At 42.4% G+C, this 144,179-nt stretch overlaps 1 protein-coding gene and 2 pseudogenes across 2 annotated transcripts; all 3 read left to right on the top strand.

Moving 5' to 3' along the window:
- Window positions 1-17,757: 17,757 nt before the first annotated feature.
- LOC145535618 (protein FAM209 pseudogene) lies at window positions 17,758-18,210 on the top strand (annotated as a pseudogene).
- A 45,846-nt stretch (window positions 18,211-64,056) lies between these two features.
- Window positions 64,057-101,384, top strand: LOC145537069 (plastin-3-like). Of its 2 annotated transcripts, XM_081567584.1 has the most exons (13): window positions 64,057-64,225; window positions 66,636-66,943; window positions 79,995-80,076; window positions 80,851-81,016; window positions 82,924-83,066; window positions 90,664-90,759; window positions 94,366-94,561; window positions 96,135-96,213; window positions 96,941-97,055; window positions 97,243-97,376; window positions 98,219-98,342; window positions 98,565-98,689; window positions 100,153-101,384. In XM_081567584.1, exons 2-13 carry the CDS (start codon window positions 66,939-66,941, stop codon window positions 100,283-100,285), a joined length of 1,398 nt encoding a protein of 465 aa, XP_081423710.1. In that variant the 5' UTR covers window positions 64,057-64,225; window positions 66,636-66,938; the 3' UTR covers window positions 100,286-101,384. The 2 variants fall into 2 exon arrangements, with proteins under 2 accessions (XP_081423710.1, XP_081423711.1); XM_081567585.1 differs by lacking the exon at window positions 66,636-66,943.
- A 35,099-nt stretch (window positions 101,385-136,483) lies between these two features.
- Window positions 136,484-136,936, top strand: LOC145535617 (protein FAM209 pseudogene; annotated as a pseudogene).
- The last annotated feature ends 7,243 nt before the right edge of the window (window positions 136,937-144,179 follow it).

Here is a 144,179-nt window from a genome sequence, read left to right as displayed (position 1 = left end):
TTCTTGACACATGTACAGGTTTTTCAGGGGACAGGTAAGATGGTCTGGTATTCTCATCTCTTTAAGAGCTTTTGTTAATTTGTTATGATCCACACAGTCGAAGGCTTTAGTGTAGTTGATGAAACAGACATAGATGATTTTGGGTATGCTCTTGCTTTCTCCGTGATCTGGCAAATACTGTCAATTTGATCTCTGGTGGCGCCTCTTCCTTTACTAAACCCAGCTTGGACATCTGCAAGTTCTTGGTTCAAATAATGCTGAAGCCTAGCATGCAAGTTTTTAAACCTGACTTTTACTAGCATGGGAGATGAGTGTAATTGTCCGATAGTTAGCACATTCTTTAGTACTACCCTTCTTGGGAATTGGGATGAGGTTTGACCTTTTGAAGTCCTGTGGCCACTGCTGGGTCTTCCAGATTTGCTGACATATTGAATGCAACACCATAATGGCATCATCCTTTCGTGTTTTGGACAGATCTACTGGAATTCCGTCTCATTCTCTAGCTTTATTAACAGTATTGCTTCCTAAGGCCCTCTTGACTTCACATTCCAGAATATCTGGCTCTGGGTGACTGACCATACCATCATAATAATCTGGTTCATTAGGATCTTTTTCATACACTACTTATGTGTATGCCCTCCATCTCTTCTTGATCTCTTCAGCATCTACTAGGTCTCTACCATTGCTGTCCTTTATTGTGCCCATCTTTGGCCGAAATATCCCCCTGATATTTCTAATTTTCATGAAGAGATCTCTATTCTTTCTCCTTCTCTTGTTTTCTTCTAGTTTTATGCACTGTTCATTGATTAAGGCCTTCTTGTCTCTCCGTGTTTTTCTGTGGAACGCTGCATTTAGTTGGATGTACCTTTTCCGATCTCCCTTGGTTTTTGCTTCTCTTCTGTCTTCAGCTATTTTAAAGCCTCCTGAGATAGCCTCTTTGCCTTCTTTCTTTTCTTTTTCTTTGGGATGGCTTTGTTCACTGCCTCCTGTACAATATTATTGACCTCTGCCCATAGTTCTTCAACCACACTGTTAACTAGATCTAATCTCTTGAATGCAAAAGTAGGAAGTCAAGAAACACCTGGCGTAACAGGCAAGTTTGGCCTTGGAGTACAGAATGAAGCAGGGCAAAGGCTAATAGAGTTTTGCCACAAGAACGCACTGGTAATAGCAAACACCCTATTCCAACAACATAAGAGAAGACTCTACACGTGGAAATCACCAGATGGTCAACATCAAAATCAGATTGATTATATTCTTTGCAGCCAAAGATGGAGAAGCACTATACAGTCAGCAAAAACAAGACCAGGAGCAGACTGTGGCTCGGATCATGAACTGCTTATTGCCAAATTCAGACTGAAATTGAAGAAAGTAGGGAAAACCACTAGACTATTCAGGTATGACCTAGATCAAATCCCTTATGAGTATACAGTGGAAGTGACAAATAGATTTAAGAGACTAGACCTGATAGACAGAGTGCCTGATGAACTATGGACAGAGGTGCGTGACATTGTACAGGAGACAGGGATCAAGAACATCCCCATGGAAAAGAAATGCAAAAAAGCAAAATGGCTGTCTGAGAAGGCCGTACAGATAGCTGGGAAGAGAAGAGAAGTGAAAAGCAAAGGAGAAAAGGAAAGATATTCCCATCTGAATGCAGAGTTCCAAAGAATAGCAAGGAGAGATAAGAAAGCTTTCCTCAGCGATCATTGCAAAGAAATAAAGGAAAACAACAGAATGGGAAAGACTAGAGCTCTCCTCAAGAAAATTAGAGATACCAAGGGAACATTTCATGCAAAGATAGGCTCAATAAAGGGCAGAAATGGTATGGACCTAACAGAAGCAGAAGATATTAAGAAGAGGTGGCAAGAATACACAGAAGAACTGTACAAAAAAGATCTTCACGACCCAGATAATCACGGTGGTGTGATCACTCACCTAGAGCCAGACATCCTGGAATGTGAAGTCAAGTGGGCCTTAGAAAGCATCACTACGAACAAAGCTATGGAGGTGATGGAATTCCAGTTGAGCTATTTCAAATCTTCAAAGGTGATGCTGTGAAAGTGCTGCACTCGATATGCCAGCAAATTTGGAAAACTCAGCAGTGGCCACAGGACTGGAAGAGGTCAGTTTTCATTCCAATCTCAAAGAAAGGCAATGCCAAAGAATGCTCCAACTACCGCACAATTGCACTCATCTCACATGCGAGTAAAGTAATGCTCAAAATTCTCCAATCCAGGCTTCAGCAATACTTGAACCGAGAACTTCCAGATGTTCAAGCCGGTTTTAGAAAAGGCAGAGGAACCAGAGATCAAATTGCCAATATCCGCTGGATCATCAAAAAAGCAAGAGTTCCAGAAAAACATCTATTTCTGCTTTATTGACTATGCCAAAGCCTTTGACTGTGTGGATCACAATAAACTGTGGAAAATTCTGAAAGAGATGGGAATACCAGACCATCTGACCTGTCTCTTGAGAAACCTGTATGCAGGTCAGGAAGCAACAGTTAGAACTGGACATGGAACAACAGACTGGCTCCAAATAGGAAAAGGAGTACGTCAAGGCTGTATATTGTCACCCTGCTTATTTAACTTCTATGCAGAGTACATCATGAGAAACGCTGGGCTGGAAGAAGCACAAGCTGGAATCAAGATTGCCGGGAGAAATATCAATAGCCTCAGATATGCAGATGACACCCCCCGTATGGCAGAAAGTGAAGAAGAACTAAAGAGCCTCTTGATCAAGGTGAAAGAGGAGAGTGAAAGAGTTGGCTTAAAGCTCAACGTTCAGAAAACTAAGATCATGGCATCTGGTCCCATCACTTCATGGGAAATAGATGGCGAAACTGTGGAAACAGTGTCAGACTTTATCTTTTGGGGCTCCAAAATCACTGCTGATGGTGATTGCAGCTATAAAATTAAAAGACGCTTACTCCTTGGAAGGAAGGTTATGGCCAACCTAGATAGCATATTTAAAAGCAGAGACATTACTTTGCCAGCAAAAGTCCATCTAGTCAAGGCTATGGTTTTTCCAGTGGTCATGTATGGATGTGAGAGTTGGACGGTGAAGAAAGCTGAGCGCCGAAGAATTGATGCTTTTGAACTGTGGTGTTGGAGAAGACTCTTGAGAGTCCCTTGGACTGCAAGGAGATCCAATCAATCCATCCTAAAAGAGATCAATCCTGGGTGTTCATTGGAAGGTCTGATGTTGAAGCTGAAACTCCAATACTTTGGCCACCTCATGCGAAGGGTTGACTCATTGGAAAAGACCCTAATGCTGGGTAGGATTGGGGGCGGGAGGAGAAGGGGACGACAGAGGATGAGATGGTTGAATGGCATCACCGACTCGATGGACATGGGTTTGGGTAGACTCTGGGAGTTGGTGATGGACAGAGAGGCCTGGCGTGCTGCAATTCATGGGGTCACAAAGAGTCGGACATGACTGAGCGACTGAACTGAACTGAATTTCTTGAATCTATTTGTTACTTCTACTGCATATTCACAGGGAATTGGATTTCAGTTTTACCGAGCTGTCCTACTGGTTTTCCCTGCATTCTTTATTTTATGCATGAATTTTGCTGTGAGAAGCTGATGAACAGAGCCACAGTCAGCTCCAGGTCTTGTTTTTTTTCTGATTGCATACAGTTTCTCCATCTTTGACTACGAAAAACGTAATCAATCTAATTTCAGTATTGACCATTTGGTGATGTCAATGAGTAAACCCGCCTCTTGTGTTGCTGAGAAAGGGTATTTGCTCTGACGAGGGCATTCTCTTGGCAGAACTCAGTTAGCCTTTGCCCTGCTTCATTTTGTTCTCCAAGGCCAAACTTGCTGGTTATTCCAGATATCTCTTGACTTCCTTCTTTGGTATACCAATCCCCACTGATGAATAGAACAGCTATTTTTGGTGTTAGTTCTAGGAGGTCTTCTAGGTTTTCATAGGACTGATCAGCTTCAGCTTCTTTGGCATCTGTGGTAGGGGGATAGGCTTGAATTACTGTGATGCTGAATGGTTCACCTTGGAAAGAACCGAGATCATTCTGTCGTTTTGGAGGTTGAACCCAAGTAGTGCATATCAGGATTCTTTTGTTGATTATGAGGGCTCTTCCATTTCTTCTATAGGATTATTGCCCACAGTAATTGATATAATTGTCATCTGAATTCAATTCACCGATTCCTGTCCAGTTTAGTTCACTGTTACCCGGGATGTTGATGATTATTCTCACTGTCATTAAGTTAGTAAAAATATAAAGTAGAGCTAATAAGTTAATATGAATATAGAAAGCCCTAGTGTAGTCACTAAGAAAATAAAATTTAAACTATATCATTAATGCAAACCAAAAGCTACACTGAAAAATTTCATTTACAAATGAAGGCAATAAAGATAAAAACAAGGACAAAAAACATGAATTTTGGGAAAAAAAATAAAATAGTCATAAATTTGATCATATTAATAATGATGCAAAAGGCCAGGCTGGATGAAGCACAAGCTGGAATCAAGATTACCAGGAGAAATATCAATAACCTCAGACACACAAGTAACATCACTCTTATGGCAGAAAGTAAAGAAGAACTACAGAGCCTCTTGATGAAAGTGAAAGAGGAGAGTGAAAAAGTTGGCTTAAAGCTCAACATTCAGAAAACTGAGATCATGGCATCCGGTCCCATGACTTTGTGGCAAATAGATGGGGAAACCATGGAAACAGTGAGAGACTTTATTTATTTATTTATTTTTGGCTCCAGCATCACTGCAGATGGTGACTGCAGCTATGAAATGCAAAGACGCTTGCTGCTTGGAAGAAAAGCTGTGTCCAACCTAGACAGCACATTAAAAAGCAGAGACGTTACTTTGCCTACAAATGTCCAGTCAAAGATATGGTTTTCCCAGTAGTCATATATGGATGTGAGAGTTGGACTATAAAGAAAGCTGAACACCCAAGAATTAATGATTTTAAATATGGTGCTGGAGAAAACTCTTGAGAGTCCCTGGGACTGCAAGGATATCAAACCAGTCACTCCTAAAGGAAATCAGTCCTGACTATTCATTGGAAGGGCTGATGCTGAAACTGAGGCTCCAATACTTTGGCCACCTGATGCGAGGAACTGACTCATTGAAAAAGACCCAGATGCTCGGAAAGATTGAGGCCAGGAGGATAAGGGGATGACAGAGGATGAAATGGTTGGATGGTATCACCGACTCAATGGATATGACTTTTAGCAAGCTCTGGGAGTTGGTGATGGACAGGGAAGCCTGGCGTGGTGCAGTCTATGTGGTCTCAAAGGATCAGACACAACTAAGCAACTGAACTGAACTAAATAATGATGTAAATTATGAATGAATTGAACAATCTAATCAAAAAGCAAATATTCTGAGACTACATAAATATGATAAAACTATAAGCTCTCTACAGTAGACATAATTTAGAGTCAAAGATATAGATTTTAAATGAAATGACTGAAAAATACATATAATGCAAACATCAACCAAAGAGAGAATTGGGTATACTGTACTAAGAAAAAAATGATTTTTATTAAAAACTGATGTTAGGGATAAAGAAGGACATTTCATAATGATAAAAAGGGGACTCTATTAGGAAGACATAGTAATTATATATGCACCTAACAAGACAACCAAAAAATGCATGGAGGAAAAAAAAACCTGATAGAATTGAAGAAAGAAATAGACAATTCAACAATAATTGCTATACTTTACTAATCCACTTTCAATAACGGATAGAAAGACTAGGCAGAAGATCAACAATGAAATAGAGATCTTGAATGATAATATAAACCAGATGAACCTAACAGATATCTGTAGAGCAATTTATCCAATACAGGATATACAATCTTCTTAAGAGTGCAGGGAACATTCTCTAGAATACCCTATATGCTAGGACATAAGACCAACCTAAATAAATATTACAGGGTTCGAACCATATCAAGTCCATCCTCAAAATAGAATGAAATTAGAAAACAAAACATTTTGAGAAACAGATAAATATGTGGAAGTTAAACAGCATACTCCTAAATAATCAAAGGGTCAAAGAAAGAATCACAAGAGAAAGTAGAAAATACATTTGGATCTTCAACAATGCGGGGTTTAGGGCAACAACCTTTTCTGCAATCAAAAATCCATATATAACTTGTAGTTGGCCCTCTATGTGGATCTTCCAAATCAGTGATTTCACCTCTGCAGATTCAACCAGCTGCAGATGGTGTAGTGCTGTAGCAAACGAAGCAATGGACAAAGAATTCATCTCAAAAATATACAAGCAACACCTGCAGCTCAATTCCAGAAAAATAGACGACCCAATCAAAAAGAGGGCCAAAGAACTAAACAGACATTTCTCCAAAGAAGACATACAGATGGCTAACAAACACATGAAAACATGCTCAACATCACTCATTATCAGAGAAATGCAAATCAAAACCACAATGAGGTACCATCTCACGCCAGTCAGAATCGCTGCTATCCAAAAGTCTACAAACAATAAATGCTGGAGAGGGTGTGGAGAAAAGGGAACCCTCTTACACGGTTGGTGGGAATGCAAACCAGTACAGCCACTATGGAGAACAGTGTGGAGATTCCTTAAAAAACTGGAAATAGAACTGCCATATGACCCAGCGATCCCACTGCTGGGCATAAACACCGAGGAAACCAGAATTGAAAGAGACACGTGTACCCCAATGTTCATCGCAGCACTGTTTGTAATAGTCAGGACATGGAAGCAGCCTAGATGCTCATCAGCAGACGAATGGATAAGAAAGTGGTGGTACATATACACAATGGAATATTACTCAGCCATTAAAAAGAACACATTCGAATCAGTTCTAATGAGGTGGATGAAACTGGAGCCTATTATACAGAGTGAAGTAAGCCAGAAAGAAAAACACAAATACAGTATCAGTTCAGTTCAGTTCAGTCGCTCAGTCGTGTCCGACTCTTTGTGACCCCATGAATCGCAGTACGCCAGGCCTCTCTGTCCATCACCAACTCCCGGAGTCTACCCAAACCCGTGTCCATTGAGTCGGTGATGCCATCCAACCATCTCATCATCGGTCACCCCCTTCTCCTCTTGCCCCCAATCCTTCCTAGCATTAGGGTCTTTTTCAATGAGTCAACTCTTCACATGAGGTGGCCAAAGTATAGGAGTTTCAGCTTCAAAATCAGTCCTTCCAATGAACAGCCAGGACTGATCTCCTTTAGGATGGACTGGTTGGATCTCCTTGCAGTCCAAGGGACTCTCAAGAGTCTTCTCCAACACCACAGTTCAAAAGCATCAATTCTTCGGCACTCAGCTTTCTTCACCTGCCAACTCTCACATCCATACATGACTACTGGAAAAACCATAGCCTAGACTAGACGGACCTTTGTTGGAAAAGTAATGTCTCTGCTTTTAAATATGCTCTCTAGGTTGATCATAAGTTTCCTTCCAAGGAGTAAGCTTCTTTTAATTTCATGGCTGCAGTCACCATCTGCAGTGATTTTGGAGCCCCCCAAAATAAAGTCTGACACTGTTTCCACTGTTTCCTCATCTATTTCCCATGAAGTGATGGGACCAGATGCCATGATCTTAGTTTTCAGGATGTTGAGCTTTAAGCCAACTTTTTCACTCTCCTCTTTCACTTTCCTCAAGAGGCTCTTTTGTTCTTCTCCACTTTCTGCCATACGGGGGGTGTCATCTGCATATCTGAGGCTATTGATATTTCTCCCGGCAATCTTGATTCCAGCTTGTGCTTCTTCCAGCCCAGCGTTTCTCATTATGTACTCTGCATATAAGTTAAATAAGCAGGGTGACAATATACAGCCTTGACGTACTCCTTTTCCTATTTGGAACCAGTCTGTTGTTCCATGTCCAGTTCTAACTGATGCTTCCTGACCTGCATACAGGTTTCTCAAGAGGCAGGTCAGGTGGTCTGGGTATTCCCATCTCTTTGAGAATTTTCCATAGTTTATTGTGCTCCACACAGTCAAAGGTTTTGGCATAGTCAATAAAGCAAAAATAGATGCTTTTCTGGTACTCTCTTGCTTTTTCGATGATCCAGTGGATGTTGGCAGTTTGATCTCTGGTTCTCTGCCTTTTCTAAAACCAGCTTGAACATCTGGAAGTTCATGGTTCACGTATTGCTGAAGCCTGGCTTTGAGAATTTTGAGCATTACTAGTGTGTGAAATGAGTGCAATTGTGCTGTTGTTCGAGCATTCTTTGGCATTGCCTTTCTTTGAGATTGGAACGAAAACTGACCTTTTCCAGTCCTGTGGCCACTGCTGCGTTTTCCAGATTTGCTGGCATATTGAGTGCAGCACTTTCACAGCATCATCTTTCAGGATTTGAACTAGCTCAACCGGAATTCCATCACCTCCACTAGCTTTGTTCATAGTGATGCTTTCTAAGGCCCACTTGACTTCACATTCCAGGATGTCTGGCTCTAGGTGAATGATCACACCATCATGATTATCTGGGTCGTGAAGATCTTTTTTGTACGGTTCTTCTGTGTATTCTTGCCACCTCTTCTTAATATCTTCTGCTTCTGTTATGTCCATACCATTTGTGTCCTTTATCGAGCCCATTTTTGCATGAGATGTTCCCTTGGTATCTCTAATTTTCTTGAAGAGATCTCTAGTCTTTCCCATTCTGTTGTTTTCCTCTATTTCTTTGCATTGATCGCTGAGGAAGGCTTTCTTATCTCTCCTTGCTATTCTTTGGAACTCTGCATTCAGGTGGGAATATCGTTCCTTTTCTCCTTTGATTTTTGCTTCTCTTCTTTTCACAGCTATTTGTAAGGCCTCCTCAGACAGCCATTTTGCTTTTTTGCATTTCTTTTCCATGGGGATGTTCTTGATCCCTGTCTCCTGTACAATGTCATGAACCCCTGTCCATAGTTCATCAGGCACTCTCTCTATCAGATCTAGTCCCTTACATCTATTTCTCACTTCCACTGCATAATCATAAGGGATTTGATCTAAGTCATACCTGAATGGTCTAGTGGTTTTCCCTACTTTCTTCAGTTTAAGTCTGAATTTGGCAATAAGGAGTTCATGATCTGAGCCACAGTCAGCTCCCAGTCTTGTTTTTGCTGACTGTACAGAGCTTCTCCATCTTTGGCTGCAAAGAATATAATCAATCTGATTTCGATGTTGACCATCTGGTGATGTCCATGTGTAGAGTCCTCTCTTGCGTTGTTGGAAGAGGGTGTTTGCTATGACCAGTGTGCTCTCTTGGCAAAACTCTATTAGCCTTTGCCCTGCTTCATTGTGTACTCCAAGGCCAAATTTGCCTGTTATGCCACGTGTTTCCTGACTTCCTACTTGTGCATTCCAGTCCCCTATAATGAAAAGGACATCTTTTTTGGGTGTTAGTTCTAAAAGGTCTTGTAAGTCTTCATAGAACCGTTCAACTTCAGCTTCTTCAATGTTACTGGTCGGGGCATAGACTTGAATTACCATGATATTGAATGGTTTGGCCTGGAAACGAACAGAGATCATTCTGTCATTTTTGAGATTGCATCCAAGTACTGCATTTCGGACTCTTTTTTTGACCATGATGGCTACTCTATTTCTTCTAAGGGATTCCTGCCCACAGTAGTAGATATAATGGTCACCTGAGTTAAATTCACCCATTCTAGTCCATTTTAGTTCGCTAATTCATAGAATGTCGACATTCACTCTTGCCATCTCCTGTTTGACCACTTCCAATTTGCCTTGATTCATGGAACTAACATTCCAGGTTGCTATGCAATATTGCTCTTCACAGCATTATCACCAGTCACATCCACAGCTGGATATTGTTTTTGCTTTGGCTCCATCCCATCATTCTTTCTTGAGTTATTTCTCCACTGATCTCCAGTAGCATTTTGGGCACCTACCGACCTGGGGAGTATACTAACACATGTATATGGAGTTTACTAAATCGTAAAGATAACCCTGTATGTGAGACATCAAAAGAGACACAGATATATAGAACAGTATTATGGACTTTATGGGAGAGGGCGAGGGCAGGATGATATGGGAGAATGCCACTGAAGCATGTCAATTATCATATGTGAAATGAATCGCCAGTCCAGGTTCGATGCATGATACAGGGTGCTCGGGGCTGGTGCACCAGGATGACTCGGAAGGATGGGATGGGGAGGGAGGTGGGAGGGGTTTCTGGAAGGGGAAAACATGTACACCCATGGTGGATTCATGTCAATGTGTGGCAAAACCAATACAATATTGTAAATTTAAAAAATAGATAAATAAACTAATTAAAAAGAAAAAAGAAAAAAAAATCTTTGTATAAGTGGACCTGCAGAGTTCATATGCCTGTTGTTCAAGGGTCAACTTTACTTTGAGAAGAATGAAAGCAAAAACACACCACATCCACGTGAGGAGATGTAGCAAACTAAACTCAAATAGGCAGCCATAGTAAACAATTAATTCTAGAGAAAAATTAATGACATAGAGAATAGAAAAACCACAGAGATACTCAACAAATTAGAATTTGGTTATTTAGAAAGGTCAATAAATCGACACAACTTTAGCGATTTTCATCAAAGGAGGAAAAAGACTCAAATTACTAAAATTAGGAATAAAAAAGGAAAAATTGCTACCAACTTTAGAGAAATAAATATAGTTGTAAAGAAATGCCATGATGCTAGTTAGAAAATTTAGATGAAATGGACAAATTTCTAGAGATACATAAATGACTGAAATTGACTCAAGAAGAAAATGAAAATCTGAATAGCAAGAGATAGAATTAGTCATTTTTAAACCTTTTGCCCAACCCACCTCACAAAAGGCCCCCTTACACTACCTAGATCCCGATAGCCTCGCTGCTGAATTCTACCAAGTATTTAAACCAAAAATCATGCTAATTCTCCACACATGCATTCTAAATGTGTCCACAGAAGTGGAAAGGAACATTTCCTAACTCATTCTATGAGGCAGTATTACTCGGATGACAAAACTAGAGGTCAGTTATTTTGTAGAATTCTCAATTTTGCTCCATCCAGTATTTGCTCATGATGAATTTCATGTTTTGCATCTTTGACAGGAAAATGACAGAAATGATACTGTGTTCATATCATCTCATTCTATCAGGTGGTTCATGATTTCATTGTGTCCCAATATTGATGATATTCACTTGGATCACTTGATTAAAGTGGTTGCTGACAAGATTCTCCACTGTCAAGTTACTCTCCCCTATCTTGTATTTTAAAACATTTTTTTTTGTATTTTAAAGTACGTAAATATTTTATTCCTCACCAAAATTAGGTTTATTAATTTATTTGTATCTATTTTATTAAGAGTCTCTTATTTTACTAAATGAATCATGATCTGTCACTATCATTATTTATTTTGAAGTTCACATTGTTCCAGCCTTGGACAGTGGGAACCTCCTTAAGCCTGGCTCTCTGTGCTTTTGCCATCTCCCCATCATTCTTTGACGGAGAAGGCGATGGCAACCCACTCCAGTTCTCTTGCCTGGAGAATCCCAGGGACGGAGGAGGCTGGTGGGCTGACGTCTATGGAGTTGCACAGAGTCGGACATGACCGAAGCGACTTAGCAGCAGCAGCATTCTTTGAAAAATTTGATGCTTTTGGTACAAGATATTCCAGGCTCATCTTGTACTTTTCCTGTCCTAGCCATGGAATTAACAATTTCTCCAAGAAGTCCCAAGTATTTTTAGTGGAAAATGGAATTTAGAATCCAATATATGAGATCTGTGTGTACTCATTATTTCCCAGTTCCTTTCATCGAGAGTCTGGGAAGTGTACACGTGTGTGTGCATGCCTGTGTGTGTGTGTGTGTGTGTATCCTCCCGATATAGCTCAGGCTCTGATATCACAAAATGCTGGATTGTCCTCAACTCATGTGAGTGCCTTTCTCAGCATATTCAGACTCTGACACCCACTCCAGGCAACCCTTTTATAAACATACCCCCCTTACCCTCCTTGCGCTTTGATACTCTGCACTGGCATACCCCCATGTGCAGATACTCTCCTTGTTCCACTCAGCCTCTAACTGCCCACACAGAGCTGGATCACTTCCATCCATGAATGCCCTCCTCACCTTGCTTGGCCTCTGACTTTCTACACAAACCTGCCTCCTCCTTGTGGATTTCGTCTTCTCTGGACTGAGGCTTTTACTCTGTATGCCTGGCCAGCTTCCTATTTAATATCCTCCAGATTAAACGGACTCTCATAGCAAGCTGCTCTGCTCTGTGAATGCCTCTTAATCCCACTTTGGCACTGATTGCCCATGACACATCCTAGCATGGATATCCTGTTTTCCCTGCTCAAATTGTGACATCTCATGCTACACACTTCCCTTCCCTGCTCTTGTGGATCTGGTCACTTCAACCTATTTGAGTTCTGACTCCCTATACTAGGCTATTCTGACTGCATGGATATCCTTATCACCCCTATTTCACTTCTAACATCTCACTCTGGCCCACTATGGCTCCATGACCCCTGTCACGGATACTTGTCTCGATCGATCTCACCTAATTTTTTGTGATGAGTTGCTCAGCAAGAGGGAGAAGGGGAAGAGAGAGGGGTGTTCTTGAATTGAATTTGAAGCATAAGTGAGCATTGCCTATCAAAGATAGATAAACCACATTTCAGGTAGGGAACTTACATGTGAAAAATGGGGTATAGAAAAATAATTCTTCGAGTTTATATTTTTTTCCAGAGGGTTACTAAATAATGCATCAACATTAGTTGAAGAAACTTTCTTCTCCCAGTGTAAAATGACACCTTCTATCTTTATCATATTCTTGATGTGTATGTGTGTCTATGTATCTTAGTCCATTTGGGCTGCTATAACAAAATATCAGGCATAGAGGTGCTTGTGAACAACAGAAATTTATTTCTCACAGTTCTGGAGGCTAGAGGTACAAGATCAGGGTAGCAGTATGGCCAGATGAGGGCCCTTTTCTGAGTTGCGCACTTCTCTCCTATAGGAAGTCTCCTGCGTATGAATAAGTTCCATTCTGAGAGTGCACTTTTAAGCCCAGTTTGTTGTAAGCCCAGCAAAGTTAGCCTTAGTACCCAAATAACAGAATCGGCTGTATTCTGCTGCTTTTTAAAAAATTAATTAATTTTTTTATTGAAGGATAATTGCTTTACAGAATTTTGTTGTTTTCTGTCAAATCTCAACATGAATCAGCCATAGGTATACATACATCCCCTCCTTTTTGAACCTCCCTCCTCTCTCTCTCCCCATCTCACCCTTCTAGGTTGATACAGAGACCCTGTTTGAGTTTCCTGAGCCATACAGCAAATTCCCGTTCCTTTCTGTTTGACATATGGTAATGTAAGTTTTCATGTTACTCTTTCCATATATCTCACCCTCTCTTCCCCTCTTCCCATGTCCATAAGTCTATTCTCTGTCTGTTTCTCCACTGCTCCCCTGTAAATAAATTCTTCAGTACCATTCCTCTAGATTCCATATATATGTGTTATGATATTTATCTTTCTCTTTCTGAGTTACTTCACTCTGTATAATAGGTTCTAGGTTCATCCACCTTATTAGTGAAGTGAAAGTCGCTCAGTCATGTCCAATTCTTTGCAACCCCATGGACAATACAGCCCATGGAACATTCTCCAGGCCAGAATATTGGAGAGGGTAGCCTATCCTTTCTCCAAGGGATCTTCCCAACCCAGGAATCTAACCCAGGTCCCCCACATTGCAGGCAGATTCTTTACCAGCTGAGTCACAAGGGAAGCCCATCCACCTTACTAGAACCGACTCAAATGTGTTCCTTCTTATGGCTGAGTAATATCCCATTGTGTATAAGCACCACAACTTCTTTATCCATTCATGTGTTGATGGACATCTAGGTTGCTTCCATGTTCTAGCTGTTGTAAATAGCACTGGAATGAACAATGGGATACATGTGTCTTTTTCAATTTTTGTTTCCTCGGGGTATATGCCTAGGAGTGGGATTGCTGGGTCATAGGGTATACTGCTCTTTTACACGTGCTTTCGGACATCCTGGGCTAGAAATAAATGTAGTGTTCTAGTGTACTCTATACAGTACTGTGCTGAAAAAAACACAAAAGCACAACCGTTTGTAGAGGATGCGCGCATGAGGCAATGTCTGCCAGACACGTGAATTAACTGACGTGACTGGACATGGGAATGCAAGTTTGAATCTTTGAAATTTCACAGTTTGAAGATTCCTATGTAAGGGACTTACTGTATTCTCACATGGTGAAAGGAGCTAGGGAGCTCTGTGAGTTCTCTTTGTAAGAGCATTAATCTCCATTCTTGAGGGCTCCACCCTCCTGACCTAAATATCTCCCAAAGGCCCCACCTTCTAATATCCTCACACTAGACATTAGGTTTACAACATGAATTTTGGGGGTGCCACTTTCATACAAAAGCTGTATGTGTGTGTATGTGTGTGTGTAGTTGAGTTGATTTCTGCTCTCGCTTCTTACCTCATGAGCTGTAAGTCTTACCATGTACCAGTACTAGTCGTATACCAGTACTTCTCTATGTAAGTATGTAGGCTAACCATATGCTTTAAAATATAGTAAGGACAACCTTCATGCTCATTCATCTTCTTTTTCAGAAATGTCCTGCCTCTTATAACATGTTTGTTTTTCCACATATATTATAGAATTAGCTTACTTCTCATACCAATCACATTAGTATTTTTTTGAAATCTCATCATAATTTTAGAATAATTTGGGGACAATTGATATCTGTATAAAATCTTTTCATACTCCCAAAAGATACATCTTTCCATTTCGTCATGCATTTCATTGTGTTTTTCAGTAGTATTTCAGAATTTTCTTCAAATAGCTGTTGCATATTTTTTATTTGTCCTTAAATGTATTCTTAATATTTATCTGTTTCTAGCTATTATAAATGATGTCTTCCATTATAAATGTAATTGGTTGTTAGTGTATAGGAAGACTGTTCTATATATTATTATTTTTATCCAGCCATCTAGCTCAATTCCTTTAAAATACAGCTGTCCCTCAATATCTCTGGGAGATTGGTTCTAAGACACCACTGCCAAAGATCAGATACCCAAATCCACAGATGTTCAAGTCTCTTATAATAAGAAGCATAGCATTTTAGGATTTGCATATAAACTGCCCATATCCTCTCATATACTTTAAATCATCTCTAGATTACTTATACTACCTAATACAATGTAAATGATATGTAAATAGTTGCCAGCATGTGGTAAATTTGAATTTTGATTTTTGGAAATTTCTGGATTTTTTTAAATAAATATTTTTAATCCACACTTCGTGAATCCCTGCATGCAAAACCCATGGATAGGAAAGGCTGACTGTATAGAGTACTTTTCTTTGGAGTCTCCTGTCGTCAGCAAATAATGTTAATGTTGCCTCCATTGCTCTATGTTTTAAAAATAAACTTTAAAAAACCTTAGAATGATTTTAGACTAACAAAAAAAGTGAAGATAGTTGCCATATATCAGAAAGTTCCAAAATATCACACATATTGTTATAAACTAGCATGCCTACTTTATTTCTAAGATTTGTCCTATTAAAATTTTCTTAGTTTTTACCCAATGTCCTTTTTCTGACCCAGGAACCCATCCCGGATCCCACATTGCATGTAGTAGATGTCTCCTTAGGCTCTTCTTGGATGTGACAATTTCTCAGACTTCCCTTATTTTTCATGACCTTGATAGTTTTGAGGAGTACTAGTCAGGTATTTTATAAAATGTTCCTCAACTTGGATTTGTCTGATGTTTTTCCTATTAACCTGGAACTATGAATTTTTTTTGGGGGGGGGGTCTTCCTTTGTGGTTCAGCTGGTAAAGAATCCAACTGCATTGCGGGAGACCTGGGTTTGATCCCTGGGTTGGGAAGATCCCCCGGAGAAGGGAAAGGCTACCCACTCCAGTATTCTGGCCTAGAGAATTTCATGGACAGTATAGTCCATGGGGTCGCAAAGAGTCAGACATGACTGAGTAACTTTCATTTTCACTTTCACTTCATGGATTTTGGGGGAAGAAGACCGCAGAGGTTGAGTGTCCTTTTTACCATGTGATACGATCTACATGTCTTATCCCTGGTAATGTTGACCTTGACCACTGGGCTGAAGTAGTGTTTGTCAGGTTATTCCACTGTCAAGTTACTCTTTTTCCCCCTCGCCATATTGCTGTATTTTTTTGAATGAAGTCACTATGTGACTTTTTGAATGAAGTCACTCTTAAGGAATAGGGAGCTCCACCTCCTTGAGAGCACAATTACCTATGTCAGTTATCTGAAATTCTTTCGCGTGGGAAATTTGTCTATTGTCTCACATGTATTCAATCATTTATTTATATCAGTACGGACCCATAGATATTCATTTTATACTTTGGGATATAATCCCAAAAGATGACTAACTTAATTTATTACGTTGCTCGTCTTGTTACAGTTTTGGCCATTGGAAGCTCATTCCTGTCTTCTTTGACATAACTCCGTTACTTCAGGGCTTTTTTATTTTTTTAAAATTTTAAAGCACTTCCTTTTTGATACAGTAAGATCCCCCAGACTCCTCTTCTATATTTCCTCTCTGAGCCCTACAATCAGTAATTTCTCCAAGAAGCCTGGTTCCTTTTATTGGAAAAGAGGATTGGGAACCAAGATCTGTGCTTATTTCTACATCATTGTTTCTTTCAGATTTTGGGAGTATCATTTCTCTTAAACCCTTTCAGCTAAGAAGGCAAAGAAATATATGTATGTATACTCATGGGCCATCTATTTCACTGCTCAATTCAAGTATGCATGTGTAACAGTATCAGGATTGTTAACCTGTACCCCTACGAGAAAGAACACTATAAACTAGATTACACTGCTTTTATATTTTACTTTCAGTCTTGCAAACTCCATTCATTTCCGAAGTTACTTAAGTCAGGGGATCTTAGTGAGGTGGTTTCATACATTTGTAATATAATTCCATTCTTTAGTCAAATTCTGCATTCTATTCTTGATGTCAGTTTTTTTTAAATATGCATGCATTGCTTTACTTTTTGTGCTGTAAGGTTCTTCTGGTTTTGACAAATATGTAGTGTCATGTATCTTCCATAACATCATACAGAATAGTTTCACTGCCCTAAAACATCCTTTATGCCTGGAGAAGGAAATGGCAACCTACTCCGGTATTCTTGCCTGGGAAATCCCAGGGATTGAGGAGCTGGTGGGCTACTGTCCATGGGGTCTCAAGGAGTCACACACGACAGCGACTGAGTACAGTCATTTTTAAGAACAGTGTTGGCCACACAAAACACATCAGTGGCTCCTAGTTTGTGGCCTCTGGTTTAATATCTTACTTTCCCACTTGTCCCTCTGCTCCATAGGGGTACATGCCCATGGGGCTGCTCTGCTCAGCCCAGTGTTTGGATTCAACAAATGGAATAATGAAAATCGAAAACGGACCCACCCTCCCAGTAGAGCACCAGGTTCAGAAAGAATACATTGGCATGGAAATGGCATTCTGTCACTCCCCACCTCTTTTTCAATTGCCCTCTGGAAATTTCGCTATTTCCCTTTAAGCCCTACTCCCAGTTGACCCCTGCAAGCCTTCTTACCCTCGGCCCTGAAGTCATCACAATGGCCACATGGGTTCTGGTGGGGGCGGGGCCCTCTATGACGTCACCAAGGGCCCAGCCCTGGCTGGTCCTCAGTCTCCAGGTGCCAGGGCAAACCAGCGCACCAGGAGCTGTTTCCTCTCGGCTCACATGTGGTCCATCAAATGGTTCCTGTGCTTTTCCACGGGTGTTACCTGTGTCTGCGCCTTAATGTTTACTTCTCTGAGAGAGAGAGCCGAAGAAATCCAGGGGAAGATGCTCTGCGGAGGATACAGTCTAATTCAGCAAAATCAACCAGAGCATGCCCGAGACTGGCTTAAGATCATGTTTCCCTGGCTTTTCTTCATTGTGCTCATGTATGTGACAGTGAAGTTGATGGGAGAGAGTGGTGAGAGTAATGTGCAGACTCCTCCTGCCTGTCAGGGCGGTTCATTTGGCTCTCCGGGACAGAAAAAGAAAAATGCTTCCCCAGACAAAGACTATATGTTTGCCACCTTAACCCAGCTGGAGATGGACCTTGTGAAATTTGTGTCCAGGGTGCGGAATCTGAAACTTGCCACGGCAACCTGCAGTAACCTCAATGCTCCCAATGTCGAGGTTCCTGCAGACGCACACAATAACATTACACTGTATGAACTCTGGTGCGACGAAGACTCCGATTGAGTGGATTTGTATGTCAGAGTAGGAGAGGAATTGTTGATTGTTGACATACCTTATCCAAACTAATAAAACTATTCTGAAGCAAAAGAAAAAAGCCTCTGATATTTTTTATTTGCTCTACAGTTTGACCTTTTCCAGAGTGTCGTATAATTGGCAGCATGCAGTGTATAACCTTTTCCAGACTAGCTTATTTTACTTTATAACATTCATTCAGATTTCATCCATCTCTTTTTGTGATTTGCTAGCTAATTTCTTTTTATTCTTGAATAATATTCTGCTATGTTGATGTACCAAAGTTTGTTTACCCAGTCGTCTACTAAAGGACACTTTGGTTGCTTCCAATTTGTGGGTGAGAGAGAGAGAGTATGAATTAAGCTGTTATAAAATTCATGTGCATGTTTTTGTGTGGGTATTAACTAGCAAATCATTTGATGAGCAGTCTAGGAGTGTAATTGATAGATCATGTGGTATGACAATGTTTAGCTCTGTAAGAAATTGCTTCCAAAGTGATTCTACCATTTTGCAATCCCACTAACAAGGAATGAGAGTTCCTGTGGTTCCTCATCTTTGCCAGTAATTGGTTTGTCAGATTTTTGTATTTGACCATTCCAATAAGTGTGTAGTGGTATCTCATTATTTTAGTTTCACCAGTCTACTCTAAAAAGTTATCTTATTTCCGTATTTCCATTGCAGCATTTCCATTGTGTTTTATTACCATAAATTCTTCAGGAGTTTTATCTTTAATCTGAGGTTTAAATAGATCTACTGCTCAGCAGAACTTCTGCTGCTGTTTATACCATCAGTGATTATTTTGCTTAAATAGTCTTCTAATAATATTTTCATGAAGGACTCATAACTTGAAATCATGTATAACACTGAGCACGTTTTTGAGAGAGGGCAACAGGCAGGAAGGCCAGGGGTCTCCAAATGGAGGAAATAGGCTGCAAGTGTCAAACATTTTATCTCTCTTAAGCGGCAGGAAAAAACAAACTAGCGATATTTTTTCCCTTCTCTATACAAATTTGAGAGGTTTCTCTTAAAATACTGTGTTGCCATGACACCTGGTTTCAGCTGAAGTTAACTACTCTCAAACTTTGAGTTAACCAATGCATTTTTCTTATGGAAATGTTTGTCTTAAGCTATGTTAATGTACTGTGCATTTACCCCAAACACTGTCTTTCGCCTAAGGCTCAGAACCTACTTGGCAAACCAGTATGTTATACTCAGACATTGTTCCCCTAATCTATGTAAATGAAACTATTTGCATGATCTGCCTTTCTGCAAAATTCAAGTCAATCCTTTTATGGCCTGGAATGTCCGGTGCCCAGATTATTCGAAAATACATCTTATGGATGAGGGGTGTGGTGTCACTCTGAGTTGAAGACATTCCTTTCTTACATTAACAAACTGCTAGTGACTATATAACATCCAGCTGAAGACTAGCAGGGAGGTACTCTTTCTGCCCCCTTCTGATGCCTATGTCAGCTTTCTCTATCTCCTTTATACTTTAATAAAACTTGATCACACCAAAGCTCTGAGCGATCCAGCCTCGTCTCTGGCCCAGGATTGAATTCTTCTCCTCCAGAGGCCAAGAATCCCGGCCGTTTTTCTGTGGCTCAGCAACACCCTTTCATCTTGCGGGCTCGTCCGGAATTCTTCACCACAAGGTAAGGATGCTTAGAGCTCTAGTTCTTTGTTCTCCGAGCGAACACGTTTTCTGCTGTACTTTACTAACTCTATGGCGTGCTTGTGTGAATCTGCGTGAAAGAAGTGAGGAGCCCTGCTCTGCGGTTCCGCGGTGACCTCATACGGCTTATGGCAGAAACCTGTCGGGGGTTTATACCGACCTGCCAATGCCAAGAGGCACCCAGTGTCTCCTTTGGGGACCGAGCAGAAATGGGCAAAGCGTGTGGACCGAACTCTCCTTTCTCGGTCAAACTTTTCGGTCTCTTTGACCATTTCATAGCTCCTTGGGAATTAGAAGTACTAACCTATCTGTCGGGTCATAGACTTTCAAGGGACTTGTGATCTATGCTGTTACTGTGTACTGTTCCTTGGGTCCCAAACTTGAGGTTGGTAGTCAGCAAGCGCCTAGCCTCGCTAGGAATCGAAAGTTTGGAAGCTAGATGGAGCTCTAGCTGCGGGAACATCTCTGAGGTTAAAAGTTACTCAGATTGGAACTGCAATGGATGTTTTTTCCTTTGGTAACACTGGCTCTTAGTGGCCCAGACGAGGCTCTTATACTGGTGTGGTGATGCTTGGAAGGAACATCTCAGTTTTATGTGCGCATTGGTCTTATTGTGGTCAGGAATATATTCAGGGTCGTGCACAGGCACTCAGGTGACAAATGTCTCCTCCAGCGGTCTTGGTCTGGGAGGCATTCTGGAAGGTTACTCTGATTGCACCCCGGGTGGCATCAGAGGCAAGCAAGGTTTTAACGGCGAGGAGCTGGACGTCAGTCAGGGATGCCATCAGGTCTACCCCTGGTGCATCCCCACCCCGTCTCGGTGGTAGAACCGGGAGGGAAGAGTACGGCGCCTGCGTCGGTAAGGGACAGACTAAGTCCGACCAGAAAAAGAAAAGCTTTGGTGTCAAGTCTGTCTACACCCCCATCTAGAGCAGGGAGGGACGCCTCCGAGAGAAAGAGGGCGCTGGTCGCTTTTTTTCTCTCTTACAGATGGGAGCTAACAATTCCAGCCTCACTCCTTTGAACTGTATCCTGAAAAACTAGGATAGATTTGATCCCCAGGGCTTAAAGAAGACACACCTGGTCTTCCTATGTGATACTGCATGGCCGCGGTACCCACTGGAGGATGGCGAACGGTGGCCAGTTGGAGGGTCTCTTAAGTATAATACTGTTCTACAATTAGACCGGTTCTGTAAAAAAAACAAGAGAAATGGGTAGAAGTAGCATATGTGTTGCCCTTTTTCTCTCTGCGAAATATGCCAGACTTGTGTCCTAAGGGTGTAGGTTTGGGTGTGACACCTTCAGCTCCCTCCTGTCCTCCTACTTTGCCCCCATACCCGGGGCTCCCAACTGAAAACCAGAACCCCACCCCACCCCCGCAAGAAGGGCTGCCTTGGTCTCAGTGGAAACCCAAACTGAGATTCAAACTGCCCATATAGAGGTCGAACCAACACCTGTCTCAGTACGACCTCAGACTACTTTGGTTTCAGTAGAAACTCAGACCATCGAAGTGAGAGATGGGATGGAAGACAGGAGACAAGGAGAGAAAGAAAATCAGGTTTCTCCAATCTATCCCTGGGATCTTCTGCGCAGAGCAGCCAGAGAGACTGAGGAACAGCGGCACAAGCTGTTGCCTCTTCATGAAGCACCCACCGGGAGAAATAATCAGTCTATGAGAGTGAATAAGCCTTTTTCTTATGAAGAAATACAAAGAATTAAGGAGGATCTGGGAGACTATTTAGAGGACCCAGAAAAATATATTAGAGCTTTTAAAGGTGTTACTTTGCTTTATGACCTTACTTGGAAGGATGTGATGTATATCTTGGGACACACGCTGACTCCCGACTCAAAGAGTCCAGTCTTGGAAAAAGCAGTTGCTTATGGAGATAAATGGCTTGGTAATGAATCAGTAGGGAAGAGGGAGGACGAAACAGCCGCTCTCCCCACTGAGAATCAGGCGGTCCCAACTATAGAACCAGATTGGGACTACAACACAGCTAAAGGAAGATGGGGTCAGAGTCATTTTGTCAGATGCATTCTTGAAGGACTCAGGCAGGCGCGTGCTAAGCCTTTAAACTATGGCAAATCGGCAAACATAAAACAGGAGGAAAAGGAAGCTCCTGGTCAATTCCTAGATAGACTGAGAGAAGCCCTTCGCAGATTCACTGAGATTGATCCCGAAAGTGAGGAGGGAAAAGCGATCTCAAAAGATGGATTTCTCACTCGGTCGGCTCCAGATATCCGCCGTAAGCTATTAAAACGGGCGTATGGACCTAACCAGTCTTTAGATAATCTGTTACAACTGGCTCAGACAGTCTATTATGGTAGGGAATATGAAGAAAAGAAAGAAAGGCAGAAAAAGACAAAGAAAAAGGCGGAAGCCTTCGCAATGGCTGTAAGAACTGTTCTTAAATAGCCTGAGAAAAATGCCCAGAGGGACCCAGGTGAAAAGGGATGGGTTTGCTCTTACTGTGGAAAGGAGAGGCACCTCAAGCGGGATTGCCCTCAGGCATTTAAGCCGCCCCCGGCTCCAGGTCCTGTCTGCAAAGGACCACACTGGAGGAGAGACTGCCCGCAGAGGCGTAGGTTTCAGGGGTCTGACTCTCAAGACAATCAGGACTGAAGGTGCCCGGGGGTCCCCACACAAGCTCCCGTCCTAATTACACCTGAGGAACCCCGGGTATTAATAACTGTGAGAGGCCAATCCGTCAATTTCCTTTTAGATACTGGGGCAACTTACTCCGTGCTTACTGAAGCCCCTGGCCCACTTTCTTCCCGATTCGCTTCCATAATGGGACTGTCTGGACGAGCCAAAAGGTATTACTTCTGTGTTTCTGTCAGTTGTGACTGGGATTCGGTGCTATTTTCACACGAGTTTCTGATCGTGCCAGAATCGCCCTCACCCCTTTTGGGGAGAGAGATACTGAGTAATGTCCATGCCTCTGTTTTCATGAATATGGAGCCCTCCCTTTCTCTCCCTTTAATTGAACCAAATGTAAACCCTAGAGTATGGGCTGATGGAAAATCGGTGGGTCGAGCACAAAATGCTATTCTTGTAGTTGATAAGCTCAAAGACCGGCACTTATTCCCACATAAGAAGCAGTATCCACTAAAACCTGAGGTTAAGGAAGGGTTAAGACCCATCATCGAAAATTTAAAGGAGCAGGGACTATTAATTCCCTGTAACAGTCCATGCAACACTCCTATTTTGGGTATAAAGAAATCAAATGGTAACTGGAGACTAGTTCAAGACTTAGGAATAATAAATGAGGCTGTAGTTCCTTTACATCCTGTGGTGCCTAATCCTTATACTCTATTGTCTGAAATTCCTGAACGAGCCAAATATTTCTCAGTAATGGATTTAAAAGATGCCTTCTATTCAGTGCCTTTGGCGGAGGAAAGTCAATTTCTATTTGCCGTTGAAGACCCTACGCAGCCAGCGTCTCAGTTAACCTGGACAGTTTTGCCCCAGGGATTTCGTGACAGTCCTCACTTATTTGGACAAAGTTTGTCCCGGGATCTACAACACTTTAATAGTTCTGGAGCGGTGGTGTTACAATATGTAGATGATATTTTGCTCTGTGCTGAGACAGAGGAAGCTTGTTCACAAGCCTCAGAAGATGTCTCAAACTTTCTGGCAGGCTGCGGTTACAAGGCATCAAGAGAAAAGGCTCAGCTTTGTCAACAATCTGTTAGATATCTGGGCCTAATCATATCAGAAGGGACTAGGGCCATAGGCCCCGAGAGAATTAAACCTATACTAAATCATCCCCTACCTATGACTTTAAGACAACCGAGAGGATTTTTGGAAATCACAGGCTACTGTCGCATTTGGATTCCGGGTTATGGGGAACTTGCCCGGCCTTTATATAAACGTATCGCTGAAACTCAGCAGGCCCAAACCGACAAACTGGTTTGGGCTCCAGATACTCAAAAGGCTTTTAAGGTTCTACAGGCGGCTCTCCTGCAAGCTCCCGCTCTGAGCTTGCCCACAGGGTCAGAATTTAATTTGTTTGTCACTAAAAGAAAAGGTATGGCCTTGGGAGTTTTAACACAACCCCGAGGACCTCACCAGCAACCTATTGCTTATCTAAGCCGACAATTAGATGTAATTTCACGTGGGTGGCCCCACCGCCTAAGAGTAATTGGAGCAGCGGCTTTATTAGCACCAGAAGCTTTAAAAATAATTAATGGATGAAACCTTACTGTACTGACTTCTCATGATGTGAGTGGAATCTTAAATTCTAAGGTTAATATCTGGATGACAGACAGTAGGCTTCTTAAATATCAGTCATTGTTGTTAGAAGGACCAGTAACTAAGCTTAAGGTTTGTGGGAATTTAAATCCTGCCACTTTCCTTCCTGAGAAGGAAAATGAAACACCAGATCGTGATTGTTCCCAATTTCTAACTTTAAACTATGCAGCTCGGGAAGATCTAATGGATACCCCATTAGACAATCCTGACATGGAAATATTTACAGATGGCAGTTCTCTTGTTCGAGATGGAAAGCATAAAGCAGGTTATGCAGTGGTGATGGCTGAACAGGTTTTCAAAACAAAATCTCTCCCCCAGGGAACTAGTGCTCAGTTAGCGGAGCTTGTGGCTCTGACCCGAGCTCTAGAGTTAAACAAAGGGCAGCGAGTAAATATCTACACTGATTCTAAGTCTGCTTATTTGACTTTACATGCTTGTGCTGCCATATAGAAAGAAAGGCAGTTTAACACAGCAACAGGAGAACCTATTAAACATTTCAGAGAGATCGGGAGACTTTTAACTGCTATATATTGTCCTAAGGAAGTAGCTGTTATGCATTGCAAAAGACACAACAGGGATGGGAGTAAAATAGCCCGAAGGTAATCAGCTGGCTGACGCCAGAAAAGCAGCACTTTACCCAATCCCCTTCACTACAGACGCCTTTGATCTGGACAGGTCCTGTGGAGCGGGAAAAACCACAATATACTGAGGAAGAATTAGAAAGATGAGAAAAGAGGAGCAAAGATTACTGATAAAGGATGGTTACAGTCCGAAGATGGATGATTAATAATTCCTGAAAATGCTCAATGGAAAATCCTTAAGGGTTTACACCAGAGTTTTCATTTGGGTGCAGAGAGTACTTACCAGATGGCTTCTCATTTGTTTGAAGGTAAAAATGTAATAAAAACTTGAGAGAACATTATCAAAAGGTGTGAGGTTTGTCAAAAAAATAACCCAAAGACTAAAAAGCTGGCAAAATCTGGATTACAACGAAGTGGAAAGTATCCTGGAGAGGACTGGGTGGGAAATTGATTTTACTCATATGCCAAAAGCTAATGGATATTTTTTTTTTTTTTTTTTTGCTAATGGATATTCTTGCTTACAAGTTTGGGTGGGTGGATACTTTTACTGAATGGATTGAGGCTTTTCCCTGTCTTAGTGAACAGGCTAAGGAGGTTATAAAGATTTTAATCCATAGAATTATCCCAAGGTTTGGGCTGCCACGGAGCCTTCAGAGTGACAACGGCTCCGCCTTTAAAGCTGCCGTAACTCAGGGGGTGTCTAAAGCTCTAGGAATAGAATATCACTTACACTGTTCCTGGAGACCCCAATCCTCAAGAAAGGTTGAAAAAGCTAATGACATTATCAAAAGACACCTGCGTCAATTAACTCAAGAGACTCAGGACAATTGGATTAAAGTCCTACCCATAGCTTTAATGAGGGCTCGAACTGCCCCCAAAAAGGAGGGACTGTCCCCCTTTAAATGTATTTATAGAAGGCGTTTCTTACGCACAGACATTGTTATAGACCCTGAAGCCTTGGAATTAACTAATTATGTAACTCGGCTCTCAGCTTTTCAACAGGCATTAACAGAACTCCGGGAGAGGACTCCTGACCCAGCCTCTGAGTCAAGCAAGCCTCTATTTGAGCCAGGAACTGAGGTCCTCATACAAACTTTGGGTCTGGTGGCCAATCCCTTGAGCCCCTCTGGGAAGGTCCTTGCCAAGTTATTCTTTCTTCTCCCACAGCTGTCAAAGTGCCAGGAATTGATTCGTGGGTACATCACACTCGAGTTAAGAGGTGGCACCCTGACCAGAACTAAGTGGCTTCATTTTATGTCTTGACTTTCTATGCTCTGACTTTGTACCTTTCAGATGGGCCTGATCATCTATGTGAGCCTACTTCTGCTGACTCCAAAGGTCCTGAGTCTGCCGTTTGATCCTCAAGATAATGCCTTCCTGTCCTGGGCTCACTCCTACGCTGCCTTTCATAATCGGTCTAACTGCTGGGTCTGCGGAGCACTCCCCTCTTCATCAGTGGAAGGCTTCCCGTGGTGGACATCTCCACTTCAAGGAAAAGACTTTCTCCAAGTCTGCGAATACCTTCGACAACAATCCTATGTGACGCCTCTTCTTAAACTAATGACATCTAACAACCCTAAAATGGACTGGTGCAACACTTTGTACCTTAACTATGGACATAACGTGACTTTTAATTTTGATTATACATTGTCTCGGTTTAATGACTCTTTTGCCACACATAAGGCAAATAGGTCTAGATCTAATGGCTTTTTACCTGATGTTTATCAAATATGGGATGAGGTTATATGGCTAACTCCTGAAAAAGGACGTCTAATATCTACTGCCCCTATATGCTGGGAACAAATACAGCCATCCCCGGAAGTTAGTCAACAACTTAATTATAATGATTGGAAACACTTGGGACTTTTGCCTCGGGAAATATGCAATGTAATCATTCCCGTGTTTTCCAACCCCAATTCAGGTCCTCCCTTTGTCTGGCCAGGCACTGATTGGGACTGGATATCTCAGTCACGCTGGCTTGCTCCAAACGGGACTTATTGGATATGTGGCTCTTACCTATGGGCATGGCTTCCCCCTGGTTGGACAGGGAGATGCACCCTAGGTCTCGCCTTTACTCACGGCTCTATCTTTTCAGAGCTTCCAAAAAAACCTGCTAATTTACCCCACCTTAAAACTCGGTGGGCAAGGTCTATATTTCACTGGTATGATTATTTGGCTGCAATGTTTGTTCCCTCTTTGGGAACTACAGACGTTATGCTACGAGTAGGTGCTTTGACTAATTTTACTCAACAGGCATTGCAAGATTCTCAAAAAGCTATTTCAGCTCTTAATGCTGAACAAGCACAAATTAGAAAGGTGGTTTTACAAAACAGATTGGCTTTAGATATTCGGAGAGCTGCGCAACGAAGAACTTGTGCCATTATTCATACCCAGTGCTGTACATATATACCTGATACGAGCACCAACGTTACTCATTTTGCTAAACACATGAACAAGATGATTGGGGCTATGGATACTCCTGGAGCCTCGATTGCCTCACTTTGGGAGACGTTAACTAGTTCCCCATGGGGGAAAACTAGTTTAATTACAATAATTCTGGTGATTTTGTTTTTGCTGTTTACTCCCTGCATCCGTAACTGTGTAACTGGATTTGTTTCTAGGTGCATGAGAGCTTTTAAGTTACAGATGGTGATGGTGGCTTAAATGCCTGCTACTGCTGCAGCTTCCTCCAACTACTATTCGGGGCCCCTGGATCAGACACCCTCAATATGAGAGTTAGGAGAATATGTTGCCTCAATAATTTAGGAACAACGCCCCTTGTCAGCTTGGAAGCAGTTATGGAACAAAAACGACATCCCTTTTCCCTAGGCAACATAATTCTCCTAAAAGAAAAGGGGGGAATGAGAGAGGGCAACAGGCAGGAAGGCCAGGGGTCTCCAAACGGAGGAAATAGGCTGCAAGTGTCAGGCATTTTATCTCTCTTAAGCGGCAGGAAAAAACAAACTAGCGATATTTTTCCCCTTCTCTATACAAATTTAAAAGAGGTTTCTCTTAAAATACTGTGTTGTCTCATGCATCGAACATGGAATGGTGTTCTGTTTCACATATGATAATATACATGTTTCAATGCTATTCTCCCAGAATGTCCCACCCTCAGGGCTGGGGCAATGGGATGACCCAGAGGGATGGGATGGGGAGGGAGGTGGGAGGGGGGTCCAGGAAGGGGAACACATGTAAACTCATGGCTGATTCATGTCAATGGATGGCAAAAACTGCTACAATATTGTCAAGTAATTAGACCCCAACTAAAATAAATAAATGTATTAAAAAAAAATACTGTGTTGCCATGACACCTGGTTTCACCTGAAGTTAACTATTCTCAAACTTTGAGTTAACCAATGCATTTTTCTTAAGGAAATGTTTGTCTTAAGCTATGTTAATGTACTCTGCATTTACCCCAAATGCTGTCTTCCGCCTAATGGCTCAGAACCTACCTGGCAAACCAGCATGTTAAACTCAGAATGGCACCAGACCCCTCATCCATAGGATGTATTTTCGAATAATCTGGTCACTGGACATGCCGAGTCATAAAACGATTGACTTGAATTTTGCAGAAAGGCAGATCATGCAAATAGTTTCATTTACATAGATTCGGGGAACAATGTCTGAGTATAAGACATTTCTTCCTTACATTAACAAACTGCTAGTGACTATATAACATCCAGCTGAAGGCTAGCAGGGGGGTGCTCTTCCTGCCCCCTTCTGATGCCTATGTCAGAAGCTTTCTCTATCTCCTTTATACTTTAATAAAACTTGATCACACCAAAGCTCTGAGCGATCCAGCCTCGTCTCTGGCCCAGGATTGAATTCTTCTCCTCCAGAGGCCAAGAATCCCGGCCGTTTTTCTGTGGCTCAGCAACAACCTTTCACTAGCAAGTAAGGTTCTTAAAGAAAAAATCATCACTGGGCTCCACATGTCACCCACACCAGGAAACTGAAAGAATCTTTGTCATTAAACACTTCAACAGGCAAAACCAAGCCGTTACCAATATCTTTGGGCACATGGTGGTCAGGATGCAGGGGAGATCCAGGGATTTCTTAGAGATGAGCCCAGGGTCCTGTACAGACAGACAGAAAGTGCCCTGATTCCATCATCCAAGGCTTCCAGCAGGAGGCAGCCACACTGGAAGCCTTCTAGAAAAGGATCTTCTTTATCAGAATAAACATTGTTCAAATTGAAAGCATATTGGTTATTATTTGCCAACCTAAAATATTCTTAAAAGCCTGACCCCAGATCTTTGCAGTTCCCACTGGTTTCTTTGTGTTCAGATTGTCAGGGTGGAAACATTCCGTCATTTCAAATTAGTTTCTTCTAATTCTGTTATTGGCTATTATATGAAGGAAAGGTCACACTTGAAAAAATACATAAGAAAATTCCTGCAAAAAGATTGAGTCAAGGAGCCCATAAGCTGCATGAACTCTGCCTTCTAACAGTTTCAATTTCAAAGACTGACGGCAGAAGAAGAAGGGGACGACGGGGGGCGAGATGGTTGGATGGCATCACCGACCCAACGGACATGAGTTTGAGCCAACTCGGGGAGATGGTGAAGGACAGGGAAGCCCAGCGTGCTGAAATCTATGGGGTCGCAAAGAGTTGGACACGACTGAGTGACTGAACAGCAACAAGCAGCTTCAATTTTCTGCCTGGAGAAATCGGATAAAATAGGCATCCTGATTTTTTCACTTCTCTGTTCAAACTCTGCTACAATGAAATTGATATTCATATCAACATGTAAGGATTTCTGAGTTTTGAGATGTCACACCAAGGTAAGAGGTGCTGGTGAAAATAGAACGCTACTGGTAGGCAAAACATTCTTAAAGCTTTGTTTCAAATTGGATTTAAATACAACACTACATGGTTACATGAAGTCTGAACCGAGAGTCTAAATACAGCAGGCAGTATGTAAAAGCAAATTTGACATCCCGTATGTGGGAGTAAAAGCTACCGGTTTTTGCAGTAGTCATATACGGATGTGAGAGTAGGACCACAAAGAAGGCAGAGCACCGAAGAACTGATGCTTTCAAACTGTGGTGCTAGAGAAGACTCTTGAGAGTCCCTTGGACTGCAAGGAGATCAAACCAGTCAATCCTAAAGGAAATCAGTCCTGAATATTCATAGGAAGGACTGATGCTGAAACCAAAGCTCCAATCCTTCGGCCACCTGATGTGAAGAGCCGACCCACTGGAAAAGACTGATACTGGGAAAGATTGAAGGCAAATGGAGAAGGGGACGACAGAGGGAGAGATGGTTGGATGGCATCACCAATTCAGTGGACAGCAGTTTGAGCAATCTCCAGGAGATGGTGAAGGACAGGGATTCCTGGCGTGCTGCAGTCCATGGGGTCACAAAGAGTCAGACACAACTCAGCAACTGAACAGCAACAACCACGGGAGAGTAAATGTTTCTTGTCAGATCTGCAGCTGGTATGCACAAATTGGTTGACAGCACTCTCCAACATAGATTGTCTCCAAGTCTGATTAAGTGTGTCACAAGGGCATGAATCAAAGTGATGTATTCGTTCCAGGATGGAATAGAATGTTACTTGGAACAGTCTGTAAAACGTACACCGAGTCTGTAATCCACTCAAGATTTCAAAGAATAAAACATTTACCTGAAATTTAAAGCCTCTTGGAAAGTTGTGTTCTATCTATGAAAACATTTCATAGATTTCTTTTCATAATCATTTTTCACAGTGATATAACACTTTCACTCCTCAGTTGCTGATGTTATTACCAAGATAAACTTGTCCTCATGGGTGTGGGAGATAAAGTTGACCCATTGTGATTGTTCTCTGGTCAAATGACTCTCGCAATTTCTAATTATGTTCTACATCCACAATATTTCTTGTTATACCCATCAAAGTCTACTTCTCAGATCTTCATGTACACCAAATAATAGATACCTGGTGAGTTCAGATTATATTAAACACTCTTTCCACAGCTCTTCCCATGTCGATTGAATCAGAACAAGGTGAAGCAGGGAGAAGAGTTGAAATTTTCAATGATTTCTAAGGCCTCTAAAAAAAACATTAGACAGAAACCCTAGCCTTTACTGGTCTATACGAAAGAATCACAATGTGCCTGTTTCATGAAATTGCAACAACTGACTAACTAGAGTTGCAACAAGTTGGAGTTATGCTTGGAATGATTTGAGTTGAAACAGTTTGGATGTGGCCATGTGAGGATATATATAGGATGATACATACTTAAGGAGGTATCAACAAGTATGAATCCATAAATTGATAAGGTATACTTTGTAAACAAAGATGAAACATTGAATTTGTTTTCACTATCTGACCCTTCCAGAATTTGCCATCATCTACTGACTCCCCTGGGGACTTGGTTTATTGCCACCAGATTAAAACTAGTTACATGAATCGTGGTTAGCTTTGTTCTCTTTGTTTGAAATTGTTTATGTTTCTCTCTCCTAGTATACTCTTATAAAGGCCACGATCTTTATCACTTATTTTGTCGATAAGGTTGTCTCTTGCATTTTCCACTGTGTAACCATCTTCCATGTATACAGATATTGATATGTCTATGTATATAGATATTTATGTTTCTATGTATCTAGGTATTTATGTATCTATATATCTATGCATATAGACATTTATATATCTATGTACCTAGACATTTATATCACTATCAATCTGGACGTTTATGTATCTATGTACCTAGACATTTATAATTAAGTACACTTATGTATACACAAATAGATGTTTTACCAGTGTAACAGGGCCTGATAAAAAGGGAACGCTCCTACAAAAAGAGTCAGACATGACTTGGCGACTGAACAACAACAACAAAATAGAAAATACATTCCGTTCACCTGCCACCAACAACACATAGTATGTCAGTGCCACTACAGTATAAAATAAAGGTTCGTTTAAAAAAAGAATGCTCAGGGGGACTTCCCTGCAGTTCAGTGGTTAAGATTCTATGCTGCCAATGCAGAGGGCGAAGGTTCGATCCTTGGGCAGGGAAATAAAGATCCCACGAGCCGCGTGGCATGGCCAATAAATACATAAAATTATTAAAATAAATACATAAGAATGTTCAGGAAGAACACACAAGCTTTGGGGTGTTTCTTCAGGTACATTCCATATTAAATTACAGTCCTGAGTTAAAACTCGAAAGTTTTCATTGCCAAGGTTATCACAACTGGGCATGCAAGAATCCTGCCGCCTTGTGGCCATTCCCTGAAATAGCAACCTTAAGAGTTTTGCTTATGAGTACCTCTTTGTTGTTCAGTCCCCAAGTCGTGACCCACACTCTGTGACCCCATGGACTGCAGCACGCCAGGCCTCCCTGTCCCTCATGATCTCCCGGAGTTTGCTCAAACTCACGTCCATTGAGTCGGTGGTGCCATCCACACAATCTCATCCTCTGTCGCTCCCTTCTCCTCTTCCCTTTACGACCCCTCACCCCATGGTGGATTTGGGGCTGACCTCGCACCTCACCCCATGGGGGAGCTGGGGCTGACCCCACATCACCCAGTGGTGGAGCTGGGGCTGACCCCACTACTAACCCCACAGTGGAGCTTGAGCTGACCCCACACCTGACCCCACGGTAGAGCTCGGGCTGACACCACACCTCACCCAACGGTTGAGCTGGTACTGATCCGACACCTGACCCCATGGGCCGGCTGGTTCTAACCCCACACCTCACCACACGGAGGAGCTGGGGCTGACACCACACGTCTCGCCACGGATGAGCTGAGGCTCACCTCACACCTCACCTGTCGGTGGAGCTGGGCCCAACCCCACACCTCAAGCCAAGTGGATCTGGGGCTGATTCAACACACCATCCGACGGTGGACCTGGGGCTGACCCAACACCTCATATCATGGTGCAGCTGGGGCTGACCCCACACCTCACCCCTGGTGGGGCTGACCCAACACCTCACCCCACGGTGGATTTGGGGCTGACACCACACCTCATCCCACGGAAGAGTTGCGGACTGACCCCACACCTCACCCCATGGTGGAGCATGGGCTGACCCCACACCTCACCCCATTGTGGAATTGTGGCTGACACCACACCTAACCGCACGGTGGGGGCTTACCCACAACCTTAGCCCACAGTAGGGCTTACCCCACACCTCACACCATGGTGGACCTGGGGCTGATCCCATACCTCACCCCACGGAGGAGATGAGGCAGGAACCCACACCTCACCCAATGATGGAGTTGGAGCTGAATACACACCTCACCAATGGAGGGGTTGGGAAATGACCCCACATCTCACCCCATGGAGCAGTTGGGGGCTGTCCCCACACCTCACCCCATGATGAAGTTGGGACTGATCCAAAACCTCACCCCACGGAGGAGTTGGGGACTGAACCCACACCTCACCCCATGGTGGAGCTGGTGCTGACCTCACACCTCACCCCCAGTGGGGCTGACCCAACATCTCATCCCATGGTGCATTCGGGGCTGACACCACACCTCACTGCACGTGGAGTTGGGTGGACCCCTCACCTGACCCCAAGTGGATTTCCGCCTGATTTACACCTCACCCCACTTTGGGTTGGGGGCTGACCCCACACCTCACCCCAAATGGAATTGCTGGCTGTGGGTTGGGGCTGATCCCATAGCTCACACCACGGTGGAAATGGGCCTGACCCCACACTTTATCCCACGTGTGTTAGGGCTGACGACATACCTCAACCAACTGTGGAGCTTTGGCTGAACCCACAACTCACCCCAAGTGGAGTTGGATCTGACCCCACACCTCACCTCAAGGTGGACCTTGCGGTGATCCCACACCTCATCCCATGTAGAGTTGCACTAACCCCACACAACAACCCACGTGGAGTTGGCGGTTGATCCCACACCTCAGCCCACGGTGGACCTGGGTCTGATACCACATTTCAACCCAGGTGGAGATGGGGCTGACTCCGCAGCTCAACCCACATGGAGTTTTGGCTAATCCCACTCCTCTCCCCACGTGGAGCTGGGGGCTGAGCACACACCCCACCCCACAGAGGAGTTGGTCTGACCCCACACCTCACCACGTGGCGGGGTTGGGAGCTGACCCCACACCTCACCCAATGGTGGAGCTGGTGCTGACCCCACACCTCACCCCCAGTGGGGCTGACCCAAACATCACCCCACGGTGGATTTGGGGCTGACAACACACCTCATCCCATGGAAGAGTTGGGGACTGACCCCACACCTCAACCCACGGAGGACTTGTGAGTAGACCCCAGACCTCAGCCCACGGTGGAGCTGGGGCTGACCACACAACTCACTCCACAGTGGAGATAGGGCTGACCCCACACCTCACCCCACGGTAGAGATGGGCCTTACCCCACACCACACCCTACAGTGGAGTCGTGGATGACTACACACCTCACCCCATGGTGGACCTGGGGCTGACCCAACACCTCATCCCACGGTGGAATTAGGGCTGACACCACACCTCACCACTCGGAGGAGTTGGGGGCACACCCCACAACTCACACAATGGAGGAGTTTGGGGTAGACCCCAGACCTCACCCCTCTGTGGACCTGGGGCTGACCACACACCTCACCCCACAGTGGAGATGGATCTTACTCCATACCACACCCTACGGTGGCGTTTTGGCTGACCACACATCTCACCAGATGGTGGAGCAGGGGCTGACGGCACAGCTCACCCCATGGTGGAGCTGGTGCTCACCACACAACTCACCCCATGTGGAGTTGAGACTGACCCCACACCTCACCACACATACAGTTGGTGCTGACCCCACACCTCACCCCTCGTGGGGTTGTGTGAACCGACACCTCACCCCACGTGGAGCTGGAGCTGACCTCAATCTCACCCCATGGTGGAGTTAGGGGCTGACCCCAGACTTCACCCCACAGAACAGTTGGGCTGACGCCACACCTCACCCCATGGTGGAGCTGGGGCTGAACCCATACCTCACCCCACGTGGAGTTGGGGCTGATCCCACAGCTCACACCACAATGGAAATGGGCCTGACCCCACCCCTCATCCCACACGTGTTAGGGCTGACGACATACCTCACCCTACTGTGGAGCAAGCACTGACCCACAACTCACCCCAGGTGGAGTTGGATCTGACCCCACATCTCACCTCAAGGTGGACCTGGGGCTGATCCCACATCTCGCCCCACTGTGGAGCTGGGGCTGAACCCACTTCTCACCCCAAGTGGAGCTGGGGGTGAAGCCACTCCAAACCCCATGGTGCAGCTGGGGCTGACCTCAAACAACACCCCATGTGTAGTTGGGGGCTGACCCCTCACCTCACCCCATGGAGGAGTTGGGGGCTGACCCACACCTAAACCCTTGGTGGAGCTGGCAGTGACCCACACCTCACCTCCCTGGATTTCGGGGCTGAGGCCACACCTCACCCTCTGTGTTGAGCTGACCCCACACCTCCACTCAGTTCCACCTAGAGATGATCCTCTACATCCCTCAGGTAGAAAAATGGATGAACTTCACAATTACGTCTCAGAGAGCCTGAGTCTGAGCCTACATCTCACCTCAAGTGTAACAGTGCTTGTTCCCACACTTGAGCTCCTTGGCAGCTAGGAGTCATCCTACAACGCATCAGTGTTGGGTGGAGCTGAAGAAGATCCCAGGGTGGATCACACACATCACTTCGGTTTACACTGGAGTTTTTACCTGTCACCTCAGGTTAACATGCCGTTGATCTCCCACCTCACCTTGTGCAGAACTGCAATTGATCCCACCCCAGTCACCGCAGGACGTCTGTCTCAGCAGCTGACTGACAGGACATCCAAATGGGCTCATCCCTTATCATTGTTGTTCAGTCACTGAGTCATGTCTGACTCTCTGCGACCCCATGGACTGCAGCACACCAGCCTTCCCTGTCCCTTCACTATCTCTCGGAGTTTGCTAAAAACTCACGTCCATTCAGTCGGTGAGGCCATCCAACCATCTCTTCCTCTACCCCTTATCATTTGCTGGTTTAAGTGACAAATGAGGGGAGACTGACATTTTGTTACCGTGCCTGCCTCCCGAGACAGGCCTGGAGGTACCTGAGCAACACAGCTTTTATTTAAGGTGAGTCTGAAGGCAAAGCATGGGGGACGAGGGGCGAGGGCGGGGGTCCAGTGCTGGCGTGCAGGCTCCGCCTCTGCTCCCCATGCCTCCGTCTATGATTCTGTTCAGCCAGAAGGAGCCCCGCGAGCTATGTGAAGAGAAACAGCTGCTCCTCCTTGTCCTTGTCCATCAGCTCGTGCTTGGACTGCTCCTCGGTCTTCAGGGCAGGTGGCTGAGACTGGCACACTAGCCTCTTGCCCCGCTGAGGGGAGAGGACGCCGTGAGCCTGCACCCTGGCCTCAAGGTGGGTACTGAACCCTAACCCTAACCGCAAACCCTAACCCAACCCCTAACCCCTAACCCTAACCCTTTCTAGGACCTTGACACCACCTCTGACGGCTTCGTGGCGTCTTTCCTCTCTAGGAACGGACGCCACCTCTCACTGATCCCAGACGTCTTTCCTCTCTAGGACTGGACGCCGCCTCTCACTGATCCCTGACGTTGTCCTCTCTAGGACAGGACGCCGCCTCTAACTGATCACAGACCTCATTCCTCTCTAGGACTGGACGCCACCTCTCACTGATCCCAGACGTCTTTCCTCTCTAGGACTGGACGCCGCCTCTCACTGATCCCAGACGTTGTCCTCTGTAGGACCTGACGCCGCCTCTCACTGATCCCAGAGGTCGTCCTCTCTAGGACCGGACTCCGCCTCTCAGAGCTCCATGATATCTTTCCTCTCTAGGACATGATGCCGCCTCTCACTGGTCCCTCACGTCTTCCTCTCTAGGACCTGACGCCGCCTCTTACTCATCCCTGACGTGTTCCTCTCTAGGACATGATGCCGCTTCTCACTGATCCCAGACGTCTTTCCTCTCTAGGACCAGACGCCGCCTCTCACTGATCCCAGACGTCTTTCCTCTCTAGGACTGGACGCCGCCTCTCACTGATCCGTGACGTCATCCTCTCTAGGAGCGGACGCCGCCTCTCACTGATCCCAGACGTCTTTCCTCTCTAGGACCTGTCGCCGCCTCTCACTGATCCGTGACGTCTTTCCTCTCTAGGACCTGTCGCTGCCTCTTACTGATCTGAGGTCGTCCCCTCTAGGACCGGACACTGCCTCTCATGGCTCCTTGACGACTTTCCGTGATATCTTTTGTCTCTAGGACCTGTTGCAGACTGTCACTCACCCCTAACGTCTTCCTCTCTAGGCGGTGACGCTGCCTCTCACTTATCCCTCCGGTCTTCCTCTCTAGGAAGTGACGTTGCCTCTCACTGATCCCTGACGTCGTCCTCTCTAGGATTGGACGCCGCCTCTCACTGATCCCAGACGTCTTTCCTCTCTAGGACTGGACGCCGCCTCTCACTGATCCCAGACGTCTTTCCTCTCTAGGACTGGACGCCGCCTCTCACCGATCCCAGACGTCTTTCCTCTCTAGGACTGGACGCCGCCTCTCACTGATTCGTGACGTCATCCTCTCTAGGACTGGACGCCGCCTCTCACTGATCCCACACGTCTTTCCTCTCTAGGAGCGGACGCCCCCTCTCACTGATCCCAGACGTCTTTCCTCTCTAGGACTGGACGCCGCCTCTCACTTATCCCAGACGTCTTTCCTCTCTAGGACTGGACGCCACCTCTCACTGATCCGTGACGTCATCCTCTCTAGGACCGGACGCCGCCTCTCACTGATCCCAGACGTCTCTCCTCTCTAGGACTGGACGCCGCCTCTCACTGATCCCTGACGTTGTCCTCTCTAGGACAGGACGCCGCCTCTAACTGATCACAGACGTCTTTCCTCTCTAGGACTGGACGCCGCCTCTCACTGATCCCTGAGGTCGTCCTCTCTAGGAACGGACGCCTCCTCTCACAGATCCCTGACGTCGTCCTCTCTAGGATGTGACACTGCCTCTCACGGCTCCGTGATGCTTTTCCTCTCTAGTACCCGTGCCCACCTTTCAATGATCCCTGACGTCGATCCTCTCTAAAACGTGACACCGCCTCTCACATATCCGTGATATCTTTCCTCTCTAGGACCGGACGCCGCCTCTCACTGATACCTGAGGTCGTCCTCTCTAGGACCTGACGCCACCTCTCACTGGTCCCTGACGTCTTCCTCTCTAGGACGTGGGGCCGCCTCTCACTGATCGCTGTCGTATTGCTCTCTAGGACCTGAGGCCGCCACTTACTCATCCCTGACGTATTCCTCTCTAGGACATGATGCCGCTTCTCACTGATCCCTGAGGTCGTCCTCTCTAGGACGGGACGCTGCCTCTCACTGATCCCAGACGTGTTTCCTCTCTAGGACTGGACGCCGCCTCTCACTGATCCCAGACGTCTTTCCTCTCTAGGACTGGACGCCGCCTCTCACTGATCCCTGACGTTGTCCTCTCTAGGACAGGACGCCGCCTCTCACTGATCACAGACGTCATTCCTCTCTAGGACTGGATGCCGCCTCTCACTGATCCCAGACGTCTTTCCTCTCTAGGACTGGACGCCGCCTCTCACTGATCCCTGACGTTGTCCTCTCTAGGACCTGACGCCGCCTATCACTGATCCCAGAGGTCGTCCTCTCTAGGACTGGACTCCGCCTCTCAGAGCTCCATGATATCTTTCCTCTCTAGGACATGATACCGCCTCTCACTGGTCCCTCACGTCTTCCTCTCTAGGACCTGACGCCGCCTCTTACTCATCCGTGACGTATTCCTCTCTAGGACATGATGCCGCTTCTCACTGATGCCAGACGTCTTTCCTCTCTAGGACCAGACGCCGCCTCTCACTGATCCCAGACGTCTTTCCTCTCTACGACTGGACGCCGCCTCTCACTGATCCGTGACGTCATCCTCTCTAGGAGCGGACGCCGCCTCTCACTGATCCCAGACGTCTTTCCTCTCTAGGACCTGTCGCCGCCTCTCACTGATCCGTGACGTCTTTCCTCTCTAGGACCTGTCGCTGCCTCTTACTGATCTGAGGTCGTCCTCTCTAGGACCGGACACTGCCTCTCATGGCTCCTTGACGACTTTCCGTGATATCTTTTGTCTCTAGGACCTGTTGCAGCCTGTCAGTCATCCCTAACGTCTTCCTCTCTAGGCGGTGACGCTGCCTCTCACTTATCCCTCCGGTCTTCCTCTCTAGGAAGTGACGTTGCCTCTCACTGATCCCTGACGTCGTCCTCTCTAGGATTGGACGCCGCCTCTCACTGATCCCAGACGTCTTTCCTCTCTAGGACGGGACGCCGCCTCTCACTGATCCCAGACGTCTTTCTTCTCTAGGACTGGACGCCGCCTCTCACTGATCCCAGAGGTCTTTCCTCTCTAGGACTGGACGCCGCCTCTCACTGATCCGTGACGTCATCCTCTCTAGGAGCGGACGCCGCCTCTCACTGATCCCAGACGTCTTTCCTCTCTAGGACCTGTCGCCGCCTCTCACTGATCCGTGACGTCTTTCCTCTCTAGGACCTGTCGCTGCCTCTTACTGATCTGAGGTCGTCCCCTCTAGGACCGGACACTGCCTCTCATGGCTCCTTGACGACTTTCCGTGATATCTTTTGTCTCTAGGACCTGTTGCAGCCTGTCACTCACCCCTAACGTCTTCCTCTCTAGGCAGTGACGCTGCCTCTCACTTATCCCTCCGGTCTTCCTCTCTAGGAAGTGACGTTGCCTCTCACTGATCCCTGACGTCGTCCTCTCTAGGATTGGACGCCGCCTCTCACTGATCCCAGACGTCTTTCCTCTCTAGGACTGGACGCCGCCTCTCACCGATCCCAGACGTCTCTCCTCTCTAGGACTGGACGCCGCCTCTCACTGATTCGTGACGTCATCCTCTCTAGGACTGGACGCCGCCTCTCACTGATCCCACACGTCTTTCCTCTCTAGGAGCGGACGCCCCCTCTCACTGATCCCAGACGTCTTTCCTCTCTAGGACTGGACGCCGCCTCTCACTTATCCCAGACGTCTTTCCTCTCTAGGACTGGACGCCACCTCTCACTGATCCGTGACGTCATCCTCTCTAGGACCGGACGCCGCCTCTCACTGATCCCAGACGTCTCTCCTCTCTAGGACTGGACGCCGCCTCTCACTGATCCCTGACGTTGTCCTCTCTAGGACAGGACGCCGCCTCTAACTGATCACAGACGTCTTTCCTCTCTAGGACTGGACGCCGCCTCTCACTGATCCGTGACGTCTTTCCTCTCTAGGACCTGTCGCTGCCTCTTACTGATCTGAGGTCGTCCTCTCTAGGACCGGACACTGCCTCTCATGGCTCCTTGACGACTTTCCGTGATATCTTTTGTCTCTAGGACCTGTTGCAGCCTGTCAGTCATCCCTAACGTCTTCCTCTCTAGGCGGTGACGCTGCCTCTCACTTATCCCTCCGGTCTTCCTCTCTAGGAAGTGACGTTGCCTCTCACTGATCCCTGACGTCGTCCTCTCTAGGATTGGACGCCGCCTCTCACTGATCCCAGACGTCTTTCCTCTCTAGGACGGGACGCCGCCTCTCACTGATCCCAGACGTCTTTCTTCTCTAGGACTGGACGCCGCCTCTCACTGATCCCAGACGTCTTTCCTCTCTAGGACTGGACGCCGCCTCTCACTGATCCGTGACGTCATCCTCTCTAGGACTGGACGCCCCCTCTCACTGATCCCACACGTCTTTCCTCTCTAGGAGCGGGCGCCCCCTCTCACTGATCCCAGACGTCTTTCCTCTCTAGGACTGGACGCCGCCTCTCACTGATCCCAGACGTCTTTCCTCTCTAGGACTGGACGCCGCCTCTCACTTATCCCAGACGTCTTTCCTCTCTAGGACTGGACGCCACCGCTCACTGATCCGTGACGTCATCCTCTCTAGGACCGGACGACGCCTCTCACTGATCCCAGACGTCTCTCCTCTCTAGGACTGGACGCCGCCTCTCACTGATCCCTGACGTTGTCCTCTCTAGGACAGGACGCCGCCTCTAACTGATCACAGACGTCTTTCCTCTCTAGGACTGGACGCCGCCTCTCACTGATCCCTGAGGTCGTCCTCTCTAGGAACGGACGCCTCCTCTCACTGATCCCTGACGTCGTCCTCTCTAGGATGTGACACGGCCTCTCACGGCTCCGTGATGCTTTTCCTCTCTAGTACCCGTGCCCAACTTTCAATGATCCCTGACGTCGATCCTCTAGGAAATGTGACACCGCCTCTCACATATCCGTGATATCTTTCCTCTCTAGGACCGGACGCCGCCTCTCACAGCTCCGTGATATCTTTCCTCTCTAGGACCTGACGCCGCCTCGCACTGATACCTGAGGTCGTCGTCTCTAGGACCTGACGCCACCTCTCACTGGTCCCTGACGTCTTCCTCTCTAGGACGTGGGGCCGCCTCTCACTGATCGCTGTCGTATTGCTCTCTAGGACCTGAGGCCGCCACTTACTCATCCCTGACGTATTCCTCTCTAGGACATGATGCCGCTTCTCACTGATCCGTGAGGTCGTCCTCTCTAGGACGTGACGCCGCCTCTCACTGATCCCAGACGTCTTTCCTCTCTAGGACTGGACGCCGCCTCTCACTGATCCCTGACGTCGTCCTCTCTAGGATTGGACGCCGCCTCTCACTGATCCCAGACGTCTTTCCTCTCTAGGACGGGACGCCGCCTCTCACTGATCCCAGACGTCTTTCTTCTCTAGGACTGGACGCCGCCTCTCACTGATCCCAGAGGTCTTTCCTCTCTAGGACTGGACGCCGCCTCTCACTGATCCGTGACGTCATCCTCTCTAGGAGCGGACGCCGCCTCTCACTGATCCCAGACGTCTTTCCTCTCTAGGACCTGTCGCCGCCTCTCACTGATCCGTGACGTCTTTCCTCTCTAGGACCTGTCGCTGCCTCTTACTGATCTGAGGTCGTCCCCTCTAGGACCGGACACTGCCTCTCATGGCTCCTTGACGACTTTCCGTGATATCTTTTGTCTCTAGGACCTGTTGCAGCCTGTCACTCACCCCTAACGTCTTCCTCTCTAGGCAGTGACGCTGCCTCTCACTTATCCCTCCGGTCTTCCTCTCTAGGAAGTGACGTTGCCTCTCACTGATCCCTGACGTCGTCCTCTCTAGGATTGGACGCCGCCTCTCACTGATCCCAGACGTCTTTCCTCTCTAGGACTGGACGCCGCCTCTCACCGATCCCAGACGTCTCTCCTCTCTAGGACTGGACGCCGCCTCTCACTGATTCGTGACGTCATCCTCTCTAGGACTGGACGCCGCCTCTCACTGATCCCACACGTCTTTCCTCTCTAGGAGCGGACGCCCCCTCTCACTGATCCCAGACGTCTTTCCTCTCTAGGACTGGACGCCGCCTCTCACTTATCCCAGACGTCTTTCCTCTCTAGGACTGGACGCCACCTCTCACTGATCCGTGACGTCATCCTCTCTAGGACCGGACGCCGCCTCTCACTGATCCCAGACGTCTCTCCTCTCTAGGACTGGACGCCGCCTCTCACTGATCCCTGACGTTGTCCTCTCTAGGACAGGACGCCGCCTCTAACTGATCACAGACGTCTTTCCTCTCTAGGACTGGACGCCGCCTCTCACTGATCCGTGACGTCTTTCCTCTCTAGGACCTGTCGCTGCCTCTTACTGATCTGAGGTCGTCCTCTCTAGGACCGGACACTGCCTCTCATGGCTCCTTGACGACTTTCCGTGATATCTTTTGTCTCTAGGACCTGTTGCAGCCTGTCAGTCATCCCTAACGTCTTCCTCTCTAGGCGGTGACGCTGCCTCTCACTTATCCCTCCGGTCTTCCTCTCTAGGAAGTGACGTTGCCTCTCACTGATCCCTGACGTCGTCCTCTCTAGGATTGGACGCCGCCTCTCACTGATCCCAGACGTCTTTCCTCTCTAGGACGGGACGCCGCCTCTCACTGATCCCAGACGTCTTTCTTCTCTAGGACTGGACGCCGCCTCTCACTGATCCCAGACGTCTTTCCTCTCTAGGACTGGACGCCGCCTCTCACTGATCCGTGACGTCATCCTCTCTAGGACTGGACGCCCCCTCTCACTGATCCCACACGTCTTTCCTCTCTAGGAGCGGGCGCCCCCTCTCACTGATCCCAGACGTCTTTCCTCTCTAGGACTGGACGCCGCCTCTCACTGATCCCAGACGTCTTTCCTCTCTAGGACTGGACGCCGCCTCTCACTTATCCCAGACGTCTTTCCTCTCTAGGACTGGACGCCACCGCTCACTGATCCGTGACGTCATCCTCTCTAGGACCGGACGACGCCTCTCACTGATCCCAGACGTCTCTCCTCTCTAGGACTGGACGCCGCCTCTCACTGATCCCTGACGTTGTCCTCTCTAGGACAGGACGCCGCCTCTAACTGATCACAGACGTCTTTCCTCTCTAGGACTGGACGCCGCCTCTCACTGATCCCTGAGGTCGTCCTCTCTAGGAACGGACGCCTCCTCTCACTGATCCCTGACGTCGTCCTCTCTAGGATGTGACACGGCCTCTCACGGCTCCGTGATGCTTTTCCTCTCTAGTACCCGTGCCCAACTTTCAATGATCCCTGACGTCGATCCTCTAGGAAATGTGACACCGCCTCTCACATATCCGTGATATCTTTCCTCTCTAGGACCGGACGCCGCCTCTCACAGCTCCGTGATATCTTTCCTCTCTAGGACCTGACGCCGCCTCGCACTGATACCTGAGGTCGTCGTCTCTAGGACCTGACGCCACCTCTCACTGGTCCCTGACGTCTTCCTCTCTAGGACGTGGGGCCGCCTCTCACTGATCGCTGTCGTATTGCTCTCTAGGACCTGAGGCCGCCACTTACTCATCCTTGACGTATTCCTCTCTAGGACATGATGCCGCTTCTCACTGATCCGTGAGGTCGTCCTCTCTAGGACGTGACGCCGCCTCTCACTGATCCCAGACGTCTTTCCTCTCTAGGACTGGACGCCGCCTCTCACTGATCCCTGACGTCGTCCTCTCTAGGACGTGACGCCACCTCTCACTGATCCCAGACGTCTTTCCTATCTAGGATGTGACAGCACCTCTCACGACTCCAGTCTTTCCTCTCCAGGCCGGGTCGCCGCCTCTTATGGCTCCGTAGCGTATTTCCTCCCTAGGACCGGACACCGCCTCTCACTGATTCCTGACGTCTTTCCTCTCTAGGAAGTCATGCCGCTTCTCACTGATCCCTGACGTCTTTCCTCTCCAGTATTGGACACCGCCTCTGACGGCTCTGTGACGTCTTTCCGTGACGTCTCTCCTGTCTAGGACCTGTCGCCGCCTCTCATTGGTCCTTGAGGTCTTCCTCTCTAGGACTTGAGGCCGCCTCTCACTCATCCCTGACGTCGTTCCTCTCTAGAACGTGCCACCGCCTCTCACATCTCCGTGTTATTTTTCCTCTCTAGGACATGACGCCGCCTCTCACTGATCCCTGAGGTCGTCCTCTCTAGAACGTGACGCCGCCTCTCACTGATCCCTGATGTCATTCCTCTCTAAAACGTGACACCGCATCTCACATATCCGTGACATCTTTCCTCTCTAGGACGTGACGCCACTTCTCACTGATCCCAGATGTCTTTCCTCTCTAGTATGTGACACCGCCTGTCACTGCTCTAGTCTTTCCTCTTCAGGACGGGACGCCGCCTGTTATGGCTCCGTAGCGTGTTTCCTCTCTAGGACCGGACGCCGCCTTTCACTGATCCCTGATGTCCAAAGAGTGGGACACGACTGAATGACTGAACTGAACTGAAAATCTAACAGCACTCGTATATTCGTATGTGAAATAATAGAGTATTGCATATGTAGACCAAGGAAACCTGCATCCAAATGTCTTTGCGTGAAGTATAAAATATACCAAATTTCAGGTAAGATAATCTGTACCTCGATTTTCATTTTTGAAATGTACAAAGTTTCTATTTCATGAGTGAAAATTTGCATCGTGCTTTCATATTTGAGCTATGGACAACATACTTCATGTCAGAAGATGTTAATAGAGATTTTCATATAGAAAATATATAAAATTCCGTATTTCAAGCAGGAAAATGTATGCTCAAATTTTCCTATGTAAGATATACACAATTCCATATTCATGTAGGAAAAAGTGTGCACAGACATCCAGATGCGTAACATTCCATAAGCCATGTATCACGACCAAAAATATACAACTAGATTTTCAAAAGGGAAATGCAGATTTCGTATTTCATGTAGAAAACTCTGCACCCATATTTTCATCTGTGAAACATAGAAAAGTACATATTTCATGCAGGAAAATCATCCTTCAGGTGTACATATGTATGAAGCGGGGCATCCAAAGCCAGTGATCTGGAAGAACCCAGAGGAATAATGTGGGGAGGGATGTGGGGTGGGCTTAAGGATGTGTTGGACACATGTGTACCTATGGCTCACTAAGGTTGATGTATGGCAAAAACCGTCACAATGTTTGTATAGTAATCATCCTCCAGTTAAAATAAAGAAATCAACTTAACTTACTAACAAAATCAGAAAGAAAAGCACAAGGAACTCTAGTCAGTGCTCTGGAGACACAAATGGGAAGACAATCCAACACGGAGGGATCTATGTTAGCATATAATTGATTCACACTGATGTGCAGGAGAAACTAATACACCAAAGTAAAGTAACTATACTCAAATAAAAATTGATTTAAAAATATTACAATGCAACTAGACCTCCAGCAGTGAATAAATAAATGGTTCCCCCATTTGCAATGTATATGTCTTTAGGGGCATTCCGCTAAGTAAAATATTTCAGTTAGAGGAAGACAAAAACTTGATCATCACATGATATTGTTAGTTAAAATACCTGAGTTATAGAAACAGAGAGTTGAATGTGGTTATCAAGGGCTAGTGGAAATGGACCATGATGGCCCAAGATACCAACTTTAGTCATACGTTGAATAATCTCACCAAAGAAGATGCTGTAAGAGGGCAGGAGGAATATGGAGCTGCACACTTAGCTCATGTCCATTAGTGAAGTTCGAAATCCAGCTCCACCAGAGTCAGCCTCTCAGAAGAGTTTAGTTAAAGATATATTGCAGGCTTTGCCCAGGGCCCTCCAGGTCCTCTGGCCTCGTGCCGGGTAGCAAGCCAGGGCACCTGGGGACAGGCTAAAGGCTGTGTCTTGCAGTGGCCCAGAGCCGCTTGCTAGAGCCACTCACTGGCCTGGCTCCAGGTTCAGAGCAATAGCCAAGCGCTCCCATCCCCACCTCCATGACTGAACGGTTGTGGCTTCTGCATGAGTCAGTCTACCGAACCCAGCCCCTGCCCGCTGAGGAGACTGAGGGTCAGCTGCATGCTGGACACCTGGCTCCCTCATTGAAGATGGCTGGGCAAAGTATGGGGACCTTGGTAAGAGGAGGGCACAGAGAACTGAGAGCTGCCTCTTCAGCTGGGACTGGCTTCCTGTGGGAGGATCAAGACTGGGTGCTGGATGAATGCTCCCAGTCAGGATAACCAGCATGCCCAGGGCCCCCCCCCACTCCTAAACAGGACCTTGGAGTGTGAAAGTCACGCTTGGAAGCTTTTCTTTCAGCATAGGGAATCATATTTGTTTCGATAGAGGCTTACATGAACACTGTTACCTCACCGTGACCTTATTTCACTAGCAGAGGATCTGACAGGGATACGTTTGCAACGGTTAATCACACCCCTCCCTCACCTCTCCCAGAAGTGTATTTGGCTGAAAACCCTTGGGGAGTTCAGGATTTTTAAAGCCATATGCCATCCTTTCATGGCCCTGCAATAAAACTCTCTCTGCTTTAAGCTCCAATGTTCTGATATTGCTTGGCCTAACTATACTGGGTACGTTGGTATTCATTAACAGTAGCACCTAAAGTCCTATTTCTGAAGAGGGTAACTATCTGAGAGAATACCTCACTCCCAAACCACATTCAGTCATTAAATTATGTGCAATTGATCATTCTTCCAAACACTGATGGCTACAACAAATTACCAGGTGAATTTAGGACAAAAGAACGGTGACAAATGTTGTCATCAGGTCTTCTTTGAGGAATACATGTTACTTTGTAACCTTTGTAATGACTGTGCTTTAATAGGATCATTTCAGTCACTCAGTCGTGTCTAATTTTTTGCGACCCATGCACGCCAGGCTTTCCTGTCCTTCTCCATCTCCTGGAGCCTGTTGAAAGATATGCCCATTGAGTCAGTAATGCCAATCCAACTTTAAATCAGTATTGAAAGTAAGCAAAACGTACATTTGACTCATGATAACATATTAAATAGAAAAATATTCATCAGGCACAGTACCAGACATATGAAAACATGTGTCTTTAGATTTCTCTTCTCTTGAAAATCAAAAGCATATGAAAAGGTTGATTAAAATATCTTCCCCCCAAAGAGAACTAGCACATTCTATTTGCTGACACGAAACCAAGGCTGTGGATAACTGAACTATAACAAAGCTCTAAGTTGAGCTAGTTAAAACTGAACATTAGATTTTCTGTAAATCTATGTTCTATTGAGGTGCTTTCTAATTTATCTTCTCTGTATAGACTACATGCAAGAACATTTGGACTTTCATAAATACAAAATACACTGAGAGAAAATTAATTCGGCTATTCAATAGCAAACAGTTTAGTTACTGTTCTTTTTGAAGTCTATTTTCTTCAATAACTATACCAACATATTTTATGGCTGTTCTCTCTTTCAAAGATTATATCAATGGGTTCGTTTGAATCTCGATGGAGAAGAGGCACAGACTGTTAAAAACTGGAATAATGAGCAATAGTTTTTCAAACACTATGAAGAACACACATAATACAGTGAAGACTCATATAAAATACACATATGCTTGTAGTGAAACTTCATGATAAATGTAAAACTGCAACTGCAACTGGTACGCATACCGATTTGGTTAACATCTCGAAAGGATAGAAGAGAATCAAAACAAACCAAAGAAAAAGGGGAGAAGTTCATCCTGAACTTCAAGTTTTGTGTGGAAACGCTGAAGAATAGTGGACAAAGCAATACTCAGGAAAAGAAAATGTGCTCAGTGTTGTTCGATTAAAAATATTTTTTTCTAATATGCATGATTTCAACTTACGGGTCCTTCATGAAAAAGTTATTAGAGGACTAATGAAGGAAAGTAATCACTGATGGCATAAACAGAAGCAGAAGTTTTGCTGAGCAGAAGATCTATTTAAACCTCAGAAAACCAGTGAAGTTGGTCAGTCGTGTCTGACTCTTTGTGATCCCATGGACTGTAACCTACCAGGCTCCTCCATCCATGGAATTTTCCAGGCAAGACTACTGGAGTGGGCTGCCATTCCCTTCTCCAGGGGATCTTCCCAACCCAGGGATCGAACCCAGATCTCTCGCATTACAGGCAGATGCTTTACCGTCTGAGCTACCAGGGAGGCCCCAAATGTAGGCGATGTCAGGAGTGAGATTAAACCTCAGGTTAAAGAAAAAACACCCGAAGAATTTATGGTAATAAAACACAATGGAAATATGGAAATAAGATAACTTTTTAGAGTAGACTGGTGAAACTAGAACACTGAGATACAACGACAGACTTATTGGAATGGTCAAATACAAAAATCTGACAAACCATTTGCCGGCAAAGATGAGGGACAACAGGAACTCTCATTCGTTGTTAGTGGGAATGCCATTTGGAAGCAATTTCTTACAGAGCTAAACATTGTCAGACCGCATGATCTAACCATTGTGCTCCTAGATAGTTCAGCAAACGATTTGATAGCCACTGCCCACACAAAAACATGCACATGAATTTTATAACAGCTTAATTCATGCTATCTCTCTCCCTGTCTCTCTCTCTCACACACACACACACAAACACAAATTGGAAGCAACCAAAGTGTGCTTTAATAGACGACTTGATAAACTACTGTAGTACATCAACATAAGAAAATATTATTGAAGAATAAAACAAAGTGAGCTATCAAATCACAAAAAGAAATGGATGAAACCTGAATGAATGTTATAAAGTAAAATAAGCTAGCCTGGAAAAGATCACACACTGCATGCTGCCTATTATATGACATTCTGGAAAAGGTAAAACTATAGAGTGAATGAAAAATATCAGAGACTTTTTTGTTTTGCTTCAGAATAGTTTTATTAGTTTGGATAATGTATGTCAACGTTTAACAATGCCTCTCCTACTTTGACTCACAAATCCAGTCAGTTGGATTCTTCGTTGCCCCAGAGCTCATAGGTCTGCAGGAACCTCGACATTGTGGGGGCGGTGGTTACCACCAGTTGACGTGGCGAATTTCAGATTCCACACACTGGACACAAATTTCACGAGGTCCATCTCGAGCAGGGTTAAGGTATGGAAAAGGTAGTCTTCTTCAGAGGAAGACTTTTCCTTTTTCCTTCTGAGAGAGCCAAATGAACGGTCCTAATGGGCTGCAGGAGGAGGCTGCACTTTACTCTCGCCACTCTCTCCTGCCAACTTCACTGTCACGTACATCAGCACAATGAAGAAAAGCCAAAGCAACGTGATCTCAAGCAAGTCTCGGACATGCTCTTGTAGATTCTGCCGAATTAAAAAGTGCCCTCCACAGAGCAGCTTCCCCTGGGGTTCTTCAGCTTTCTCTCTCAGAGAAGTAAACTTTAAGGCGTAGACACAGGTAACACCCATGGAAAAGCACAGGAACGATTTGAGAGACCACATGGTGAGCCGAGAGGAAATGGCTCCTGGTGCGCTGGTCTGCCCTGGCACCTGGAGACTGAGGTCCAGCCAGGGCTGGGCCCTTGGTGACGTTTTAGAGGCCCTGCCCCATCCAGAACCCATGAGGCCATTGTGATGACTTCAGGGCAGAGGATAAGGAGGCTTGCAGAGGTCAACTGGTAGTAGGGCTTAAAGGAAGATGGTGAAATTTCCAGCGGGTAGTTGCAAAAGGGTTGGGGGGTGACAGAATGCCATCTCCTTGCCAGTGTATTCTTTCTGAACCTGGTGCTCTACTGGGAGGGTGGGTCTATCTTTCATTTTTATTTTTCCATTTGTTAAATCCAGACACTGGGTGAGCAGAGCAGACCCATGGGCACGTGGCCCTGTGGAACAGAGGGCCAAGTGGGAAAGAAAAGATAGTAAAGGAGAGACCGCAAACTAGGAGCCGCTGAGGTGTTTTGTGTGGCCTTCACTGTTCTAAGTCGTGAGTGACTCCTTGGGACCCCATGGACTGTAGCCCAGCGGGCTCCTCTGTCCCTGGGATTTCCCAGGCAAGAATACTGGAGTGGGATGCCATTTTCTTCTCCTGGCAGAGAGGATGTTTTAGGGCAGTGAAACTATTCTGTATGATGTTATGGTGAATAGATGACACTGCATATTTCCCAAAACCCTCAGAATCTTACAGCACATAGAGTGAATCAATGTATGCATATTAAACAAATTTTGACCTCAAGAATGGAATACAGAATCTGTCTAAACTATCGAATTATATTGCAAATATTTAAAACAACCTCAATCAGATTCCCTGACTTAAGTAACTTTGGAAATGAACAGAGTTTGAAAGACTGAAAGCAAAAGATAAAAGCACTGTAATCTAGTTGATCGTGTTCTTTCTAGTAGTGATACAGGTTAACAATCTTGATATGGTTGCACATGCGTACATGAATTAAACTGTTAAATAGATGGCACATGAGTATACATACATACATTTCTTTGTTCTGTGAGCTGAAAGAGTCTAAGAGAAATGATACTCCCCATACCTGAAAGAAACAACGATGTAGAAATAAGCACACATTTTGGTTCCCAATACTTTCCCCAAGGAAAGGAACCAGGCTTCTAGGAGAAATTGCTGATTATAGGGCTCAGAGAAGAAATATAGAAGAGGAGTCTGGGGCATCTTATGGTATCAAAACGGAAGTGAAAAAAAAAAAAGCCCCACAGTAATGGGGTTATGTCAAAGTAGACAGGAATGAGCTTCCAATGGCCAAAACTAGAACAGGATGAGCAACGGAATAAATTAAGTAAGTCATCCTTTGGGATTATACCCCAAAGTATAAAGCAACTATTCATAAAGCAATTTGGTGAGGTCTATCAAGACAGGCATCCATGATAGGGGACGTGGTACTATAGTGGGCCAGATGAGATGGTAGGGATGAAGAGGATATCCATGAAGACAAAGTAGCCTAGTATGGGGAGTCAGAACCCAAATAGGGTGAAACGCTAAGATCCACAAGAACAGGGAAAAGAGGTGTGTAGTATGAGATGTGATCACACCATTGGACTTATCTGTGTCATTAAGATCTTTTCTGTATAGATCTGTGTATTCTCGCCACCTCTTCTTAATATCTTCTGCTTCTCTTAGGTCCATTCCATTTATGTACTTTATTGTGCCTATCTTTGCATGGAATATTCCCTTGGTATCTCTAATTTTCTTCAAGAGATCTCTAGTCTTTCCCATTCTACTCTTTTCCTCTATTTCTTTTCCTTCATCACTGAGGAGGCTTAAACTCTTTGCTCTTCTTTGGAAGTCTGCATTCAGATGGCTATATCTTTCCTTTTCTCCTTTGCCTTTCATTTCTATTATTTGCCCAGTTATTGGTAAGGCCTCCTCAGACAACCATTTTGCCTTTTTGCATTTCTTTCTCTTGGGGATGGTTTTGATCACGGCTTCCTGTGCACTATGACGAACCTCCGTCCATAGTCCTTCAGACACTCTCTCTATCAGATTTAATGCCTTGAATTTATCTGTCACTTCCACTATAAAATCCTAAGGGATTTGATGTAGGGCATACCTGAACCATCTCATGGTTTTCCCTACTTTCTTCAGCTTACGTCTGAATTTGGCAATCAGGAGTTGATGATCTGAGCCAGAGTCAGCTCTCAGTCTTCTTTTTGCTGACTGTATCCAGCTTCTCCATCTTCATGTGCAAGGAACATAATCGATCTGATTTTGGTATTGGCCATCTGGTGAGGTCCATGTGTAGTGTTGTTTCTGGTGTTGTTGGAAGAGGTTGTTTGCTATGACCAGTGCGTTCTCTTGGCAAAACTCTGTTAGCCTTTGCCCTGCTTTTCATTTTTTACTCCAAGGCCAAACTTGCCTGTTATGACAGGTATCTCTTGACTTCGTGCTTTTGCATTCCAGTCCCCTATGATGAACAGGACATCTTTTTTGGTTTTAGATCTAGAAGGTCTTGTAGCCCACCAAAGAACCATTCAACGTCAGCTTCTTCGGCATTATCGTTGGGGCATAGACTTGGAGTACTGTGATATTGAATGGTTTCCTTTGGAAACGAACAGAGATCTTTTTCTCATTTTTGAGATTGCACCCATCCCATCGGAGGCAAGTAGCCTAACCTATCCGTGCTTCCGTATCTCAGCCGTGTGATCTTAGGCAGGTTGCCTGACCGTTCTCTGCTTTCACTTCTGAGCTCTATGATCCTAGGCAAGATGCCTGTATGTGCTGTTCTTTCATATTTCAGCCGTGTGAGCTTAGATAAGTTGCCAAAACTCTCTGTGCTTCTGCATGTGAGCTGTGTGATGTTAGGCAAGATTGCTAACCTCTCTCCTTCCACTTCTGAACTGTGTGAACTTAGGTAAGTTGTCTGATCTCTCTGTGTTTCCACTTCTGAGCTGTGTTCTTTGTCAAGTTGTCAGACCTCTCTGTGCTTATGTGCTTATGTCCTTATGAGCTATGTGACCCTAGGTAAGTTGCCCGACTTCACTGTTGTTCCGCATTGAAGCTCTGTGATTTTAGGCACGTTGCCTGACCTCTCTGTGCTTCTTCATATGAGCTGTGTGATCTTAGGCAAGTTGGCTGACCTCCCTGTGCTTCCACTTCTGACCCATGTGATCTCAGCACCCGGCCTGACTTCTCTGGTCTTAACATTAAGAGCTGTGTGATCTTGAACAAGTTGTCTGACCTCTCTGTGCTTCCACGTCTGAGGTCTTTGATCTTAGGGAAGTTGCCTAAACTCTCTGTTGGCTTCCCTGTCTATCAACAACTCCCGGAGCTGGCTCAAACTCCTGTACATCGACTCGTTGGTGCCATCAACCTACTCATCCTCTGTCATCACCTTGGCCTCCTGCAAACAAACGTTCCCAGCATTCACGTCTTTTCCAATGAGTCAGTTCTTCACATCAGGTGGCCAACGTATTGGAGCTTCAGCTCCAGCATCAGTCCTTCAAATGAATATTCAGGACTGATTTCTTTTATGATGGACTGATTTCATCTCCTTGAACTCAAGAGACTGTCAAGAGTCTTCTCCAATATTCCAGTTCAAAAGCATCATTTCTTCAGTGCTCAGCTCTCTTTACTGTCCAACTCTCACATCCATACATGAGCACTGGAAAAACCACAGCTTTGACTAGAGGAAAGTTTGTCAGCAAAGTAATGTCTCTGCTTTTTTCATATGCTGTCTAGATTGGTCAGCGCTTTTCTTCCTGCACGAAGCATCTTTTAATTTCCTGGATGCAGTCTTGTTTCCTTTTATTTTATTTTATTTTTTTGTTAGGTTTTACGTGTGTGTGTAGGGGGCTTCACAGGTGGGGCTAGTGGTAAAAAAAAACCCACCTGCCAGTGCAGGAGACAAGAGATGTGGGTTCGATCCCTGGGTTGCAAAGATCCCCTAGAGGAGGGCATGACAACCCACTCCAGTATTCCTGCCTGGTGAATCCCTGGACAAAGGAGTCTGACAGGCTATGGTCCACAGAGTCTCAAAGAGCTGGTTGTGACTGAAACGACATAGTACGCACAAATGTGTGTATGTATAGCGAGAACACAATTAGATATACTCTTAACAAATTTCGGGGCTTCTCAGGTGGCTCAGTGGTAAAGAATCCACCTGCCGTTGCAGTATATGCGGGTTTGATCCCTGCACCAGGAAGATCTCCTGGAGGAGGAAATGGCCACCCATGTAAACTCTAGAGCCTGGAAATTTTCCAGCTAGCATTCTTGCCTGGAAAAATCTCATGGACAGAGGAGCCTGGCAAGCCACAATCCATAGGGTCACAAAGAGTCCAATACGACTAAACAAGCAACAGATTTTGAATAATACTTTAAAAATCTTCCTTCATTGTGCATTTAATATCTGAAAGCTCTGTATTGATGTCCCCTATGGCATTACTGAAATTGGTAATTAGTGTCACTACTTGCTTTTTCTCTCTCTTTTTTTAATCAACCTGGTTGAAAGTTTATTATTTTGTTAATCTATTCAAGGTATCAACAGTTGGTTTCATGGAGTTTTCTGGTACTACTGATTTTCGGGTTTCTATTTAATTGATTTCTGTTCAGATGTTTGTTAATCTTTTTTTTTTTTTTTTTTTTTGCTGGTTGTGGATTAAATTTTATTGTACTTTTCTAGCTTCTTCAGTAAGAAGGTTATTGGTCTTTGAACGATCATTGGCCTTTTTCCTTTTCTAATACAACGATTTAATGCTATAAATTTCCCTCTTTGAAGATTTGGTGTCACCTCATAAATTTTGATCTGTTGTATTTCCTATTTCTCCTTTGATCTTGGCATTAATTTGAAGTGGTTTTAATTTACAAATAGTTTGTGATTTTCTAGCTATCTTTCCACAGCTAATTTCTACTTTAATTCTCCTGTGGTCAGGGAATATACTTTGTATGATTTCAGTCCTTTTGAACTCATGACGTTTTTAAAATCGCATATCTCATGAACTTCCATATTCACTTTAGAAGAATATGTATTTGGTTGCTGTTGTTCTGTTGGTCTTTCCAGGTGGTGCAGTGGTAAAGAATCTGCATGCCAACGCAGGAGAGGCAAGAGACGCAGGTTCAGTCTCTGGGTCCGGAAGATCCCCTGGAGTAAGAAACGGCAACCCACACCAGTATTTTTCCCTGGAAAATTCCACGGACAGAGAAGCCTGACAAGCCACGATCCATAGGGTCACAAAGAGTCCAATACGACTAACCATGCAACAGGCTACAGTCCGTGGGGTCTTAATGAGTTGGACACAAACGAGTGACTGAGCACATTCTATAAATATCAATTAGGTCAAGCTGGTTCATAGTATTATTCAAGTCTTCTATATATTTTCTCATTTTTTTGCTCTCTTATTGTATTAACGACTGGGAGTGAAAAGTTAAAGTTTCCAGCTGCAACTGTGGATTTGTCTGTTTCTCCTTTCCATTCTATCAGCTTTTGGCTCCTATATTTTTAAAATAGCCTACACATTCATGATTGTTACGTCTTCTCAATGAACTGAATTCTCTATCATTATGCACTGTCCTTCTTTATCTTCAGTAAAAGTCCTCATTCTGAAGTATAGCTTAATGGGATTAATTCAGCCTCTCCAGCTTTGATTTGATTTGGAATTTGAAGGTGTAAGTATTTCCACCCATTTAATTTTAAATTATTAACTTTTTTAGGGTGAGATCATTTTTGACCATACATAATGTGATCTGACCAACTAGGTCTTTAAGTATTTATCTGGCTTCATGGGCCTTCGCTGCTGCGTGCAGGCTTCTCTCTAGTTGCAGTGTATGGGCTTCTCTTGTTGCAGCACAAGGGCTTCGTTGCCTCGAGACATGTGGGATCTTTGCTCCTAGACCAGGGATCACACCTGTGTCACCTGCATTGGAAAGCAGATCCTTAACCACTGGACCACCAGAGGAGTCCCCCAAAGTAGGTCTTTTAGTTGACATGTGTAGGCAAGTTACAATTAGTGTGTACACAGTTCAGTTTTAAATCTCCCATCTGGATATGCTTTTCTTTATATCACATATGTTCTTTCAGTGACCAGTTGTCCATTTCTTCTCTTCGTTTAGATGGTTGTTTTCTTTAATTAGTCCATTCTATTGCCTCTATTGGCTTTCTAGCTATACATCTTATGAAAAATCTTTCTAGGGAATTCCCTGGCACTCCAAGGATTAGCTCTTGGTGCTTTCACTGCCATGGCTCCAGGTCCAGTCCTTGGTTAGGGAACTAAGATCCCACGAGCTGAGTGCACAGCCAAAATAATCTTTCTAGCGGTGGCTCTAGAGTTTACAATATGCATTTTATACTTCTTCCAATAAGCCCTCAATTAATACTATACCCAGTTCCTATCGAAGAACCTTAAAACTGTGTGTTTCCCTTTCCTTCCTGCTATTCTTTTCTTACATTTTATTTTTGCGTATGTAACAAACACCACGGTACGCTTAATATTTTTGCTTTCAATGATTATCATATGAGATTAACTACTTTTAAAATGTATATTTATAAAACGTATTACTATTTCCAGTATGAGTCAATTCTTTGTACAGACCCACATGTTTTTCTATCCTTTTCCTTCTTCCTTAAGAACTTCATTAAAAGACTTTGTATGGCAGATCTGTTAGCAATGAATATTCTTAGATTTTTAGTTTGATAGTCATTGGTTTAAATATTTCCACTTCATCTTCACGTTTCAAACAGCATTTGCACTGATTAGACAATTCTGGGTGGTATAAATTCTGATGAGAATTCTGCTTTCTCAAATTTGTTCCTGTGTATGAAACGTGTCTTTTTGTTTCTCTTTCTGCCACTGCTGATGTCACATCAGAGTCGCTGCTGATGTTTGAGTCAATCTTTTCAGTAGTTGAGCTGGCCTTCAGTTGTTTTCTGTCTATAGACATTTTCGATGCAATACAGTTTTTTACTATACTCTAGACATGGAGAATTGTACCTTGTTGAGTTCTGGATTTTATGATAATAGTAATAGCAATAATAATAATTCCTTTCAGTAGTTTTGAGACCGAGCCTGTGATGCATTTCAGATGCTTAGAAGGAGATTTATCCTTTTCAGGCTTGCTTTCAATCATTGTTAGATTGGACCAGAGCAGTCACTAATCTAGGGCTAATTTGCCCCGCTACTGAGGTAATATCTTGCTGAGTAATGTGCAAGATACCTGCATATTATGAGTGTTTTCTTCCCTCTGGCAGGTAAGAAGAAGAACTATCTCCATCCCTCTGTGAACTCTGAGATCGCTCCACCCACTCCTTTTCGGTGGTTCTTTTCGTGGCCTTAGGTGCATTCTTCACACATATGAGCTGATCGGAATGGAGCAGGGGGCTCCCAGGGAACCCTGTACAAATATCGGTAGCGCTCGCTCCTGTTCTCTCTCTCTCTCTGCAGTCCTCCCTGCTAGGTGCAGCTCCCCTTTCTCTTGTCCTGTGTTCCAGGATTTCTAGCTGTGTTGGCCTCCCTGAATGCTGTACTCTGTTTCGTCAGATCTGGCAGAGTGCTGGCCTCTGGGTGGGTTCCCTCTTCCTGCACTAATGCTTGGAAACTTCTTCAGGAAGTAAGCCAGGGAAAATTGTAGTTCTCACCTCGTTTTCCCCCTTCTCTCAGGCATCAGCATCTTGCAGGTTCTACTATGTATGAGAACCATCACAAAATTTCAGTTACTTAAAGTGGGAGGATAAATACAAGCCTGTTAATTCCTCATGGGCTGAACCAATTCCTAAGTCAGTCTTGTTGTTTTCTAAAATGTATTTATTTATTTTAATTGGATAATTGTTTTTTAAAAAAGTTTATCTTTAATTGATGTCTTTACAATTTACATTTCTGTATCTATTTTGTAAAAGACATAATTTATTAGCACAATAGTAAACCTGTACCATAAATAGAGTGTCTGTGCACCGCAAGGAAAGATCCGCAACTCAATTTGGGGTGCACGGACTCGCTAGCTGTGCCACAGGCTCAGTGGTTGGAGCGAATTCGCATGCCCTGCACTGCAAGGTGAATTCTTAACCATAGGACGACCAGGGAAGTCCCCTCAAGTCCATCTTAGTTAGTTATCGAATTCTGGGTTGAGAGGGTCAGTTATCTTTCCTTATGACGTGTCTGTGTTTGTGTGTCCTGCGATGAAATGGTTGAGGGAAACTCCCAAGGCGTTTACATGAGTGCAAAGACGTAACAACTTTGATGCAGTCCTGAAAATTACCTCTATTTATGATGCGGCGGAGGCTGTCACGAGGGTCTGGAGTCTGCACCAACCCCATCTTCTCTATTGTACCTACACCAGAAGCGGATCAGCAGGGAACATTTACCGTGGCCATGTGCTGCTCTTCCCTACCCTCACATGAGCTGGGTTCCCTTATGCACACTAACTGCCTGGCCCTGGGCCATGTAAGTTTGAGAACCCTGTTCCTGGACATCTTCCAGAGGCCCTCACATACAAATGCTCTGTGCTACAGGTATTGTTTTCATCATATGACCTTGCTTTATATATTAATAGTTACTCAAATATTATCTGAGTACGGGGCTGGTGAGATTCCATTAGTATATCAGTACATGGACTACACAGGTCATCTCACTCCACGTTCTCTGCTCCCAGGACCTACCACTGGGGTTAGTTATCACTGCCTCCTTGTTCCTTTCAAACAGGTTTCTCTGTATTTAAACCACACACACACACACACACACACACACACACACACACGGCTTTCACAAACACACACACACACACACACACACAGGGCTTCCCTGGTAGCTCGGCTGGTAAAGAACCAGCCTGCAATGTAGGAGACCCCGGTTCGGACCTGGGTCAGGAAGAACCCTGAGAAGCAATAGGCTACCGACTCTGGTATTCTTGGGTTTCCCTGGTGGCTCAGATGCTAAAGAATTCACCTGCAATGCAGGAGACCTGAGCTTGGTCCCAGTGTTGGGAAGATCCCCTGGAGGGGGGCATGGCAACCCACTCCAGTATTCTTGCCTGAAGAATCCCCATGGACAGAGGAGCCTGGAGGGTTACAGTCCATGGGGTCGCAAAGAGGCAGACACGACTGAGCGACTAAGCACAGCAGAGCACACACACAGACAAATACACACACAGAGCAGGCCCCACTATGAGCATCTCCCATTTGCTTCCCCTCCCCACAACTATTAACAGCATCTCCTGAAGCAGTTCCATAGGATCAGTACACACTGGTCCCCTCATTGTGTTCCACGGCCAGTGCGTGCTGCATGCTCTACCATGAACCCCTCACCGTTAGTTTACCATCCAAAGATCATTGACAATTAATGGACATAAAGAGGTTTTGCACAATTATTTGCTACCACCTTCCTTCTACACACAGGTCTACGAATGTGGGTGTGTTGATTATACATTTTTAAAGTGGAGCTGCTGGATCAAGACTCAGTCGGTCACCAATCACCCAATGAGCACCTACTATGTGCTGGGCACTGGGGTGACTGACAAAACTGGACAGAAAATATCCTTCCTTCAGGGACAGGACAAGGATTTTGAAAGGAGTGTTCACTTTGATAGATGCTGCCACAGCGCTGTCCAATCTACAGTGCAGGAGAAGTCAAGCTTGCTTCCTACCTCCTCACATCATTCTCAGGGCGGACAGAGGGGAATCCCCTTTCTCAGATGTCCAGGAGGCCACTCCAACCCCCATTTTGCCCACGCCCGTCCCCTGCACATTAGCATACACAGGCAGCAGTTTTTGGTTGTGGGGCTTGGAAGGCAAGGAATACTAGACCACTCTGCACAGCCCACGTGGAAAACGCAGGTTCAGGCTCTCGCGGGGTACAGCGACAGAGACCCCAGATCAGACCAGGGCTCACACAGGCACTGAGGCTGATGAGCAAGAGCTTGCAGTGGGGGCCTGGGGCCTGAGCACCGAAGGGCCAGTGGAACCCAGTTTCCAGGAGTGTTTGCTGCCCAGTCAACAGGCTGGAGAGGCTTCCCCAGTCAGTGGCTGCTTTAGCGAGGTCACTCTAGGAGTCAGCAGGCATCCTTGGGCGGGGCTCTGAGTTTCAGGTAATCATCCTTCTGAGTTGCAGTGTCCTAAGCACTTCTAAGGTGCCATCTCACTTCTTCTTCACTAGGTCCCTTGAAGAAAACCCTGTCACACCTGTGGGACCTTGAGTCTGGCTCTTTCTCTCACAGACCCTCACCCTTTCCCAGCAGCCCTGAGGGAAGTGCCCTGGACTCCTGGTCTGGGTCTGGATATTCGCTGGATCTTGGAGAGATTTTCCGTTCCTCCCTCAGCAGGAATTTGTGACAGACCCCTGTGTGTGGGCAGGAGAGAGGTGTCCTGAAGAATGCAGGGAGTAGACAGGGTCCTCACGGGATCCTCTGAGGAAGGGGGGTGCCAGCTGAGAGGCCACAAATGGAGTGAGGGTGTCAATGAGGCCCTGGGAGTCGGGCTGGGGGAGGGGCTAAAGAGGCCCCTGAGGTGGGAGGGGAGGCCTCTTGGAAGATGAGGGGAGGGGTGGGAATTTGCGGAGAGAGAGGAGTTGTGGCAGCTGTCACCAGGAGAGGGACTCTGGAAGATGACAGATGATTAGAGGGATGTAAGGGAGTTGTCATAGGCACAGTGAGGGGAAACCCTCTCCGATCTCCAGAATTCAGTAGCCCACAGTGGGTGCTGAGAGAGACGACCAAGTCCCCGGGGCTTCTTCTCTGGATCTGGGATTCACTCTGAACCTCCCATGGGGCAGGATACAAAGTTACCATGACCAGAGGTGACCGGTGATGGGGGGAGGGTTAGGGCCTAAGTCAGGGACCCAGACATGGGAAATCAGTTTCAGAACCCCTCAGCTCTAAGGCACACCACACCCCTGGAGTGAAACTGCCTTCCTCAGAATGACATGCTGGTGAATGCAGACTGCAGGGGTTGCAAGACTTGCGGCCTCTCTCCCTTGGTGTTGACTTAACAGAGTCTCAGTGCCACTGCCCACACGGAAGTCCAGAGGGAAAGAATTGGGGCTCTGTGTCCCAGGGTGCAGCCTGTCGGCCCTGTGCGGAGGGGTGTGACGCCTCCGAGCTAAAGGGGAGCTGTTAGCTTGAGTAGTGTCTACTTAGAGAAAAACATACGGTGGAAGTGTTGGGAGTCTAAGTTGGATTCAGGGTCTTCTGGGGACTAGAACCCAGGACACAGCTACTCTGTTAGCTCTGAGGAACCTGCTCTGAGGAGGTAGCAGAGAAGTCAGTATGATTTTGGCTAGGAAATACATTCAGTCAAGTATGGATATTGGTGAAAGATTACTGTGAAACACAGAGATCAGATATCACAAGTTACCGCTTTTCATGCTTTTCTGTGTTTGGGAAGATGCAAGAATCTGGCGTCACTGAACCTTTTCCTGAGGTATCCGTGCAACGAAATAAAGGCCAGCTGGTCCAAAGCATAGTGTGCCTCATCCTGTTTTTCACTCTGAATTCCTTCAGGATGCAGTGTCATTCAGCAACCACAGAGGTTACAACCTCACCCGATAGAACTGGCTGTGAGCAACGCTGTTTGTCTTAGGGATCCTAACTCATCTGAGGCCACAGTGGGAATTTCTGAGCTGGTTAGGGTCTGTGTCCTCAGGTGTGACATATTTGAGCTGCTTGGTATTGGTGTCCAGGATGAGCAGGCTCGGAACTATTTGTGGATCTCTGTCCCAGGTATGGAGTCTCTGAACTATGGGGAGGAGGGGTGGTCTTTGTCCAGAGGGATGGGCCTCTGAGCTGTTCATGTATCTGCAAATGAGAGTGTTCTTGAGATGAAGGCTGGATAGACCCCACTCTCACGGGTCTAGAAGTAGACCTGTGATTTCACATTTGCTATGATTTCTACCATGCCTGCCTACAGAGATGAAAGCTTGGGGCCCCATCCTCAGGGAGAGTAAGTGATGTGCAGTTCACAGGAGCCCATGGAAATAACTCTGATAAGAACAAAACTTTCTGACATGATGACCACCCTTGATAGGGGCCCTGTGACCAAATCTGTGTTCACACACTCACTCATTCAATCTGCCCAACCCACAACAAGGAGGGCACTGTTTGTAGATGGGAGCCCAATCCAAAGCCCAGTGCAGATGGAAAGTCTCAGCACCGGAGGAGGGGAGAAACTGGATGTAAGCCTGGGTTCCTTGGAGGAGGCAGGGAAGACTCAGCACAACCCTGGCCAGGTAGTGAGGGAGGGGGGCATTTGCACAGGGCCGCAAGGACCCTGTGACTGACGCACTGTCAGGATATTTCTCTGTGTCTCCCCATCACACACTCAGCTGGTTACCGGATATATGGAATGCAACCTTCTCATCCCCTGGGAGGTGGTGCTGAAAATTACAGAGGTGAGGCTCCAAGCAGGTGGGGAGAAACTTCACACTCAGCAATTTTCATGAGGCTCCACCACAAATGCAGAGACCCCTGCCTCTCTTTCCCCCATTAAAGCATTCATTGGCACTGAGGTCAGCAGGAGTGTAGTCTGGACAGAAGAGGTTGTGAGGGACCCTGTGTACAGCATGAGCCTCCCCATGACTGGAACATGTCCTTGTCTTGATGGGCAGAGGCCCCTGATGTGTGTCAAGGGAGCATGACCGATGCCCTGGCCATGGGTAACTCAATCACTCCCTAGAGGCAGTCCCCGAGGAGGGGCCTCTTTTCTCCTGTAGAGACAGGTACATCATCCAGTAGCAGGGCTGGGCACCCATAGGTGGCTGCTAACTAAGTGGGGACACTTTGCTTCCAGAAAGAGTCTCTCTGCTCCTATCTAATGCTCTAGCTTTGTCTTTCTCCCTGACAACTCCGTGCCTGTTACATCGTCCCTCTTTGCCTCTGTAAGACTGAATGTGACCTCACTCACACCACGAGGGTCCTTGTTCTGGCTCTCCTGAGGGTATCATCCATTGACATGGATGTTCACTGGGAGCAGTAGGGGGCATTCCCCTTGAGAGTGGGGATTCGAGGAAAGGCACGTTCAGCTTCAGAGGGCCTGTGGTTTTCTTGGGGGTAAACCAGGCGTTCCTCAACAATCATTGTCTGACCTGGGCCTCTGAAGGAAGCATGGGGGCTTCTCTTGTAGGAACCCTCCTGGGGCTCAAGTCAAAGTCCTCCCCATGGCCAGTACGCCCTATGGGACCTGCCCCTCGTTACCTCTCTCATCCAATCTCCTGGCTCTGCCTCCATCACGCTGTGACAGTCACATCAGCCTCCTCACTGTTTTCACACACACGACACTGAGTTCCACTCCCCACTTTTTCCACTGGCCATTATCTCTGTCTGGGGTACTCTTCTCCCAGAGAGGCATCTCTTCTAGGCTTTTGCTCAAAAGTCACAATCTTAGAAAGAACTTCCGTGACCACTCTTTCTAGACATGATCCCCTCTCTCTATTTCACTATCCCGATTTAATTTTAATCACGGCAGTTACAAACGCCTGAAAAATTACTTAGAGTTTGGGGGTGTATGATCCCAACAGAATGTACATTCCATGAGGGCAAGGTTGATTTTCTCCTTCCTAACACTCATAGTTGTGCTTCACACATACATGTGCTTCACACATGACTGAATGACAGAATGAATAAATTTAAACTCGTTGAGAGAGGCACAGCTAGACAGGCTGAGGATTCTGCTAGGGAACATATTCAGGGATGACAAGATGATGACAAAGCTGTGGTCTTTATCTCACCTACATGGTGTCCTTGGGTCCCCTTGGAGATGACCCCTTTTCTAACAGAATGGAAAGTCCTGTTGTCCTTTCACATATCACTCGCAGTCAGCGACAGAGGCCGTCCCCACGCCAGGCCTTCGGATTCCATTCTCAGTAGCTTTATCTCTTCTGCCAGTTGGGGGACTGTGGCCGCCTTTCCCCATGAGACCTATTCTGTGTTAAGCAGGAAAGCACAAACAAGCACCAATGCCAATGCTCAGCACAGAGAAAATTCTTTGAATGCTTCCTGTTACAATAGTGGCCACCACAGAGGAGTAATCTTCAGTTTATGAAGACTTTTTTCCGAGTCCAAGAGTGTGGCAATCTGTGGGGTTTTCCTCCTGACTTTGTCTTTCCACCCTTTGCATTATCATCCTGGGAAGGTTGGGGAATCTACGTCTGTTGTTCCCCAATCTCACCACCAAGAGGCGCTCGAGATGAAACAGTTTTGTCCTGGGATGTACCGCTGAGGGGTAGCGGTAGGACCACCCACTCTGGAAGGTACCATTGGGAGAGTGCGTGTGACAACACAGAGGGTCCCCTGACACGGCGTCGGGCATCGACCACAGTTCCCAGCGGAGGCACTCATGGCGCCACTGGGTCCAACCGCATTCGCTCCACTCCGCCTTCCCGCCGCATTTGAATTTGAGTGGACACTGATATTAAGCCGCAACTTTCTTTGTCTCTTTTCCAACTCCACCCCTTCGTTTTGACATGGTCACATCCAAGGTGGGGATGGCTCCAGAGCGAGAGATTGGCTGCCGCTTTGGGGGTAAGGCGACCGGGAGATGGCCGGAATTAGTTCTTCCGGAGCGCGAGTATACGCGGAAGTCCGGCTACTCCCGCCCTCCTTTTTCTCCTGCTCAGTTCCCATTGGCTGCCTGTCTTAGACAGGCACTGAGGTCGCGGAGCTGGACCTCTGGGCGCGAGGCGTGTGTATACCAGTGCGCCTGCGTTCGTTTGCCCGGCTTTTCAGAGTGTGCCATGTTTTCTCCGAGTTTTACCGCTTTTCCCGAAGGGGTTGAATGGCTGCCTTGGTTACTGGCGAGGTTCGGCACAGTCAGTGGCTGTGCAGGGCGACCGTGTTTCAGTCTTACTGAGCTCTCCCTCAGTCTGGATCAGATGGCAACGCGCGGTAAGTCGCACAGATGCATGCAATTCATGACCAGGGAGAGGTCTCAGGGCTTGTTTCGTGTCTCTCCCTGGAGAGTAACCTGGGTCAGGGAGCTTGGGGTTGTGTATGGCTACGTGTGACATCACAGATGCTGTTTTGGGTACGCTTGATCTCTCTGAGCCATTGGCCAGGATTGTGGGTGATGGGGTATTTGATCGGAGTGGATTTTGAGAGCCATAGTCCAAAGCCTCTAGGATGTGTGTGCCTGTGTGCCGGGATGTGCATTTTTGGAGCTTTGGGGCACTTGAGTCCCTGGGTGTGAGATCTCTGTGTAGGCGTCTGCGCCCCAGAATGTGAGATCTCTGAGCTTTTGATTCTGGGTCCCAAGTTGTGCTGTCTCTGAGCTGCTTTGAGGAGGGGTTTGTCTTAAGGTGGAAACTCTCAGCTGCTTGGGGTCTGCGCACAGGGTGCAGGTTTTCCATTTGTCTGGGAACTTTATCTGCAGGTTGTATGATGTTCTTGAGTTACTCAAAGTTATGTCTTTCTGCTTAGCGGTTTCTGTATTAACTTAGTAAGTGTCCGGAGTGGTTCGGAAGTCAGTCTCCGTGATGTGAAGTATCTGTGCGATTCTCATTTGTTTCTGTCTTGACGACCTTGGTCTGTTTGGAGGCTCTTTGTCGCAGTGTGTTTGGTCTCTGTCGTATTTGAGGGTCTGAGGCTCGAGTTGTGAGCTCTCTGTGCAGATACTCAGTGACCTTTTTTTGTGTGTCTGGGTATCTACCTGAGCTGTTTGGAGTCGTTGTGTTAGAAATAAAACCTCTTGAGTTCTTGGCTGTGAGGTCTCTGTCCAGGAGCTGAGGATTTGGAAGCTGGCAGATATGATTCCGAAGCCTGGAACCTGACATGCTGACTGTGTGTCATTGAGCGTGTATGATAATTAATTCAGTGGGGCCAGTGTCGGTCTTGGAGGGTACCTGTGCATGTTAGCGATGTGTGTAAAGGGCCTGGCTCCCGACTGTCCTTCAGCAAATGTTTTCTGAGCACCTGCCATATACCAGAGCGCTATTCGAGGAGTTTGTAACAGGACAAAACGGACCAAGTCTCTCGTTTCAGAGACCTGGTAGTCAGTAAGTAAATCAAGGGTGGGTGGCAGGCACTATGAAGAAAGATAATACTAGATCAGGGGAAAGGGGGTGTGTGGGGTATGATGTTATTATTTTATTCAAGATAATGAGGGAAAATCTCCCTGAAAGATGGCAATTAAGCAGAGATGTGGAGGAAGTGAGGGAGCAGGCCATGGGCTTACCTAAGGGAAGAGCATTCCAGGCTGAAGGAGCAATAAACGCAACAGTCCTGGCAGGGAAATCTACTTGAGGTGCTTCTGAATGTCAAGGAGTCCCGTGATGCTCTGAGTTTGTCATGTTTCATTGGGTTTAGCACTCATTGCAAAGGGTCTGGTGCCGAAATCTCTGTTTCTCCCACAATTTGTGGTCATCCGCATTTCACAGATGAAGGACTCAAGGCTCCAACGTGTGCCCTGCACCTTCTCTCCTAGCTATACCTGAAATTAGGAGTGAAACCTTCTGGTCCATGATGAGACAGAAAGCTTGAGTATACCAGCTGCAGGGATGATAGCATCCAGCTGAATGTCAGTCAGCCAGCGGATATCAGTTACAATATGGGAATCGCGCCTCATAACACTGCTACTCTTGATGCAGGGCAGGACTTAAGAAGGAGGAAGCAACTGGGGCAAAGGAGGGAGGCAGGAAGGAGAAGCTGGAGGACAATGAGAAAATAAAACCAATGGCTTCATCACATTGCTTGGATTTGGCCCATTTTACCTTGAGTAACTGGTTGTGTTAGAATATAGTCACCTTTTCTCTGTCCCTACCCATTTTTTCCCTCCCTTTGTCTGTTGTGCCAGGGATACCACCTGGGCCTGGAGATTTCTGTAAATTTTTCAACTACAAGCTCGATTTTTAAATAGATTATCTATTTCTTTTTGGCTCAACTTTGTTAGTTAGTTCCTTTCACCGAAATTGCCAGATGTAGTTATTATAATCATTCACAGAATCCTTTTAATTTCTGTGAGATCTGAAATCTATTTTACTTCCGATATTCGTAAGTGTTGTCTTTAGATATCTTGCTTTTTTTGGTCTACATGAGTAGACGTTTATGAATTTGTATTGATCTTTTGAAAGAGCCAGCTTTGGGTTTTGTTGATCATCTCTACTTTTTTTTTTTTCTGATATGTGTTCTGATCGCTATTTCCCTTATTTTGCTGACAGTCTCGCTACTAATGAGGTTTACTAAAGTCCCTGAGAGTTTCCCAAGCATAGTGAAAACGGACAGATTCTAGGGCACTATTGTAGCTGCACTAAGTGAGATGCACCGAGTGCGGATCATGAAATCTCCATTTTTCTTTTTTTAGAATTCCTCAGTTCTGATTGACATGGACAACTTGTCTAGGCACTACTAGAGCAGAGGAATGGTCTTATTTTGCCTCCTGCCAGGCTCTGTCTCCACTGGGAGCATGTGTAGGTGACAGGGGTTTGCTGCCTTCTCTGATGCACAAACCCAAGACCTCCAGTCTAGGAGACTCACTGACCTGCTGTCTGCTGTTCTGAGGAGGCTCTCAGACTATCCTTTCTACAAAACATCCTGATGCAGTCTTGCCAAGCCTCTATCTGAAAGATTTCTGAAGAAATCCGATTTCTATTTCGTGTGCATTTCTATGAGGTAAGATCAATTTGTGTTATGTGGTAGCTGTTATTCTACATATTTTGCCATAGCCGTTGGATCTTAGCCTTGACTGAATAAATACAGAACACACTGAGGTTTCCACAATGCCTCGAGACCGGTGGTTCCCTGACTGCTGGGCGACTCTGAGCAAGTAACATAGTGTCTCTGTGCCTCATTCTTCCATTAGCCACATAGAAGCACTAGCTTGGGTAAATTTAACTACTTCATGGGGCAGTGTAGAACACTGACCATGTTAAGACAGGGGAAAGTGTCAGAACAGTATGTGCCATATGGTACGTTCCCGGTCAATTCTAGCTGTTGTCATTACTGTAGTTAATATTATTGCTGTTCCACATTTCCCTGGATAGTGCTCCAGGGACACAGTGTCAAGACCACCTTTGACTCACCGCATGGACCTTGCAGCATCACTTCAGCCCTTCAGGGCCTCAAGAATGGATTGTATGAGGCATGGGGGAAGGATTTTTTTTTTTTTTTTAGCATAATGAGTATTCGGCTCTTCCTGTGGGGACATTGTGAAGCCTAAATACAACACTGAGGCTTCATCATGTGCTCGTATGGAAAAATTTAGTGCATATTCTCTATGCAGTTACAAGTCTAATGACCCCTTCCTATGATATGTATAATGACAGGAAGTAAGTGGTCACTGGCCAGTTATAGAACTAGAGTATATAAAGTTTTAAAAACCTTACAGAGGGTCATTTAAAGGCCAAGAAACTTCTTCACATAGGTTTTTTTTTATTTTGGCTTTCTTTTTATCAAGTGTAATTCCCCTGTATCAAATTCTGAAAATCTCAATCTAATGAAGATATGAAAATGTTAATAGTCAAACTTTCATCATTAATGCTTTATTTCTTGTTTAGTTTTCACATTGCCAGTTTTAGTGTGTTTCTTATTTCTTCTGCTAATATTCATGATTTTTAATCCAAGGGTAATGGTATGGATATTTTCTGAGGTAAATCATGAGGAGATCGTCAGCCATGATTTTGGATGGAGAGTCTGAGGATGGAACACGGGTGCTAGAGAGCGGAGTTGGGGTGGGAGGGGAAAAGGGTGGGGGCGGGGACGGGGGTGTGAGTACAAGCAGAAACGGAAGTGAAGAGAGGCAGGAAGATAAGCTCACCCTTCTGAACCGTGGTTAGCTCTCCATGTGTGCACGTATAATGAAGTCTTTGAGTACTCATCACAACACTATGAGGTAGCATTTTTAATGCTGTCATCCCTTTCGGCAGCTGAGGAAGCAGAAACACGTAGCGGTTAACGGGTGAATGAATTTACCCAAAGTCACCTCCCTGGCAAGAGCTGAGTCAGATTGGTGCCAGGTGGAGAGGAACAGAGACGTGTTGTATCTGACCCCCAATCTGGAACACATTGCGGTGTCTAGTGTACTCTGGATCAAAAGGCAGATCCACATGTCCATCCGCAGGAAACTTTACCGTGTACGGATTGAACACAGTGTCTCCTAAGTGCATGAAAGACCATGGGATGTCAGGTCAGCATGCACATATCACAGAGAACAGTTCCTGGTCCAAATAATAGATACAGTATCATGAAGACATTAACTCCCCTATCTCATACTTTTTAAAAATGAAGAGAACGGAACCTGGAAGGCAATAGATCACATATTAAGGGGTTTTTTCCCTCTCAATTGTGACATTCTAGGTAATTTCCAAATTAACCTATTTCTAGCTTTTAACAAATATTTATTTTTCATTGATTGATTATTATTTACAGTATTGGTTTGATTTCTGTCACACCTCAACCTGAATTAACCATAGTTTTCGGTGTACATATGTCCCCTCCCTCTTGAATCCCTCCCACTTCCCGCTCATTCCCACCCCTCTAGGTTATTACAGAGCCCCCGTTTGTGTTCCCTGAGTCATACAGCAAATTCCCATTGGCTATCTATTTACATATGTTAATGTATATTCATCCATGCTACTCTCTCCATTTATCTCACCCACTCCCTCTCCTCCCCTACCCTTGTGCACAAGTCTGTTCTCTATGTCTGCGTCTCTATTGCTGCTCTGGGATCAGGTTTATCAGTACCATCCTTCTAGATTCCACATGTATGCGTTAATATACGGTATTTGTTTTTCTCGTTCTAACTTACTTCCCTCTGTATAATAGGCTCTGGGTTCATCCACCTCCTTAGAACTGACCCAGATGCATTCCTTTTTTTCTATGGCTGAGTAGCATTCCATTGTATATACGCACCTCAGCTTCTTTATCCATTCCTCTGTCGATGGACATCTAGCTTGCTTCCATGTCTTGGCTACCGTAAATAGTGCTGGAGTGAACACTGGGGTACGTGTGTCTTTTTCAGCTTTGGTTTTTGGAAGGTCATATGCCTAATAGTGGGATTGCTGGGTCACATGGTGGTTTTATTCCTAGTTTTTTAAGGCATTTCCACACTGTCTTCCATAGTGACTGTATCAATTTACATTCCCACCATCTCTAGCACTTGTTGCTTGTGGACTTTTTGATGATGCCCATTCTGTCTGGTGTGAGGTGATATCACGTTGTAGTTTTGATTTGCATTTCTCTAATAATGAGCTTCTCTGGTGCCTCAGATGGTAGAGAGTCTTCCTGCAGTGCAGGAGCCCCAGGTTCAATCCCTGGGTCAGGAAGATCCCCTGGAGGAAGAAATGGCAACCCACTCCAGTATGCTTGCCTGGAAAATTCCATGGACAGAGGAGCCTGGTGGGCTACAGTCCGTGAGCTTGCAAAGAGTTGGACACGACTGAGCGACTAACACTCTAATCATGAGTGATGGAGAGCATCTCTTCATGTGTTTCTTAGCCATCTCTATGTCTTCTTTGGAGAAATATCTGTTTAGGACTTTTGCCCACTTTTTGACTGGGTTGTTTGTTTCTCTGGTATTGACTTGTATGAGCTGTGTGTATGTTTTGGAAATTAATAGTTTGTCAGTTGTTTCAGTTGCTATTATTTTCTCCCATTCTGAGGGTGGTCTTTTCACTGTGTGTATAGTTTCCTTTGCTATGCAAAAACTTTTAAATTAAATTAGCACCTAGTTATTTATTTTTGTTTTTATTTCCTTTATTCTAGGAGGTTTGTCATAGAGGATTTTACTATGATTTGTGTCATACAGTATTCTGCCTATGTTTTCTTCCTAGAGTTATATAGGTTCTGGTCTTACATTTAGGTCTTTAGTCCATTTTCAGTTTATCTTTGTGTGCGGTGTTAGGAAAGTTATGACCAACCTAGACAGCATGTTAAAAAGCAGAGACATTACTTTGCCAACAAAGGGCCGTCTCGTCAAGGCTATGGTTTTTCCAGTGGTCATGTATGGATGTGAGAATTGGACTATAAAGAAAGCTGAGCGCAGAAGAATTGATGCTTTTGAACTGTGGTGTTGGAGAAGACTCTTGAGAGTCCCTCGGTTTGCAAGGAGATCCAACCAGTCCATCCTAAAGGAGATCAGTCCGGGGTTTTCATTAGAAGGACTGATGTTGAAGCTGAAACTCCAATACTTCGGCCACCTGATGGGAAGAGCTGACTCATTGGAAAAGACCCTGATGCTGGGAAAGTTTGAGGTCAGGAGAAGGGGATGACAGAGGATGAGATGGTTGGATGGCATCACCGACTCAATGGACGTGGGTTTGGGTGGACTCCGGGAGTTAGTGATGGACAGGGAGGCCTGGCGTGCTGCGGTTCATGGGGTCGCAAAGAGTCGCACACAACTGAGCGACTGAACTGAACTGAACTGATGGTGTTAGGAAGTGTTCTAATTTCATTCTTTGCACTGAGTTGTCCAGTTCTTCCAGCACCACTTACTGAAACTGCTGTCTTGTTCCCATTGTATATTCTTGCCTCCTAAGTCAAAGATAAGGTGCCCACATGTGTGTGGGTTTTTCTCTGGGCTTTCTATCTTGTTCCCTTGGCCTTTATTTCTGTTTTTGTGTACTGTCTTGATGACTGTGACTTTGTAGTATAATTTGAAAGCAGGTAAGTTGATTCCTCCCGCTCCATTCTTCTTTCTCAAGATGACTTTGGCTATTCAGGGTCTTTTGTGTTTCCGTACGAACTGTGGCTTTTTTTTTTCTAGTTCTGTGAAAAATGCCATTAGTACTTTGATAGGGATCACATTGAATCTGTAGATTGCATTTGGTAGTATAGTCATTTTCACAATATTGATTCTTTCTACCCAGGAACCTGGATTATCTCTCCATCTGTTTATATCATCTTTGATTTCTTTCATCAAATTATAATTTTCTGTATATAGTTCTTTTGTCTCCTTAGGTAAGTTTATTCCTAGATGTTTTATTCTTTTTGTTGCAGTGGTGAATGGAATTGATTCCTTAATTTCTCTTTCTGATTTTTCATTGTTAGTATGTAGGAATGCAAATGATTTCTGTGTATTGATTTTGTATCCTCCGACTTTGCTAAATTCACTGGTTAGCTCTAGTAATTTTCTGATAGTATCATGGTATTCTATGTACAGCATCACGTCATCTGCAAACAGTGAGTGTTATACTTTCTTCTCTTCCGATCTGGATTCCTTTTATTTCTTTTTCATCTCTGATTGTTGTAGCTAGGACTTCCAAAACTATGCTGAATAATAGTGGTGAAAGTGGACACCCTTGTCTTGTTCCTGATCTTAGGGGGAATGCTTTCAGTTTTTCACCATTGAGAATAATATTTGCTGTGGGCTTATCATATGTGGCCTTTACTATGTTGAGGTAGGTTCCTTCTATGCCCATTTCTTGAAGAGTTTTAATCAGAGCCAATGCCCCCACAGACTGAGGGGTCCACAGGTCATGATTTTAGAGCCCCCACCACTTGATTTACACTGGGTGACTCTGCAAACCCTCCAACCCCTCTTGCGGATACAAACACACACAACAGCACAGCAGAAATTGTGAGCCTGTCTTTGTCTCCTGAGGTAATTGCAGATTTGTGGACTCACTACCCAGAGTTGTCACTGGCCATCCTTTGCTCATTCTTGTCCTGAACAGGGTCACCGCAGAGATGCGTGGACCAGTCTCCCCTAGACTGTAGACGTCTCCTGCCTCCTCTTCTCGTTGTTAGACATCTCATGTTCTTTCGCCTTCATCTCCCATGTCAGCAGGGGGCTGGGCCCATGCACATACACGCAAACACAGGTGACACAAGCACACACCTGTACACACGCATGTGCAAGGCACAGGGACACAAACAGGGAACAAATGTGTCAGTACCTGAAGAACCAGTGGTTCACACGAAATGCAGTGATTTCATATTTCTCATAGGAAAATCCATTCTGATCTTCAAATGTGAAATATACAGAAGTCCAACTTCCATGAAAGAGTGTTCAAGCCTAGATTTTGATAGAAGAAATACAAAGAATTCCATATTTTGCGAAGAAGCAGTGGTGCACATATTTTCATTTGTGAAACAGAGAGAACTCCAATACCATATAGGTTCTCCATATCTTAAGAAAACCAACGCCATGATTTTCGTCTGTGAAATATAGAGATTTCCATATTTAATGTAAGGAAGTCACCACCCAGATTGTCATATATGAGGTATAGAAAATACCATATTTCATGTAAGAAACTCAGCATCCAGATTTTCCTAAAGTGAAATACAAAAAGTTCAATATTTCATGATGTAAATTCAGCACTGACATTTTCATATGTAAAATATAGAGAATTCCATTTTTAACTGAGTAAAATTTCACCCTGATTTTCATATGTGAAATATACCGAATTCCATAGTTTAGGTAGTAATATTGGTGCACAGATTTTGATATCCAGAATATACACAATTCCGGATTGTACATGGGTAAATTAGCACCCAGTTTTTCATGTGTGACATACATAATGTTAAGTACTGCCTAGATGAAAATTTGAGCAGAGATTTTCCTATATGATATATAGAAGATTTCATATTTTGTGGTAAATGGGTGTCCAGGTTTCACATGTGATTCTATAGAGAGAACTCCACATTTCATGTGGGAAAATTGGCAACTGTATTTTCATATATGAAATATAGACTTCAGGGTTTTTTTGTATGAATGTCTGGGATGGGATTTCCTTATATGAAAGATGAAAAATTTCTTATGTCATGTGTGAAAATCTGTTCACTGATTAATATATGTGAAAAGTAGAGATTTCATATTTCATGTAGGTAAAGTTTTTCCCAGTGTTGTATAATGTGAAATATAGACAGTTACATATTTATGTAATAAAATCATAAGATTTTCATATATGAAAAATACAGAATCCCATGTATCAATATAGCAGAAAAACCCTTCCTCCAATTATCACCTGTAAAATATACAGAAGTCCATATTTCATTTAGGAAAACTTCTAATGTGATGTCCACATGCAAAACACAAAATTCCACATTCACATTTGAGAAACTATGCCTACAAAACCCATGCTAATATTTTAATATGTGAAGTTTAGGGAATTTAATATTTAGTGTAGGAAAATGAAAGTCTATATTTTCAAATGCTAAACACAGAGAATTCCATATACCATGTAGGAAAATGTGCAGCCAATATTTATAAATGTGATACGAAGAATTGAACATTTCATTTGTGAAATGTAGAGAAATACATATATTGTAGAACACACAACGCCAATATTTTCATATGTGAAATATAGATTAGTCTATATTTCAATCAAGGAAATCTGTGCTCAGATCTTTTATATGGAATGTAAAGAGTACCACACCTCATGTAAGACAAGCTCTATCTAGATTTTCATTTGTGAAATGTACACATTTCGTATTTCTGGAATGAATATTTGCTACTGGAATTTCATATTTGAATGATAGAGAATTGTACATCTCTTGTCAGAAAATTTAATTGAGAAATTCATTTATGAAAGTAGAATTCCATGATTCAGCAGGAAAATGGATACTCAAATTTTCCTATGTGAATAATACAGAATTCCCTATGCTTGCAGGAAAATACGTGCACATATATCCATATGTGAAGCAAGCAATATTTCATATATCATGACCAAACATATACAGCTAGATTTTCAGACATGAAATACAGATTTCATACTTCCTGGAGAAAATTCTGTACCCATATTTTCGTGTATGAAATATAGAAAGTTACATATTTCCTGTAGGAAAGTCATCTTTCAGGCTTTCCTATATGAAATATAGAGAATTCCATATTTGAAGTGGGAAAATCTGCACTAATACTTTAATACAAGAAATGTACAGAATTTCATATTTCATGTAGAAAATCTGCACCTAGATTTTCAAATGTGAAATATAAAGAATTCCATTGTTCGTCAAGTTAACCTGCCCTCATGTTTTGCAAGGGACATACAGAGAATTCCATATTTCATGTGGGAGAATCTAAACCAAGATATTCATATATGACATGTAGCGAATTGCACATATTATGGAGCAAAATCAGGGTCCACATGTCATATAGGAAATATAGGGATTCTATATTTCATAGAAGCATATCTAAGGTAAGTTTTCCATATTTGAAACATAGAAAATTCCATAATTCATGTAAAAAATTTGAACTCAAATTTTCGTATCTAAAATATACACGTTTCATATGTCATGTAAGAAAATCTGTACCCTGGTTTTCATATGAGAAATGAACAAACGTCCATATTTCATCTCAAAACTTCCTCATCTTGTTTTTACTTGGGAAATATAGAGAGTTCCATATATTTTCTAAAATATCTGGCCTGAGAGTCCCACATACGAAACGTGGAAAATTTCATATGTGATGCGTGAATATCTGTACACTGATTTCTATATGTGAAATATAGAGATGTCATAGTTCAAGTAGGAAAATCTGTTCCCAGATATCTATATGTGAAATTAGAATTACATATTCTATGTCAAAAAATCATAATTAAGGTTTTCTTATATGAAATATGCAGAATCCCATATAGCAATATAGCAGAAAATCTACACTTAACTTATCATCTGTAAGATATACATGATTTCATACTTCATTTAGGAAAATCTGCACTCAGATTTCCACACGTGAATCATACAGAATTATATAATTTCACAGTTGAAAACCTAGGCCCACAACACCTGTGCCAATATTTTAATATGAGTTCTAAGGAGAATTTAATATTTAATGTAGGTTCCTGAATGTCTATATTTTCCAAAGAGAAACACAAGAGAATTCCATATGTCATGTGCAGAATGTGCACACAGATTTTAATAAGTGTAAAATAAAACATTCAGTATTTAAGCAGGAAAACCTTTTTCCAGATTTTCATATAGCATATTGCATGTTTCATGCAGGAAAACCTGTGTCTAGATTTTCAAATGGGAAATATAGAGAGTTACATATTTAGTGTAGAAACATCAGCACCCATGTTTTCATATGTGAAATACAGAGTATCCCCAAACAAGGAGATCTGTGTCCATATTTCTTTATGTGAAATATGAAATATACCAACTTTCATGTAGGAAAATCTTTACCTAGATGATCATTTATGAGATGTACAAATTTCCTAGTTCAGTAATGAAAATTTGCCTCGGTGTTTCATATTTGGACTATGGAGAATTATATACTTCATGTCCGAAAATCTTAAGTGAGATTTTCATTAGAAAACTGCAAAATATTCCATACTTTATTCAGGAAAACATGTGCTCAAATTTTCCTATGTGAAGAATACAGCATTCCATGTTTATGTAGGGAAAAGAGTGCAGAGATATCCAGATGTGAAACATACAATAGTCCATCTATCATGACCAAAAATATACAGCTAGATTTCCAAACATAAATACAGATATCAAATTTAATGTAGAAAAAACTACACCCATAACTCATATGTGATATAGAGAAAATTGCATATTTCATCATTCAGGAAAATCATCATTCAGGTTTATATATGCATAAAGCAGGGCATTCAAAACCAGTGCTCTGGAACAACCCATAGGAATAGGGTGGGGAGGGAGGTGAGTGGGGCTTAAGGATGTGTGGGACACATGTATACCTATGGCTCATTAATGTTGATATATGGCAAAAAGCATCACAATATTGTACAGTAATTATCCTCCAGTTAATACAAATAACTTAATTTGAATTCAAAAACGAAAAAAGTGGAAGGAACTCTACTCAGTGCTCTGTGGTGACCTAAATGGGAAGACAATCCAAAAATGAAGGGATCTATGTATGCCTATAATAGATTGACTTAGATGTACAACGGAAACTAATATAAGATGGTAAAGCAACTCCATTCCAATAAAAATTGTTTTCAAAATATAACAATTCAACTATAGCTCCAGCAGTGAATGAATAAATGGTTCCCCCATTTGCAATATATATGTCTGAGGGGACATTATGCTTTTTAAGTATAATATTTCAGTTAGAGGAAGATAAAAACTATATCATCACATGATATTGTTAGTTAATTTACCTGAGTTATAGAAACAGAGTAGAATGTGATTATCTTGGGCTAGTGGAAATAGACCATGATGGTCTAAGTTACCCACTTTCAGTCAAAGTTTGTATAATCTCACCAAGGAAGATACTGTAATAGGGGCAAGATGGGCATGGAGCTGCCGTCCTTAGCTAAAGACCATAGAGGTTAGAAGACCAGGTCCACCAATAGTCAGCCTCTCAGCAGAGTGTAGTAAAAGGTATATTTCAGCCTTCGTCCATGGCCCTCCAGGTCCTCTGGCCTTGGTCTGGGTAGCAAGGGGTGGAGCCTGGGGACAGGCCAAAGGCCGAGTCTTGCAGAGGTCCAGAGACCTTGCTAGAGACACTCACTGGCCTGGCCCAGGGTTCAGAGCACTAGGCAACCTACCTCTGCCATCCCCACCTCCATGACTCAACGCTTGCAATAATCTGATTGGGTCAGAGTCTACAAGACCCAGCTTCCCCCCCAAAGTTAGGGTAGACTGAGAAGACTGAGGGCAACTGTGGGCTGGGCACCTGGCTCCCTCCTTTAAGGTGGCTGGGCAGGGTATGGGGACCTTGGTAAGAGGAGGGCCCAGAGACTGAGAGCTGCATCTTCAGCTGTGACTGGCCACTGGTGGGAGGACCAAGACTGGGTGCTGGATGAATGCTCTCAGGCAGGATAATCAGCTTGCCCAGGAAGCCCCTCCTCCTAAACAGGACCTTGGAGTGTGAAAGTCAAGCTTGGAATCTTACCTTTCAGCATTGAGACTAATATTTGTTTTGCTAGAGGTTTACAGGAACACAGTTACCTCACTATGACTTTTCTTCAAGAATAGAATATCTGACAGCAAGAAGGTTGTCAGAGCTAATCACATTCCTCCCTCAAGTTTTGTATAAGTGGGCATTCTTGAAAGTGTTTGGAAAGTTCAGGATTGTTAAAGGCATAAGCCACCCATCTCCTTGCATGGCCCTGCAAGAAAATGCTCTCTTCCTTAAACTGCAATGTTCTGATGTTGTTTGTCTAACTAACCCATGGGTACATCAGTTCAGTTCAGTTTATTCAGTCAGTCAATGTCAGTCGTGTCCGACTCTTTGCGACCCCTTGGACGGCAGCACGCCAGGCCTCCCTGTCCATCACCAACTCCCGGAGTTTCCCCAAACTCATGTCCATTGAGTTGGTGATACCATCCAACCATCTCATCCTCTGCCGTCCCCTTCTCCTCCCACCTTCAATCTTTCCCAGCATCAGGGTCTTTTCAAATGAGTCAGATCTTCGCATCAGGTGGCCAAAGTACTGGAGTTCCAGCTTCAACATCACTCCTTCCAATGAACACCCAGGGCTGATCTCCTTTAGGATGGACTGGTTGGATCTTCTTGCTGTCCAAGGGTCTCTCAAGAGTCTTCCCCAACACCACAGTTCAAAAGCATCAATTCTTCCACGCTCAGCTTTCGTTATAGTCCAACTCTCACATCCATACATGACTCCTGGAGAAACCAAAGCCTTGACTAGATGGACCTTTGTTGGCAAAGTAATGTCTCTGCTTTTTAATATGCTGTCTAGGTTGGTCATAGCTTTTCTTCCAAGGAGTAAGCATCTTTTAATTTCCTGGCTGAAGTCACAATCTGCAGTGATTTTGGAGCCCAAAAATATAAAGTCTGCCACTGTTTCCACTCTTTCCCCATCTATTTGCCATGAAGTGATGGTACCAGACGGCATGAGTTCTCTGAATGTTTAAGCAAACTTTTTCACTCTCCTCTTTCACTTTCATTAAGAGGCTCTTTAGTTCTTCTTCACTTTGTGCCATAAGGGTGGTGTCATCTTTATATCTGAGGTTATTGATATTTCTCCCGGTAATCTTGATTCCAGCATGTGCTTCATCCAGCCCAGCGTTTCTCATGATGTACTCTGCATATAAGTTAAATAAGCAGGGTGACAATATACAGCCTTGATATACTCCTTTTCCTATTTGGAACCAGTCTGTTGTTCCATGTCCGGTTCTAACTGTTGCTCCCTGATCTGCATACCGATTTCTCAAGAGGCAGATCAGGTGGGCTGGGGTTCCCTTCTCTTTCAGAATTTTACACAGTTTCTTGAGATGCACACAGTCAAAGGCTTTGGCATACTCAATAAAGCAGAAATAGATGCTCTTCTGGAACTCTCTTGCTTTTTCGATGATCCGGCGGATGTTGGCAATTTGATCTCTGGTTCCTCTGCCTTTTCGAAAACCAGCTCAAATATCTGGAAGTTCACGGTTCACGTATTGCTGAAGCCTGGCTTGGAGAATTTTGAGCATTACTTTACTGGTGTGTGAGATGAGTGCAATTGTGCGGTAGTTGGAGCATTCTTTGGCATTGCCTTTCTTTGGGATTGAAATGAAAACTGACCTTTTCCATAGTAGGGAAGAAGTATTAAAAAAAAAAGGTACTTGACTGCTTTGCATTTCAGGATCCATCCATTATGATCCCCATATTATTGTGCTTGCTCAGAAATTTGTTGTGAGCATTGAGTAAGTACATATTGGAACACTTAGAACAGTACAGTGGGTATATTTCTGATGACAGTGTACAATATATAAAATTTGTTTTTTTCCAATACGGTCATTTTGGTTATTTAAAAAGATGATTTCTAAAAATGTGAGATACCCTTTTACTTGCCACTTATAGGCTGTAAAGAAATAATTTCCCATATATTTTAATAGAGAGACTCATATGATACTATTTGTTTAATATTTAAATTTTGCATGGAAATAAGCACGGTTTTCTCTATGCAAAATAACTTGTTTTAGGACAGTAGTATAAACATCTAAAATGTTAGAGTCTAACTCCAAATTTTACCAAATGAGGTTGTTCTAAGTCAGATCCTGCCCTAATTAATACAACTTTTCTTTCTATCGATATTATCACTGTATTTTCAGCACCAAATATGGTACCTGGTGCATCATCTGCTACTGCTACTGCTAAGTCGCGTCAGTCGTGTCCGACTCTGTGCGACCTCATAGACGGCAGCCCACCAGGCTCCCCTGTCCCTGGGATTCTCCAGGCAAGAGTACTGGAGTGGGTTGCCATTTCCTTCTCCAGGGCATGAAAGTGAAAAGTGAAAGTGGAGTCACTCAGTCGTGTCCGACTCAGTGACCCCATGGACTGCAGCCCGCCAGGCTCCTCCATCCATGGGATTTTCCAGGCAAGAGTACTGGAGTGGGGTGCCATTGCCTTCTCCAGGTGCATCATCTAGGTACTCAATAAATATTTGGTGAATGAAAGAATCTCATGCTCAACTAATTTTCAGTCTTTGTAGATGAAATCATTTTAATTATACATTATATGATCTAACAGAGAGATTCAGTTCCAATGTGGGATATTATCTGTTTTTAACACTTACTCAACAAAGTTTTTAATATCCAAGTAATTCATTCTTCTAAAAGAATGTGAGAAGTACAAAACATTAAATAAGAAAATATGCCCCAATCCCCAACTCAGAAATATTCAACTACTATAAGCACTTTGGTCTTTCCTTTATTTGCATTTTTATATGTATGGTTTTTTGATCAACCTGACTAAAGTCATACATTGCTTTTTTTTCAGATTACATGAGATAGATATTATAATAAGCCTTAAAATATTTGTGAATATTTATGGATTATTTAAAAAATAAGTCAACTTATTTTAAAATTTCTGTTTCAGTAAAATGATCAACCTTTCAGTTCCTGATACAATTGATGAGAGAGCAATCAACAAGAAGAAACTCACACCATTCATCATTCAGGTATGCACTCTTCTCCTCTCCTTCCATGAAACTATTATTTGAGGACCTGTTTTACAGACTGAAGGCTCTGCATTTTGCATTGTCTCATTTAATTCTTACAACAGCTCTGAGTTGAGGATTATTTTCCAGATTTCATAGAAGCTGAGATGCAGAAAGATTTCAGAGCTGTACCAAGGTTAATAGTGCTGGAACTAAAGTTCAAATCCAGGTGTAACTGCAAAGCCCTATATTCTTTTCATTACATTTTGCGTTCAAACATACAGAAATAAGCAAGCATGTTTAAGCTCTTAGTTAATTAGCATGCTTGAAGAATAGAAGGCTTTTATTTTCCATCTCGTATTAGGGCGTTATATAGCAGTATTTCCTCATGCAAGGCCATCTCTTGGGATGAGGAGATTCAGAACTTCTAGAACTCTCATGTGTATTCAGTAGACCTCTCATTTAGGCATTTTAAAAAATTCAACACATAACCCACATGGATATACTTACTCTAGTAACTCAGCCTTTTCCTTTAGGGTCGGTATCTTTCAATCGAGGCTAACTAAAAATGCTGTTAACTTGCCTTGGAAATCTGGAAAAGACTATAAAAATGAGGATAGATTTGTTTTAGCTATGCTTTTAACACCAAAGCTTGGATATTACTTTCTGTGGATCATGTATGGGTAAACTTAATACATAATGTCATTACTGAGTGTTATTTCAGTGAAGGGAGAAAAAGACTGTAAAAAAACAGAAAGGTCAAGAAGCAAGTGTTATAAATTGGCTGTCTTGCAGGAAAACTTGAACTTGGCACTGAATTCAGCTTCTGCCATTGGATGTCATGTTGTGAACATTGGTGCAGAGGATTTGAGGGCTGGGAAGCCTCACCTGGTTTTGGGACTGCTGTGGCAGATCATTAAGATCGGTTTGTTTGCTGACATTGAATTAAGCAGGAATGAAGGTAATGAAACACAGTCATGATCTTGAAAATTGTTTATTGGTTATTTTTTTCTAGTCATGCAGACTGTCACGCTTTCACCTAATTGAGGTGATTAGATGATAATTAGAATTAACAGAAGGTAATGTTATAGTGTTATTCAGGAAAACAGCCTAATTATAACTTTCTTCTTTAGTAGTAATTAACATTTGTCTGGCTCTTTAGAATTCATTTCACAATAAAGACACGAAAACCCAGAGAGTTTAAGGAATTTGTGCAAAGTTCTTTTCTGCTCTACTCACATAGTCCCCACCCCATTACCACCCTCAGGCACACCATCTCCTATTAATTTTAATACCTTTTCTATTCTATTATAGATTTAAGACTCTTCAAAAATATTCTAACCTGCCCTTGATGGTCTCATATTTCCTGAATTAGCAGAAGCACCGTTTTTATAGCATAGGGTTTGATATCACATCATAGACTTGTAGAATGTATAAGCATATGTGATACAATTGTCCTAAGGTCCTAGGAAGTGCTACACTGTCCTCTCCTTTTGAAGTTTAAAATATTAAGCATCACTCCAAATATTCACGTTTTTTTCCGGAAATCACCATATCAATCTTCAGTTACTTTGGGGGAAGAATATATATTGGGAGTTCTCAGTATTTCAGGGTCTCACAATACCTGTCAACAGTCCTATTCTGCACATTTATCCAAGACTTTATGATACTTAAAATTTTCAGTCCACTCAAAGTGGGCTGTATTTAAACAAATAAAATTTTTCTAGTTGCTAGCCTCTTCAGAGCAGTGTTTATCTTGTTAGAGTTAAAGTCCATTGAACAAGGAAAGGAAGACAACAAAATTAAACTACATTGGCTCGTGTAATAAGTCAAATGATTTATCTCTGACAAGGTCTCAGGTGCAGGGAGGTCAGGCTGTTTAATCCTTTCCAGCCTTTTGACTTGGAGATGGAGAGCATGAGGAGGTTTCTGTACAAGTGACAATGTTGCCTCTGCCTTTACTTAAATCCCTCAGTGCCAGAGTGACATGGTGTGAAGTGGAGTCTATGAAAGATGAAGTTTGCCCATTAGAGATATTACTTAGACCTCTTTGGAAGTCAGGCAGTTTTAGTCTTCTTGTTCAGTGTAAATCTCCTTTTATCCTATGGGAGGGAATTATTGCATAAGGACTATACAACTTCTCCATAAAAACAGTACCTAAATTTAGACAATTCTCTGTGCAGATGCCCAAGCTTCTACCTCTTATCTCTGGGGATATTTAACCAAAAACCCTTGGCTTCTTCTGCACATTTAATTCAATAACAAAAAAGTGTTGAGGAACCTTTACATATTAGGTGCTATAGACAATGTAAAGTTGAATTCTTTTTCTTTAAAAACAGGTATGGCAAAAGCCACTACAATATTGTAAAGTAATTAGCCTCCAATTAAATTAATTTAAAAAACCAGGTGTAACATTTCAAGAGTTAGTTATGCTTAAATATAAATACCATAGGGTTTGAATACTCTTTAAATCAAAAGGCTCCAAAGTTTTAAACATACTCCCCCAAGCCTCTGATTTTAATATTATTTAAGAATAGTTTATGTAAATATATGACATAATGTAACAATGTTCAACTTAAAGCTAGAACTTACTTGGTATTTGGAATGTGATGAATAATCAAGATGTTAAAATATGTAATGCTGTGTATTCTTGTAATTAAGTGTTTCTATCTGTATCATCTTATAACTCATTATATACTTTCATTTATCTTTATTATTAGACTGTGAGTACCTGAAAACCAGGAACTAGGTCACAGTACTTTTTGTACCTCTGTTACTTACTTAACAGAGTGTCAAAAGACTCAATAAACATGTAATGACTGTTACCATATAATGTATCGGTTGGGTTTTTCTTTTTTTCCTTTGTAGCCTTGGCTGCTTTACTTCGAGATGGTGAGACTTTGGAGGAGCTTATGAAATTATCTCCAGAAGAGCTTCTGCTTAGATGGGCAAATTTTCATTTGGAAAACTCAGGCTGGCAGAAAATCAACAATTTTAGTGCTGACATCAAGGTAACTGTTTAGTTAAATACTTCAGTTCAGTTCAGCTGCTCAGTTGTGTCTGACTCCTTGTGACCCCATGAGCCGCAGCACGCCAGGCCTCCCTGTCCATCACCAACTCCCAGAATCCACCCAAACCCATGTCCATTCAGTCGGTGAAGCCATCCAACCATCTCATCCTCTGTCGTCCCCTTCTCTTCCTGCCCTCAATCTTTCCCAGCATCAGGGTCTTTTCCAATGAGTTAACTCCTTGCATCAGGTGGCCAAAGTATTGGAGTTTCAGCTTCAACATCAGTCCTTCCAATGAACACCCAGGACTGATCTCCTTTAGGATGGACTGGTTGGATCTCCTTGCAGTCAAGGGACTCTCAAGAGTCTTCTCCAACACCACAGTTTAAAAGCATCAATTCTTCTGCACTCAGCTTTCTTTATAGTCCAACTCTCACATCCATACATGACCACTGGAAAAACCATAGCCTTGACTAGACGGACCTTTGTTGACAAAGCGATGTCTCTGCTTTATAATATGCTGTCTAGGTTGGTCATAACTTTCTTTCCAAGGAGTAAGCGTCTTTTAATTTCATGGCTGCAATCACCATCTGCCATGATTTTGGAGCCCAGAAAAATAAAGTCAGCCACTGTTTCCACTGTTTCCCCATCTATTTCCCATGAAGTGATGGAACCAGATGCCATGATCTTAGTTTTCTGAATGTTGGGCTTTAAGCCAACTTTTTCGCTCTCCTCTTTCACTTTCATCAAGAGGATCTTTAGTTTTTCGCTTTCTGCCATAAGGGTGGTATCATCTGCATATCTGAAGTTATTGATATTTCTCCCAGCAATCTTGATTCCAGCTTGTGCTTCCTCCAGCCCATCGTTTCTCATGATGTACTCTGCATATAAGTTAAATAAGCAGGGTGACAATATACAGCCTTAACCGTTTAGTTAAATACTTGACAGGGACATAATAACATGGAGACTTCAGGTCAGCTTAAAGGAGGGAAAATCCTATGAGTTTATCACCCAACCTTGTTGCCTCTAGGCCCTGATGGTAGATTTCAGTAGAGAGACTGAGCCAAGTAAGAGCACCAGCACTAAGTCTAGCTTTCATTTTGTGGAAAGGGGTTTAAATATTACAGTGCTAACATTTTCTATTCTGCCTACTGTTCAACATGCTGTACGAAAAGATCGGCAGTCATGACTTCTGTTCCTAACTGCCTTTCCCAGGCCTCAGTGGATCTGTGTTAGTAAAGGCCTAGAGAGAAAGGGCCTCAGGATTCCCCATTCCCTTTCTTATTTGGCTCCTCTTCTGTCATGTGCTCCCTCCTTCAGGCATTCAGTTCTTGGGGGTAGTTATATACTCTTATGTATGTTTGTATTTCTTACCTCAACCCTGCCCCTATTTTTTAAATTTAAATATATTTTTAAAAATGTTACAATGTTATATTTGTTTCTGCCATACCACAACGCAAATCAGCCATACATTCCCCTCCCTCTCTGGCCTCCTACCCCTCTCCCCATCTCATCCCTCCAGATCATCACAGAGCACCAGACTGGGCTCCCTGTGCTACACTGCAACTTCTCACCAGCTATCCATCTTACACTCCATAGTGTGTGTGTGTGTGTGTGTGTGTGTGTGTGTGTGTGTGTGTGTGTGTATATATATATAGATGCTACTCTCTCCATTCGTCCCACTCTTTCCCTCCCCCACTGTGTCCACAAGTCCATTCTCTGTATCTATGTCTCCATTCCTTCCCTGTAAATAGGTTCATCAGTGTCATTTTTCTAGATTCCATATATATGTATTAATCTACTATATTTGTTTCTCTCTTTCTGACTGACTTCACTCTCTTTAACAGGCTCTAGGTTCATCCATCTCACTAGAACTGACTCAAATTCGTTCTTTTTTATGGCTGAGTAATATTCCATGGTGTATATATACCACATCTTCTTTATCCATTCATCTGTTGATGAACATGTAGGTTGCTCCCATGTCATGGCTGTTGTAAATACTGCTGCTATGAATGTTCGGCTTCCCTCGTAGCTCAGTCGGTAGAGTCTGACTGCAATGCAGGAGACCTAGGTTCAGTCACTGGGTTGGGACGATCCCCTGGAGAAGGAAATGGCAACCCACTCCAGTATTCTTGTCTGGAGAATCCCATGGATAGAGGAGCCTGGCAGGATACCGTCTATGCAGTCGCAAGAGTCAGACACAACTGAGTGACTAAGCACACGTGAATATTGGGGTACATGGATCCTTTTCAGGGTATATGCCCAGTAGTGAGGTTGCTGGGTCATATGGTATTTATTCCTGGTTTTTTAAGGAATCTCCATACTGTTCTCCATAATGGCTGTATCAGTTTACATTCCACCAACAGTATAGGAGGGTTTGCTTTTCTTTACATCCTTTCCAGCATTTATTGTTTGTAGAATTTTTGATGATGGCTATTCTGAATGGTGTGAGGTGATAGCTCATTGTAGTTTTGATTTGAATTTCTCTAAGGATTAATGATGTTGAGCATCTTTTCATGTGTTTCTTGGCCATCTGTATGTCTTCTTTGGAGAAATGTCTGTTTAGGTCTTTTGCCCATTTTTTGAATGCGCTGTTTGTTTTCCTAATATTGAGCTATATGAGCTACTTATATATTCTGGAGATTAATCCTTTGTCAGTTGTTTCATTTGCAATTATTTTCTCCCTTTCTGAGGGTTATCTTTTAATCGTGTTTATTGTTTCCTTTGCTGTGCAAAAGCTTTTAAGTTTAATTAGGTCTATTAGGTTTTTTTTTGTTTTTATTTTCATTACTCTAGGAGGTGGGTCACAGAGGATCTTGCTGTGATTTATATCAAGGAGCATGCTGCCTATGTTTTCTTCTAAGCTTTATAGTTTCTGACCTGATATTTAAGTCTTTAATCCATTTTGAGTTTATTTTTGTGTATGGTGTTAGGAAGTGTTCTAGTTTCATTCTTTTGTAGCTGTCCTGTTTCCCCAGCACTACCTATTGAAGAGGCTGTCTTTTCTCCGTTGTATATTGTTGCCTCTTTTGTCAAAGATAAGGTACCCATAGGTGTGTGTAAGCTTATCTCTGGACTTTCTATCTTGTTCCATTGGTCTATGTTTCTGTTTTTGTGCCAGTACCATACTGTCTTGATGACTGTAGATCTGTAGTATAGTCTGAAGTCAGGAATGTTGATTCCTGCAGCTCTGATTTTCTTTGTCAAGATTGCTTTGGCTTTTCAGGGTCTTTTGTGTTTCCATTAAAGTTGTAACTTATTTTGAAAAAAAAAAGTTGCAACTTATTTTGGTTCTATTTCTGTGAAAAATATTATTGGTAGTTTGATAGGGATTACATTGAATCTGTAGATTGCTTTGAGTAGTATAGTCATTTTCACAATATTTCTCCCAATCCAAGAACATGGTATATTTCTCCATCTGTTTGTGTCATATTTGATTTGTTTCATCAGTGTCTCACAGTTTTCTGCATACAGGTCTTTTGTCCCTTTAGGTAGGTTTATTCCTAGGTATTTTATTCTTTTTGTTGCAATGGTGAATGGAATTGTTTCCTTAACATCCCTTTCTGATTTGTCATTGTTAGTGTATAGGAATGCAAGGGATTTCTCTGTATTAATTTTATATCCTACAACTATACCATATTCATTGATTAATTCTGGTAATTTTCTGGTGGAATCTTTATGGTTTTCTATGTTATCATGTCATCTGCAAATAGAGTTTTACTTCTTGTTTTCCAATCTGGATTCCTTTTGTTTCTTTTTCTTTCTTCTCTGATTGCCATGGCTAGGACTTCCAAATCTAGATTGAATAATAGTGGCAAGAGTGGGCACCATTGTCTTGTTCCTAATCTTAGAAGAAATGCTTTCAGTTTTTCGCTATTGAGAATAATGCTTGCTGTGGGTTTGTCGTATATGGCCTTTATTATGTTGAGGTAGGTTCCTTCTGTGCCTACTTTTTGGAGTGTTTTTATCATGAATGGGTATTATATTTTGTCAAAAGCTTTCTCTGCATCTATTTATATGATCGTATGACTTTTATCTTTCAGTTTATTGATATGGTCAATCACATTGATTGATTTGCATATGTTGAAGAATCCTTGCATCCCTGGGATAAATCACCCTTGCTTATGGTGTATGATCCATTAATGTGCTGTTGGATTCTGGTTGCTAAAATTTTGTTGAGGATTTTTGCATCTATATTCATCAATGATATTAGCCTGTAATTTTCTTTTTTGGTGGTATCTTTGTCTGGTTTTGCTCTCAAGGTGATGGTGGCCTCATAGAATGAGTTTGGGAGTTCTCCTTCCTCTGCAATTTTCTGGAAGAATTTGAGCATGATAGGTGTTAGCTCTTCTTTAAACTTTTGGTAGAATTCACCTGTGAAGCCATCTGGCCCTGGGCCTTTGTTTGCTGAAAGATTTTTAAATCACAGTTTCAATGTTGGTGCTTGTGATTGGTCCGTTTGTGATTTCTAATTCTTCCTGTTTCAGTTTTGGAAGGTTGTACTTTTCTAAGAACTTATCCATTTCCAGGTTGTTCATTTTATTGGCATATGGTTGCTCACAGTAGTCTTTTATGATCCTTTGTATTTCTGCGTTCTGTAGTAACTTCTTTTTTGTTTCTAGTTTTATTGATTTGAGTCTTCTCCCTTTTTTCCTTGACGAGTCTGGCTAGTGGGTTGTCAATTTTATATTCTCAAAGAACCAGCTTTTAGTTTTATTGATCTTTGCTATTGTTTCCTTCATGTATTTTTCATTTATATCTTTACGATTTCTGTCCTTCTACTAACTTCAGGGGTTTTTTTTTTTTTTGTTCTTCTTTTTCTATTTGCTTTGGCATAAAGTCTGGTTGTTTATGATGTTTTTCTCATTTCTTGAGGTAGGCTCGTATTGCTATAAACTTCCCTCTTTTGCTGCGTCCCATAGGTTTTGGGTTGTCATGTTTTCATTGTCATTTATTTCTAGGTATTTTTAATTTCCTTTTTGATGCCTTCAGTACCTGTTGGTTATTTAGAAGCAGGTTGTTTAGCTTCCATGTGTTTGTGTTTTTTTTTTTTTTTCCTGTAATTCATATCTAGTCTCATAGCATTGTGGTTCAGAGAAAATGCTTGATACAATTTCAGTTTTCTTAAATTTCCTGATGATTGTGATTGAAGATGTGATCTGTCCTGGAGAGTGTTCCGTGTACACTTGAGAAAAAAGTGTATTCTGCTGTTTTGGAAAGGGAATCTTATTTTTAAATGAATATTGTAAAAAATTCTCCTTTGATATTTTTTTAAAAAAATATTCTGCTTTTAATAGTTTTAAAAAGCAGAGGATTTCTGGGTAATGTGAAAAGGAAGTTCCAATTTATGTTCACATTCAAATTTTCACCTAAAGCCCCTTTTTGGGGTAGTAAGTTACAGACTCTTTGGGGTTTACTCTTCACCTGTCTTTCTCAAGTGCATAGGGAGAAGGCACATACAAATTATTTCTGCACCCTTAGTAGATAGTTGTAAGTGAAAGCACTTTCACAACTGTAATGCCCTACTCCTTAGGAGATAACCTCTGTGCCACTAATGTAAGATCTGGGTTTGCGTTCCATGAATTTCTCTGCAGTGGCTTTCACTCTCACCTGATTCTCCCCATTCTTAGAATAATTTCTGACAAGTGTATCAAACGTACATAGTTGGCTCATTGAAGATACAGCTTTCTAGGCCTCTCCCAGAGCTCTGTACTTAGCAGGTCAGAGCTTACATCTGGCCATCTCCATATTCAGCAACTTCCCTGGGGGATTAGGGTGTACACAATCCATAGGAGTTACCATGAGAAACATTCCTTTATAATCTGTTTGGACTGTCAAGGCCCAGTAATAGAAAACTACCAAAGCTGGGAAGGTGATCTTCAGATGTAACATTGATCTCAGGTGGCCTCGGCCTATAGCAGCTTGAGGCAGGGATTCTGTTCCCAGCCAGAGATTGAGGTCAGGCTACAGCCGTGAGAGAACTGAATCTTAGCCACTAGACCACGAGGGACCAGTGGGACCAAGGCCCTGGCCCATCAGCTGTGTAGAAATGAATTTCCACATAGAGACTGAGACAAGTAAAACAAGTGTTTATTAGGAGGAAAACGTATATGTGAATAGACTCACATGGGTGGGCTCAGAGAGACAGTTGCACCCTCGTGGTGGTTGAAGTCACTTTCATGGAGCATTTCTTCTGGGTTTCCCTTTGCCAGTCATCTTGCTTTGTCTGGTTCTGAGTCCGTGTTTGGTTTATCTCAGGATCCTCCCATGTGTGCATGTGTATCTCTTAGCCAAGATGGATTCTAGTGAAGAGGCCTATGGGTAGGTTGACATCACTTACTATGAGCTTGAGACAGGAGATACATGGGTCCAGACTGAAGAGTTTCTCCCCTGTGGACAGAAATTCTATAATAGAAGAAACTCCATAAAAACTGGATGATGGAGGAGGCTGGGCCTTGCCCAGATAAGAAATAAAAGACCATATATTCCTCATTCTTGAAGTCAAGGATACCTTTCTGACTACACAGGCACAGGAAGGCTCAATGGAGGTCAAAAGGAAGGGGGCAACACCTCAATTTCTGGCTGGGAACCAAAGCCCTGCTTCAAGGCACTGTGGACTGAGGCTACCCAAAATCACCGTGATGCTACCTCTTCTATCTCTTATCTGGACAGGGCCCAGCCTGCTCCATCATCCAGCTTTTATGGAGTTTCTGCTATTACTATTATGGAGTTTCTGTCCACAGGGAGAAACTTCAGCCTGGGGCCCATGTATGTCCTGCCTCAACATGATAAAGAAACTTCACTCCAGTTCCTGTCCTCTGGTATTCCAGAGAGGCAGAATTGTACTTGACATGTGTGTTGGAGACCCTCATTAAATGTTTACACTAATATAGTGGTTTTCAGGTTTTGTTCTGTGTAGCATCCACACAGCCTGAATTCACCCAGCCCACATCCCATATGAGCAATACCATTTTGTTTTAGGTATTGGTATTCCAAGTAAAAGTGTTCCAGTGTTGAAAGAGGTCAAGGGCTTAAAACAAAGAGAAGCTCATTTGGTTAAATATATTCAGATGATTAAGGGTTTACTGTTATTTCACCACCTCAAGTAGAAATCATTTAAAAATTTTTGTCATTTCAATTTATAATTTAATGCATTGTTAACACAACTAATCTCTTCTCCATAGGTTATGGTATATACATATTATGCTTTGTAATGATATAACCTGTTTATTTTCTCTTTCCCTATGCTTCCTGGATTTCTCCTATCCTACTTGTTTCTCGTGCTTGTTTTATCTGTCAAGCTTATTGACTTCAGTAACTCAGTGAAGGTACAGAACTAGTTATATGTTTTCTAGCATTATTATATTGATGATTTCAATAAATTGTAAAGTCATGACAAAATCCAGTTCATCCATATTCAAGGCAGACATAAGGCCAGATAGGTGGACTTTTCTGGGAAAAGGAACTGTTAAATAAGAAGATAGAGATTTGTGTCACATTCTTACAAAATCCAATGCAAATATCCTTCCACACATGGGACAATAGGATACATTCATTCTTTGTAAATGTGATCTCACTGACATTTGCAATTCATTTTTAGGATTCCAAAGCCTATTTTCATCTTCTCAATCAAATCGCACCAAAAGGACAAAAGGAAGGTGAACCACGGATAGATATTAACATGTCGGGTTTCAATGTAAGTATAGATGTTCTTGTGAATTCTACAAGCTTACAAAATTGTCAATTTCTTATAGATAACAAGAATGCTTATAATTGCATGTTGTGATGTTGGCAGTTTTAAGTATTATCTTAAATTTTATTACTGTAGATGTAATTTATAGACAGAAAGACCAGCTTTGATTTATATTAATAGTTTATTGGTGAGTTCTGTAGTTATGGTGTTGTTGGTTTTTATGGATGGCATAAAATATTCAGAGTAAGTGTGGGGAAATAAGCACTAGAGGCTAACCTTTTCTGAGTGTTTGGATTATAATCACAATGATAGATTTAATGAAAACATATTCTTATGTTGAGAGTAATGTGAATGTGTTTACAAACTCCTGATCTCTCAAATCCAATTTGGTGAATTACTGTCACAGACCATGTTCCCTTGTTACATCACTTATTTGCTCAATGACCTTGGACAAGTTCCTTTGTTCATACATGAAGTAACAAGTTGGCCTAGACTATTGAGTCTCAACTTTCTAGGATCCTGTTGTTCTTTGTATTCATTAGATATGGAATGGATTCTACTGATTTTTAAAAAATGCACATTTCTAGCATATTTCATATCCACTTCAGGATTGAGTGGATTACACTTGCTAAACATTTTATGCAGCCCTTATCAGAACTGAATTTGTCACTGACTTGTAGTACTTACATTTCTGTCTGTTTTTAAATCTGAAATTCTTCAGTTCAGGTCCCTCTTGGCACAAATGAGGGGCCCTCCTGTGCATGAAGGAAGCTATCTGGGATGGCTAGCCAGGTGATCTTATGCCTGGGTAGATAACACCAGTGTACTGATTCTGATTATGATACAGCTCTTCTCTAGTCACTTCTCCCTGGTTGATCTTAAAGCACTCCCTTCGCTGTCTCTGTCCTCCTCAGAATCCTTTAAGGATTCCCCGTTGACTTAAGAGTTCAATCTGAAATGTTCTGCTGTGCACGTGAAGCCCTGCTACACCATCTTGCTCCATTTCTTCTAGCCAGGGCAATTTCCTACTGCTCTGTCCACACATTCATTTTACTGTTGAGCCTTTCATCATGCTTTTCCTTTGTTTTTCAGTGTCCTTTATCTTTGTCAGTCTTATACCTTCTTTAGGGATATGTATCTCCATCATAACATCCAGTTTCCTCATGATCCTTTGTGATTCCTCTCTGCCTCCATACTCCACCATCCCAGGCAACCACTGATTTGCTTTCTTTCAATGTAGTTTGAATTTTTGAGAATTTTATGGAATCATATAATAGGTGCCCTTTTTTTAATCAAGCTTCTTTCAGCGTTATTATTTTGAGATTCATCTGTGTTGTTACATAAATCAGAAATTCATTCCTTTTTATTGCTGAATAATATTTCAGTGAATGGATATGCTATAATTTGTTATCCATTCACCCCAATGAACATTTGGATTGTTTCAAGTTTGAGGCTATTACAAATACAGCTGCTCTGAACATTCATATACAAGTCTTTGTGTGAGTTTATGCATTCATTTATCTTTGGTAAATACCTAGGAGTAGAATGGCTGGGTAATGGTATATGTGCGTTTAACTTTTCTAAGCAGCCGCCAAGTTGTTTTCCAAAATGGTTGTACCATTGCACATTGCTACCAGTAGCACATGAAAGTTCCAGTTCATCCACATGCTCACTGACACTTTAATGTGGTTAGTTTAAACATTAAGAATTTTGGCAGTGGTAGAGGTGTCTCATTGTGATTTTAATTTGCATTTCCCTAATGGCTAATGATGTTGAACATCTTTTCATGTAGTTATTTGCTGTCTATACATCTTTGTTTAAACACTTTACCCATTTTAATTGCATTGTTTGTTTTCTTATCAAGTTTTGAGTGTTTTATATATTTTGGATATAAGTCCTTGATTGGATATGTGATTTGCAGATACTTAGTCCCAGTGGTTTTCCAAGAACAGGCATTGTTTAATTTGAACAAAGTCAGATTTAGTCATTTTTTTTCTTTGACAAATCATGCTTTTGATGTTGTATCTAAGAAATTTTAGCCTAACACAAGGTCACAAACATTTCTTATGTCTCCTCTTAGAGGGTTTATAGTTGGGGTTTTATATCTAGTTTTTTATTTATAGTTTTGGGTTTATACATTTACATGTGTGTGTGTATTGAAGGTTAATTTTGAATATGATGTGAGGTATGGGCTGAAGTTCTTTTTGGCATATATATATATATTTATTTGATTGTCTTTTGTTTCATTATTCTGTATCTTAATTTTTTAAAATTGTTGCTATTTCAACGTTTCCTTCTACTCCAATATCATCAATGCTTTTTGTTTAAGAATGCCGAGATGATAAAAAATATGAGATTTAAAAATAAAGATAGTAAATAGCATGAACCAGAAGTATTAAAGTAACAGAAAATAGAATAGGCTCTATGAGATGAACTCACTAGGCTCATGGAGAATCCCAAAGGCTGAATCCCAGTCAACTGCTCATCTGCTGGTGGTTACTGATTGCTCTGCAATGGTAACAGTGAAGGGTAACACAGTAAATACCCATTCTTCTGGAGACCTAGATGATCGAGGCCCCTCACTGGAGATGAAAAAAGTAAAGATAGCATCACCCATTAAAGACAGAGTTAAGACTCAAATTATAGAATCTGAACTGTGTTGGTTTGTAAGTAACATTCCTCAAATTTCCTTTATCTCTTATTTCCCCCTTATTATAAAAATCCCTTCTTACCTGACACTCTTTTCCAGAAGACATACATTTACCCTGGGGCATACTGGGGTGGCCACATCTATAGTAACTGCCAAGAGAAGTCTAGAGGGGGCAGATCACTGGAAACGAATAATCCAAAAGCAATTGTTCCTCCTGCAGCTCCAGTTTTTTTTTACTTTTATTGTTGGGAGGTGGGGATGGTGAGCACTTGGGAAACTATCTTTAATTTGGTATGAAATTATCAGATCTGTAACTTATACTCCTCACCAAACTGTATGTTAGTCAAGAAATCAGCATGCATCTTTCCAAAAGGAAAGAAGTTGGGGTTGAGGGGGTGGGGGGGACAAAACAGAGAAGAAGTTAGGAGTCCTAGGAATTAGCTGAAAGTAAGTATTTTACACAGAAATAGACAACTTTGCTTCCTGGATGGAAAAGTAAAATCAAAAAATAGTTTAAGAGAAAGATGATAATTTGAAATATGTAATTTAAACCTCAAAATTATTGGAGCCTGGTATCCTTGATTATTATTGTAAAAAATTTCTTCATAATTCCTTCATCTTTTTCAGCCTTACACCCTCTTTAGGGCCTAAATTTAAAATCTGAACAAGTTTCACTTTTTTTCTTAATGAATTTTGGCATGAGAGAAGTAATTTCAGTTGAGTGAAATGTATCCTGTCCTTAGATTCGTGATCTGGTGCCATCTAGGGTATTTTCAAGGTACTGCATATCCAGCACAGGCAACTTTTTTTTTTTTTTTTTGCATTCAAAACAGTAATATAAGTACCATGTGTTGGCTAAGAAAAAATAGAATTGTATACCCAGCTTATCATTGTAGGGCAAAGTTTCTATATTTTTAGTATGGCCTTTTTTAAAAAAAAGTCTTATTTTACTTCAACAGGAAACAGATGATTTGAAGAGGGCTGAGAGTATGCTTCAACAAGCAGACAAATTAGGTTGCAGAAAGTTTGTTACCCCAGCTGATGTTGTCAGTGGGAACCCCAAACTGAACTTAGCCTTTGTGGCTAACCTGTTTAATAAATACCCAGCACTCACTAAGCCAGAGAACCAAGATATTGATTGGACTCTATTAGAAGGTAATAGAGTATACAGGTTTAGTATACAGGTTTCTTAAATTATATTTGGGGCTACACAGTAGAAATACATAGGCCACGATGATTTCATAATCTTGATTTAATAAGTTTCCTTATCTACTTTCCTTTAGCAACTGTCTACTATAAGTAGTCCCAAGGGCTGAGTAAAAAGTGGCAACTGATAGAAAGGGATGATACAAGGGAACTTTTATTTTAATTTACTTATTTTTGGCTGCTCTGGGTCTTTGTTGCTGCGTGTCGGCTTTCTCTAGTTGCTGCACCCGGGGGCTACTCTTTGTTTTGGTGCTCAGACTTCTCATTGGGGTGGCTTCTCTTGTTGAGGAGCGTAGGTTCAGTAGTTGGGCTTCGTTGCCCCATGGCATAGGGGATCTTCCTGAACCAGGGATCGAACCTGTGTCCCCTGCTTTGGCAGGAGGACTTTTATCCACTGTACCACCAAGGAAGTCTGGGAACTTTTAAAGTAAGCTAGCCTAGGATCACTTAGTATAAGGCCACTTAGTAAACCAATGTTTTATTTTAATATTTTGTATTTAGGTCACTTATTTTTAAACCTCCCTCCAAAAAAATGCACGTGTGCATAAAATTTGACCTATGTAAATCTGCAGTATTTGATTCATTCTTGCATAGTCAGACTAACTGAAACTGCTCTCATTTCCTTTCACCTTTAACCTACTCAAAAAATAATAATAATGCATGTAAATATTCATTTAATTTGGGAAAGGCAGAGTATACCTTTGCCAGATTATATATGCATGAAGTATAGTACTTAAAAATTAACAAATGTAATTAGTAGCTCATTGCATATCCACTAGCATTATTATGAAATCAGATGGTAAAGAATCTGCCTGCAGTGCAGGAGACCTGGGATCAATCCCTGGGTTGGGAAGATCCCCTGGAGAAGGGAATGGCTGCCCACTCCAGTGTTCTTGCCTAAGAAATCCGTGGACAGAGGATTCTGGAAGGCTACAGTCCATGGGATCACAAAGAGCTGGACACAACTTAGCGACTAATACTTCAAACTCTCAATTAGCAGCTCATTGCATATATACTAGGATTACTGTAAAATCTTTAAATTTTATGCTTTTGAAGTTTCAAATAATTTGTTGCTCTAATATAGGCACGTAAAAAAAAGTACATATATGTAACTTAGTATCAGTATTTTTAAATGGGTAGAGAGAAGATGTAAATTAATGTGAGTATAGAGGTTTGTATGACCATGGTAAATTTTTCTAATAAAAACTAAACCAATAATATCAGTTACTTTAGAAGTATGGGGATTTGGGGAGATACTGGAGAAGGATGAGATAGGGAAGAGAGTATAAAAAGTTCATATACCTCTTAGCTGGTTATAATAAGGTTATATTTTTACTTTTAAAAGAAAGTCATCCAATTTAAAAAACAAGAGAGTATGTATTTAGAGAGACTGCTTAGAGATTCATATTGGAGAAAACCTTTAGATCTGAAAAAAAAATAATCATCTAATTGTGGGTTGATGTTATATGCACATATGCAAGGTGTTTAATGATTATATAAACACTGTGAATATTTTTAATAGGAGAAACTCGCGAAGAAAGAACCTTTCGTAACTGGATGAACTCTCTTGGTGTTAATCCCCATGTAAACCATCTCTATGCGTAAGCCTTCCAATGCTCTTGTAAAGTTTTGAACATCATGAATGGATGCTGCATAAATAATTATAGCTCTAAACCTTTTCTAAATGTTAGTTTGTAGCCATTACTTTATTGGAAAATGTGGTGACTTCCGTTATCATTTCCCAAATACACAAAAGCCCAGATTATTTCTTTACATGGTCATTAAGTGAAAAAATGTATAAATATCTTTCTAACACCCTAGGGAACAGAGACTTTATATTTTGAAACGGAGACCAGAGAGCACATTAAGTAGACCATCCATGATGCCTTGAGGTCTTTGTGTTCACTGTTCTCTCAGCCTGGAATGTTCTTTTCCACATCAAATGCTTTATTCCCTTGCTATATTCAAGCCGCTGATTCAGATCCTAACCACCACCTACCACTCCCTAACTCCTAACCTCTTTCTTTTTGTTTTTCATAGCAATTAAATACATTCCCCTAACCCATTTATCCATATACTTGTTTATTCTCTTTCTTTCTCTGACTCTAAAGGCCTGGAATTTTTCTCCTATGAGCCCAGCTTCTAGAACAGTTCTTTGCAAACAATAAGCTCTCAATAACTATTTTTAAGTGAATTGGATGGTGTTAGCTCCATTTTTAGCACAGATTAATAAAATACATGAGTCTTTTGACAGTGTAGTGTCCTTGTTTTTAAGGAAACAGGCTCTGCTCTCTGAAAACACTGATCAAACTCTTTTTAAATCATCAGTGACCTGCAAGATGCCCTGGTAATCTTACAGCTATATGAACGAATTAAAGTTCCTGTTGACTGGAGTAAGGTGAATAAACCTCCATACCCGAAACTTGGAGCCAACATGAAAAAGGTAGCTAATTAAGTTGCTGCACATATTTGTTACGGACTGTTTTTATTCTCAATTTGTTTCTTTTGTTTGGGAAACTCTTTGACTCTGAGCTTCTTGAGGACAGAAACTGTGTCTTACTTTGTGCGCACCTGCATATAAAGATTAAACAAGTGAAAATCTTTAATCATTTGCTTTTGTTTGTTTGCAGCTAGAAAACTGCAACTATGCTGTTGAATTAGGGAAGCATCCTGCCAAATTCTCCCTGGTTGGCATTGGAGGGCAAGACCTGAATGATGGAAATCAAACCCTGACTTTAGCTTTGGTCTGGCAGCTGATGAGAAGGTATAGTATACAATTTTAACTGCTCAAGTTCACTATCATACAGGTCTGTGATCTAGTCTTTACTATTTCTAAGGAAACGTATCAATGACTACACCTTTGAAATTTTTATGTTTAGACTCCGAAGTGAGTTTAAGTAATGAGTATATGTTGGATGGTCAATGGGAAATGCCTTCTCGATAGTGAGGCAACAGAATTGTGAATATTTCCCTTTTTTATAATCTGCCTGACACAGACCTGAGCCTCATTTAGAGTTGGTGAATAAAAACAGCAAAAATTATGAACATGTATACATTTGAGAAAGAAGATCTCTTAACTGTAATGCTAAAAAGCAATTCATTATAACTGGGTACCAGCCAAAGCACAGCTTACTTTAAGTCGTTACCAGGGGTTGGCCTAGTACACAGTGAGCCTGCAGTAAGTAGACTGGTGGACTTACTCAGTAGAGCGCTGAAAATCTTCCCACCAGCAGTGCAAAAGGCAGCTCAATGGCAAGCCACTACTGCCTGAAATTTTTTTTTTCATATAGTGTGAATGTCTTCTCGTGAAATCTTTCCTTTAATCTCTCAAACCTAAGGAAAAGAAATGAAAGATAAAGCATTCTAATAATTGTATTTTTTTTCTAATAAACTAGGACAGAAACTGTTCTGCTGCTTTTTTAAAATTAATTTCTATTGGTGTTTAGTTGCTTTACAATGTTGTGTTAGTTTCTGCTATACAGCAAAGTGAATCAGCTATATGTTTAAATATATCCCGTCTTTTTCAGCACAGAGCATTGAGTCGAGTTCCCTATCCTATGCAGTAGCTTCTCATTAGTTACCTATTTCTTCTGCTGCTTCATTTAGATATACCCTCAATGTCCTGGAAGATCTCGGTGATGGTCAGAAAGCTAATGACGACATCATTGTAAGCTGGGTGAACAGAACATTGAATGAAGCTGGAAAATCAACCTCCATTCAGAGTTTTAAGGTAAGAATTCCATGTTTGACTATTAAACGTTATGTTTGCTATAAAAAGTATCTATAGTTTGGAAAGCTAGCCTTTGGATTCTTTGTGAGTGAGATCATTGTGGGGCTAACGACATGATTCTTTTCTAATTCACTAGACTTTGTTTTTGACAGCGTTATATAAGTGATCATGCATTAATTTGTACACATGGAAATTCTCAAATGTATTGTCCTTTTACTCTAGGATAAGACGATCAGCTCTAGTTTGGCAGTTGTGGATTTAATTGACGCCATCCTGCCAGGCTGTATAAACTATGACCTTGTTAAGAGTGGCACTCTGACAGAAGATGACAAGCACAATAATGCCAAGTAAGGGATGCTGCCTAATATCCTCATAAGGGCATAGACATTGTAGGCAGGCAGATCTGCATTATCATTCAGGTTCTGCCACTCAAGAATGGTGTCAGCTGGGGGAAGCATCTTCTAGCCTCAGATTCCTCATCCATAAAATGGGAGCAATAATACTTACCTTGGAGATTTTGAAATGAGTAAAATACGTTAAGAGCCTAACATTGCTGCACCTGACCTAATAGGTAGGTGCTCAGTCAGCCATTGGTTTGTAGGTTATAGAAATAATGTATGTGTTAAAGCAACTTAGCTGCAAACTTAGAACAGAAGAAAAATGGGCTAAGGATAACCATGCCTTTGATAGGGTTTTCTTTTGTTGCACTCTTTTCAAACGTTTTTAAAACTTACTGTGCATAGCCCACCTTACTACATACACTGAGTTTATCTTGGTCCCTTAAGTGGGCAGGATGCTAAACCCTCAGCTGAAACCGTGCCTTGAAAGTTCCCTGCATTTTGACAACATGCAGAAGGTCCTTCCCACCTGCCTCTTCCCTTCTTCTCCAAAGATCTAGACTGTGATCTGGTTTCATGGGCAACCCATGAAAGCTCTCCTAGTATACACTGAAAATCAGCTCCCAACAGGGCTTCACAAGATAGCTAAGAAGCATTACTGTAAAACTTCATTTTGGCATCACATACTGCATCACATCATTTCTTCCCTCCTTGAAAAAAATATTTGCAGCATAATATGATAAAGATTTATAGAGAACTCCTCAAAGTTCTTTTTCCAGAAACTTGATCATATTTAAAGATTCCTGTTATAGAACACCTAGAAATGCCTTGTGTATTAATTGAGGGGTGCTCCTGCAAATTTCCTCGGCTGGACATGTCAGTTCTTAACTCCTTTCCTTTTTCTACCCTTTTCATTCCTTGCTTCAGCCACACTGGCATGTACCATACAGACTGTCTCTCCTCCCTTGGATATTTCGAAGTATTCACTGCATCTATGAAATTGTATTTTGCATCTGGCACAGTTTTCCATTCTGTGTCTCTAAGATCTCGTGATAGCCACTGTTATCTTATTACATGCTCAATGAGAATATCAATATCTGAGAAATTATATATACATATTTTCAACATCTGGGTATATATACATATATGTATATACACACACACACACATATTCTAGAAAAGTGTTTTTTCGTATCAGTGCTCCTAAATTGTTCTCATTTTACATTGTAGAAAAGGAGTGAATAAATATCATCAGCCCCAAATAGTAGAGCTTAAAAATCTGGTATCACTTATGAGTGACCTCAAAAAATAAAAGAGAAGACAATGAAAAATAAAGTCATTCTGATCTGAACTCTCACTGTAGAAGTTTTGCATCCTAGACAGTTGAGTATATAAGAGGAAATAGATGCCTCATGTCAGTGCCCATGACTGACCAGAATTGCACTTCAATTTTTGTTTCCTCCAAAAAATAGGTACGCAGTGTCGATGGCTAGAAGACTTGGAACCAGGGTGTACGCTCTCCCAGAAGACCTTGTGGAAGTAAAGCCCAAGATGGTCATGACTGTGTTTGCATGCTTGATGGGCAGGGGTATGAAGAGAGTGTAAAATAACCAATTTGAATAAAAAACAACCTTGCTCCCAGGTGCATGATTAGCAGTACAGCAATTTCTGGCCGAAGTGCTCATGGCTTAAGAAACTATTGGTTATTGAAAGGACTTTTTAGTTTTCACAAGACTAAGCTCATCATGGGAGCCCTCAGGTGAAAGAGTTTTAGTAGCAACAACTCCTCTTTCCCATAGTCAAGGTGGATTTGTCAGGCCCACCTGAAATGTGCCCGTAGTCAAATCATTTACTCGCTCCTCATAGATCGCTGCCCTTGACATTTTCCATTGCTGTACGTATTTCTATGTATCTGTTTTCCTCTTAGAATGTCCACCTCGTGGGACTTGCTTAGATGATTGAATATGAATATTATTGATATTAGGCAATAATTTGCTTTCCATCCAGTATGCTAGTTCTTATTCAAGAACTGTGGTCAGAGGGTATTTGTATATGAGTATCCTTTGCTTATCTTTCTAGTACTGAAAATTGACAGAAGTAACTGGCTGTGCAGAATGTAATAGAAGCTTTTCATATTCTTTTATTCTTAAAATCAGTATCTTTTTACAGTATTCTGTCTACATGATCCTTTTTTGTACATTTAAGAATATTTTGATTACGTTAAATAAGACTGCTGATTTTGCTACTTTTTTAAGGGGTCTTCAAGTAAGTAAAAAACATAGAGGGAAATGTACCTTGAATTTCCATCTTCCCTCCCACACTAAAGCTGTAAACACTTGACATATTTTGTCCTGAAACATTGGTTCAATATATGCTTATTTGTTTTAAAACATGTACCATCAAACTCTCTCTTTAGATTTAAAATGCTGTTGAATATGACACTTTTGAGGAGAGAGTGGGCTCAGAATTTAGGAAGGATATGGTAGGCCAAGTATGCTAAGTGTATATTAAATTTTCTAATTTTACACCTAAGATAAGGAGATGTGGTCACTAAAAAATAAACATATATGTAGGACTTAATGTACTCTAATGTACTCTTGCTTTGTCAAGCTGTTTGCTATAGTTTTTAAGATCATAATGTTACTCTAACTCTAATGTAATCTGGTAGCGATTATTAGTTCAAATAAAGGCATTTACATAATTAGTCTCTTCGTGCCTCTGTCCCTTCTTAGTATGCCTATAATGTTTGCCAGTTTTTTTTCTCCAATATTCTAACTCATTTTCTGGTGTACTTTATAATATGATGTTTGTTAAATTTATGCTTTTGGAGCTGAATTACACAGATGGACAGATTAAGGTTATAATCCTCAATGAGGTAAGATGGTTTTCTCCAACTTACCAAAATTTCTTAGTCCATTTTCTCCCTTTTTCTTTCTTTTCATGTCATTCAATCTTTTCAGTGTTCAGTAATGACACGATATGTGTTTGCATGCGTGCTAAGTCACTTCAGTCTTGTTGGACTCTTTGTGACCCTATGGACTGTATCCCGCCAGGCTCCTCTGTCCATGGGATTCTCCAGGCAAGAATACTGGAGTGGGTTGTCATTCCCTTCTCCAGGGGATCTTTCCAACACAGGGCTAGAACCTGCATCTCCTGCAACTCCTGCATTGCAGGCGATTCTTTACTGCTGAGCCACCAGGGACGCCTGTTCTATGGTATACAGAAGGTCAAAACAATGGGGATCCAAACAACCAGGGAGGAGAGGTGGCTTATGACAGGTTTTCTTAGCCTCATCACTATTGACATTTTGGGCTGGATAATTCTTTGTTGGAGGTGGGAGGGAGCTGTCCTGTGCATTATTGCAGAGCATTTAGCTGTGTCCCTGGCCTCTATCCACTAGATGTCAGTAGCATACCCCCAGTGTGTAGACCAAATATGTCTCCAGAACCAGTCAAATGTTCCAAGGTGGGGGCAAAATCATCTCTAGTTGACAAAATGTTGTTTATGGTACCGTTTTAACGTTTTGTGTGAATCAGTAATATGAAATGCAATCCTTTAAGGAACTACATGGTGATACTATAAAATAGTTTTTATTTACAGCCTAAGAATAAGAAAGACCTTTCTTAATATGATATAAACCCCAGAGCTATAAAAGAAAGATAAATGTGACAATTCTACTTTTGCAATAAATGAGTAAGCAAAGTCACAATATAGATGACTGAGAAAAAATGTTTGGTCCCATTGTCTTAGTCCATTCAGGCTGCTGTAACAAAGTATCATAGACTGCGTGATTTATAAATACCAAATTTATTTCTCACAGTTAGGCAGTCTGGAAGTCCCAGATCAAGGCACTGGAAGGTTTGCTGTGTGGTGAGAGCACACCTCCTAGTTCACAGATGGCTGTCTTTTAGCTGTAACCTCACATTGTGATAGGGACAAGGAGCTCTGGAGTCTCTTTAATAAGGGCACTAACCCCACTCATGACTTCACCTTTATAACTTAATGTCCCACCTCCTAATACCGTCACACTGGGAGATTGTGTTTCAACATGCAAATTTTGGAGGAGCCTGAAACATTTAGTCTATAGTACCCGTATGATGGATTTTCTTAATATAAGGATAAAAGACCAGTCTCTGCAAATATATACCAGGGTAACTGATAAGACAGGACAGTTATCCCTTATGACCTGTCTTCTACTTTGTATTTCCCATGCTTATCTACATATGTTTCCTTCCAGGTACAAAAGTTCTCTGTAAGTAATGCCTTGAAGTGGCTTTGAAGCAAGATATTAATAAAAAAGACTTATTCCATCTTGCCCTTTATTCAAAACAGGAGCTAGTTTCTTGGGTGGTTCACTGTACAGAGCCCACCATCTGTAGGAATGCACCTTTGGTTACTTAAGTGTTCACATGAGACAGTTGGCCTGAACACACCATTCTTCTTTCCTCCAAATAAAGGGCTAAAATCACTAATATATTAAGAAATCTAACAAATCTGTAAAAGAGAAAGTTCCATTAGAAAAATGGGCAAAGGAGATCAATATCCAATTCAAAGCCTATAATTAAACAAAGAACATTAAAAGGGAATGCTGATTCTCAAAAAGTAACGAGGGTTATGTAGTTTCAACCAACAAAGAGCTGCCTTTTTTAGTAGACTTTATTTTTAGAGCAATTTTAGGTTCACAGCAAAATTGAGTAAAATGTACAAAGATTTTCCACATACCTCCAGCCCACACACATGCATGAGCCTCCCTCACTAACAACATCCCCCACCAGAGTGGTACATTTGTTATAGTTGATGAACCTACATGGACACATCCATAATCACCTAAAGTCCATAGTTTACCTTGGATATTCTGTGGATTTTGACAAACGTGTAATGACATGAATCTACCTTTATAGTATAATATATAGGATTTTCACTGCCCTAGAATCTTCTGTTCTCTGCCTTGCCATCCCTCCCTATTCCCTAACCCCTGGAAACCACTGATCTTTTTACGATCTCCATAGTTTTGCCTTTTCCAGAATGTCAGAATCATACAGTATAGCCTTTTCAGATTGTTTTCTTTCACTGAGTAATAGGCATTTAATAGAACTGCCTTTTTTATGAACTGCCTGCCATTGATTTTTTTAAACAGTAATTGATAAATTATTTGATGCTAATGAAGGTATGAGCATACAGGCATTCTCTGACACCACAGATGGAAGAGTGATCAGTTTATAGCTTGTTGAAGGCAAGTTGGTAATTACAGAGAAACCAAAAACTAGCATATCCTTCAACTCTGTGCAGCCAGCAAGTACAGCAGTGTGCCATGATACATCTTGTAATATAATAAAGGGTTGGTGAGATAAATATGGTCCATCTACACAATGCAATAGTTATGTAGTTGTTAAAAAGATGGCTGTGACTCAGAGCACCGGCTTTGAGTGCCCTGCTTCCTGCATAGAACTTGCACTGGTCATCTATTTTACATATGGTAATATACATGTTTCAATGCTATTCTCTCAAATCATCCCACCCTCACCTTCTCCCACTTAGAACAAAAGTCTGTTCTTTATGTGGAATCTAAAAAAAAAGGCGAGGTACAAATATTTACAAACCAGAAGTAGAGTCACGAATGTAGAAAACAATTTTTGGTTACTACAAGGAAAGGAGGGGATAAATTGGGAGATTGGGATTGGCATATACACACTACTATATATAAAATTGACATTTACACACTGCTATATATATAAAATAGATAACTAATGACAACCTACTGTATAGCACAGGGAGCTCTACTCAATACTCTGCACTGACTTGTATGGGCAAAGAATCTAAAAAAGTGGATATATGTATAACATACACTTTGCTGCATAGCAGAAACTAACACAATATTGTAAGTCAACTATTCTCCAATAAAAAGTTTAGAAAAAAGATGGCTGTGACTCTGTAATGACGAGGAAAGATGTCCTGTGTTAATCCCACTTTAGAAAAATAAATGATAGTATATATATAGATAAAGGGACTTCCCTGGTGGCTCAGACGGTAAAGTGTCTGCCTACAATGTTGGAGACCTGGGTTCAGTCCCTGGGTCGGGAAGATCTCCTGGAGAAGGAAATGGCAACCCACTCCAGTATTCTTGCCTGAAAAATCCCATGGACAGTGGAACGTGGTAGGCTACAGTCCATGGGGTCGCAAAGAGTCGGACACGACTGAGCGACTTCACTTTCATATAGATAAAAGTGTTAGAAATTCCATAAATATATTTGTGTAGTTATACTTGGAGGGATGGAGTGTGATTAACAAGGGGTTTTTACTTTTTATATTACATATTTCTATAATATCAGAAGGCTAAGATTAAAATACACTATTACCATACTCAGGCAAATAACACAAATTTTTTTAACCTACAATGAAGTTAAGAGTGTTATAGTGAACATGTATATATTCTTTACCTACATTCCTCAGTTGTTAGCATTTTGACATAGTTGTTTTGTATCTGTGTGTTCCTCTGCTGAACCATTTGAAAGTAAATTGTAGATATTGTGACATTTTACTCTTAAATATTTCATCATAAATCTGAGAATAAGGACATTCTCCACAAGCTGGAATCAAGACTGCCGGGAGAAATATCAATAACCTCAGATATGCAGATGACAACACCCTTATGGCAGAAAGTTAAGAACTAAAGAGCCTTTTAATAAAAGTGAAAGAGGAGAGTGAAAAAGTTGGCTTAAAGCTCAACATTCAGAAAACTAAGATCATGGCATCTGGTCCCATCACTTCATGGCAAATAGATGGGGAAACATTGGCTGACTTTATTTTTCTGGGCTCCAAAATCACTGCAGATGGTGATTGCAGCCGTGAAATTAAAAGACACTTACTCCTTGGAAGGAAAGTTATGACCAACCTAGACAGCATATTAAAAAGCAGAGACATCACTTTGTCAACAAAGGTCCGTCTAGTCGAGGCTATGGTTTTTCCAATAGTCATGTATGGATGTGAGAGTTGGACTATAAAGAAAGCTAAGTGCCAAAGAATTGATGCTTTTGAACTTATGGTGTTGGAGAAGACTCTTGAGAGTCCTTTGGACCGCAAGGAGATCTAACCAGTCCATCCAAAGGGAAATCGGCTCTGGGTGTTGATTGAAAAAGGACTGACGTTGAAGCTGAAGCTCCAGTGCTTTGGCCACCTGATGCGAAGAGCTGACTCATTGGAGAAGACCCTGATGCTGGGAAAGATTGAGGGCAGGAGGAGAAGGGGACGACAGAAGATGAGATGGTTGGATGGCATCACTGACTCAATGGACATGGGTTTGGGTGTACCCAGGGAGTTGGTGATGGACAGGGAGGCCTGGTGTGCTGCGGTTCACGGGGTCGCAAAGAGTTGGGCGCGACTGAGCGACTGAACTGAACTGAACCCACATGCTACAACAACATTGTCATGATATCTCCAAAGTATAACATAGATATGTCTAATACAAAGTCTAAATTCAAAATTTCCAGATGATTCCAAAAATATCTTTAAAAAATTTTTCTTGGCGGATAGTTAATTTTCAATGTTGTATTAGTTTCAGGTGTCCAGCAAAGTGATTCAGTTATACATATATTCCTTCTTTTTATATTCTTTGCTCACACAGGTTATCACAGAATATTGAAGAATAGTATTCCCTGTGCTATCAAGTATGTCCTTCTTGGTTATCTATCTTATGTGTAGTAGTGTGTATGTGTTCATCCCAAGATTCTGATTTATCCATCCCTGCCAGGGTTCTGTTTTGGTAACCATAAGTTTGTTCTCAACATCTGTAAGTCTGTTTGTATTTTGTAAACAAGTTCATTTGTATCTTTTTTTTAAATTAGATTCCACATATGAGTGATATCATATGATATTTGTTTTTCTCTGTCTGGCTTGTGTGATAATCTCTAGGTCCATCCATGTTGCTGCAAATGGCATTAATCCATTGTTTTTTATGGCTGAGTAGTAGTCTATTATATATGTATACCGCATCTTCTTTATCCATTTCTCTGTCAATGGACATTTAGTATAGCATATCTCTCCATTTAGTTAGGTCTTCTTTGTTTATTTAATCAGCATTTAAAATTTTTTAGTATACAGATTCAGTACATTTTTTAAAGTTTATGCCTAAGTATTTCATTTTATTTGGAGTTTTTGGGTAAGTTTTTTGGGACTTTCTACACAGACAATCATGTCATCAGCAAAAATCTGTTAAGACGGTAGATCTCATGTTAAGTGTTCCTAAAGTTAAAAACAAATCATTGCTAATTTAATGGGAAGTGGTTCTCTGTCCTTCATATACTTTCCCAGAAGCACTGCATGGGAAGGTTTATTTCAAGGATCAGCAAGATGGAGATGACGACCACTTACTGGAAAGCAAATAGTATTGGTGAAAGGTTTTTAAGTAAAACCATTAAACCCCAGGTAAAGGAACTTGCAGCAACTCATGAGGTATTTATCAGATTTTGTCCACTTTGTGAAATGTCCCTCAGGGAAGAATTTAGGACTTCAGTCTTCCTCTTTGTCACCTTTTATTCAATATACTTCCTGTGCCTAGAGAAGTTCTCCAAGTTACATTTTACTTTGAGTCTTATGTTAAAATATTTTTCATTAATGGTCAGTTAAACAATACTGAGCAACTGCTTAATTTCAGGCTTTTGTCTAAGGCCTGAATAAAATGAATGAGACCCATTCTTTTCCTTGAGCTCAACAGTTTCAGATCTGGGATATGAACACTTACCACTAGGTTAAAGTGTGACTGTGGAAGTTTGTATCCAGAGTACAAAGTCAAAAAGGGAAAATTTGGACAGGGGTAGACAATGTGTGTGGCTTGGGGTCATGGTACTTGGCAAAATCCCCAATGCAAAGTGATGCTTTAGCTGCTGATTTATTTCTTGCAAATTTGATTGGCGATAAAGGGTCCCAGAAAGGTTTTTCGAAATCCTGCAGGCTTCTTCCGGAGAAGGCAATGGCACCCCACTCCAGTACTCTTGCCTGGAAAATCCCATGGATGGAGGAGCCTGGTAGGCCACAGTCCATGGGGTCGCAAAGAGTTGGACACAACTGAGCGACTTCACTTTCACTTTTCTCTTTCATGCACTGGAGAAGGAAATGGCAACCAACTCCAGTATTCTTGCCTGGAGAATCCCAGGGACGGCGGAGCCTGGTGGGCTGCCGTCTATGGGGTCACACAGAGTCAGACACGACTGAAGCGACTTAGCAGCAGCAGCAGCAGGCTTCTTCTTGAGATACAGATTTGACCCATATTTACTCCTGGGTTTCAAAATCTTAATTTCAAAACTGCTACAACTGGCTGAATTTCATGGAAGGGGCCCCTTGTAAGGCTTGACAGCCAAGACTTAAAATATAGATAAGACAGTCCTCTCAGAGTCTGTCACCGATGAGAAAGCGGAAAATAGCCCCTGGCCTATGGAAGCTGGCCTGGCATTCACGGCTCAGTCTGTTCTCTCGTGAGCATGAAGAAATTCACGCGCCAACATCCGACAAGGCCCCTCTGGGGTGGTGACAAAATGAGACCAAAACAAGGCCACTGTGTAATCTTGTCTGAACACAGACAAAACATGAATGTCCTCTAAGTCTCAGAAATGAGCAAACATCCTCTCCTCGCTGATAGGAGGTACTGCTGCTATCTTTTCCCTAATACAGCTTTAGCCTTGGTAAAATCTAGTGTGGTTTTATGGTGTTGATTATAAATATTTCTTGTCTTTAGATACTTAGGACTTACACCTTGTCTTCTCTGACAACTAGCCTTGATTTTGCCTTTCCCAAATCTAGGCTCCAAATTCAGAATCATACAATTACTAAGACATCGTCTATGCCTAAACTATCTTTGGGTGTCCTGAAGTGGCCACTAGAGAATATGAAGATTTGAGTCTCAATTCTATATAAGAATAAATTTTTCTACCACTTAATCAAGTCCAAACTAAAAATAATGGTGATGATCAACTTGACAAATTAAGAGTTTTTATTCCTATGTTAATTTTGCATAAATAAAGCATGGTAGTTATGTCTTTCAATGACTGAATACATTTCAAGTTAAAAGAAACATACATTTAAGCACAGAGACTGACGCACTGACTCTGCCAAGTATTTTTGCAGGATTCTGGATTCACGGATTGTTTTTCTTTTTTGTTCAAAATATTTGTGGGTAGGCACTGGGGGTACTGACTCAGTTACATAGGATTGGTGAAAAGTCTATTTTTTAGATTCAGTAACCAAGACATACCCTCTTTGCAAGCTGTAACAGCAACAACAAAACATGTGAAAACTTCAGTAACTTGGTTCTCAAGTCTTCACTAAATGTAATTGCTCTAGTGCTGTATACACTCTTCCATGAAAGAAAAGCGCTCACCACCTTTCAGCTAGTCACCTAAGAAATATTGCAATATTTCAGAGCTAGTCACGCGCCTTCCTTCACCTGAAACGGAAAACCGCTATGGTTGCTTATGGCTTTTAGGAGACTGTCTATGTGCCCTGGACAGACCTCCTAGAGACTCAAAGAACTGTGATGCATTTGTATTTGTTAATGGTTCCAACAGAAAAAGTAAAACCAAAAAATTGCTACCTAAGATATGCTATTACAGACTTAAATATCCCCTTGAAATATTGAAAACTTCTCATAGAAATTAAATCAGTTCTTATGGCTCAATTAATTGTCTGTGCTCAGACTAACCTACAAAATATTTAAGAGAATATTTTATATTGATAGTAAACAGGTGATTTTAGGTTAACTACATGATGTCTACATGGTATAGAAACAAAGATTTCCTGACTTCTCCAGGAACCCCTATAAAATAAACAATGATTTAACAGACCTTGAGATGCTTGGCCATTATCTAAGAAGATAACCTTGATAAAAACAGATTTTAGCAAAATTGCTTCATGGTAGCACACTCAATAGCAGAGCTAGTTTGACCACAACATTGAACTAACAGTCAGGGAAATGGTAAGAAGTATTGCTGAGGGTGGTTTCAGGGCATGTCCTACCTGCAATCTCACACATTCTCAAAGTCTGTAAATGTAGGAAATAGGAACCCAAACTTCAAGGTCCCCTTAAACATTTCCAAGTGGGCGATGACTGGGTTCTGGTTATTGTATATTCTTGGGGTAGTTTGAGGCCTCTCTGCTGGAGAGCCAAGTGAAATGATTTCCAACTCCTGATGTTAGAAATCCCAAGGTATCTCTCTAGTAACAGGGACACACATTTTGCTGGTATCGTTATTTTTAAATCCTTTAAAGTATTAACATTTTACTCAGAAATTCCTCTGTACATACCATATTCAATCTCAAAAAATAAAGAAAGTTAGGAGAATTCTAGAATTTTAGCTATTAAAGCTCTCAAAAACCCTTGGACTTCCCAGGCCTAAAGTACTGCCATTAGCCCTATGATGATAAACTCAGGCCACTCAAGGTTCCACAGTTTTCTTCCTTGTATGTTAATAAAAAGCTGCCTCGTGCATCTGGGAATTTCACTTCCAATTCCAGATTCTACTTTATTTACAGGCTAATGTGACTGAGTACTCCAGGAGACTTATGAAATATCTCCAACTTTATGAATAATGGATATAAGGCACATCTTCAAACTACTTACCTAAACATCCCCTGTGAGATCTGCCACCTGGAGGTTTGGTCTTCTGAAATAGACAACAGAGATAAAACTTCATTGAGTTTTAGTGAAAAGTATCTTGTTGGTACTGTTAACAACCGATATATCAGTAAAACTCCAAGATACTGATACTTAGACTTTTTTTTTTAAGTATATCAAATGTTTACCTTAAAAGATATACATCATTTCCTCCCACATTACTGGACATTCATTTCATCAGAAGACCTTAGACTGAGGATTTGTAGGAATCCTCCAGACGCTGCTAACTGCGGAAGTGGGCAGCTTCTGCCCGAGACAGCAAAAGCTTCTGTCTTCAGAACTGGATAGGTTCCACCCAAGATGACAGAATGGAGATTAATTTTCTCTTTTTTTAACACTCTTTCTGTCCCTTTACCCTTCTACTGATATTACCTATTATGACACTTTTACACCCTCCGGAACACTCTTGTGATCTCTCTTCTATTGCTGTTCAGTCACTAAGTCATGTCCAATTCTTTGCAATGCCATGGACTGCAGCACACCAGGCTTCCCCATCCTCCACCATCTCCTGGAGTTTGCTCAAACTGCTCAAACTCATGTCCATTGAGTCGGTGATGCCATCCGACCATCTCATCCTCTGTCACTCCCTTCTCCTGCCCTCAATCTTTCCCAGCATCAGGGTCTTTTCCCATGAGTCAGCTCTTCACATCAAGTAGCCAGAGTATTGGCGCTTCAGCTTCAGCATCAGTCCTTCCAATGAGTATTCAGGGTTGATTTCCTTTAGGTTTGACTGGTTTGATCTCCTCGCTCTCAAAGGGACTCTCAAGAGTCTTCTCCAGCACCACAACTCAAAAGCATCAATTCTTCGGCACGAAGCCTTCTTTAAAGCTTATCTTCATCCTATTATTTTCATCTTTTTAATTTTTTTAATCTTTTCTTATTTCATCCCATTATATGTTATCTTCTGTTAGATACTCTATCACCATCCAGTTAGTTTTAAACCCCTATTGCCCTCTTCTGCCACTTTAGGGAAAACAAAACTCTCCTATATGTTTTTCCCAGTCATAGCTGCTGCTCTGAATTTATCTGATTGCTAGATCTAATATCCTCCACCAGACCCTGGGGACACTAATTTAATATAAGTTCCTTTAAACATCTTGGAAGGAAGACTCTCTGATAAGCCCCTTTTGGCACTTAAGCTCCCCTCATATCATTAATCCCACTCTTCAGCCTTATAAAAATGGACCTTGACCTTACAGTATCAGAACACTTCTGCTAAGGTTTTTATAATACCATCAGCAAGACCTGCTAGTCAGTAGTAGACAATAATATTGAGGCCTCTTGACCATGACAGTCAGTTCACCCTCTTTCGAAAACACCCTGCTTTGCTGACCTATTTAATTCCACTCAAAAGATATGTCTTATCGTACTTAATACAATTGCACTATACACTTAAAAATTGTTAAGATGGTGAATTTTGTTATGCATATTCTACCACAACAACAAATAAAAAATGCACTCTGAAAAGAAAAAAAGTATCTTCCTTGAAGGATACCAAGCTGGTCTTCCCTTGTGATAAATGATACTTACACTTCCAGCATAGTCTACTTCCAACTAGGGTACTCCATTTTACATGGATAGGCTTCCACCGATCTGCCACACACTGATTTATTCTGTGTACTCAGGATAATTATGAGGCACTTCTACATATTTAAAGGTACCATCCTTCCTGTGGATCATGTGAAAAAAAATAGTACCCAGAAACCTTCAAAATGCAGTGCACCCAAGCTCATTAAAAAACAACTCCTCCAGAAGTTCTGGTTAAATGCATACTTTATAAGTGGAAATTCCCTCTGACGAGTAATATCACTGACAAACACAGCCCAAAACTTGCCTTAGACCTTAATAAATCATAAGTAATACAATTTCAACTTTGAAAGACAAACTAGTCTAAACCCATCAGGATTGCTATGGACAATCACTCAGGCCTTGATAACCTCTTAACCAGCCAAAGTGGAATTTACTCTATGGCAAACACTCCTTGCTGTACCTATTGATAAAGGTGAGTCATATATCAGGACCCCAGTGGCCAGGCCCACATCACAAATATAAACCTAAATCAGCAGGCACTTATAGGAAACACCTGTCAAGGAATCCTTACACACCGATAACTATCCGCCAACTCCGCTTTAACTAAGATTTACCTTAGAAAACAGGGCTTACTAGCCTTAGAAGGAAATCCCCGACCTCCTAGCAAGTCATGCCGTCTTTTGGCACTGCCTCTTTTACCTCTATAAAACTTGCTCTTCCCAAAATCCCTCAGGAAGAGCGCTTCACTGTTTGTGAGGCACTGCACTTCACCATCCAGGGACTGTTTTCCCCTACATAAAGGACATCAAACTCGTAACCAAATTGTTTTGTTTCATCAACTGACAGTTTTGGCAATGAGTTGAGACCTGAAGAGAGCTACTGAGATTCCATGAACTGCTCCAAAACACAGGTGAAGATACTCACAGAACCCTGTTGGTTTGCTGCCTCTTCAGCCATTCGGAGAAGGCAATGGCACCCCACTCCAGTACTCTTGCCTGGAAAATCCCATGGATGGAGGAGCCTGGTAGGCCACAGTCCATGGGGTCGCTAAGAGTCAGACACGACAGAGCAACTTCACTTTCACTTTTCACTTTCATGCATTGGAGAAGGAAATGGCAACCCACTCCAGGGCTCTTGCCTGCAGAATCCCAGGGACAGGGGAGCCTGGTGGGCTGCCGTCTATGGGGTTGCACAGAGTCAGGCACGACTGAAGCGACTTAGCAGCAGCAGCAGCAGCCATTCTCTGGGATCTCAGGTAAGCTTCTCTCAGGTTTATCCCTGCTTATTTTGTGTTCTGAGCTTTTGGAGTTTGTTTCTCCTAATCCTTCTGAGTGGAAAATTGGGGCGTGAAAGACTCCAGACTTTTCTAGGTGAGACTTACTGGGCCACAGCATGTGAGTTTGTTGCCAACTTCCCCTAGCACATAAGCCAACTTCAGGAGGTTTTGATAGGTCTCATGAGCCGTGCACAGGCAGCCAGAAACAGTAAGTCTCATTGAACTAGGGAGGGTTATTTCAACAAGGGAAAATAATGGATACCCTTCAATCTAAGAAAACAAGATGGGCACTGTTAGGGGCTTTGCAAATCTTCAAGGTAAGTCCACAGCATAAACCAAAGGGGGACTCGGGGAAACAAGATAAGAAATTCTAACTGCTTTGACCAGTGATACATCAGAATCTAAGTAGGCACATGTCAGACTATTTAAAAACATTAGGATGTCTGCCACTGTAAAGAAATCTTGTGAAAGAAATAATAGATCTATTGCTAATGCAAATCTTGGAAACCATAGCCACAAAATTGGTGACTACAGGTGAAGCACTTAAAAGCCCTTAAGAGTGCTTGCTACCTAACTCTAACCTTACCTGCCAACCTCAAGAAGCGTGTGCATGCTCAGTTGCTTCAGTCGTGTCCAACTTTTGTGACCCATGGACTGTAGTCTGCCAGGCTCCCATCTCCATGGGATTCTCCAGGCAAGAATACTGTAGTAAGTTGCCATACCCTCCTCCAGGGGATCTTCCCATCCCAGGGATCAAACCTGCATCTCTTATGTCTCCTGCATTAGCAGGCGGGTGAAGGTCTATACAAAGAGGTATGCTGTAAAACACCACAAAATCCCCAACCCAGTAGCACATTCCTCTTAGGTATTAATTTGTCTCCGAGAGACCTAAGACTTAGCTGAAGAAATGGCATCCTCAAGTTTCAAAGAATTAAGCACACCATCTTCTGGCACACCTGCTAAAACTGTGTTTCAGTAATGCACTCCCTTCTGAAGCTATCACTACCTACAAAAATGGCAGAATCTTACTAAGACCACCTAGAATCACAGTGGTCACTGTGGGGTACACTTCAATTAGACAAGGTCATTCATTTAAGAAGTGTACTCAGAGATCAAATTGCCAACATCCATTGGATCATCAAAAAAGCAAGAGAGTTCCAGAAAAGCATATACCTCTGCTTTATCGACTATGCCAAAGCCTTTGACTGTGTGGATCACAATAAACTGTGGAAAATTCTAAAAGAGATGGAAATACCAGACCACCTGACCTGCCTTTTGAGAAACTTGTATTCAGGTCAGGAAGCAACAGTTAGAACTGGACATGGAACAACAGACTGGTTCCAAATAGGAAAAGGAGTAAATCAAGGCTGTATATTGTTACCCTGCTTATTTAACTTATATGCAGAGTACATTATGAGAAATGCTGGACTGGAGGAAGCACAAGCTGGAATCAAGATTGCCGGGAGAAATATCAATAACATCAGATATGCAGATGACACCACCCTTATGGCAGAAAGTGAAGAGGAACTAAAGAGCCTCTTGATGAAAGTGAAAGAGGAGAATGAAAGGTCGGGTTAAAGCTTAACATTCAGAAAACTAAGATCATGGCATCCGGTCCCATCACTTCATGGGAAATAGATAGGGAAGCAGTGGAGACAGTGGAAACAGTGGCTGACTTTATTTTTTGGGCTCCAGAATCACTGCAGATGGTGATTGCAGCCATGAAATTAAAAGACACTTACTCCTTGGAAGGAAAATTATGACCAACCTAGATAGCATATTAAAAAGCAGAGACATTACTTTGTCAACAAAGGTCCATCTAGTCAAGGCTATGGTTTTTCCAGTGGTCATATATGGATGTGAGAGTTGGACTGTGAAGAAAGCTGAGCGCTGCAGAATTGATGCTTTTGAACTGTGGTGTTGGAGAAGACTCTTGAGAGTCCCTTGGCCTGCAAGGAGATCCAACCAGTCCATCCTAAAAGAGATCAGCCCTGGGTGTTCATTGGAAGGACTGATGTTGAAGCTGAAACTCCAATACTTTGGCCACCTCATGTGAAGAGTTGACTCACTGGAAAAGACCCTGATGCTGGGAGGGATTGGGGGCAGGAGGAGAAGTGGATGACAGAGGATGAGATGGCTGGATGGCATCACTGACTCGATGGACATGAGTTTGGGTAAACTCCAGGAATTGCTGATGGACAGGGAGGCCTGGCATGCTGCAATTCATGGGTGCACAAAGAGTTGGACATGACAGAGTGACTGAACTGAAATGAACTAATTTGATGGGACCAGATGCCATGATCTTAGTTTTCTGATTGTTGAGTTTTAAGCCATCTTTTCACTCTCCTCTTTCACTTTCATCAAGAGGCTCTTTAGTTCTTCTTCACTTTCTGCCATAAGGGTGGGGTCATCTGCATATCTGAGGTTATTGATATTTCTCCTGGCAATCTTGATTCCAGCTTATGCTTCATCCATCCAGCATTTTGCATGATGTACTCTGCATATAAGTTAAATAAGCAGGGTGACAATATACAAAGGTTACAAATATTGTTAAATATTATATGATTCCACTTATATGAGGTACTTGTTGCTGTTGTTCAGTCACCCAGTCATTTCCAACTCTTTTTGACCCCATGGACTCCAGCATGCCAGGCCTCCCTGTCCCTCAAAATCTCCCGGAGTTTGCCCAAGTTCATGTCCACTGCATCAGTGATGTCATCCAGCCATCTCATCCTCTGACACCCTCTTCTCCTTCTGCCCTCAGTCTTTCCCAGCATCAGGGACTTTACCAATGAGTCAGCTGTTCACATCAGATGGCCAAAATACTGGGGTTTCAGCTTCAGCATCAGTCCTTCCAATGAATACTCAGGACTGATTTCCTTTAGGATTGACTGGTTTGATCTCCTTGCTATCCAAGGGGCTTTCAGGAGTCTTTTCCAGCACCACAGTTCAAGGTATCAACTCTTTGGCACTCTGCCTTCTTTACGGTCCAGCTCTCATAAGTGTACATGACCACTGGGAAGACCATAGCCTTGACTATATGGACCTTTGTCGGCAGAGTAATGTCTCTACTTTTCAACACTGTCTAGGTTTGTCATAGCTTCCCTACCAAGAAGCAGGTGCCCTCTGATTTCATAGCTGCAGTCACCATCTGCAGTGATCTTAGAGCCCAAGAAGAGTAAATCTGTCACTACTTCCACCTTTTCCCCCTCTATTTGCCCTGAAGTAATGGGTCTGGATGCCATGATCTTAGTTTTTTTAATATTTAGTTTTAAGCCAGCTCTTTCACTCTCCTTCTTCACCCTCATCAAGAGTCTCTTTAGTGCCTCTTCACTTTCTACAATTAGAGTGCTATCATCTGCATATCTGAGGTTGTTGATGTTTCTCCTGCCTATCTCGATTCTAGCTTGTAACTCATCCAGCCCAGCAGTTCTCATGCAGTGTTCAGTGTACAGGTTAAACAAGGTGACTGCAAACAGCCCTATTGTACTCCTTTCTCGATCTTATTTTTTTTTTAGCAGTAGCTATTTGCATTTGTTTTATTATAGTTATTCAAAAAGTATCCTACAAGTCAGATTTTTTTGTTGTCCAGTTGGTAAGTCATGTCCGACTCTTTGTGACCCCATGACCTGTAGCACACAGGGTTCCCTGTCCTTCACTATTTCCCCGAGTTTGCTCAAATTCATATCCATTGAATCAATGATGCTATCTAACCATATCATCTTATTCAGACTTAATATTACTTCTAATGGCCCTTCTCTGTTATGTTTAAAGCAATTAATTTTTTTAAAATTTAAATTTATTTATTTTTGACTGCACTGAGTCTTTGTTCCCTCAAGGGGTTTTCTCTAGTTGCAGCAAGCAGGGGCTACTCTCTACCTGTGGTGCAGGCTTCTCACTGTGGTAGTTTTTCTTGTTGTGGGGCATGGGCTCTAGGGCACGCAGGCTTCAGTAGTTGCGGCACATGGGGTCTGTAGTTGTGGCTCCCGGACTCCAGAGAACAAACTTAGTTGCTTTACAGCATGTGGGATCTTCCCAGATCAGGGATCAAAGTCATGTCTCCTGCATCGGCAGACAGATTCTTTACTCCTGAGCCACCAAGGAAGCCCTAAATCAGTGTAGTTTTTTTCTAAGTTTATTTATTTTTTAGTTGAAGAATAATTGCTTTACAGAATTTTGTTGTTTTCTGTCAAAACTAAATGTGAATCAGCCATAATTATACCTATGTCCCCTCCCTCTTGCACCTCCCTCCCATCTCCTTCCCCATGCCACCCCTCTAGGTTGATACAGAGCCCATGTTAGAGTTCCCTGAGACAGAGGAAATTCCCATTGGTTATCTATTTTATATATGCCAATGTAAGTTTCCATGTTACTCTCTCCATACATCTCACTCTCTCCGCCCCTCTCCCCTTGTCCATAAGTCTGTTCTCTATGTCTGTTTCTCCATTGCTGCCCTGCAAATAAATACTTTGATACCATCTTTCTAAATTCCACATATATGCATTAGTGTACAATATTTATCTTTCTCTTTCTGATGTACTTCACTCTATATAATAGGCTCTAGATTCATCCACCTCATTAGAACTGACTCAAATGCATTCTTTTTTATGGATGAGTAATTTTCCATTGTGTATATATACCACAAGTTCTTTATCCATTTATCTGCTGATGCACATCTAGGTTGCTTCCATGTTCTAGCTATTGTAAATAGTGCTGCAGTGAACATTGGGGTACATGTGTCTTTCAATTGTGGTTTCCTCAGGGTATATGCCTAGGAGTAGGGTTGCTGGGTCAAATGGTGGTTTTCTTCCTAGTTTTTTTTTTTTTTTTTTTTAAGGAATCTCCATACCATCTTCCATAGTGGCCGTATCAATTTAATTCCCATCAATAGTGCAAGAGTGTTCCCTTTTCTCCCCACCCTCCCCAGTATTTATTGTTTGTAGAATTTTTGATGATGGCCATTCTGACTGGTGTGAGGTGATGTCTCATTGTAGTTTTGATTTGCATTTCTCTAATAATGAGAAATATTGAGCATCTTTTCATGTGTTTGTTAGCCATCTGTATGTCTTCTTTGGAGAAATGTCTGTTTAGGTCTTTTTCCCACTTTTTGATTGGATTGTTTGTTTTTTCTGCTATTGAGTTGTATAAGCTGCTTATGTATTTTGGAAATTAATCCTTTGTCAGTTGTTTCATTTGCTATTATTTTCTCCCATTCTGAGGGTTGTCTTTTTGCCTTGCTTATAGTTTCCTTTGCTGGAAAAAGCTTTAAGTTTAATCAAGTCCCACTTGATTACTTTTGTTTTTATTTCCATTACTCTAGGAGGTGGGTCATAGAGGATCTTGCTTTGATTTATGTCACTGAGTATTCTGCCTATGTTTTCCTCTAAGAGTTTTATAGTTTCTGGCCTTACATTTAGGTCTTTAATCCATTTTGAGTTTATTTTTGTGTATGGTGTTAGGAAGTGTTCTAATTTCATTCTTCTACATGTAGCTGTCTGTTTCCCCAGCACAACTTATTGAGGCTCTGGTTTCTCAATCTTGAACCAATCAGTTGGTCCATACAGGGTGCTACCTGTTGCTTCTTGACACATGTACAGGTTTTTCAGGGGACAGGTAAGATGGTCTGGTATTCTCATCTCTTTAAGAGCTTTTGTTAATTTGTTATGATCCACACAGTCGAAGGCTTTAGTGTAGTTGATGAAACAGACATAGATGATTTTGGGTATGCTCTTGCTTTCTCCGTGATCTGGCAAATACTGTCAATTTGATCTCTGGTGGCGCCTCTTCCTTTACTAAACCCAGCTTGGACATCTGCAAGTTCTTGGTTCAAATAATGCTGAAGCCTAGCATGCAAGTTTTTAAACCTGACTTTTACTAGCATGGGAGATGAGTGTAATTGTCCGATAGTTAGCACATTCTTTAGTACTACCCTTCTTGGGAATTGGGATGAGGTTTGACCTTTTGAAGTCCTGTGGCCACTGCTGGGTCTTCCAGATTTGCTGACATATTGAATGCAACACCATAATGGCATCATCCTTTCGTGTTTTGGACAGATCTACTGGAAATCCGTCTCATTCTCTAGCTTTATTAACAGTATTGCTTCCTAAGGCCCTCTTGACTTCACATTCCAGAATATCTGGCTCTGGGTGACTGACCATACCATCATAATAATCTGGTTCATTAGGATCTTTTTCATACACTACTTATGTGTATGCCCTCCATCTCTTCTTGATCTCTTCAGCATCTACTAGGTCTCTACCATTGCTGTCCTTTATTGTGCCCATCTTTGGCCGAAATATCCCCCTGATATTTCTAATTTTCATGAAGAGATCTCTATTCTTTCTCCTTCTCTTGTTTTCTTCTAGTTTTATGCACTGTTCATTGATTAAGGCCTTCTTGTCTCTCCGTGTTTTTCTGTGGAACGCTGCATTTAGTTGGATGTACCTTTTCCGATCTCCCTTGGTTTTTGCTTCTCTTCTGTCTTCAGCTATTTTAAAGCCTCCTGAGATAGCCTCTTTGCCTTCTTTCTTTTCTTTTTCTTTGGGATGGCTTTGTTCACTGCCTCCTGTACAATATTATTGACCTCTGCCCATAGTTCTTCAACCACACTGTTAACTAGATCTAATCTCTTGAATGCAAAAGTAGGAAGTCAAGAAACACCTGGCGTAACAGGCAAGTTTGGCCTTGGAGTACAGAATGAAGCAGGGCAAAGGCTAATAGAGTTTTGCCACAAGAACGCACTGGTAATAGCAAACACCCTATTCCAACAACATAAGAGAAGACTCTACACGTGGAAATCACCAGATGGTCAACATCAAAATCAGATTGATTATATTCTTTGCAGCCAAAGATGGAGAAGCTCTATACAGTCAGCAAAAACAAGACCAGGAGCAGACTGTGGCTCGGATCATGAACTGTTTATTGCCAAATTCAGACTGAAATTGAAGAAAGTAGGGAAAACCACTAGACTATTCAGGTATGACCTAGATCAAATCCCTTATGAGTATACAGTGGAAGTGACAAATAGATTTAAGAGACTAGACCTGATAGACAGAGTGCCTGATGAACTATGGACAGAGGTTCGTGACATTGTACAGGAGACAGGGATCAAGAACATCCCCATGGAAAAGAAATGCAAAAAAGCAAAATGGCTGTCTGAGAAGGCCGTACAGATAGCTGGGAAGAGAAGAGAAGTGAAAAGCAAAGGAGAAAAGGAAAGATATTCCCATCTGAATGCAGAGTTCCAAAGAATAGCAAGGAGAGATAAGAAAGCTTTCCTCAGCGATCATTGCAAAGAAATAAAGGAAAACAACAGAATGGGAAAGACTAGAGCTCTCCTCAAGAAAATTAGAGATACCAAGGGAACATTTCATGCAAAGATAGGCTCAATAAAGGGCAGAAATGGTATGGACCTAACAGAAGCAGAAGATATTAAGAAGAGGTGGCAAGAATACACAGAAGAACTGTACAAAAAAGATCTTCACGACCCAGATAATCACGATGGTGTGATCACTCACCTAGAGCCAGACATCCTGGAATGTGAAGTCAAGTGGGCCTTAGAAAGCATCACTACGAACAAAGCTATGGAGGTGATGGAATTCCAGTTGAGCTATTTCAAATCTTCAAAGGTGATGCTGTGAAAGTGCTGCACTCGATATGCCAGCAAATTTGGAAAACTCAGCAGTGGCCACAGGACTGGAAGAGGTCAGTTTTCATTCCAATCTCAAAGAAAGGCAATGCCAAAGAATGCTCAAACTACCGCACAATTGCACTCATCTCACATGCGAGTAAAGTAATGCTCAAAATTCTCCAATCCAGGCTTCAGCAATACTTGAATCGAGAACTTCCAGATGTTCAAGCCGGTTTTAGAAAAGGCAGAGGAACCAGAGATCAAATTGCCAATATCCGCTGGATCATCAAAAAAGCAAGAGTTCCAGAAAAACATCTATTTCTGCTTTATTGACTATGCCAAAGCCTTTGACTGTGTGGATCACAATAAACTGTGGAAAATTCTGAAAGAGATGGGAATACCAGACCATCTGACCTGTCTCTTGAGAAACCTGTATGCAGGTCAGGAAGCAACAGTTAGAACTGGACATGGAACAACAGACTGGCTCCAAATAGGAAAAGGAGTACGTCAAGGCTGTATATTGTCACCCTGCTTATTTAACTTATATGCAGAGTACATAATGAGAAACGCTGGGCTGGAAGAAGCACAAGCTGGAATCAAGATTGCCGGGAGAAATATCAATAGCCTCAGATATGCAGATGACACCCCCCGTATGGCAGAAAGTGAAGAAGAACTAAAGAGCCTCTTGATCAAGGTGAAAGAGGAGAGTGAAAGAGTTGGCTTAAAGCTCAACGTTCAGAAAACTAAGATCATGGCATCTGGTCCCATCACTTCTTGGGAAATAGATGGCGAAACTGTGGAAACAGTGTCAGGCTTTATTTTTTGGGGCTCCAAAATCACTGCTGATGGTGATTGCAGCTATAAAATTAAAAGACGCTTACTCCTTGGAAGGAAGGTTATGGCCAACCTAGATAGCATATTTAAAAGCAGAGACATTACTTTGCCAACAAAAGTCCATCTAGTCAAGGCTATGGTTTTTCCAGTGGTCATGTATGGATGTGAGAGTTGGACGGTGAAGAAAGCTGAGCGCCGAAGAATTGATGCTTTTGAACTGTGGTGTTGGAGAAGACTCTTGAGAGTCCCTTGGACTGCAAGGAGATCCAATCAATCCATCCTAAAAGAGATCAATCCTGGGTGTTCATTGGAAGGTCTGATGTTGAAGCTGAAACTCCAATACTTTGGCCACCTCATGCGAAGGGTTGACTCATTGGAAAAGACCCTAATGCTGGGTAGGATTGGGGGCGGGAGGAGAAGGGGACGACAGAGGATGAGATGGTTGAATGGCATCACCGACTCGATGGACATGGGTTTGGGTAGACTCTGGGAGTTGTGATGGACAGAGAGGCCTGGCGTGCTGCAATTCATGGGGTCACAAAGAGTCGGACATGACTGAGCGACTGAACTGAACTGAATTTCTTGAATCTATTTGTTACTTCTACTGCATATTCACAGGGAATTGGATTTCAGTTTTACCGAGCTGTCCTACTGGTTTTCCCTGCATTCTTTATTTTATGCATGAATTTTGCTGTGAGAAGCTGATGAACAGAGCCACAGTCAGCTCCAGGTCTTGTTTTTTTTTCTGATTGCATACAGTTTCTCCATCTTTGACTACGAAAAACGTAATCAATCTAATTTCAGTATTGACCATTTGGTGATGTCAATGAGTAAAACCGTCTCTTGTGTTGCTGAGAAAGGGTATTTGCTCTGACGAGGGCATTCTCTTGGCAGAACTCAGTTAGCCTTTGCCCTGCTTCATTTTGTTCTCCAAGGCCAAACTTGCTGGTTATTCCAGATATCTCTTGACTTCCTTCTTTGGTATACCAATCCCCACTGATGAATAGAACAGCTATTTTTGGTGTTAGTTCTAGGAGGTCTTCTAGGTTTTCATAGGACTGATCAGCTTCAGCTTCTTTGGCATCTGTGGTAGGGGGATAGGCTTGAATTACTGTGATGCTGAATGGTTCACCTTGGAAAGAACCGAGATCATTCTGTCATTTTGGAGGTTGAACCCAAGTAGTGCATATCAGGATTCTTTTGTTGATTATGAGGGCTCTTCCATTTCTTCTATAGGATTATTGCCCACAGTAATTGATATAATTGTCATCTGAATTCAATTCACCAATTCCTGTCCAGTTTAGTTCACTGTTACCCGGGATGTTGATGATTATTCTCACTGTCATTAAGTTAGTAAAAATATAAAGTAGAGCTAATAAGTTAATATGAATATAGAAAGCCCTAGTGTAGTCACTAAGAAAATAAAATTTAAACTATATCATTAATGCAAACCAAAAGCTACACTGAAAAATTTCATTTACAAATGAAGGCAATAAAGATAAAAACAAGGACAAAAAACATGAATTTTGGGAAAAAAAATAAAATAGTCATAAATTTGATCATATTAATAATGATGCAAAAGGCCAGGCTGGATGAAGCACAAGCTGGAATCAAGATTACCAGGAGAAATATCAATAACCTCAGACACACAAGTAACATCACTCTTATGGCAGAAAGTAAAGAAGAACTACAGAGCCTCTTGATGAAAGTGAAAGAGGAGAGTGAAAAAGTTGGCTTAACGCTCATCATTCAGAAAACTGAGATCATGGCATCCGGTCCCATGACTTTGTGGCAAATAGATGGGGAAACCATGGAAACAGTGAGAGACTTTATTTATTTATTTATTTTTGGCTCCAGCATCACTGCAGATGGTGACTGCAGCTATGAAATGCAAAGACGCTTGCTGCTTGGAAGAAAAGCTGTGTCCAACCTAGACAGCACATTAAAAAGCAGAGACGTTACTTTGCCTACAAATGTCCAGTCAAAGATATGGTTTTCCCAGTAGTCATATATGGATGTGAGAGTTGGACTATAAAGAAAGCTGAACACCCAAGAATTAATGATTTTAAATATGGTGCTGGAGAAAACTCTTGAGAGTCCCTTGGACTGCAAGGATATCAAACCAGTCACTCCTAAAGGAAATCAGTCCTGACTATTCATTGGAAGGGCTGATGCTGAAACTGAGGCTCCAATACTTTGGCCACCTGATGCGAGGAACTGACTCATTGAAAAAGACCCAGATGCTCGGAAAGATTGAGGCCAGGAGGATAAGGGGATGACAGAGGATGAAATGGTTGGATGGTATCACCGACTCAATGGATATGACTTTTAGCAAGCTCTGGGAGTTGGTGATGGACAGGGAAGCCTGGCGTGGTACAGTCTATGTGGTCTCAAAGGATCAGACACAACTAAGCAACTGAACTGAACTAAATAATGATGTAAATTATGAATGAATTGAACAATCTAATCAAAAAGCAAATATTCTGAGACTACATAAATATGATAAAACTATAAGCTCTCTACAGTAGACATAATTTAGAGTCAAAGATATAGATTTTAAATGAAATGACTGAAAAATACATATAATGCAAACATCAACCAAAGAGAGAATTGGGTATACTGTACTAAGAAAAAAATGATTTTTATTAAAAACTGATGCTAGGGATAAAGAAGGACATTTCATAATGATAAAAAGGGGACTCTATTAGGAAGACATAGTAATTATATATGCACCTAACAAGACAACCAAAAAATGCATGGAGGAAAAAAAAACCTGATAGAATTGAAGAAAGAAATAGACAATTCAACAATAATTGCTATACTTTACTAATCCACTTTCAATAACGGATAGAAAGACTAGGCAGAAGATCAACAATGAAATAGAGATCTTGAATGATAATATAAACCAGATGAACCTAACAGATATCTATAGAGCAATTTATCCAATACAGGATATACAATCTTCTTAAGAGTGCAGGGAACATTCTCTAGAATACCCTATATGCTAGGACATAAGACCAACCTAAATAAATATTACAGGGTTCGAACCATATCAAGTCCATCCTCAAAATAGAATGAAATTAGAAAACAAAACATTTTGAGAAACAGATAAATATGTGGAAGTTAAACAGCATACTCCTAAATAATCAAAGGGTCAAAGAAAGAATCACAAGAGAAAGTAGAAAATACATTTGGATCTTCAACAATGCGGGGTTTAGGGCAACAACCTTTTCTGCAATCAAAAATCCATATATAACTTGTAGTTGGCCCTCTATGTGGATCTTCCAAATCAGTGATTTCACCTCTGCAGATTCAACCAGCTGCAGATGGTGTAGTGCTGTAGCAAACGAAGCAATGGACAAAGAATTCATCTCAAAAATATACAAGCAACACCTGCAGCTCAATTCCAGAAAAATAGACGACCCAATCAAAAAGAGGGCCAAAGAACTAAACAGACATTTCTCCAAAGAAGACATACAGATGGCTAACAAACACATGAAAACATGCTCAACATCACTCATTATCAGAGAAATGCAAATCAAAACCACAATGAGGTACCATCTCACGCCAGTCAGAATCGCTGCTATCCAAAAGTCTACAAACAATAAATGCTGGAGAGGGTGTGGAGAAAAGAGAACCCTCTTACACGGTTGGTGGGAATGCAAACCAGTACAGCCACTATGGAGAACAGTGTGGAGATTCCTTAAAAAACTGGAAATAGAACTGCCATATGACCCAGCGATCCCACTGCTGGGCATAAACACTGAGGAAACCAGAATTGAAAGAGACACGTGTACCCCAATGTTCATCGCAGCACTGTTTGTAATAGTCAGGACATGGAAGCAGCCTAGATGCTCATCAGCAGACGAATGGATAAGAAAGTGGTGGTACATATACACAATGGAATATACTCAGCCATTAAAAAGAACACATTCGAATCAGTTCTAATGAGGTGGATGAAACTGGAGCCTATTATACAGAGTGAAGTAAGCCAGAAAGAAAAACACAAATACAGTATCAGTTCAGTTCAGTTCAGTCGCTCAGTCGTGTCCGACTCTTTGTGACCCCATGAATCGCAGTACGCCAGGCCTCTCTGTCCATCACCAACTCCCGGAGTCTACCCAAACCCGTGTCCATTGAGTCGGTGATGCCATCCAACCATCTCATCATCGGTCACCCCCTTCTCCTCTTGCCCCCAATCCTTCCTAGCATTAGGGTCTTTTTCAATGAGTCAACTCTTCACATCAGGTGGCCAAAGTATTGGAGTTTCAGCTTCAAAATCAGTCCTTCCAATGAACAGCCAGGACTGATCTCCTTTAGGATGGACTGGTTGGATCTCCTTGCAGCCCAAGGGACTCTCAAGAGTCTTCTCCAACACCACAGTTCAAAAGCATCAATTCTTCGGCACTCAGCTTTCTTCACCTGCCAACTCTCACATCCATACATGACTACTGGAAAAACCATAGCCTAGACTAGACGGACCTTTGTTGGAAAAGTAATGTCTCTGCTTTTAAATATGCTCTCTAGGTTGATCATAAGTTTCCTTCCAAGGAGTAAGCTTCTTTTAATTTCATGGCTGCAGTCACCATCTGCAGTGATTTTGGAGCCCCCAAAAATAAAGTCTGACACTGTTTCCACTGTTTCCTCATCTATTTCCCATGAAGTGATGGGACCAGATGCCATGATCTTAGTTTTCAGAATGTTGAGCTTTAAGCCAACTTTTTCACTCTCCTCTTTCACTTTCTTCAAGAGGCTCTTTTGTTCTTCTCCACTTTCTGCCATAATGGTGGTGTCATCTGCATATCTGAGGTTATTGATATTTCTCCCGGCAATCTTGATTCCAGCTTGTGCTTCTTCCAGCCCAGCGTTTCTCATTATGTACTCTGCATATAAGTTAAATAAGCAGGGTGACAATATACAGCCTTGACGTACTCCTTTTCCTATTTGGAACCAGTCTGTTGTTCCATGTCCAGTTCTAACTGATGCTTCTTGACCTGCATACAGGTTTCTCAAGAGGCAGGTCAGGTGGTCTGGGTATTCCCATCTCTTTGAGAATTTTCCATAGTTTATTGTGATCCACACAGTCAAAGGTTTTGGCATAGTCAATAAAGCAAAAATAGATGCTTTTCTGGTACTCTCTTGCTTTTTCGATGATCCAGTGGATGTTGGCAGTTTGATCTCTGGTTCTCTGCCTTTTCTAAAACCGGCTTGAACATCTGGAAGTTCATGGTTCACATAGTGCTGAAGCCTGGCTTTGAGAATTTTGAGCATTACTAGTGTGTGAAATGAGTGCAATTGTGCTGTTGTTCGAGCATTCTTTGGCATTGCCTTTCTTTGAGATTGGAACGAAAACTGACCTTTTCCAGTCCTGTGGCCACTGCTGCGTTTTCCAGATTTGCTGGCATATTGAGTGCAGCACTTTCACAGCATCATCTTTCAGGATTTGAAATAGCTCAACCGGAATTCCATCACCTCCACTAGCTTTGTTCATTGTGATGCTTTCTAAGGCCCACTTGACTTCACATTCCAGGATGTCTGGCTCTAGGTGAATGATCACACCATCATGATTATCTGGGTCGTGAAGATCTTTTTTGTACGGTTCTTCTGTGTATTCTTGCCACCTCTTCTTAATATCTTCTGCTTCTGTTATGTCCATACCATTTGTGTCCTTTATCGAACCCATTTTTGCATGAAATGTTCCCTTGGTATCTCTAATTTTCTTGAAGAGATCTCTAGTCTTTCCCATTCTGTTGTTTTCCTCTATTTCTTTGCATTGATCGCTGAGGAAGGCTTTCTTATCTCTCCTTGCTATTCTTTGGAACTCTGCATTCAGGTGGGAATATCTTTCCTTTTCTCCTTTGATTTTTGCTTCTCTTCATTTCACAGCTATTTGTAAGGCCTCCTCAGACAGCCATTTTGCTTTTTTGCATATCTTTTCCATGGGGATGTTCTTGATCCCTGTCTCCTATACAATGTCATGAACCCCTGTCCATAGTTCATCAGGCACTCTCTCTATCAGATCTAGTCCCTTACATCTATTTCTCACTTCCACTGTATAATCATAAGGGATTTGATCTAAGTCATACCTGAATGGTCTAGTGGTTTTCCCTACTTTCTTCAGTTTAAGTCTGAATTTGGCAATAAGGAGTTCATGATCTGAGCCACAGTCAGCTCCCAGTCTTGTTTTTGCTGACTGTACAGAGCTTCTCCATCTTTGGCTGCAAAGAATATAATCAATCTGATTTCGATGTTGACCATCGGGTGATGTCCATGTGTAGAGTCCTCTCTTGCGTTGTTGGAAGAGGGTGTTTGCTATGACCAGTGTGCTCTCTTGGCAAAACTCTATTAGCCTTTGCCCTGCTTCATTCTGTACTCCAAGGCCAAATTTGCCTGTTATGCCACGTGTTTCCTGACTTCCTACTTGTGCATTCCAGTCCCCTATAATGAAAAGGACATCTTTTTTGGGTGTTAGTTCTAAAAGGTCTTGTAAGTCTTCATAGAACCGTTCAACTTCAGCTTCTTCAATGTTACTGGTCGGGGCATAGACTTGAATTACCATGATATTGAATGGTTTGCCCTGGAAACGAACAGAGATCATTCTGTCATTTTTGAGATTGCATCCAAGTACTGCATTTCGGACTCTTTTTTTGACCATGATGGCTACTCTATTTCTTCTAAGGGATTCCTGCCCACAGTAGTAGATATAATGGTCACCTGAGTTAAATCCACCCATTCTAGTCCATTTTAGTTCGCTAATTCATAGAATGTCGACATTCACTCTTGCCATCTCCTGTTTGACCACTTCCAATTTGCCTTGATTCATGGAACTAACATTCCAGGTTGCTATGCAATATTGCTCTTTACAGCATTATCACCAGTCACATCCACAGCTGGATATTGTTTTTGCTTTGGCTCCATCCCATCATTCTTTCTTGAGTTATTTCTCCACTGATCTCCAGTAGCATTTTGAGCACCTACCGACCTGGGGAGTATACTAACACATGTATATGGAGTTTACTAAATCGTAAAGATAACCCTGTATGTGAGACATCAAAAGAGACACAGATATATAGAACAGTATTATGGACTTTATGGGAGAGGGCGAGGGCAGGATGATATGGGAGAATGCCACTGAAGCATGTAAATTATCATATGTGAAATGAATCGCCAGTCCAGGTTCGATGCATGATACAGGGTGCTCGGGGCTGGTGCACCAGGATGACTCGGAAGGATGGGATGGGGAGGGAGGTGGGAGGGGGTTCTGGAAGGGGAAAACATGTACACCCATGGTGGATTCATGTCAATGTGTGGCAAAACCAATACAATATTGTAAAGTTAAAAAATAGATAAATAAACTAATTAAAAAAAAAAAGAAAAAAAATCTTTGTATAAGTGGACCTGCAGAGTTCATATGCCTGTTGTTCAAGGGTCAACTTTACTTTGAGAAGAATGAAAGCAAAAACACACCACATCCACGTGAGGGGATGTAGCAAACTAAACTCAAATAGGCAGCCATAGTAAACAATTAATTCTAGAGAAAAATTAATGACATAGAGAATAGAAAAACCACAGAGATACTCAACAAATTAGAATTTGGTTATTTAGAAAGGTCAATAAATTGACACAACTTTAGCGATTTTCATCAAAGGAGGAAAAAGACTCAAATTACTAAAATTAGGAATAAAAAAGGAAAAATTGCTACCAACTTTAGAGAAATAAATATAGTTGTAAAGAAATGCCATGATGCTAGTTAGAAAATTTAGATGAAATGGACAAATTTCTAGAGATACATAAATGACTGAAATTGACTCAAGAAGAAAATGAAAATCTGAATAGCAAGAGATAGAATTAGTCATTTTTAAACCTTTTGCCCAACCCACCTCACAAAAGGCCCCCTTACACTACCTAGATCCCGATAGCCTCGCTGCTGAATTCTACCAAGTATTTAAACCAAAAATCATGCTAATTCTCCACACATGCATTCTAAATGTGTCCACAGAAGTGGAAAGGAACATTTCCCAACTCATTCTATGAGGCAGTATTACTCGGATGACAAAACTAGAGGTCAGTTATTTTGTAGAATTCTCAATTTTGCTCCATCCAGTATTTGCTCATGATGAATTTCATGTTTTGCATCTTTGACAGGAAAATGACAGAAATGATACTGTGTTCATATCATCTCATTCTATCAGGTGGTTCATGATTTCATTGTGTCCCAATATTGATGATATTCACTTGGATCACTTGATTAAAGTGGTTGCTGACAAGATTCTCCACTGTCAAGTTACTCTCCCCTATCTTGTATTTTAAAACATTTTTTTTTTGTATTTTAAAGTACGTAAATATTTTATTCCTCACCAAAATTAGGTTTATTAATTTATTTGTATCTATTTTGTTAAGAGTCTCTTATTTTACTAAATGAATCATGATCTGTCACTATCATTATTTATTTTGAAGTTCACATTGTTCCAGCCTTGGACAGTGGGAACCTCCTTAAGCCTGGCTCTCTGTGCTTTTGCCATCTCCCCATCATTCTTTGACGGAGAAGGCGATGGCAACCCACTCCAGTTCTCTTGCCTGGAGAATCCCAGGGACGGAGGAGGCTGGTGGGCTGACGTCTATGGAGTTGCACAGAGTCGGACATGACCGAAGCGACTTAGCAGCAGCAGCATTCTTTGAAAAATTTGATGCTTTTGGTACAAGATATTCCAGGCTCATCTTGTACTTTTCCTGTCCTAGCCATGGAATTAACAATTTCTCCAAGAAGTCCCAAGTATTTTTAGTGGAAAATGGAATTTAGAATCCAATATATGAGATCTGTGTGTACTCATTATTTCCCAGTTCCTTTCATCGAGAGTCTGGGAAGTGTACACGTGTGTGTGCATGCCTGTGTGTGTGTGTGTGTGTGTATCCTCCCGATATAGCTCAGGCTCTGATATCACAAAATGCTGGATTGTCCTCAACTCATGTGAGTGCCTTTCTCAGCATATTCAGACTCTGACACCCACTCCAGGCAACCCTTTTATAAACATACCCCCCTTACCCTCCTTGCGCTTTGATACTCTGCACTGGCATACCCCCATGTGCAGATACTCTCCTTGTTCCACTCAGCCTCTAACTGCCCACACAGAGCTGGATCACTTCCATCCATGAATGCCCTCCTCACCTTGCTTGGCCTCTGACTTTCTACACAAACCTGCCTCCTCCTTGTGGATTTCGTCTTCTCTGGACTGAGGCTTTTACTCTGTATGCCTGGCCAGCTTCCTATTTAATATCCTCCAGATTAAACGGACTCTCATAGCAAGCTGCTCTGCTCTGTGAATGCCTCTTAATCCCACTTTGGCACTGATTGCCCATGACACATCCTAGCATGGATATCCTGTTTTCCCTGCTCAAATTGTGACATCTCATGCTACACACTTCCCTTCCCTGCTCTTGTGGATCTGGTCACTTCAACCTATTTGAGTTCTGACTCCCTATACTAGGCTATTCTGACTGCATGGATATCCTTATCACCCCTATTTCACTTCTAACATCTCACTCTGGCCCACTATGGCTCCATGACCCCTGTCACGGATACTTGTCTCGATCGATCTCACCTAATTTTTTGTGATGAGTTGCTCAGCAAGAGGGAGAAGGGGAAGAGAGAGGGGTGTTCTTGAATTGAATTTGAAGCATAAGTGAGCATTGCCTATCAAAGATAGATAAACCACATTTCAGGTAGGGAACTTACATGTGAAAAATGGGGTATAGAAAAATAATTCTTCGAGTTTATATTTTTTTCCAGAGGGTTACTAAATAATGCATCAACATTAGTTGAAGAAACTTTCTTCTCCCAGTGTAAAATGACACCTTCTATCTTTATCATATTCTTGATGTGTATGTGTGTCTATGTATCTTAGTCCATTTGGGCTGCTATAACAAAATATCAGGCATAGAGGTGCTTGTGAACAACAGAAATTTATTTCTCACAGTTCTGGAGGCTAGAGGTACAAGATCAGGGTAGCAGTATGGCCAGATGAGGGCCCTTTTCTGAGTTGCGCACTTCTCTCCTATAGGAAGTCTCCTGCGTATGAATAAGTTCCATTCTGAGAGTGCACTTTTAAGCCCAGTTTGTTGTAAGCCCAGCAAAGTTAGCCTTAGTACCCAAATAACAGAATCGGCTGTATTCTGCTGCTTTTTAAAAAATTAATTAATTTTTTTATTGAAGGATAATTGCTTTACAGAATTTTGTTGTTTTCTGTCAAATCTCAACATGAATCAGCCATAGGTATACATACATCCCCTCCTTTTTGAACCTCCCTCCTCTCTCTCTCCCCATCTCACCCTTCTAGGTTGATACAGAGACCCTGTTTGAGTTTCCTGAGCCATACAGCAAATTCCCGTTCCTTTCTGTTTGACATATGGTAATGTAAGTTTTCATGTTACTCTTTCCATATATCTCACCCTCTCTTCCCCTCTTCCCATGTCCATAAGTCTATTCTCTGTCTGTTTCTCCACTGCTCCCCTGTAAATAAATTCTTCAGTACCATTCCTCTAGATTCCATATATATGTGTTATGATATTTATCTTTCTCTTTCTGAGTTACTTCACTCTGTATAATAGGTTCTAGGTTCATCCACCTTATTAGTGAAGTGAAAGTCGCTCAGTCATGTCCAATTCTTTGCAACCCCATGGACAATACAGCCCATGGAACATTCTCCAGGCCAGAATATTGGAGAGGGTAGCCTATCCTTTCTCCAAGGGATCTTCCCAACCCAGGAATCTAACCCAGGTCCCCCACATTGCAGGCAGATTCTTTACCAGCTGAGTCACAAGGGAAGCCCATCCACCTTACTAGAACCGACTCAAATGTGTTCCTTCTTATGGCTGAGTAATATCCCATTGTGTATAAGCACCACAACTTCTTTATCCATTCATGTGTTGATGGACATCTAGGTTGCTTCCATGTTCTAGCTGTTGTAAATAGCACTGGAATGAACAATGGGATACATGTGTCTTTTTCAATTTTTGTTTCCTCGGGGTATATGCCTAGGAGTGGGATTGCTGGGTCATAGGGTATACTGCTCTTTTACACGTGCTTTCGGACATCCTGGGCTAGAAATAAATGTAGTGTTCTAGTGTACTCTATACAGTACTGTGCTGAAAAAAACACAAAAGCACAACCGTTTGTAGAGGATGCGCGCATGAGGCAATGTCTGCCAGACACGTGAATTAACTGACGTGACTGGACATGGGAATGCAAGTTTGAATCTTTGAAATTTCACAGTTTGAAGATTCCTATGTAAGGGACTTACTGTATTCTCACATGGTGAAAGGAGCTAGGGAGCTCTGTGAGTTCTCTTTGTAAGAGCATTAATCTCCATTCTTGAGGGCTCCACCCTCCTGACCTAAATATCTCCCAAAGGCCCCACCTTCTAATATCCTCACACTAGACATTAGGTTTACAACATGAATTTTGGGGGTGCCACTTTCATACAAAAGCTGTATGTGTGTGTATGTGTGTGTGTAGTTGAGTTGATTTCTGCTCTCGCTTCTTACCTCATGAGCTGTAAGTCTTACCATGTACCAGTACTAGTCGTATACCAGTACTTCTCTATGTAAGTATGTAGGCTAACCATATGCTTTAAAATCTAGTAAGGACAACCTTCATGCTCATTCATCTTCTTTTTCAGAAATGTCCTGCCTCTTATAACATGTTTGTTTTTCCACATATATTATAGAATTAGCTTACTTCTCATACCAATCACATTAGTATTTTTTTGAAATCTCATCATAATTTTAGAATAATTTGGGGACAATTGATATCTGTATAAAATCTTTTCATACTCCCAAAAGATACATCTTTCCATTTCGTCATGCATTTCATTGTGTTTTTCAGTAGTATTTCAGAATTTTCTTCAAATAGCTGTTGCATATTTTTTATTTGTCCTTAAATGTATTCTTAATATTTATCTGTTTCTAGCTATTATAAATGATGTCTTCCATTATAAATGTAATTGGTTGTTAGTGTATAGGAAGACTGTTCTATATATTATTATTTTTATCCAGCCATCTAGCTCAATTCCTTTAAAATACAGCTGTCCCTCAATATCTCTGGGAGATTGGTTCTAAGACACCACTGCCAAAGATCAGATACCCAAATCCACAGATGTTCAAGTCTCTTATAATAAGAAGCATAGCATTTTAGGATTTGCATATAAACTGCCCATATCCTCTCATATACTTTAAATCATCTCTAGATTACTTATACTACCTAATACAATGTAAATGATATGTAAATAGTTGCCAGCATGTGGTAAATTTGAATTTTGATTTTTGGAAATTTCTGGATTTTTTTAAATAAATATTTTTAATCCACACTTCGTGAATCCCTGCATGCAAAACCCATGGATAGGAAAGGCTGACTATATAGAGTACTTTTCTTTGGAGTCTCCTGTCGTCAGCAAATAATGTTAATGTTGCCTCCATTGCTCTATGTTTTAAAAATAAACTTTAAAAAACCTTAGAATGATTTTAGACTAACAAAAAAAGTGAAGATAGTTGCCATATATCAGAAAGTTCCAAAATATCACACATATTGTTATAAACTAGCATGCCTACTTTATTTCTAAGATTTGTCCTATTAAAATTTTCTTAGTTTTTACCCAATGTCCTTTTTCTGACCCAGGAACCCATCCCGGATCCCACATTGCATGTAGTAGATGTCTCCTTAGGCTCTTCTTGGATGTGACAATTTCTCAGACTTCCCTTATTTTTCATGACCTTGATAGTTTTGAGGAGTACTAGTCAGGTATTTTATAAAATGTTCCTCAACTTGGATTTGTCTGATGTTTTTCCTATTAACCTGGAACTATGAATTTTTTTTTGGGGGGGGGGTCTTCCTTTGTGGTTCAGCTGGTAAAGAATCCAACTGCATTGCGGGAGACCTGGGTTTGATCCCTGGGTTGGGAAGATCCCCCGGAGAAGGGAAAGGCTACCCACTCCAGTATTCTGGCCTAGAGAATTTCATGGACAGTATAGTCCATGGGGTCGCAAAGAGTCAGACATGACTGAGTAACTTTCATTTTCACTTTCACTTCATGGATTTTGGGGGAAGAAGACCGCAGAGGTTGAGTGTCCTTTTTACCATGTGATACGATCTACATGTCTTATCCCTGGTAATGTTGACCTTGACCACTGGGCTGAAGTAGTGTTTGTCAGGTTATTCCACTGTCAAGTTACTCTTTTTCCCCCTCGCCATATTGCTGTATTTTTTTGAATGAAGTCACTATGTGACTTTTTGAATGAAGTCACTCTTAAGGAATAGGGAGCTCCACCTCCTTGAGAGCACAATTACCTATGTCAGTTATCTGAAATTCTTTCGCGTGGGAAATTTGTCTATTGTCTCACATGTATTCAATCATTTATTTATATCAGTACGGACCCATAGATATTCATTTTATACTTTGGGATATAATCCCAAAAGATGACTAACTTAATTTATTACGTTGCTCGTCTTGTTACAGTTTTGGCCATTGGAAGCTCATTCCTGTCTTCTTTGACATAACTCCGTTACTTCAGGGCTTTTTTATTTTTTTAAAATTTTAAAGCACTTCCTTTTTGATACAGTAAGATCCCCCAGACTCCTCTTCTATATTTCCTCTCTGAGCCCTACAATCAGTAATTTCTCCAAGAAGCCTGGTTCCTTTTATTGGAAAAGAGGATTGGGAACCAAGATCTGTGCTTATTTCTACATCATTGTTTCTTTCAGATTTTGGGAGTATCATTTCTCTTAAACCCTTTCAGCTAAGAAGGCAAAGAAATATATGTATGTATACTCATGGGCCATCTATTTCACTGCTCAATTCAAGTATGCATGTGTAACAGTATCAGGATTGTTAACCTGTACCCCTACGAGAAAGAACACTATAAACTAGATTACACTGCTTTTATATTTTACTTTCAGTCTTGCAAACTCCATTCATTTCCGAAGTTACTTAAGTCAGGGGATCTTAGTGAGGTGGTTTCATACATTTGTAATATAATTCCATTCTTTAGTCAAATTCTGCATTCTATTCTTGATGTCAGTTTTTTTTAAATATGCATGCATTGCTTTACTTTTTGTGCTGTAAGGTTCTTCTGGTTTTGACAAATATGTAGTGTCATGTATCTTCCATAACATCATACAGAATAGTTTCACTGCCCTAAAACATCCTTTATGCCTGGAGAAGGAAATGGCAACCTACTCCGGTATTCTTGCCTGGGAAATCCCAGGGATTGAGGAGCTGGTGGGCTACTGTCCATGGGGTCTCAAGGAGTCACACACGACAGCGACTGAGTACAGTCATTTTTAAGAACAGTGTTGGCCACACAAAACACATCAGTGGCTCCTAGTTTGTGGCCTCTGGTTTAATATCTTACTTTCCCACTTGTCCCTCTGCTCCATAGGGGTACATGCCCATGGGGCTGCTCTGCTCAGCCCAGTGTTTGGATTCAACAAATGGAATAATGAAAATCGAAAACGGACCCACCCTCCCAGTAGAGCACCAGGTTCAGAAAGAATACATTGGCATGGAAATGGCATTCTGTCACTCCCCACCTCTTTTTCAATTGCCCTCTGGAAATTTCGCTATTTCCCTTTAAGCCCTACTCCCAGTTGACCCCTGCAAGCCTTCTTACCCTCGGCCCTGAAGTCATCACAATGGCCACATGGGTTCTGGTGGGGGCGGGGCCCTCTATGACGTCACCAAGGGCCCAGCCCTGGCTGGTCCTCAGTCTCCAGGTGCCAGGGCAAACCAGCGCACCAGGAGCTGTTTCCTCTCGGCTCACATGTGGTCCATCAAATGGTTCCTGTGCTTTTCCACGGGTGTTACCTGTGTCTGCGCCTTAATGTTTACTTCTCTGAGAGAGAGAGCCGAAGAAATCCAGGGGAAGATGCTCTGCGGAGGATACAGTCTAATTCAGCAAAATCAACCAGAGCATGCCCGAGACTGGCTTAAGATCATGTTTCCCTGGCTTTTCTTCATTGTGCTCATGTATGTGACAGTGAAGTTGATGGGAGAGAGTGGTGAGAGTAATGTGCAGACTCCTCCTGCCTGTCAGGGCGGTTCATTTGGCTCTCCGGGACAGAAAAAGAAAAATGCTTCCCCAGACAAAGACTATATGTTTGCCACCTTAACCCAGCTGGAGATGGACCTTGTGAAATTTGTGTCCAGGGTGCGGAATCTGAAACTTGCCACGGCAACCTGCAGTAACCTCAATGCTCCCAATGTCGAGGTTCCTGCAGACGCACACAATAACATTACACTGTATGAACTCTGGTGCGACGAAGACTCCGATTGAGTGGATTTGTATGTCAGAGTAGGAGAGGAATTGTTGATTGTTGACATACCTTATCCAAACTAATAAAACTATTCTGAAGCAAAAGAAAAAAGCCTCTGATATTTTTTATTTGCTCTACAGTTTGACCTTTTCCAGAGTGTCGTATAATTGGCAGCATGCAGTGTATAACCTTTTCCAGACTAGCTTATTTTACTTTATAACATTCATTCAGATTTCATCCATCTCTTTTTGTGATTTGCTAGCTAATTTCTTTTTATTCTTGAATAATATTCTGCTATGTTGATGTACCAAAGTTTGTTTACCCAGTCGTCTACTAAAGGACACTTTGGTTGCTTCCAATTTGTGGGTGAGAGAGAGAGAGTATGAATTAAGCTGTTATAAAATTCATGTGCATGTTTTTGTGTGGGTATTAACTAGCAAATCATTTGATGAGCAGTCTAGGAGTGTAATTGATAGATCATGTGGTATGACAATGTTTAGCTCTGTAAGAAATTGCTTCCAAAGTGATTCTACCATTTTGCAATCCCACTAACAAGGAATGAGAGTTCCTGTGGTTCCTCATCTTTGCCAGTAATTGGTTTGTCAGATTTTTGTATTTGACCATTCCAATAAGTGTGTAGTGGTATCTCATTATTTTAGTTTCACCAGTCTACTCTAAAAAGTTATCTTATTTCCGTATTTCCATTGCAGCATTTCCATTGTGTTTTATTACCATAAATTCTTCAGGAGTTTTATCTTTAATCTGAGGTTTAAATAGATCTACTGCTCAGCAGAACTTCTGCTGCTGTTTATACCATCAGTGATTATTTTGCTTAAATAGTCTTCTAATAATATTTTCATGAAGGACTCATAACTTGAAATCATGTATAACACTGAGCACGTTTTTGAGAGAGGGCAACAGGCAGGAAGGCCAGGGGTCTCCAAATGGAGGAAATAGGCTGCAAGTGTCAAACATTTTATCTCTCTTAAGCGGCAGGAAAAAACAAACTAGCGATATTTTTTCCCTTCTCTATACAAATTTGAGAGGTTTCTCTTAAAATACTGTGTTGCCATGACACCTGGTTTCAGCTGAAGTTAACTACTCTCAAACTTTGAGTTAACCAATGCATTTTTCTTATGGAAATGTTTGTCTTAAGCTATGTTAATGTACTGTGCATTTACCCCAAACACTGTCTTTCGCCTAAGGCTCAGAACCTACTTGGCAAACCAGTATGTTATACTCAGACATTGTTCCCCTAATCTATGTAAATGAAACTATTTGCATGATCTGCCTTTCTGCAAAATTCAAGTCAATCCTTTTATGGCCTGGAATGTCCGGTGCCCAGATTATTCGAAAATACATCTTATGGATGAGGGGTGTGGTGTCACTCTGAGTTGAAGACATTCCTTTCTTACATTAACAAACTGCTAGTGACTATATAACATCCAGCTGAAGACTAGCAGGGAGGTACTCTTTCTGCCCCCTTCTGATGCCTATGTCAGCTTTCTCTATCTCCTTTATACTTTAATAAAACTTGATCACACCAAAGCTCTGAGCGATCCAGCCTCGTCTCTGGCCCAGGATTGAATTCTTCTCCTCCAGAGGCCAAGAATCCCGGCCGTTTTTCTGTGGCTCAGCAACACCCTTTCATCTTGCGGGCTCGTCCGGAATTCTTCACCACAAGGTAAGGATGCTTAGAGCTCTAGTTCTTTGTTCTCCGAGCGAACACGTTTTCTGCTGTACTTTACTAACTCTACGGCGTGCTTGTGTGAATCTGCGTGAAAGAAGTGAGGAGCCCTGCTCTGCGGTTCCGCGGTGACCTCATACGGCTTATGGCAGAAACCTGTCGGGGGTTTATACCGACCTGCCAATGCCAAGAGGCACCCAGTGTCTCCTTTGGGGACCGAGCAGAAATGGGCAAAGCGTGTGGACCGAACTCTCCTTTCTCGGTCAAACTTTTCGGTCTCTTTGACCATTTCATAGCTCCTTGGGAATTAGAAGTACTAACCTATCTGTCGGGTCATAGACTTTCAAGGGACTTGTGATCTATGCTGTTACTGTGTACTGTTCCTTGGGTCCCAAACTTGAGGTTGGTAGTCAGCAAGCGCCTAGCCTCGCTAGGAATCGAAAGTTTGGAAGCTAGATGGAGCTCTAGCTGTGGGAACATCTCTGAGGTTAAAAGTTACTCAGATTGGAACTGCAATGGATGTTTTTTCCTTTGGTAACACTGGCTCTTAGTGGCCCAGACGAGGCTCTTATACTGGTGTGGTGATGCTTGGAAGGAACATCTCAGTTTTATGTGCGCATTGGTCTTATTGTGGTCAGGAATATATTCAGGGTCGTGCACAGGCACTCAGGTGACAAATGTCTCCTCCAGCGGTCTTGGTCTGGGAGGCATTCTGGAAGGTTACTCTGATTGCACCCCGGGTGGCATCAGAGGCAAGCAAGGTTTTAACGGCGAGGAGCTGGACGTCAGTCAGGGATGCCATCAGGTCTACCCCTGGTGCATCCCCACCCCGTCTCGGTGGTAGAACCGGGAGGGACGAGTACGGCGCCTGCGTCGGTAAGGGACAGACTAAGTCCGACCAGAAAAAGAAAAGCTTTGGTGTCAAGTCTGTCTACACCCCCATCTAGAGCAGGGAGGGACGCCTCCGAGAGAAAGAGGGCGCTGGTCGCTTTTTTTCTCTCTTACAGATGGGAGCTAACAATTCCAGCCTCACTCCTTTGAACTGTATCCTGAAAAACTAGGATAGATTTGATCCCCAGGGCTTAAAGAAGACACACCTGGTCTTCCTATGTGATACTGCATGGCCGCGGTACCCACTGGAGGATGGCGAACGGTGGCCAGTTGGAGGGTCTCTTAAGTATAATACTGTTCTACAATTAGACCGGTTCTGTAAAAAAAAACAAGAGAAATGGGTAGAAGTAGCATATGTGTTGCCCTTTTTCTCTCTGCGAAATATGCCAGACTTGTGTCCTAAGGGTGTAGGTTTGGGTGTGACACCTTCAGCTCCCTCCTGTCCTCCTACTTTGCCCCCATACCCGGGGCTCCCAACTGAAAACCAGAACCACCCCCCCCCCCGCAAGAAGGGCTGCCTTGGTCTCAGTGGAAACCCAAACTGAGATTCAAAGTGCCCATATAGAGGTCGAACCAACACCTGTCTCAGTACGACCTCAGACTACTTTGGTTTCAGTAGAAACTCAGACCATCGAAGTAAGAGATGGGATGGAAGACAGGAGACAAGGAGAGAAAGAAAATCAGGTTTCTCCAATCTATCCCTGGGATCTTCTGCGCAGAGCAGCCAGAGAGACTGAGGAACAGCGGCACAAGCTGTTGCCTCTTCATGAAGCACCCACCGGGAGAAATAATCAGTCTATGAGAGTGAATAAGCCTTTTTCTTATGAAGAAATACAAAGAATTAAGGAGGATCTGGGAGACTATTTAGAGGACCCAGAAAAATATATTAGAGCTTTTAAAGGTGTTACTTTGCTTTATGACCTTACTTGGAAGGATGTGATGTATATCTTGGGACACACGCTGACTCCCGACTCAAAGAGTCGAGTCTTGGAAAAAGCAGTTGCTTATGGAGATAAATGGCTTGGTAATGAATCAGTAGGGAAGAGGGAGGACGAAACAGCCGCTCTCCCCACTGAGAATCAGGCGGTCCCAACTATAGAACCAGATTGGGACTACAACACAGCTAAAGGAAGATGGGGTCAGAGTCATTTTGTCAGATGCATTCTTGAAGGACTCAGGCAGGCGCGTGCTAAGCCTTTAAACTATGGCAAATCGGCAAACATAAAACAGGAGGAAAAGGAAGCTCCTGGTCAATTCCTAGATAGACTGAGAGAAGCCCTTCGCAGATTCACTGAGATTGATCCCGAAAGTGAGGAGGGAAAAGCGATCTCAAAAGATGGATTTCTCACTCGGTCGGCTCCAGATATCCGCCGTAAGCTATTAAAACGGGCGTATGGACCTAACCAGTCTTTAGATAATCTGTTACAACTGGCTCAGACAGTCTATTATGGTAGGGAATATGAAGAAAAGAAAGAAAGGCAGAAAAAGACAAAGAAAAAGGCGGAAGCCTTCGCAATGGCTGTAAGAACTGTTCTTAAATAGCCTGAGAAAAATGCCCAGAGGGACCCAGGTGAAAAGGGATGGGTTTGCTCTTACTGTGGAAAGGAGAGGCACCTCAAGCGGGATTGCCCTCAGGCATTTAAGCCGCCCCCGGCTCCAGGTCCTGTCTGCAAAGGACCACACTGGAGGAGAGACTGCCCGCAGAGGCGTAGGTTTCAGGGGTCTGACTCTCAAGACAATCAGGACTGAAGGTGCCCGGGGGTCCCCACACAAGCTCCCGTCCTAATTACACCTGAGGAACCCCGGGTATTAATAACTGTGAGAGGCCAATCCGTCAATTTCCTTTTAGATACTGGGGCAACTTACTCCGTGCTTACTGAAGCCCCTGGCCCACTTTCTTCCCGATCCGCTTCCATAATGGGACTGTCTGGACGAGCCAAAAGGTATTACTTCTGTGTTTCTGTCAGTTGTGACTGGGATTCGGTGCTATTTTCACACGAGTTTCTGATCGTGCCAGAATCGCCCTCACCCCTTTTGGGGAGAGAGATACTGAGTAATGTCCATGCCTCTGTTTTCATGAATATGGAGCCCTCCCTTTCTCTCCCTTTAATTGAACCAAATGTAAACCCTAGAGTATGGGCTGATGGAAAATCGGTGGGTCGAGCACAAAATGCTATTCTTGTAGTTGATAAGCTCAAAGAATTGAGCACTTATTCCCACATAAGAAGCAGTATCCACTAAAACCTGAGGTTAAGGAAGGGTTAAGACCCATCATCGAAAATTTAAAGGAGCAGGGACTATTAATTCCCTGTAACAGTCCATGCAACACTCCTATTTTGGGTATAAAGAAATCAAATGGTAACTGGAGACTAGTTCAAGACTTAGGAATAATAAATGAGGCTGTAGTTCCTTTACATCCTGTGGTGCCTAATCCTTATACTCTATTGTCTGAAATTCCTGAACGAGCCAAATATTTCTCAGTAATGGATTTAAAAGATGCCTTCTATTCAGTGCCTTTGGCGGAGGAAAGTCAATTTCTATTTGCCGTTGAAGACCCTACGCAGCCAGCGTCTCAGTTAACCTGGACAGTTTTGCCCCAGGGATTTCGTGACAGTCCTCACTTATTTGGACAAAGTTTGTCCCGGGATCTACAACACTTTAATAGTTCTGGAGCGGTGGTGTTACAATATGTAGATGATATTTTGCTCTGTGCTGAGACAGAGGAAGCTTGTTCACAAGCCTCAGAAGATGTCTCAAACTTTCTGGCAGGCTGCGGTTACAAGGCATCAAGAGAAAAGGCTCAGCTTTGTCAACAATCTGTTAGATATCTGGGCCTAATCATATCAGAAGGGACTAGGGCCATAGGCCCCGAGAGAATTAAACCTATACTAAATCATCCCCTACCTATGACTTTAAGACAACCGAGAGGATTTTTGGAAATCACAGGCTACTGTCGCATTTGGATTCCGGGTTATGGGGAACTTGCCCGGCCTTTATATAAACTTATCGCTGAAACTCAGCAGGCCCAAACCGACAAACTGGTTTGGGCTCCAGATACTCAAAAGGCTTTTAAGGTTCTACAGGCGGCTCTCCTGCAAGCTCCCGCTCTGAGCTTGCCCACAGGGTCAGAATTTCATTTGTTTGTCACTAAAAGAAAAGGTATGGCCTTGGGAGTTTTAACACAACCCCGAGGACCTCACCAGCAACCTATTGCTTATCTAAGCCGACAATTAGATGTAATTTCACGTGGGTGGCCCCACCGCCTAAGAGTAATTGGAGCAGCGGCTTTATTAGCACCAGAAGCTTTAAAAATAATTAATGGATGAAACCTTACTGTACTGACTTCTCATGATGTGAGTGGAATCTTAAATTCTAAGGTTAATATCTGGATGACAGACAGTAGGCTTCTTAAATATCAGTCATTGTTGTTAGAAGGACCAGTAACTAAGCTTAAGGTTTGTGGGAATTTAAATCCTGCCACTTTCCTTCCTGAGAAGGAAAATGAAACACCAGATCGTGATTGTTCCCAATTTCTAACTTTAAACTATGCAGCTCGGGAAGATCTAATGGATACCCCATTAGACAATCCTGACATGGAAATATTTACAGATGGCAGTTCTCTTGTTCGAGATGGAAAGCATAAAGCAGGTTATGCAGTGGTGATGGCTGAACAGGTTTTCAAAACAAAATCTCTCCCCCAGGGAACTAGTGCTCAGTTAGCGGAGCTTGTGGCTCTGACCCGAGCTCTAGAGTTAAACAAAGGGCAGCGAGTAAATATCTACACTGATTCTAAGTCTGCTTATTTGACTTTACATGCTTGTGCTGCCATATAGAAAGAAAGGCAGTTTAACACAGCAACAGGAGAACCTATTAAACATTTCAGAGAGATCGGGAGACTTTTAACTGCTATATATTGTCCTAAGGAAGTAGCTGTTATGCATTGCAAAAGACACAACAGGGATGGGAGTAAAATAGCCCGAAGGTAATCAGCTGGCTGACGCCAGAAAAGCAGCACTTTACCCAATCCCCTTCACTACAGACGCCTTTGATCTGGACAGGTCCTGTGGAGCGGGAAAAACCACAATATACTGAGGAAGAATTAGAAAGATGAGAAAAGAGGAGCAAAGATTACTGATAAAGGATGGTTACAGTCCGAAGATGGATGATTAATAATTCCTGAAAATGCTCAATGGAAAATCCTTAAGGGTTTACACCAGAGTTTTCATTTGGGTGCAGAGAGTACTTACCAGATGGCTTCTCATTTGTTTGAAGGTAAACATGTAATAAAAACTTGAGAGAACATTATCAAAAGGTGTGAGGCTTGTCAAAAAAATAACCCAAAGACTAAAAAGCTGGCAAAATCTGGATTACAACGAAGTGGAAAGTATCCTGGAGAGGACTGGGTGGGAAATTGATTTTACTCATATGCCAAAAGCTAATGGATATTTTTTTTTTTTTTTTTGCTAATGGATATTCTTGCTTACAAGTTTGGGTGGGTGGATACTTTTACTGAATGGATTGAGGCTTTTCCCTGTCTTAGTGAACAGGCTAAGGAGGTTATAAAGATTTTAATCCATAGAATTATCCCCAGGTTTGGGCTGCCACGGAGCCTTCAGAGTGACAACGGCTCCGCCTTTAAAGCTGCCGTAACTCAGGGGGTGTCTAAAGCTCTAGGAATAGAATAT

The sequence above is a fragment of the Giraffa tippelskirchi genome, chromosome X, assembly GCF_054371585.1.
Source record: "Giraffa tippelskirchi isolate mGirTip1 chromosome X, T2T-mGirTip1v1.2.pri, whole genome shotgun sequence".
Lineage (NCBI taxonomy): Eukaryota > Metazoa > Chordata > Mammalia > Artiodactyla > Giraffidae > Giraffa > Giraffa tippelskirchi.
This window is presented reverse-complemented; position numbering and strand designations above follow the sequence as displayed.

What these genes read in the sequence shown, in the direction of transcription:
- LOC145537069 (XM_081567584.1), top strand. An exon ending in TCACACCATTCATCATTCAG is followed by an intron (nt 80,077 to 80,850) that starts GTATGCACTCTT and finishes GCTGTCTTGCAG; the next exon opens with GAAAACTTGAACTTGGCACT. An exon ending in TTAACATGTCGGGTTTCAAT is followed by an intron (nt 90,760 to 94,365) that starts GTAAGTATAGAT and finishes TTACTTCAACAG; the next exon opens with GAAACAGATGATTTGAAGAG.